Source organism: Eulemur rufifrons, chromosome 7, assembly GCF_041146395.1.
Source record: "Eulemur rufifrons isolate Redbay chromosome 7, OSU_ERuf_1, whole genome shotgun sequence".
Classification (NCBI taxonomy): domain Eukaryota; kingdom Metazoa; phylum Chordata; class Mammalia; order Primates; family Lemuridae; genus Eulemur; species Eulemur rufifrons.
In genome coordinates this window covers 4,508,667-4,652,124 of record NC_090989.1, presented here as the reverse complement: position 1 = coordinate 4,652,124, position 143,458 = coordinate 4,508,667, and the positions used below count along the sequence as shown (strand labels likewise).

At 48.8% G+C, this 143,458-nt stretch overlaps 1 protein-coding gene across 2 annotated transcripts; it reads left to right on the top strand.

Annotated features, from left to right (window-relative positions):
- The first annotated feature begins 58,363 nt into the window (after positions 1 to 58,363).
- BACE2 (beta-secretase 2) lies at positions 58,364 to 142,085 on the top strand. Of its 2 annotated transcripts, XM_069474939.1 has the most exons (9): positions 58,364 to 58,681; positions 94,749 to 94,837; positions 104,230 to 104,446; positions 107,793 to 107,921; positions 109,045 to 109,179; positions 111,078 to 111,179; positions 115,364 to 115,513; positions 119,771 to 119,939; positions 137,754 to 142,085. In XM_069474939.1, the coding sequence occupies exons 1-9, from the start codon at positions 58,382 to 58,384 to the stop codon at positions 138,005 to 138,007; spliced, it is 1,545 nt and encodes a 514-aa protein (XP_069331040.1). In that variant the 5' UTR covers positions 58,364 to 58,381; the 3' UTR covers positions 138,008 to 142,085. The 2 variants fall into 2 exon arrangements, with proteins under 2 accessions (XP_069331040.1, XP_069331041.1); XM_069474940.1 differs by lacking the exon at positions 115,364 to 115,513.
- The last annotated feature ends 1,373 nt before the right edge of the window (positions 142,086 to 143,458 follow it).

The window sequence follows — 143,458 nt, the reverse complement described above, 5'->3', positions numbered from 1 at the left end:
TCTCATTCCTCTTGCATTTTACTATGAGCAGCAAGAAGAAACCAGGCTGCACACTCAAAACTCCGCCTGTGGATTTCCTCAGTTACAGGTTCAAATTCATCCCTTCCAAGTCTGTTTCCACACCGCTGCGGGACACAAGCCCCCAGGCTTCCGGCCACCGTGTGACAAGCATCTCTTCCCCCACTGTCAACAGCTTGCTCCTCGTTCCTTCTAAGCCCTTAGCAGCAGCGCCTTTGACACCGTATTTCTACCAACGGTCTGCTCGTGACGACTTCGGCATTCTCCAGCGCAATTTGCCTGTTTCTGTCATGATCCTCACTCTGTTCTGAGCTGGCAGAGTCTTCAACATCCGTGTTTATATGAACAGTCTCTCAAGCTCCTCAAAGTTCTTTCAGGCTCTGCCCACTGCCCAATTCCAAAGCCCAGTATAGTTTTAAAAACTATGTATCTTTTCCACATCCACCCCTCGTTCCCGGTATCAACGTCTGCCTTAGTTTTTTCATATTCCTCCCGTCACAAATATCAACGTCTGCCTTAGTTTTTTTATATTCCTGCTGTCACAAATTTTGTGGCTTAACACAAGTTTATTATCGTACAGTACTTAGAGACAAAAGGTTTGACGTAAGTGTCCCTGAACTAAAACCAAAGTGTCAGAGGGCTGAGTTCCTTCTGGAGGTTCTAAGGGAGAATCCGTCTCCGCCTTTTCCAGCTTCTAGAAGCACCTGCGGCCCTTGGAGGGTAGCGCTCCTCCACCCTCACAGGCAGCAACCACTGCTACTCTGGCCTTTCAGCCACACATCTCCTCTGACCCGACTCTCCCTCCCGCTATTGGGGACTCTTGCGACTGCATCGGCCCACTGAGGAATCCCGGATACTCTCCCTGTTCTAAACATTAGCAACCTTACTTCTATCTGCAGCCTGACTCTCCCATTGCCATGCGAGGTAACATATGCATGGCCTCTGGGTTTTAGGGTCTGGACATTGTTGGGGAACGTCCCCCATCTACCTGAACCTCAAAGGTGACTTTGAGGCCACTGCCCTGGATTCTGGGGGATCACATCTGAAACAAAACCTGTAATCACCTCAAGTTCTCGGTGTCCTAAGATGAAATTAGGATAGTATGTGTTTACAGTGAACAGTGACTCCTTTAAAATTCCCTCTCCTGGCCCTTGGGAATCGGGGTTTAGAAGAATGAGAGCAGTGGCGTCTGGGGGTGTCTTTGAGCCCACACACTGATATTTCTGTTCAAACGGTGCATGACCGCCGGGATTACGTAACTCTAGCCGGCCACGTCCTCGTTCTTTGATGGTGACCTAGCTTGGCCCCCACCGCGGTGGTTCTGCGGGTGAGCTCCGGCCCAGCCTCAGCCCTGTAAAGGAAAATAAAGTTCAAGGGATTCGGGCAGAGCTAAAGTTAGAAATTTAAATGTAAATAATCAAATTTTGAAAACATTTATAGGTTCATAACTATTGCTTAACTTTTATATTTTTCAAATAAGGTCTAATTTTTCTCTTCTTTAACCACAGAAAATAGACCACAGCCTTCACAGCTAGGGAGCCTACACTCTAGAGATAACAATATCCACAACAAAACAACCAGCGTTTGTTGAGCATGTGAGGCTTGGGCTAAGTTATCTGCATGCCCACCTCCAGTTAGGGGGGTCAGAGAGGTCTCTAACTGATAATGTGGAGAGAGAAATAAGAGGTTTTCTGAGGAATGTAAACACACACAGGGTGCCCTGTGCCTTGCATGTTATCTTATTTACATCTTTCAACAGCACTGTGAAATATTAACACTTTTGCATATGAATGTATAGGTTCAATGAAGGAAAGTAACTTTCCTGAGTTGTCACAACTAGACAGTGGCAAATCGAGTTACAGACCTAAAAATGTCCGATTCCCAAGTGCCTGTTCTTCTCCATCCCTTGCTGTCTTCTGAGAAGTTCAGGCAAGTTCTTTGAAAGGCCCGGGGGCAAGATGTCACCGCATGGCACAACCGGGAAGAGTCGTAGGAGGAAAAGGCAGAACTGGGCGGGCGGAGAGTGCAGGAAGGACCCTCACGCTGGGCTAACAGGAGGGCGAGAGCAACAGCACGGCTGGAGAGAGCTCGGGACGTGTCCGGGAGAAGAGGAGGTTGTTCAGCTGCACACGGACACCGGAAGAAAGTAACGGAGGGCCAGCCTGGACTCGTCGATCAGGTTCCAATCTGGAGGACGCTGGACGGAGGGCTGTCATGCGGCCATGTTTAGTCGGCAAAGGGGACCCATGCAAAACCCACGGGCAAGGCATTGCCCTCATCGGAGCTGCGCTTAGAGATTCGCCGCCGGCAGTGTGCAGGATGCCACAGGAAGAAGCTGGGGCACTGGGACCCATGTGAAGGCGGCTGCCTGGGTCCCCATGCATGTGGGCTGGTGAGGGTCTGAGTCACAGGAGTGGGGCCAGGAGGAGAATAGAGAGGCCAGGTGCACAGAGGACATGAGAGGCTGAGGACAAGGCTGGCAGGCTGTGACAGCTGATGGGACGAGGAAGTTAAGAGGCGTGAGGGCTTCCTGCGGACGAGGGAAGGGAGGAGGACCTGGCAGACCGTGACAAAGCCTGCGTGTAGAGGGCGGGAGGGACAGTGGAGCCAGGGAAAGACCCAGGAGGAGCCACGGGGCAGGAGCAGGAGGGAAGCCAATGCCCTGGCTGTCCCAGCGGGATAGCTTCCGGAGGATACGGCTGCTGCGAGTGCTCAGTGCTGCAGGGAGGCTGACTGTGTGCCCGACACAGAATCAGCACTAATTACGAGCTCAGTCCCAAGCAGGGTGCTCAGCGCGCCCACACCCTCCCCACCACCGGTCCCTACAGGTGGGAAAACGCAGGCTCCAGGCCCTCAGGAGCTCGCATGGCCAATGCACGGTGCACACATATGTGGGCCCTGGGCCAGTCTGACTTTCCAGATCCTTGGGATGCCACACGCTTCTCTAAGTCTATGCTCCACTTCTGCTGCTTCTTTTTTTTACAATTATGGAAAGAACATTTAAGATGAGATCTATGTTCCTAGCAGACTTTAAAGGGTACGATATAGTACTGTAACCTATAGGCACAATGTGCTATAGGTCTCTAGAACTTATTCGTCTTGCTTAACTGAAACTTTATACCCATTAAACAGCAACTCCCCATTTCCTCTACCCCCAGACCCTGGAAACCACCATTCTTTGCATCTGTGAGTTTGGCTATTTTAGGTAACGCATCTAAGTGAGATCACGCAGTATTTGTCCCTCTGTGCCTGGCTTACTTCACTTAGCGTAAAGTGCTCAGGTCCGTCCATGTTGTAGCATATGGAAGGATCTCCTTTTATAAGTCTGAACAATATTTAGTGTGTGTGTGTTGCACACTCGCCTGTGCACATCACGTTTTCCTTATCCTTTCATCTGTCAGTGGACATTCAGGTTGTTTCCACATCTTGGCTATTGTGAATGACGCTGCAGTGAACATGGGAGTGCAGACATCTCTTCAAGACCGTGATTTGTTTTGGATAAATACCCGGAAGTGGGATTGCTGCCTCCTATGGTAGTTCTGTTTTTATTTTTTTAACAACCTCCATACTGTTTTCCGTAGCAGCTTCACTATTGTGAATTCCCACCAACACTTCACAAGGGTTCCAACTTCTCCACATTCTCCTGACATTGTTTTCTTTTGTTTTTTTGGTAATAGCCATCTTAACAGGTATGAGGTGGTATCCCGTTGTGGTTTTCATTTGCATCTCTTGATGATTAGTGATCTTGAACATCTTTTCTTATACCCGTTGGCCATTTGTATGTCTGTCTTTGGAGAAATGTCTCTTTCAGTCCTTGGCCCATTTTTAAAATTGGGTTATTAGTTCTTTGCCATTGAGTTGTAGGAGCTCCTTACATATTTTGGAGATTAACTTATCAGATATATGGTTTGCAATATTTTCTCCCATCCCATAGGCTGCCTTTCACTCTATCTATTGCTTCCTTTGCTGTGCAGAAGCTCTTTAGTTTGAGGCAGGCCCACTTATCTATGTTTGCTTTGGTTTCCTGTGTTTTTGGTGTCTTATCCATGAAATCCTCATGAAGAACAATGTCATGAAGCTTTCCTCCTGTGTTTTCTTGTAAGAGTTTTACAGTTTCAGGTCTTACATACACTCAACTTCTTCTTCCACAATGCTGCAGAGCCTTGGAGTCCCAAATAAGGGCCTCGTTATCACTGCGTTACAGGTGTGGCTCCCATCACAGCAGTTCATGGGGACTTCCGGTGGAGCACACACAATGCCTGGAACGTGGGTTTGTGCTGAACAAATGCTCAGTTCCCTCCTCTCTACCCTTCCTGCTATGACAAGGCAGGGGACGTAGTGGGACACATTGCCCTCTCGCACTGACATGTGCCCAGGGAAAGCAGGTGCCAGCCCCTCACGTGGCAGCAGTCTGTTACCTTCAACAGTGTCCAGCACCAAGAACACTCCGCTGCGCTGAGAACGTGCAGCTCAGGATGAAGTGAGTGAGAGTGAAAGTGACCCCTGGTTTTCCCTCACTTCCCGCGGTGGCACTGATGCCATTTCCTTAGCAGTGTTCACTGTCTCTGTGTCTGCCAGAGCCCACCGTGAGGCTAAACTCAGATGCACTTGTCTCCCCCAGGCTTCCAACCCTTCCTCCACACCCTCGTCCCTTTCTGAGTCTACTTTCTGCATCATTTCTCCGTTCCTACCCAAAAGAAAAGCTGTCTACAAAGAAAAGCTCCATATTTTCCAAACAGTAGAAATCTTACAGGAGTATGATGTCTGATCATGATGCCAAAATATTCTAAATGAAGACCTCTCAAGAGTATAGTCACTCGGAAATCTTAAAAGCAGTGTGCTGAATAGCTCCTGTATTAAGGAGGAAATTGTCACGTAAACACTACATATCAACACCTATGGGATATGGCAAATTAGTAACTCAAGGAACCGTTATGGCTTTATTGGAAACTATAGAGATTGAAAACAAATGAACTAAGCATTCAACTGCAAAAGTACAAAGCAAACCTAAAGAAGGTCGAAGGAAAGAATTAATGAAGATAGTTGAAAAAATAAAGAAATAGAAACTCCCCAAAAGTTAGCAGCTTGATAAATAAAATCAAGAGCTAATTCTTTGCAAACACCACTAAAATAGATAAATGTCTGGCAAGTGCCACTTAAATACATACACAGCGTTAACATTGATAAAGAGGGACTCATTCTGGCAGTGCGGAGGATTGTGGTATAGTTCCACCACATGCTGTACAAAAACACAGAGAAATTCTGGATAAAATACAACAGAAAAGTATTTTTTTGTTTTAAGTACACAGCAACCTCGAAACAAAGGAGAAATCACCAGGTGCCGGGAATGAAGAGGGAATTCTAAGCCACGGTGCTAAGCATGAGCTGATCCTACAGCAGCCAACGGGAGCACTGGACAGAGGTACCAGCTCGGGGCTGGAGCCTGGGGCGGGGCTTGAACAGAGACAAGAGATGCAGCCTTATGACGACGCAGAATGGAGAACTGGAACTGAGATCCCTACACGGAGTTGGAACCCTCGAGGGCCGCTCTGCCTGGGGAAATGGGATTCGAAATGCTCTGTCCACTGCCCTGAGGAGCAGCAAGGAAGTGGCTTTGAGCCAATGCTCTGGGTGGTCCTCAGAGAAGTAAAATCTCACGCCCGTGTTTCATGTGGTTGTGGCATCCAAATTTATACCATCTTCACGGCACAAAATCATGCAGAAAAAAATAGTAAGACACTAGGAGGGGAGTCAGCTATGTGAATTTTAACTTTAATTAAAATTAAATAAAATTTAAACTCCAATTCCCCAGTGGCACTGGCCACACTTCAAGTGCTCAGAAGCCACATGTGCCCAGTGTCTCCCACACTGGGCAGTGCAGATACAGAACATTCCACGAGGGCAGACGTGTTTATTGGACAGCAATGTTCTAGAGATCTTAATGCCGTAAGAAGCGGGGAGTGGAAAAGGTGTAAATATTGCAACAAAAGAAATAAAAGTGTATTGTTGTTTTGATATAATAGCTACATAGAAAATCCAAGTCAACCCACTTAATAACTACGAGAAACCAATATCAGTGTTCATGAAGGGGGCATGATACAAAATAGATATAAAAACCAAAGATATAGATTCGAGAAATTACTGATTGCAAAATGTGGCTAACTGAAGAAGCCACACCAACAGCAACCAGTTGTATGAAATACCTGAAGAATATGCTGGACAACGAAATGCAAGAAGTGTGAAGGAAACAGCCAGACACGCAGGCAGCCCTGAGGAACCGGTGAGAAGCACTTTCCTCCTTGGGGAGTCACAGCCGCAGTAATACGAAGTACCCTTTGCTGATGCTTCGTGCGTAGTTGGTGCTCTCTGTGCATCAGCCCATTTAGCTCCCACTGTTCTGTGAGTCAGGTCTGAGAATAGTCCTCAGCCCTAGGATGACAGCACCAAGGCAGGCAGGGACTAAGTGACCTGAGGGTCACACAGACAGAGGCAGAGCTGGGGCCTGAATGGAAGCTCAACTCACCTTGCTGGTGAAAGAACGGGCTGTTCCCGGGGTGGTATTGGGGTACCTGGCTGGCCCTGTCGGGTCTCTACCTCATATAGTGGGCAATACTCCACCTGGACTAAAGATCTGCATATTTTCACAAATTGTGGATGTTGGGAAAGGCGGTCTCAAGCACGCGGTGTTTCAGCTCCACGGCAGCAGGAGAACAGTCTTGGCCCTGGATGCTTCCTGCCAAGAGATGGAGAATCTCTGGGCCTGTGCCGGGCTAGCCGCCCGGGGTGGGAACAGCTTTCCCTGTTTCGGGCTCTATGTGCTCTCCTTTATTCGCTTGAGCACGTGTGCCCTACGGCCCCTGGCCAGCCCCCTGCTCTGTCTGTCGTGTGTGTGTGTGTGTGTGTGTGTGTGTGTGTGTGGTGGGGGTGAAGGTCCTCCCCCTGCAGGGCAGAAGGACGCAGTCAGGCCACGTGTCCTGTGTCACCTGCCAGGAAGGACCCGCCAGCCCCTGAAGCTGACTTTGCTCTGTCCCTTCTCCATGTAGGTGAGGCGCTATGCACTCCTCGGCGACTCCGATACCAAGATGCAGCGGGCAGAGTGCTCACACCTGTGCTTCTGATAACAGGCACCAGTCCACTTGTTCGACAATGAAAGTGCTAGAAAAAAATATTAAAGTACATTTTTTTAACAGCCTTAGAGTATAGGAGGTCTTTTAAAGCAAGGCACGTGCCAGAAGTCATAAAGGAAAGTGAAAAAGAGGAGAATTTAAACATGCAAAATCACTGGCAACAGACCACGCGCCCCAAGTTGAAAGATGGGTCCGCAGGGGAGCAGAGCCCGGCGTGTGCTGCGGGAGCAGGACTGTGTGCTGTGGGACTTAACTCTTCGCAGCCCGGGAGAAGCTGGGGACAGGAGGGAGATGGGGGATCTGAGCAGCCCCCACCAGGCGTTCTGAGTAGCCACGCACCTCCAGGACCCCATTGGGCTGCCAAAGGCTGGCTCACAGCAGGGCCATGTCCCCACCCAGGTCAGAGGGGGGACAAGGATCGAGGGCAGTGAGGGGCACGTGGAGCCTGTGGCACTCCGCCTCCGTCTGCCCTGCTGTCCAGGAGAAACGGCTGCAGGGAGAGCGGTGACTGCCGCCTGTCTCCTCCCGAATCCCAGGCCAAATCCTATTCGGCTCATTCTAACTGTGTCACACAAGCACGGATTTCGGAAAGCAGAGTTCCGACTCCCCCAGGCTGACAAAGGGCAGGCTGAAGGCATTTGCCGGTCTTTACTCAAAAAGCAAAGGTGTACATGATTAAAGCAGCAACAAAGATGGTATTTTCTCTTAAGAGATTGGCATACAGTTTAACGATCGAGAACATTTGCCTTGGTTTTTCTTTTCCGAACCTTCCTGGTGGAAGCGTAGATGGAGGCCAGCACTCCAGGGGGCAAAGTCGGTCAGTTGCGCAGGGTCAAGCACACTCCGTCAGAGCAACACCATGTCCATCCCGGAAACAGCAGTGCAAGTGCCCAGAGGCAAGACGTGTGAGGCTGGTCCCTGCTTTATTTGCAGCAGCTGGTGACAAAGGTAACAACGGAAATGACCCGCCTTCACACCGGGAACCAAAGTGTGGTTGTTTCAAAATGAGGTATATGAGATGATGTGGAAAGATGTTTACAATGTATAAATAAATTAATGAAAGGATTTGTCACAATAGGTAGGTAGGTAGGTGGTAGGTAGGTAGGAGGAGAAGGAAGGTACAGGGACGAAGCGAGAGACAGACAGACAGACAGAAGTGACTACGGCAGTGGGGAAGTGACGGCCCCCAGGGAAGTTGGAGATCGGAGGAAAAGTAGCTTAACGTTCAGTGGGGAATTTCACGTTTTACTTCAACATGGATTTGCTCAAATTTGTTTGAACAATTATGTATTTTGTTTATGTGTCTTAATTTAATTTTTAAAGTATGCATCTAATTTTCAAAATAACTTAAAATTTTTGTTACAGTAGAGTAAAAGAATGAAGGAAAATGAAAATTCCGCTTTCAGAAGGGAAGGTGCAAGGCCCTAAAATGGTGAAGCCGGGGTGAAGGTCGGCGCAGGGGGCTGTCTCTAGAGCCTGGATACGCGCAGTGGCTTTCAAGTGTCAGCCTCAGCAGTCTTGTGACCTTTGCGTCAGCCTTCTGAGACGAGCTTCAGCTGCCCCCACTGCACAGATGAGGAAAGCGTACGAAATCTGTCCAAGACCAGAGAGACAGCTATTCTACAACTCGAGCCAACAAAATTGTGGGGCATCTTTAAACAACGTCCTGAAAATGTGCTTAGATGTGTCTTTAAATTCCCTCAAAGTGAATTTCAACCTTCGTCCTCCTTCTCCAGAGCTGTGTCGCCCCCAGCTCCCCCAGCCACCCCCAGCCCACAGCGTCATCTGAAGGTGAAAAGGTCGACCCTTCCCGGGCCCAGGAGGAGTCTTCTCTGAAGACAGCCCCTCCCGGCACACGAGCCTGTGAGGAGCCCTGTGTCTCCCTGCACAGCGGCTGGTGAGCGCTTTGATATAAAGCAACGTGACACTTCCCACGAGGGACAGGAACCCTCATCCAGCTACAACTTGAACCATTTCTTTAGGGCAAGTGAGCTGTTGACGGTCCTATCTTGTGCTAGAGCAGCAGCGCTTGTAGGCGCTTTGGAACCGTCCTGCCAGTCCGTCCATGCACAGCCTGGGAGGAGAGCGCGCACGCACTGGCCTTGTGCAGCGGGCTCAGCACCGCTGGGGTCAAGAATAGTCCTATCTGCCTAGTCTTGAATGAGCCAGGTAGGAGCTGCACACAGTATCTCATCTAACTCTTACAAACCCTCACTTATTCATTCCTGAGCCAAGTCTCTGGCTCAGGAAACTCGACAGATGTTACCCTATTCCCTGAGATAAAATTCTAAGACTTAAGACACGTTTTGGGAGCAGGAAACTTATTTTCATTTTGTGCACGTTTGAGTTGGAGAGACCCGTGGACAACCAGTGGAGCTGTCTTGTGGACGAGGGTGGCTTATTTAACGCAGAGCTCAAGAGAACAGTCTAGGCTCTACCCCTAGTTGCGGGAGTTAGAGCAGGATGGGTCATTACTGCAATGAAAGCTGTGCCCGAGGAGTTTGTACAAATCGCAGAGAAGTCCCTGGACAGCACCACAGAGCATTGGCATTCGGTGTCCAGGGCAGGAGAGTGAAGCTACCAAGTCATGGGCAGGAGCAGCAGGATGTAGCCGGGACGCGAGCGCGGGAGCCCCAAGGACTGGCAGGAGTGTGCCTCAGGGCGGGTGCGGTGCACAGCGGAGAGGCTACAGGAAGGCAGGTGAATAAGGCCAGCAAGGGCGCACGGGACTGAGCAGCCGTTTCATGGTGTGACAAAGGGAAGCCCAGTGACAGAGAGCGGGGCATTGAGTGGAACAGAAGTGAAAGCCGTGGGTGGGAACAGAGTCAGGGCGTGGTTCTGGGAAATAAGCCCTGAGAGTGAAAAGTTATGGTGGCGTGAGAGGGAAACCGTTTGGAAAAGAGACGGTCAGGACACGGAGCCCTGAGTGAGGGGCACAGGGTGGCCGGTCAGGACACGGAGCCCTGAGTGAGAGGCACAGGGTGGCCGCAGCGGAGCACAGAGGGAAACCACATGCCTGATGCCAACCACGTGCCCAATGCCGGCATCTTCCATGGCGGGGGCACAGCCAGGAGAGGTGATGGGGAGAAGAAAGCAGGCACAAGCAGCCTGAGAGTCCAGGCATGAGAGAATGGGGTGTTGGGCAGCAACAGACACCATGTAACCCGCTTTTGTGCCCTGTGGTCCAGAAGCGCCTCTCGTGAGAAGGCTGCGGGAAGCAGACGACGGCTACCGGCAAGGGCGAGGCTCGTGGGGAGAGTCTAACGTGGGCTGGTTTGTGGCCCCTGGGAGGCTGGCGGACTTGGGGGCGGGGGTGGCCAGTGAGGCAGGCGGGAAGCCCAGAGCAAAGCGCCTTCCGAATCCCCTTTGCTGGGGCACAGAGGGGACAGAGGCAAGGATTTCCACACTTGCGTGGAGAAATCTCTGTAGCTAGAGAATAAAACAATTTCTTCCTGTTGTCAATGTAAGTGCCGTAAGTACAGATTTTCTCTGGGGACTTAGGTTGTATCATAAAATCACATGAGAATGTTGCATCCTGCTTATAGCATAGTGGTTTCCTGTGGCTGGTGCAACAAATCACCGCAAACCAGGCGGCTTAACACAACAGAAGCGTATTCTCTCCCAGTTCGGATGGGAAGTCGGCCGTCAAGGCGTCACAGGGTTGGTTCTTCCCGGTGCCACTAAAGAGGGACCATCCCACACCTCTCTCCGGGCTCCTGCCGGCTGCCAGCTGCCAACAACCCTCGGCGTTACTGTCAGACCCAGATACGGCCCCAGTTCTCTGATAAAGGAGTTGATTGTAGCGATGGCATTGTGGGCACCGGGAGAATACGAGTGGAAGCGCATTCTGCAGGAACGTGCAAGACGAGCTCAATGTGGGGCACCCAGACTGGTTTGGGGTGACTTACCAGGTAAGGGTCACTCCTTGTGTAGACGCCCCGTGATTTAAATGCCATTTTCCAGAGACACTAACTTTACATTTGTCTGCCAGTTTCATTACTGCTGCAGGATGTGTCCTTCCCAGATCATCCTTTTGGATGCAACTTCCTCCGCAGTGAAATGGGAAGGTGACATCACATGACCTTCCAGCCTCACTGCCTGGGACTTTGGTGCCTGAATCCCTGTCATCTGAGTCACCACAAGGAGCCTTCAAATCACATGCTTTGTGTCCTGTCTTGCCGGAGAGAGGGTAGAGAACCGGCACTTAGGAAAGAGCCTGGTTCACGGTGCCCAGAAGAGACGTTCATTCAGCATGCGACATTCCGGAAACAGCTACCAGACCCGTGAGTGTAACCCAGGGGCCTCTGCAGAGAGAGCAGAAAATAGGCTAGTGGCTGGGGACACAGCCTTCTTGTCTGAACAGCAGTGTTGCTCCGCTTGCTAACAACAGAACAAAAATGAGACCCTGTCTCCTAATTACTAGACAGGGTCATGTGGCTCCCCAGGCGGCCCCATCACTCTAACTTGTATCACGGCTTCCCATCCACCCCCCATGCAGATGCTTGATTAATTCTCTGAGAATGTACGTTTAGAACAAGTCATTCCTCCACATGAAAATCTTCAACATCTCAACATAGTATTCATGTACTATAATCCAGTGACAAACTAACGTTTCAACTTTATCTTCTACAATGTGCGCACCAGAATCCTTTGCTGCATCCAACTACCCAACTCAGGGCCGCCCTGTATGGCTACACAGGTTTCACACTGCACATGTAGGGTTACAGTTCACACATGGTAGACTGTGCAAGGCCTCCATTGGCAATGATCACTATTCACTCTCCTCTCACCACTCCTAATCATGCTTTATGCTGTCCTTGTCCCACACTTTAGTTACTATTGAATTTTTTATTGTTTTATTGTTTTGTGGATATTTTAAATTTATAGTAAAAATAGAGTAATATAGCAAATCCCTCCATACCCTACTACTTAGAATGAAACAATATTTATCACATTTAGTATCTATGATATCTGTTTTGATTTTCAATAAAGTGAATAAAATATTACAAAGAGAGTTGAAGTCCATTTCTTACCCATCTTTGGCCCCATTCCCTTCCTGTCCCCTCCCCCAAAGCAACACTGTTGTAAATTTGGTGTGCTTTTTCCAGTCGACCTTTCACTACCCGTCAAGTATACAGACAGTCAAAAAGATAACACACCACGACCAAGCAGGATGTATACCAGAAATGCAAGCTTGGCTCAACATACACTAATTAATAAATGTGATGTTGTTACTGGCCGTTGATGTAAACATCTTGGTTCTTGTCTCCTCTCGATCAAAGAATGAAAGCAAGGGACATGAACGTTTGAATTGGTGAGCTAAGAAGTTTATTAGTGAGCAACAGTACATTCCTAAGAGGCAGGAGTGGGCACACGTGCAAACAAACAGTGGCCCTGGGGCTTCCGTGTCATCCCTTTTTCTTCCGTCTGGCCTCTCCTCATTTGTGACGCTGTCTCTTCCCCTTTATTCTTGACCAATGGGGTTATCTCTTCCCTGCCACTGGGTGGGAGAGTTTTTCCCTTTATATGGTTAGACCCAGATATGCCAAAAGCCCACTGGGGGGGAGGGGTAAACTGCAATGTCATATAATGTGCCCTGTGTTGTCTCTCTTATGCTGCTTGTGACATTTCTGGTCACCTTCATCTTGTTATTGTTACAGTATCTTCTCTTATTCAACATCTCGTTTGTTTTCATTGCTTGTTTTCATATTTTCTCTATTCATATCTCGCTTTTCTACCTATGTTAATATTCTGTGGCAGTTGTGGATACCCTTATCTTGTTACTGTTGCAGTATGCTCTCCTATCAGCATCTTGTTTGTTCACAAGTCCTGTCCTGTACTTCCTCTGCTCATGTCTTACTTTCCTACCCACTAACAATGCATCACATCAACAGGAAGGACAAAAACCATGTGATCTCAACAGGCACAGAAAAAGCATTTGATAAAATTCAACATCGTTCATGATAAAAACTCTCAACAAACTAGGCATATGAGAAACATACCTCAAAATAATAAAGACCATATATGACAAAACTACAGCTAACATCATACTGAATGGGGAACAGCTGAAAGCCTTTCCTCCAAGAACTGGAGGAAGAACTGGAACAAGACAAGGATGCCCACTTTCTCCACTCCTACTCAACATAGTAGCAGAAGACCTAGTCAGAGCAATCAGGCAAGAAAAAAAGGGCATCCAAACTGGAAAAGAATCAGTGAAATTGTCCCTCTTTGCTCATGATATGATCATCTATCTATTAATAGAAAAACCTAGAGAATGCACCAAAAATCTCTTATACTTGATAAATCTAGCTGAGAAAGAAATGAAGAAGACAATCCCATTTACAATAGCTACAAAAAAAAAAAACAAAAACAAAAACAAACCACCTATGAATAAATTTACTAAAGAGGTGAAAGATCTCTGCAAGGAAAACTACAAAACGTTGATGATGGAAATTGAAGATGACACAAACAAATGGATGCTCCTGGATCACAAGAATTAATATCATTAAAATGACCATATTGCCCAAAGCAATCTACAGAGTCGATTCTATCGCTGTCAAAACACCAATATCATTCTTCACAGAATTAGAAAAAACAATCCTAAAATTCATATGGAACCGAAAAAGCCTGAAAAGCCAAAGTAATGTAGAGCACAAAGAACAAAGGTAGAGACATCACATTATCTGACTTTAAAATATATTACAAGGCTATAGTAACCAAAACAGCATGGTATTGATATAAAAATAGACACATAGACAAATGGAACAGAAGAGGGAACCCAGAAATAAAGCCACATATTTACAGCCAACTGATCTTCAACAAAGCCAACAAGAATTTACAGTGAAAAAAGGACATCCTCTTCAATAAATGGTGCAAGGAAACTTGGATATTCACATGCAGAAAAGTGAAACTGGACCTCTCACTATATATAAAAATCAACTCAAAATGGATTAAAGACTTAAACTTAAGACCCAAAACTATGAAAATATGAGAAGAAAGCCTAGGGAAAACCCTCATGGGCATTGGTCTAGGCAAAGAATTTAAGACTAAGACCTTAAAAGCACATGCAACAAAAACAAAAATACATAAATTATACTTAATTAAACTAAAAAGTTTCTGGACAGCAAAATAAATAATCAACAGAATGAAGAGACAACCTGTTGAATGGGAGAAAATATTTTCAAACTGTCCAGCCAACAAAAGACAATTATCTAGACTATACAAGGAATTCAAACAACTCAACAGTAAAAATAAAATAAAATAAAATAAAAACCCGCAAGTAATCCCATTAAAAAGTGGGCAAAGGACATGAATAGACATTTCTCAAAAGAAGACATACAAATGACCAACAGGTATATGAAAAAATGCTCAACATCACTAATCAAAACCACAATGAGATATCATCTTACCCCAGTCAGAATGGTTATTTAAAAAGACAAAAAAATATGGATGTTGGCAAGAATGTGGAGAAAAGGGAATTCTTACACACTGTTGATGGGAATGTAAACTAACACAGCCACTGTGGAAAACAGAATAGAGATTTTTTTAAAAAATTAAAAATAGAATTACCATTCAACCCAGTAATCCTACTACTGGGTATCTACCCAAAGGAAAAGACAGCAATATATCAAAGGGATACCTGTACTCACATGTTTATTACAGCACTATTCACAGTAGTAAATGCATGCAATCAACCTAGCTGTCCATAAATGAATGGATGGATAAAGAAAATGTGGTATATTTACACAATGGAATATTATTCAGCCATTAAAAAGAATGAAATCGTGTCATCTGCAGCAACATGGGTGGAACTGGATGTCATTAAACAAAACAAGCCAGGCACAAAGAGACAACTATTGCATCTTCTCACTTATCTGTAAAAGCTACAGATTTGATCACAGGAAGGTAGAGAATGGAAAATAGATAACAGAGAATGGAAAATAGATAACAGAGACTGGAAAGAGTTGGGGGGGCGGGTGAAAAGAAGTTGGTCAAAGGGCATAAACATACAGTAAGATAGAAGGAATAAATTCAATGTTTGATAGCAGAATAGGGTGGCTATCATTAAGAAAAATGTGTTGTACTTGGGTAACGGACACCCTTCGTACCTTGACTTGATCAGTACACGTTATATACATGTAATAAAATTTCATAAATTTGTACAAATAAAAATTAAAATATATACATATCCGTACACAATATTGGATCAGGCAGGGATCCACTACACATAGCAGGAGACTCTCTGACTAGTTTAAGTAGAGAGTAAGTGCATGAGGATACTAGGTTGTTCCCGCTGGATTAGAGAAGCCGGCTCGGAGGGCACCTATCCAGAAATCAGATCCCAAGTCACATGGCCGGCTGCTCTGGGGAAATAGTGCTGCTCCACTGCAGTCACAACTCGCCCTGTCACCTGCCAGACTTCTGAACACTGCTCCAGAGCCTGGAGCTATGTGCCGCCACCCTCACCAGCAAGTGGCTTAATGAGGGCTGGCATCCCTGGGTCACCAGTGTCTGATGCCGCATCTGCAGTGGGTGGATCCAGTGATCTAACTGATAAAACCAAGGGCTGGCTCCCAGCCTGATCAGAATGTGTTGGAAGAAAGAGAGATGGTTCGAAAGTTGTTTCATTTTATAAATTCTATTAAAATACAGACAAGCAGGTAGAAAGAATGCGTGCAATGCCCTATGGGCAAATTGTCATGTTGCACTTGCTCATTCCGAGTGCATATGCTCTCAGATTAGAGGGAATTGTAACGGTGACGTGCACCGTTTGAGCACCCAGTTTTCTAAAGCATGTGTACATGGTGCTTGAGGTTGTATGCAGTTGTTATTTTTAATGTGCTGCCAGAGTTTTCGACATTTTTACCTTTGTTGGACTTCTTCAAGTGCCATACCATTGTGCCAACATCAAAGATTTTTGACATATGCCTGTTCCTTTTTCCAGATGTTCTAGAATTCCAAATCTTGATCATTTTTATGCCCTCTAAGAGGACATAGACTTCTGACTAACCAAATGTCTGTAGAGAACGAATATGAAATAATCGATCTAGCAGATATAGTGATACTCAATGGCTTAATGAAACCTGATCTTTGAAATGGCTCCAATCAATCAGACACTTGAAGTTTGGCCACCCATTTACAGCTTGCTAATCGGTAAATATGTGTTTTACACGTGTCAGAGAGGGAAGCAATTATAGGGAATGACCACTCTTTATCTGTGTTCTGGGAGATGGCAGGAACCCAGCAGCATCTTCTGGGGGGAGGCGTATTGCGGTAAGCTCAGCCAAGTCTGAGCAGTGAGGCATGTTCAGTGAGGGAAACTGCCATCTATGTTTGCAAAATGATCTTCAGATGCCAGAATGATGAAGGAAGCGCCCCATGCCTGCTGCGCTAATTGGGGTGGGGTCTGCACTCCTCAACAACAATAAAGCATGTGAGAGGCGCAAGGATCCTGTGGCCTTTGTCTCCCGCCTCTGGTGCATTCCCAGTCACATGTCTAGTTCCTCAGCTCTGCAAAACTCAGCCAGGAGGACGTCCACAGCCTCTCCTCAGCAGGGCAGGGACTCCATGCTCAGACCACACTAGGAAATAAAATAGCGCTGGCCGGAGTCACCAAGAAAGAAATAGTAACGTTCATGCCCTGGAGGATGAGCTACCCTAGAGAGCCTTTGGGTCACCCCATGAAGTGTCGGGGTTCAGCCTCAGATTCAATGTCTCCCCTCCCAGAGCACCTCTTTGTTCAGCCCAGGCTCTGGAGCCCACCATACTGCTCTGCTTAGCACAGTGTTATGATCATTCCCTGATATTTTCTTGCAGATCTGTTTATTTATCTCATTTCTCCCTCTAGAATAAGAGTCCCACTAGGTCAGGCCCTGTTTCCATCACTGTCAGAGTCCCTTCCGCACCGAGAACAGCTCCTGGCACACAGTAGGTGCTCAGTGAATACTGGACAGTCTAGCAATTTTCCAGAAGGGCTGAGCATCGGGTGCAGAAGGGTGGTGTCCTCGGTGACTCAGCCTGGCGACACTTCCTATAAGGAGATGGAGCGTGCAGTGGGCTTGTGTGTCAGTATCAATCTGCTGCCTCTCAGCAACGAACGCCCCCTTCCGTACATGCTCTGTGACCGACACGGAATTGCTCTAAGTATTTCTCCTTCTAAGTGAGCGCCATGCTAAGCTTTCTCAGTAGAGGGCGCTGAGGGGACACGCAGGACGGTCGCTGGTATAGGCGTGGCCCAGAACACGGGCTCTCTGATATCTTGCAACCTCAGCCTGGTGACAACCTTTCCTTAGCCCTTTCGACAGAGAAACCAAGTCCCCGTGCAGCTCACATGCTCTGAAGGTCCCCAAGCCCCCCACGCCACGCGGCCAGTGCTCAGGAAGGTGTCCTCGGGCCGGCCAGGTGCCCCCAGACCAGCACACCCTCTGCCCTGCCGTGCCCGGGCTGGACCACACCCACTCCAGCACGATCTGAAGCCCTTCCGAGTCTGTCCTTCCTTGGGTACCCGATACAGTGTCTTCATGTCTAACAGTTACTCTTTATGTTTAACTTCCCCTGCTTGACCTGTTTGGTTTCTGCCTCCTCGGTGAACTCATAGCTACAACACGACCACGCTAACCACAACGGCCCTGCCCGAAAGCCCCGCCCCCGCTCAGGAAACCACCCTTGCGCTGCTCTCTGCCCAGCGAGGTCGCTGGGTGGGGACGGGCTGAGCACCTGCCCCAGGGGCGGCCACACATCAGCTGGGGAGAGATTATGAGGGGACTGGTGTTCAGGACAAACGTTAATCAGGTAAACTCATCAGCGTCTCTTTCTCTAGAATTTGGTGGAGACTGTGGGGTTGATCGACCTGGGTCTAAAGATAGAGCTGTAGCAATAGTGGCTCATCCTCGTGGGGGGTAACCACCTAGCAGACCCTGTTGTAAGCACCTCACACATAGTAACTAATTTAATCCTCACAGTCCCGTGCGGCAAATTACTAGTATGGGCTCCACTTTATAGATGAAATAGAGACAAGAGAGAGAACGTCACAAGGTCAAGGTCACCACAGATTGCGGCAGACCTTGGACTTGAACCCAAGCCTGCTGAATCAAGAGTCCACATTCCCCATTATTTACATAAAATTTAAATATGTGCACACAAAACCAGAGACACCTTTTAAAAAAATTACCTTAAAATGAAAAGCTATGCATTAAACACATCAATATCATTGCCTATAAGAAAGGGGAGAATGGGATCAGCGGGTGAGGATGAAAAGAAATGGCAATTAATGAATGAATAAGAATAGGGGCTTGCAAACCCGTGTGAGCACTTGTGATGCACGCGGTGATGAGTGCGGCTAGCAGCCCTCTGCGTGCAGGGTGGGGTGGACGACAAATGCTCAGGGTGGCAGTGATGGTGTTCTCTGCACCAGAAGCACATAGGGAAGCACGACCCTGACCAGACGTGGCAGGAGGGACTCTGGGCCTGATGGGAGCTGCTGACCCCGCCTGGGGACAACTCCGCTGACTGCAGAGAGTTAGGAAAGCAGAACTGCAAGGGGGTGAGCTCTACGAGGGCAGGGGGTTTTGCTGAGTGTCTAGAACACAGCCTGGCAAACAACAGATGCTCAGCGTTTGTTGAATAAATGCATAAATGAACGCACCGGGTGCGGGCGGGCAGGGGGACAATGTCCCCCCGGGAGGTCACAGGCTGGAGGGTGAGGGTGAGGGCCGGGAGGTGAGGGGCGTCCTCCAAGAGCAGCGTGGAGGCAAATGAATAAAGGCAAAACACAATCCGGGCAACCATCTAAGGCAAGTCTCTTGCTTTGTTCAAATTTAGAATCTAAGTCTTTCACAGAGCACGTGTATTACCAAACGTGTTTTTACACTGAATTCAGGGACCCAGCAGGTGTCCAAATAAGCTCTTTCCCATGAGTTTTTCTGCCCCTTGGATGGGGGAGGGTACCTTGTGTATATACCAAATCAAAATAAGGAATTGGTTGTAAATGCTAACAAGAAATTAGCATAAATCAAGCAAAGACGATTATCTTAGAAATAGCTCTGTTTGCTTTTCACTCTAGCCAGAAATAGGCCCCAGAACCTGACCGGCATCTGTTTGCGAGAGCAAGTCCTAAATTAATATGTGCCCCCGTACGATGCCCTTAATAAAATCTTTAGAGAGACATTTAAAAGTTGAGCACATAAGAGTGCTAAAATTGCCATCCACAATCCGAGCACGTGACGAGTTTTCTAAAGCTAGTGCAGCATCTAGCACTAATTCCGTCTGTGTGACTTGACCAAGAAAAACCCCACACTCTTCCTTCTTTCTCTCCTATTTTCAGCTACACCAGAAAAGATCAACTTCCAGCAAGCCAGAAGGTCTTCCCTACTTTTTCCAAGCGGCAGTTTGAATCTTATATAGAATATTCCATAATCACTGAACATTTGGTCCGGTACCAAGTTCTTAAGGACCAGGAGCAGCACCACTGCCTTTGCCGAGGTCCCAGCCTTGAGAGGCAGTGCGCCGACATGTCACTTATCTTCAGACTCATGCAGAGCCCACAGATGTGATTATGTAATTACGATCAAATGGCAACCCGTGTGTGAGTCTTGAATTACTTGTCCTGGAACAGATAGAGCTATTTATAGTCACAGTGGGGCCAGGGAACGCAGGAACTGGGGACAAAAGCAGACGAATTTCTCGCCCAGGGACCCAGAGTGGAAGGAAGAAACTGAAGGAGCAGCTGTCAGTCACAGACAGAACAGTCCACACCAGCCACCAACCCACCGAAGAGTGACCTTAGAGAGCTGTGGCCTCGGAGAAAGGGACAGTCCTCTGTAGGGAATTGTGCAGGGCATGGCTTTTCGCAGTCAACCGCCAGTCACCCTTGTCACAGAGAGGTGAGGCTGAAAGAGCCACAAGGCCCCTTTTCTTTTATTCACTTGCTGGGTTGAATATTCTAGCTTCTTACAAAAGAGTAGATACCAAACGAGAAACTTTGGAGCGGGCAGAGGCTCAGTGGCAGGGATGAAATAGTTCTTCCGGTGTTAACAGCGGTGAGGGTTATTTCGAGGAGGGAAAATTGGGAAGCAAAACAGGTAAATCATTTATTCCTCAAAAGGAATATTGCAGGGACTTGCCCCCGGTTTATTCATTTATGCATTTATTCAGCAAATATTGAGCATCCGTTGTCTGCCAGGCTCTGTTCGTTCAGGGGCCAGTCGGGCAAGCAGGCAGAGCTGGGCAGTGCAGGAGCAACGCTGGCAGGACGCGCATGGCGGGGGTCTCTCCGCAGGGGCAAAATTGCACGGTGGGCCCGGAGCTCTGGGGTCAGATAAGCCTGGGATTGAAACCAGCCTCAGTGTGAGCTTGTTCAAGTCACTTAAATTTATCTATAAAATATGTATATTGATAATAGTTTCCATTACTAATAACATAGGTAATCACTCTAGAATTTTTGCATTAAAGTTCTCTGACCTTCTGACTCCAAGGACCTAGGCTAAGATTTGGAAAACAGACGTTGGAGAAGAATTATTTTAGCAGATGTGAGGAAAGGCCTGACTCTCCCATCAACAGGATGAGCTCTTAAACATCTCCCCGTCACTGTCACCGTGTGTCAGGAGAATGAGGCAGCTCCTTGCAGACCCTGTTCCCAACTAGCATTCACATTCCAGACCCCTCTCTCCCCTGTTTCAGCTCCTTGTCTTTTGTTCTGAGATTCAGGGATTTTTTTTACATTTTTAAAATTTTATTTCTTGAATTACAATAATTGTTTATATTTGTGGGGTACACGGTGGTGTTTTGATACATACAATGTATAGTGCTCAGAACAGGGTAATTAGCATATTCATCCTCCCAAACATTTATCACTTCTCTGTGTTGGGAACATTCCATCTCCTTTTAGCTATTTGAAACTCTATGTTATTGTTAACTATAGTCATCCTGCAGAGGTATAGAACACTAGAATTTATTCTTCCTGTCTAGTTGTAATTTTGTATCTTTTGACAAATCTTTCCCTATCCCTCCCTTCCTCCTACCCTTCCCAGCCTCTGGTATCCTCTGTCCTACTTTTTACTTCTGTGAGATCAAATTTTTTTAGCTCAAAGGGTTGTCATTTCATTCTATATATATCCAGCCAAGAATTATAAAGAATTGTTAGTTAATTATAACTAAGGCATTAATATTGAGCAACCTCAATTTCCCCAAGATTTTGGTCACTTAGTCCATTGAATAAATATTTATAAGGCACTATATTAGCTTCCGTGGCTGCTGTAACAAATTGCCAAAAGTGAGTGGCTTAAAACAACACAGATGTATTCCCTTACAGTCCAGGAAGTGAGAAGTCTAAAATCAAGGTGTTGACAGGGCTGAGATCTCCTGCAGGCTTCAAAGAAGCTGTTCCTTGTCTTTTCCAGGGTCTGGAAGAAACTTCAGAGCACATCCCTCCAAACCCGGTCCCATCATCATCGCAGCTCCTTATTCTGCCTCCGCCACTCTTGTCTCTCTCTTTTGAGGACCTTGTAGTGACATTGGGCCCACCCAAATAATCCAGAATCATCTCCCCATCTCAAGATCCCTAATGCATCACACCTGCAAAGTCCCTTCTGCCATGGGAGGTAACAGATCCATAGGTTTTGGGAACTGGGATGTGGGCATCTTTGAGGGGCCATTATTCAAACTACATGGCATCCACAGGGAGCCCACGCATTCTACGGAGAGCTGGGGACTCACAGACTTAAAATCCCCGAGTCTGCCGCCAGTGCTCTTCTCCTGACATCCAGAGGAGCCAGTGGGAAAAACTGGGGTGCCGGACTAGCCCTCCCACCACGAACAACTATAAAACTGGACAAACCATATGAAACAACTGTGTGCAGCTGTTGGACATCAGACGAGGCAGGATCACAGCCTCTGAGAGACGGCAAGTGAGGGGAGCCCTACGACGTCCCCAGTTTTCTGCCCTGCGGAACTTTCCAGATCATGGCAGAGGGAAGGCAAGCCCAGGCAAGGTGCAGTGATCTTGCTGAGCAGATGAAACAAAGATCGAAAGATCGGAGTTTGGCCGCTAAGACCGTGGGAGCCGGTGGCACAGGGAACAAAATGGCAGGAGCGACACAGAGAAGGCATGCCAGAAACTATATAGGAATTTCCTTGAGTCTTTGGCTGAATGCTAAGTGGGTTTACAAGGTGAGACGCCACAAGGCCGGGGAAGACATGACTGACTACCAGGGAACTATGAGCTAAATAGAGATTCCAGAACTTTCAAAGACCTGAGAGACATAGGAGTCCCAACCTGCCAGAATTAATAGAGCTCATGAATTACCTGGGCACTCAGGTGACACCTCAGGAATGCCTCCGAAATCTCTCAGACACTGTTCTCTAGCCCTAAAGTGAAAGCTACTCTATACCCACCCTGATAAGATTAAAAACAAGCCTGAAAGAATCACGACCAACTACCAGTAAATTCTACTTGCCAGAACAAAACTCAACACTCTTCAAGGAAGGCAACATAATTCAAACACTTAACACACTAACGTCCACAATGTCAAGCATAAAATTCAAAATTACTAAACATACAAACAGATAATATGATGTGACCTCTTACTTGGAGAAAAATTAATCATTAGAAAAAGATCCAGAAATAAAATTATGGAATTATCAGACAAAGACCCTGAAGCATCTACTATTAATATGATCACAGACTTAAAGAAAAACATGAGCATAATGATGGAATGTATAGGGAATCTAAATAGAGAAATGGAATCTATAAAAAAAAGTGCAAATTCTAGAATGGAAAAATACAATGTCTGAAATAAAATATTCACTGGCCAGGTCTAATAACAGTTTTGACACTGTAGAATAATAGAACATTGAACTGGAAGACTGGGAAACAGAAACTATCCGACCTTAAAGACAGAGAGCAAAACAAAAGCTGAAGAAAAATGAACACAGCCTCAGCAACCTGTGAGATAAGTGGTCTGGTAGTTGGAGACTCAGAAGAGAAGGAAAGAGACTATAGCACACACAAACACACACTGACACAAATGAAAGTTTGAAGAAAAAATGGCCAAAATATTTCCAGTTTTGATGAAACACAGAAGTCCACTTAGTGTGTTTGGGCTGCTATGACAAAATTCCATAAACTGAGTGGCTTATAAACTACAGAAATTTATTTCTCAAATTCTGGAGGCAGAGAAGTCCAAGACCAAGGAACCAGCAAATGTGGTATCTGGAGAGGACCATCCTCACTGTGTTTGGCTCTGCCTTCGTGATCCCAAAGGCACCTCCCAATGCCACCATGCAAGTGATTGGGTTTTCAACCTGTGAATTTTGAAGAGACAAAAACACTTGTACCTTAGCAAAATAACACAAAGAAAACCACACCAAGTCATATCATAACCAAATTTCCGAGATCTAGTGATAAAAAGATAAAAGATTAAAAGCAGCCAAAATGTCACATTACATACAGGAGAAAAATTATAAAAATATTCCCTTCTGTCTCATCCGACCAAAAAATGTTATATATCAATGAAACTTCTTTAAAGAGCAGAACAAAAAAAAAAAAACCAAACAAACTGTCAACCTAGAATTTTATATTCAACAAAAACAGCATTGAAAAATAAAGGTAAAATAAGGGCAATTTCAGAACAACAAAAAAAAAGTCTAGAGAATTTTTTACCAGCACATCTGAACAACCAGCAGTATTAAAGGAAGTTCTACACACAGAATAAATTAGAAACTCAGAAATGTGTGAAAGAATGAAGAATTCCAGAAGTGACAAAAATGAGTTTAAAATGAGGGTAGGAATAAAAAAAAAATGTTTTGATGATGTTTTTAAAAGTTAATGGACTGTTAAAAGCAAAAATTACAATGGTGTAGAAGTAAAATGCATGGCATAAACAGCGGAAAGGACAAAGGAGGAATAACCAATACGGTTATTGCATGATATATGAAATTATATAATATTATCTGAATGCAGGCTATGCGTTAAGGGTGTGTACATTCATCCCTCAGCATCCACAGGGAGCTAGTTCCAGGACCCCCAGGGACACCAACATCTGAGGTTGGGCAAGTCCCTTATATAAAATGGCACAGTGTTTGCCTAAAACCTGTGCACATCCTCTATACACTTTAAATCATCTCTAGACTACTTATAATACCTAATACAACATAAATTCTCTTTAAATAGTTGTCATACTGCATTGCTTTTATTTGTATTATTTTTATTGCTGTTTTGTTATTTTTTATTTTTTTAATCAAATATTTTCAATCTGTGGTCAGCTGAATCTGCAAATGCAGAACCCAAGAATATGGAAGCCAACTGTATTGTAAACCCTGAGTACTCACCAAAAAGAAAAATAAAGCAATCTGGCGGAAAGACAGATGAGGAAATCAACAGTTACAGCCAAGTGTTATTGTCAAGGTCAACAGCAGAGACTGGTACAGCCTGTGAAGGACGCAGTGCGGTGGACCAGCTTCCGCAGACCTTTGTATTAACAAAGTGTTTTCAGAGAAGTTTCCAGGCCCAGGGAAAGGGCCTGGGAGAGAATGCCTCCAGGGCAGCTCCGAGAAGAAGGAGCAGTGTGTGGGAAAGGGACCACACTGCAACAGAGCGGGGCTCCTGCAGGAAGAGGACCAACGTGCACTAAAGTCACCAGACCCCAGCTAGAGTAAAGAGTGTGGGAGAAAAAGAATTCACCTGAAAATTGATACCCAGTTGTATACTTCAACTGATAATGCGCATGTGCATATCTGTGTGTGCATGTACATACGTATATGCTTATATGCATACATAGGTATGTACTTTTGCACAAGTTCACTCACATTCGTCTTCACTTGTTCATCAAGACATTCTGCTTAATGGAGCTCAACCTCTTATCCACACTCTTTCCAATCCGAGGCCCCCAGAATGCCTGATTTTTAGCTATAAAGGGAGATTGACAAAGTTTCGCATTAAAGGGAACTTTCTGCAGAAACGCACCTGACCCAAGCACACAAACACCTCCGGACGCGCCCTCTCACAGTCTTCAATCACAGTGCACTAGCTACTATACGCCCAGTGCTTCTTATGAGCCAGGGACTGTGCGACGTGTTTCTCATGCCTCGTGTTGTTCATTTAATGCCCACAAGAGCCTGCGACTGCCCCGTGAGCTGGTCACTGTCACTCTTTTCTATTATTGAAACTTTGGCCTGGGAAGGTTAAGTAATTTGTCCTGCTCAAGTGAGTGGCGGGTGACAGAGCTGAGATCAGGACGCAGGCTGCTGGGCTCCAGGGTCTGTACTCTTAGCATCACGCTCCCCTTCCCCCACCATGAATGCGGACTGTTGCTAATGCCGTGGCGGTGACAGCCACCTGACGGGGAAGCAGCCCAGGAGCATGTGCGCCTGGATAAAGGAAACCTTCAGACAAAGTGGCAGACTCCAGCCTGGGAGCATGTGTGGCAGTCACGGGACCCAGGGAAGGAGGGGCTTGGGGGTGGGGCCTTCTAGGCACAAGGAGCAGCTGTCGCACAGACACCAGGTGTGAGCACGCCTGGCTCCTGCAGCATGACAGATCATGGAATCGACACGTGAAGCCAGGATAGAGGGGATTTTGGATGGGAGGAACAAGGAAAACTGCTCTGAGAGGTCACAGATTGAAAGAAACCTAGAATGTGTTGGCCACCTCTGCTCAGAAGGAGATTTTGAGCAAAACTCTTCTCCAATCAGTCAGGCCAAAGAAAAAGGCCTGGCAGAAGCCATCCCCCTTCTTTTAGGCTGCTGGTGCTACCCTGAGTCCAGGCAAGAACAGGTGTGTTAAAGATTCATTAAGGGTCCGTCATGGTCCAGAGACAGAGCTAGACCCAGACAAGCCCCTGTGCCATGGAGCTCAGAGGCTGGGACAGACGCAGACGCAGAAAGCCGGCAAGTATGATGCAGTCTGGTAAGTGCTGGGACGGGGTGGGTCCCTGCTGTGGGCCAGAGTCCCCCAGGGACAAACCTAGAGGCAAGGGTTCAAGCACAAGCAGCTTATTTTGGAGGTGACCTAAGAAGAACTCAGGGTGGGGGGAGGAGGAGATGAGATGAGAGGGGATGAGCCTGTAGTTGATGTGTTAGTGAGTGGATGCCACTGCGGCCACCTGGCCCAAGCCCACTGGGACGTCCAGGAGACAGCGTACACAGTACATGCCCCCAGGCTGTCCTGCGAAGGCGGGAGGAGCTGGGTGTTCAGCCCCCACCTCGCTCTCCCCACTGATGAAGGGCTGCCCCAGGACACACAGACCTGCTGGCATTCAGTGAGCCCTGTGCTCTGGCCACGAGGTCCCTGGGCAGAGAAGCTGGTACGGGGTGAATGCCGCCCTCAGGCAATGTGGGGGTTCAGGAGGCTTCAAGCTAAGAACCCACGGCACCACGGGAGTCTGTCAGGTAAGGAGGAGGAAGGCGTAGAACAGTCCAGGTAAGAACATCACTAACCATGTTTACTAGGATTATCTATGTGTGTATTTTTCTCCTCATGGGGAGTAAACTCCTATTAGGCAATGATTAGGTCTTAACCATTTTTTTACTCAACTAACCGTGCTCAAGCATTTGTTCCTTTTGGGCTGAGCTAGAAAAATCTGAGATCCAGAAATATGTGGTCAGGTGTGAAGGCGGCAACTGCTCTGCAACCTTTCTATTAATAGCTTCAGGAAGAGGTGGCCCCCCAAGAAAGGATGACCAAGATGAAACTCTTACCACCACAAAAGCAGTTTAAAAAACTGCCAGGGGTGTAACTTTGAGTGAGAGAGGCCACGTAGTTTGTGTTTTGCACAATTTTATTATTTTAGTACAAAAGAAAATATACTCATTTTTTTAAAAATAAAATGTATAGTATTTATAACATTCTATAAATGGACTCTCATTATACATGTTAAAATTTTAAAATACTCACAATATGCTGTGGACACCATTTATAGCCACAAATGTGTTTCTAGAATATCATACTGTATCAGATTTCTTTGCCTTCTTTTTAACATAGCAATATGCTATGACCTTTAAATAAGTTTAATGCAAGTAAATATTTGTTTGATAATTTCTTGAATATTTCTTGCATTTTCTTTGAAATAGGAAGCGATTTTCCTGGAGCACTTGCTCAAGCCATTGGCAAGGCAAGACTGCAAGGCATCACAGTTTTGCAGGTCGAGGCCACCCCTTTATTCTTGGGGCCTCAGCTGTCTGAGAGCAAGCGCTCCCCAGAGCTGACCTCCGCGGCTGGGTGCAGGATCCTGCTAGACTACATTATGCTGACATCTGCTGGTCATTTCCAGGTCATTACCAGAAATGGTTCTTGAGAATGGACAAAGACTTTCTGAGTTGTTTCCCCTGAGGATGCTGAATTTAATTTTTGCTTGGTTTTTAAGGCTTTCACCAAGATATATGCCGACCTGTCTGGGCAGCCAGGCCTATGGTAGAGTACATATCTGTTGGGACGTTGTTTTTCTTCATCGCTTTTTCATCCATTACTGCCACCTGCAATCGGGTGGACTAGCTGTGACCATTCAGCACTATCCTGGGAGAATTTGTGGCGGAAAAGGGAGAAAAATGGAAAACTTACACAAACTGTTGCTCACCTACCTTATTTTCCCAATTTATCCTCAGAGCCCAAGCTCAGGTCTTCAGCGGAACAGACACAAGGCGGATGGGAGGAAGGGGCCCTGGGGAACTGGCTTTGGGATCTTATGCCCAGCGCCACTATTCACTCCCCATCACACTCTGTCTGTCACAATGGCGTCAGCAGCGTTGTATTATAATAACCGGCTCCATCACAGAGGCTTCAGTGGCAGAAAACCAAATTGTTATCTGTCATTGTGGAAAATGGCTTCAAATTGAAAAATGGCCTTCCAGAGCCTGAGTTCCTGCAAAGAGAAACCCCCCCTGTAGAATGAACTCCTGCTCCACGTCTGTGCCCACCACTCCCCATATGATGAGCATGTGGGCCCAGAAAGAAATTGGACTCCCTGGTCCCACGGAAATGGGTTCAATCCCCTGTCCGACCCTCATCCATCTGAGCACGAGTGAGTATAAAAAAAACCTCCTAACTCTCACTTTCCGCAACTGCAAAATACATTTGACATTACGTTCCTGCTTAGCCTCACAGCAGGGCCCAGTTCCAAGTTTTATTCGAGAACTCCTGCAAATATTCCAGACAGAGGATTTGAATCCTCATCTTCCTCCTCCTCTTCATCCTGGGAAATTTGGAAGTAACATACTTTGTAACTCTCTTTTCTGTTAGCAGCTACACTCAATCATTCTCATAGATTATTCTTCAAATATTTTTGGTGAGATATGTCAAGTAGCTTTTGGGAATCAACACTTCCCCTTCCTGCCCCGTTGGTCTGCTCCCGGGGAGAGCCAGGATCTTAACAGCAGCCTCTCCCCTCTCTCCTGCCCTCCAGTTGGGACCTTCCCACTGCTGCATGAAGCCACGCTCGACAAGCCCACCGGGGACCACTGATGACCTTTCTGTCCTCCTCTGGTTACCTCCTTGGGACTCCGTGGCACCTTCCCCGGTCTTCCTTCCACTCTGCTCCGCTCAGACACCTTCACTGGCTCTTCCTCCCCCCGCTTGCAGGTGGGAAGCTCAGAGGTGAGTCTCAGACTCTCGTCCTTCTCTCCCACTCTCCCCAGTTGACGTCCCAAGGCTGTGTCATCTGTGCCAGTGACCCCATACTCAGAGCTCAGTCTCCAAATGGCCTAACAGGAGCATTTTGAACTTCAGCACCACCTTCATGTTACAAAAGTCTGGGTGCAAATATTGTCCACTGGTTTAGGCAACAAACAGCCACAGGGTGGCTGTCCACACCGGGCGCCATGCTGAGCACAGAGAATGCAACAATGAGCACGACCCACACGGTCCCTCGGTGGGGACACGGGGAGGAAAGTGGGCCATCAGAGGGGTCACAGAGGGCACCCTTGGGGGATGAGAGAGGCTAGATGTAAGTGAGGTGGTATGTCAGGGAAGACCTCCTGGAAGGGGTGACAGCCAAGGTGCGTCCTGAAGAGTAATAGTAAAAGGAAGATATCAGTTGGATGTGGGAGAGGATCAAGAATTTGGGGGTTTCTAGTTTGGGCACTGAATGAATACAGGAAGTTCAACACGATCGGGTACAGGGTGGATGTGTTGAGTTTACAGACTTTTATACACTTCCAACACCTATTTAAAGAGAATATCCTAAACACGTCACGCTGCACAAAACTTATGCAGCTCCATCTCTTGCTTGTACTTATTTTTTTTATAATTTCCCTGCTAGGTATTACTTTCTGGTCTTTTCCCCAATAATCACTCATGCAGAATATAGGAGGGGAAGATTTCTCAAAGGGTGCAGCAAAGTCACTGGGGTGACTGTGAAAACGCACGGCCGGGGTCCCAGCCTGGACCTCAGAATCGGGATCTCCGGGTTCGGGGCTGGAGATCTGAACTTCTCGCGGGTGCCTGCCTGCGTCTGCAGTATGTCGGCAGCGATGGAACCAGGCTCTGACTTGGACCCTGGACAGCGCATTGCTGGGAAGTCGCAGAGTCCCAGCAGAAACCCCGTCCCCCGTCGTAGCCCAGAAGTCTGTGAGGCCGATGAATGATGCTGGCTGTCCCCCACACCACACCCTGCACATGTCCTTCCCGGGTCCCCCACAATGCCCACTGCCCCTCTGCGGCAGCAACATGTGTGGCATCCACACCTGGCCTCTGCTGCGTGGGAAGGAGTCTGCCTCCCACTGCTGCTGTGAACACCACGTGCAGGCCACGGCTGGGTCCCCACACCCTCTGCCCCTTCACAGGCCTGGCGGTCACCCCTCACACCGCCTCAAGTGCTGCGGCTCACCAAGGTGCCCACCTAGAGAAAAGAGGCTCTGTGTGAGCCTCACACACCCCTTTTCCCCCAGCTCAGGGGCACCCCAGCCTGTCTGAATCCACATGGCTCACAGGCCTCCAGGGTGTAGCCAGTTCCTGCTCCAACTTCACCACTGCCCTGTCTCTGTCCACCCCGCCCTCTACCAGTGCACGTGACCACTGCCACGGAGACCCTGCCTGCCACAGGAGTGACTGGGCTTCAAAGGACATGTGCTCATGCACACACCACACATGGACATGTGTACTCAGCATGCACACAACACACGCAACACAGCGTGTATACATACATGTGCATGTACAACACACATACAATGCACGTGCACACACGCAATGCACTCATAACCCTGACATACAACACATGTGCACGCATGTGCATAAGTACATGCACATTCAACACACTCAGAGGTCTTCTGCCCGTGCCTGTGACCCAGAGACTCTCCAAGTGCCTGTGGCATCCCTGGATCCTCCTGGCCCCGCCCTCCGTCCCGCTCCAGTCACTTCCTCTCTGAAAGCAGCCATGGTGCCGAGGGCCAGACCATTCAGTGCTGCACCCAACCCTTCCCAGCCTTGGGACCTTAGGCACGTCTTTAACTTCTCCCAGGTTTCTCATCTGTGGAACAGGCATACTCATGCCTACGGTTTGCAACAGGAACCTGTGCGATGTTGGCCAGACATTCTATGCACTGTGACATGGACATGCTCGCTCCTGCATGATCGTGCCACATCCCACCTAGCAGGGCAGGTCTCGGGGGATGCCGTGGGCACCCTGGGCAGGAGGCCTGTCTCCCAGGGCAGAGCACCCTGGGCTTCCGCTTCACCAGTGAGTACAATCCGGGACAGAAGTGAGGGGCGGAGCGAGGCAGGGAGGGGAGGACACTAGGAGGCAGCTGTCAGGATGACAAGGAACAGCCTGTGGCACCCAGGGCAGCACCCTGGGAGGCCTGGAAAACCTCTCAGGAGCACCCCTTGAAGCGCTCGAACCCTCAAAGAGAGTCACCCTGCATGGGAGTGGCTCTGAGGGGGTGGTGTCAGCAGGGAAGCCCCAGGCAGGCCAGGCACTGTCACCTCCAAAGAACACTAGGGAAGCGGGCTCGGAGATCTGAACTGGGGCAGCAGAGGCTTCTGATACACCCTTGTTTCCAAATCGAGTCACGTGCCGTCGGTTGTGGTGTTGATGTGGTGACTGTTGCTGTGTTGTGGTATGGGTGGTGGTGCAGTGGTGCTGTTTGAGTCCAGGATATTTAAAACCCAGGCTCTTCAGATCCGGAGCCTGCTTGAATTTGGAACAAGCGAGTCTGCTGTGTCTCCCGTATCCCTCATGGTACCTGACACTGTAAACAAAGACTGGTTGAGCAACGTCCCTGGAGAATAAATACCATGAAACCGCAAGCACGTGAACAGCACTAGCAGGCACACAAACGGCCCATTTATGTAACTGCTGCCCAAAGCCGTGAGGCGACTCAAAGGCGGCCACTCCGAGAGGGAGGTGGTGTGTCTGATGACTTCTGGGCTGGGGGTCCTGGTGGGAGGTGTCACTCACCCTCACCACGTGGCCGGAGCCTGCTGGGCAGAACCAGGCATGTGACCCCCCCCCCCACCCCCTCCTCCGTCTGATTCCATGCATGTCATGGAACGTGGGACTTCCCGGCCCGAGTCTGGGGCTCTGCTGTGATGGGCGCAGGAGGGGTGCCACTGGCCCTCCCATTTCTCCCATTGCCAGGTGGCATTCTGCACGTGGGTGTGGCCCGACCCGCTGGGCACCTGAGCTGGAAGGAACTGCAAGAGTTTTCCTTGCGCCCCATTCCCTTTCCAGCAGAGAAGCAACGAGGAGTGCGAGAGCTGCCATGAGCCACGCCTGAGAGCCAGCAGGAGGAGTCCTCACCACCTGGGGCGCTGGCTCTTCCCCGGGCCGGGTGAATTGCAGTCCTTCCCACTAATGCAGCTGGGCCAGGGCGCTGTCCACAGTTCAGACCCCGGGGATGTGCACACAGACATGGGGCACGTGGGAGTCGGGTGTCCCACTGAAGAAGGTCCCAGTTGTCTCTCTGTTCAAGAAAGCTGTGGGGCTTCCTTACCCCAGCCCCGCCTCTCCAGGGCAGGGACAAGGTGTGCGGCAGCCTGTGGGAGGTGGGGTGTGGCCCCCTCATGGCTGTCTGGCACACTTCTCAGAGTGGACAGGGCCACAGCTCTGTCCATTCTGCTCCTGGGTTCTAGGCCAGTGACAAATTTGCATTCCAAAGGCCTTGCCCAGCATCCTGGGAGAGGGATAGAAGGAGCGACTTGCAGCAGCTTGGAGCCAAGAGCTCTTTCTCTGGTTCCCAGGGTCTGAAATGCCAGGAAGAATGGTCAGCACAGCGACTGACACAAACTTGCCGCCAGCCCCAATCCTGGGCTCTTTGTGCCTCCTCTCCGGTCCTCATGCCGGCGTGATGAGAAAGGTGTCAGCTGTGTTTTACATTTGTGGATGCTGAGTCTTGAGAGGGGACTCAACTTGCCCAGTGCCACTGCCGGTGAGTGGCAGGGCCTGGAGTTGAGCCCAGGTGGGCCTCGTTTCCAGCAGACGGCAGCAGTGGGGTTCTCGTCTGCGCAGGGGCCAGGAGTGCGGGGCCAGAGGCACAGACCCTGCGGGGAGATCGGAAGCAAGAGGGCGTGGGGTGGGGTGGAGAGTCCCAAGCAAGCCCCTCTACCACCTTTGGCAGGTCGAGGCCTGCACATAGGGGCCGGCCAGGGTGTGGCCCCTTGTACCACAGCTACCCCTGCCCCGCCCAAGAGGGTCAGGTGCAAAGGGCATCCTCCTCTCGTTTCACTTACTGCTGATTCCCAGGGCCCAGACCAGGGTCTGGCCAGTGGGTGCTCAAAACGTATCTGGGTGTGTCACTCATCAGCCACTCGCCCAGCTGGAGGCTGCCCTAGACAGGCTGAGAACTGAGCAGACCAAGACTCCCGGCTGCGCCTATCAAATATCGCAGAATTAACCCCACACTGGTTTCCACTGTAGTCATTTTGGACATCTTTACATAATCTCTCTCCAAACCCCACCCACGCACTGTTTGAATTGCGGGCCGGGTGTGGACATCGGGGATGAACATTCCTCCATAAATACAGATTCCTCCCCGCGCCAGTGTCACCATCTCCAAACGTCTCACTGGGGGGAAGAAACCCAAGATTTAAAATTGTGTCTGCATATGAAACCTCTCAAAACTGAAAAGAGAAAGTAAGGTTTTTCCCCTCTCTCTATTTTGAAATTGGCTCGGAGGGAAGTCTGAGAAAATCTGCACCCATCTGCCGCCCAGCCGCCACTCAGCCGCCGCTCAGCCCGGTCCCGTGAAGCGAGGCTGGGGAACCGCAGCCCGGCCCACACTGCTGAGCGCCGTCCAAAGCAGCGCTCTCGCCAAATGGGCTTCTGGCTCCATCCTCTTGCACAACTTTCATGCTCACTGCTCAGAAGAGGCGTTTTGGCAGTGCAGGAATCCACGGTGTGAGTCTGACGTGACATTCCATCCCGGGAGGCAAGCAGGGCAGGGAGCAGGTGACGTTTACCTGGCGTCCTCTCTTCAGGCACAGCTCCCACGGACACCCGTCCTCCCGTTAGCCGGCTGCCCCGGCACCTGTCCCCAGCCAGCTGCTGGCTCCATGTGTTCATTTCACAAATGCATGTGTTTAGGGCTCACTGTCCGCCAGGCACTGGCACTAGGGCTTCACATCTATGAACGCCGTGCACCCTGTGGGGTTGGTGCCATTGATCCTTCCACTTACAGATGAGGAGGCTGAGGCCGAAGTCTTGGAGCTTGCCCGATGCCACAGAGCTGGGAAACGAAGAGCCAGGATCCCCCCGGCCTCCTGGTGAGAGCCCCCTGCTCCAACAGCACGGGACGCTCTTTCCACGTGGGGCGGACCGGCCCATATCCCACCCCCACAGCCGCGGTGGCCACGGAGCTGATCTGATCCCTCCTGGAATGGGAAGTTTCTAGAAGTCCCGCACCCAGGACCTTCCAGAACTTACTGTCCTCCATTTGTCCTTTAAACTGGAGGGCAGGGCTCTCAGCGGGAGATTTTTCTGGCTACTTGAGACCAACACACAGGCAACAAAGCCGCCATGGGCCAGGCTCTACCACACTGAGTATTCTCGGCATGGTAGAAAATCTAGGACAGTCATCTCCCCTCCCCTGCACCCGTCTGACTGTTTGACAGACGAGGCTCGGCTGGGAACGGCCTGTGTGGGACGAAGGAGGTACCTGAGCACACCCGAAAGCCCGAAGGTCGGCGGTGGATCTCGCACGGAACATAGAAAGCACAGTGTCCCATGTCCTTGGTCTGACCACTGTTGGTCACCACTAATATTTGCTTTATGGTTAATTTCAATACTCATTTGGTTATAAATGCCCATCTGCTTCCCACATACCTAGCTCAGATGTGCATTAGCTGCCTGGGGCCACAGGGCCTGTTGTGTGCCCTGAGATTATGCACTAAATAATAATGATACTGGAATCACACAGACACCAGCATCTGACAAACTTGACCTTCAGAACAGAGGGCCCGGATGTGGTTTCTGTGCCAGATAACTGGGCAGGAGGGAAACAGTCGTTATAAGAGCTTCTGTTTGTTGGTTCTGAAATCAGGGCTGGGGCCTCCCGCTTCCCCACCTCTCAGCACCGAAGGCCCAAAGTCTCACTGTCTCCCAGCGTGGACCGCGAGGCACTTTGGAGATCAATTTAGTTAGCCTTTCTGTTAAAAACATAAACACCCCACATTTTCTCCTTCCCTTTAGCCACGGTGGTGGCTGTAGTGTCTGAGCAGCATCGACCTTCCCTTTCGTCCACAGTGAGGCTTGGAGAGGATCGGTGTCCTGGTTTTGGTAATGTTGATGTTGACCGTCTTTAGATGATTCACAGAATAAAGTGTGAGTTTCACAGTGTCTGCAGCCCTTGGGGGAATGTGGTAGGAAGAAGGGACCCCCAAAGTGCACTCCTGTGGGCGGCACCCCTAGAGCCAGGCCCTGGGCACCCCGAGTGCTCTGGACGAAGCATTTCTTCTTGCTGTCCCTCAAGGGGAAGACTGTGTGCCCAACTCACGGAGGATAAAACTGAGGTCCAGAGAAGCTGAGACACTTTACCCGAAGTCCCACAGCTAGAAAGGATCACTCCAAATACTCGGAAGTATTTGACTTCCAAGTCTGTGCTCTTACCACGATACCACCTGTCACGTGTCACACGATGCTGAATGCGTTTGCTCCTCGAGAGGTTGACCAAAACCACATCGGGACATCAGAGGAGCCTACAGAACCAGTGTTTGTGATTCACGTCTGTCAAGGCAGGAACAGGAAGCAAATGCTTCTGGGGAACTGTGATGACGCTGGGGTGAGCTCCTCCTGTGAGCGTGACTGCAGAGTCACTGTGTGGTAAAGTAACCAAGGGAGAGCATCTGAGTTAAAAGTCTTAAAAAGTTAAAAATCCAGGGGGTGCAGTTTGGAGAGTGAAGGTGTGAGGAAAGCAGGACGATGATCAAGACACAGGGGATGAGGCACTCAGGACAGCGACGGCGGCTGCTCTCTTGTGCTGGGGGATGGAGGGCAGGTGCCGGGAAGCTTCACTGCTCAAGAGGGGAGAGGTGACATGAATGTTTCCTGCACCACCACTCAGCAAGTCAGGAAAGCACAGACAAGAAGGAAGCATAGCAGTCACAAAGCTGGGTGAGGTGGGCACCCCTGCTTCAGCAAGGGCATTGCAAGATGACCCCACCCCCGTCACCGCTTGGCACCCTCCTCATTCCCCACCGCTCACACTCCGACCCCCCACCCCACGTGTACCCCTGAGCCAACACTCATTGTTTTTGTCTTCAGTTCCTACCCCAGTGAATCCGCTGGAGCCATGAACCTGTCAGCTGCAGGGGCCATTTCTCCAGGGTCCTCCCTGGGTTCCAGGGCTCTCTGGGGCTCCATGTGCAGGAAGCCCACCGAGGACAAGCCTACCCAGAGGCACCGTCCCTCCCCTGGGGGACTCACTGCAGACAGGGCTCTGTGGCACCCTGGGTGGACCAGGTGTCGTGGTCACTGCCTGGTACACTGGATCATAGGGCTGAGACGACCTTTCACTGACGCTTCAAGTAGAAAAGGTAATGAGAATTTTCTTCTCTTACCCTATTAGGCTTAAATCACAGAACGATGTGACTGCCCTCGTTTATTCTGGGGGAAATTGTCCAGCACGCCCTCCCCCTACTTCTAAGGCGAGTCCACATGCTGCCACCTGCAGAGCCAACTCAGCTCTGTCCCCAGTGTCATGCCAGGCAGCTTAGAGCCACCCAAGACTGGGTGTCAATGTGTTAGCTCCCATGGAACAAACTGGAGCAGACTATGAAATACTCGCCAAAAGCTGGGCGATGAGGTGAGGGATCTCGTCCCACAGGACGTGAGCGACATGGACAGAGAATGGCCATTGGGAGGGGGAGGGGAGAGTTGTGGGCACTTGTCTTTTTGTATTGTATCCAAAACCCATGATTTTAGGAAAGAAATGGAGGCCTATGATAGAGAAAGGAAGAAACTTTAAAATCAAATTCTACCTCTGCAATCTACTAGTCATTTGTGACTGTAAACAAAGTATTTAGCCTCTATCAGCCTTCATTTCCTCAGTCTGTAAACTTGAGATAATTATTCTTGTTCTCCCCCAACCTCAAAAGATTGCAGAGATGATCCTATTATATTGGGAATTGAATGCAGCTTTGGGTTCATTTTTTTTTAAGTATAAAGCACTGTGAAAATGCAGTGCTTTCTACTTGCCCTATAGTAAGGAGAAAATTAGAGTAATTGGTGTCATTATATTCACATTCTACTCCTAGGTTTTGTGAAAGATGTAGCGTAGATTACATAAGCCCTTAAAAAGCTTTATTATATATTGATCAACAAAAAAAAAAATCTTTTTTCAAATATATGATGCCTGAGAAAGCAAATGTTTATTAAAACCTAATAAATGCATCTTTATAAGAATAATCCAGATTCTACCCTATTCATGTGGCCATGGCAAGGACCAAAGGGCACCGTGAAGCCAGAAGCCTGTTTGGGGAGCAATTCCCACCTTAGCTGTCGCTGCTGTTACACTCGCGTAAGCTGCGGGCACCGCGTGGCAGCCCGGAGCCAGCAGAGGGAGATTGGTAACCACTGGTGGCTCAGGGAAGGGCTGGGGCGCGTGTGTGTATGTGTGTGTGTGTGGGTGTGGGTGTGTGTGGGGGTGGGTGTGTGTGGGGGGGTGTGTGTGCGCGCGTGTGCATGTTGGGCAAGTAACATGCCCATGGAAGGGAGGGAAGGAGAAAAGGGCAGAGGACGGCCACAGAGAGCATGGCGGACCTGAGCACAGTGTGGCAGAGTGGTGCTCAGAGGGACCCTCTCGGCCCCTGAGGGATGCTGTCACCTCCCTCAAGAGACTCCATTCCCATGGCACCTGAGCAGCGAGTCCCTGGGCAGGGGAGGAGAGGGCCCGGGAGCACCTTGCCAGCAAAGGTGAGGGATGGGGGGGCGGGGGTGCCGAGACTCGGTGTCCTGACAAGCGCGGAAACCCTGAGACCAAGAACTTGCCCACCTGACTTCCTGATCTCATTCCCTCCCCCCCCCCCCCCCCCCCGCCCCCGCCCTGACCCCGCTCACGCCCCGACTCCACCTGACTTCCTGATCTGTGAGGCTGCAGCTGAGAGCTTGTCATCATCCTCCCTGTTGTTTTCCGTGTATACGACTCCACTAGACTAATGCAATCACTGTGTCACCTTCATACCCTGGACCCCATCCAGATGCTCCCGGGGCTAGGACACCCACCAGGAGAGGATAATGAAGCAGGTGACACCTGAGAGGGCTGCAGGGCCAGCTGACAGCCCCCGGCCCACCCCGGAGCTGATGACTTTTAGACATATTCCTCAGGGTGGGGGCATGAGAGGCTGCCGGGGCCTCCCTGAGGGGCCGTTATCTTCTGAAAATTCCCTCGTTCTGGTCTTGTTGAGCAGAGAGGTCAAGGCCTCTTACTTTAAAAAGTCAGTGGATCATTAATCTAATTAACATAATGAAACTGGTATTTCCATATGACTCTGAGCCGGGAGTTAAAGAAGCAAATGAAGCCACAGACTAGCTTACAGTTGTGCAGGGTGTGGACTGCACAACCCAAGAGTCTTCATTCTCGTGGACTGTGCTGGACATGGTGCCCCCCGGTGCTGTCTCCCCCTGAGCCGGGTCTGGAAGTCAGGCTCCCACAGGCTAAGGTAGCATAGGATGGAAAAATGTGCCTTCCTGTCAGTGAAGAACATGGAAGATCAGTGTCGGGAGTGGAAAAAATAAGCAGATGAGTGGGGAGTGTGGAACACAGTTTCTTCAACGCCATTCCCTTGGAGTCACAATCCTTGGCCACTTGCATCTGGGAATTTATTCACTTGTCTGGAAATACCCCATCTTCGTTGTTCCTTGCAAACAAAGAACAGAAACATAAGAAAAACCCTTTCGTTACCTGGTACAGCGCTGCTCGTGGGCACAGCAACGGGGAGATAAAAGCCCGGGCTTGTGGAGCACACAATGGGAGATTCACTGACCCCGCCGGCAGCGACGCGCTGGAAAAAATAAAGTTTGATTCAGGGGAGGAAACGCTAGCCGGGGACTTATCCGGACTGATCTGACTGAGCTGATGTTCACATCCATACTCTGCAGAGGAACCCCCAGCCCCCATGTGCAATAACTCCGCCCACACAAGCCAGGGCCCTGCACAAAGTGCACGCTTGCCAGGACAGGGCAAGGTGAGTCCCTAACATGAGGCCTGCTCACCAACCGGCCCAAGTTTCAGCACAATGTTCTTTCCAGCTGTTTCCACAGTTCTGAAGGCAGATTGCAGACAAGACGCTGGCTAATCCCTCAGCCTCGGAGCCCAAACTGCAGGCTCAGGAAAAGTGCTGGTGCTCAGTGGGACCGCCCAGCTGCCCCAGCTCTCCCAGGAGATTGGGAAACGGAGAGAAATATTTGCAGACACAATGCGGTCCAAGGTCGGCAGCTTCTTCTCTAGGGTAGACTCACCTTGGGTGAACAAACACTGTTCATGTTCCCTGCACACAAGCGTCCCACACAAGTGCAGTGACAGCTGCTGTTGCCCCGAGTGGGGAGTGGGGAGTGGGTGGTGGCTCAGGAAGGGGGTGTGCCTGTGCCTCTTCTGCAAGCCAAGGGGCTGCTTCTTAGGAAGGTCACTATCCCAGGGGGACGCTGCAGCTTCCCCTGAGGAAAGCGACCTCACTATTCCAAAACATGATCCCGAAGGCCCAAGAAAGTGTGGGTGGGCCAGGGCACCCAGCAGAACCAACTTTCCCTTTATTCTAGATTCACCCACTGCTCATCAAGCATCCGACCAGGCTCTGCCTTTCCGGTTGTGCCTCAGTGTCTCCACCTGTGAGAGGGGATGACGGTCATACCACCTGCCTCTACGATGCTGTGAAGAGGCAGTGAGCCGACACCCGTAACTGCTTAGAAGAAGCTCGGCTCACCACGGCGCACACACTGTCAGCGCTGTGACCGTGCACGGTGCCCACAGGCCCTGGTGCCACCACGTGGGCATGTGCTGTGACACATGCCGAGGGTCCCCACGGCCCTCGCACACGTGAGAGCCCACGGTGGAAGGAGAAGGAAGGTGTAGACGCTCAACCTCGCCTGCCCTCGCAAGGGCCACGGGCCTCAGCACCAGACAGACCACCGTCACTGGGGCGGCTTTCTGTTCCCCCCACCCCAGGCAGGGGCGGGCGAGGGCCAAGAGAGCAGAGGGTGGTTGGGAAAAAGCTGCCAGAGTCGAGGGGCCCCCTCCAAGCTTTCTTGGGGAAACTGAGTCAGCACCCAGTGGTTCCTCTTATGGTTGGCGCCAGGGTCCATCAGCTGTCAGCAGCCAGACACAGGCTGTGTCCCAGAAAATGCCCAGCCTCGGCCCATTCCTTGTGGACGGCCCCATCCAGTGGCCCTGGGCAGGCATCAGCCTCCAGAGCAGAGGTGGGGGCAGGGCTCGTCTTGAGTAAAGAAGCCAGGGCAGCCGTGGGCCCGCCACGGGCCTCAGGGGCAGCAGCACGACACATGGTCCTGTCCTGGAGGCACTGGGGGCAGGGACCATAGATATTGACCTGTGTGTAGACGACGGGTACATGAATGGGTGTGTGTCTGCGTGTGGTGTGTGTGTGTGATGTGGGTGTGTATGGTATGTGGTGTGTGTGGTGTGTGTGGTGTGAGTGTGTGGTATGTGCAGTGTGTGTGACATTTGGGGGCATGGCGTGTGTATATGTGTGTACGTGTGTAGTGTGTGTGGTGCATGTTTGTGCATGTGTGGTGTGTGGCATGTGTATATGTGGTGTGTGTGTGTAGTGTGTGTGGTGTGTGTAAGTATATGATGTGCGTATCTGTGTGGTGGGTTGTATGTAGTATATAGTGTGGGGGGAGTGTGCATCGTGTGTAACATGTGTGAATGTGTGACATGTGTGTCTGTGTGGTGTGTGTACGTGGTGAAGGAGTGTGTGGAGGGAGAGTGTGTGTGTCTGTGTGGTATGTATCGTTGGTGGCAGTGTGTGGTGTGTGGTGTGTGTGTGTGCTGTGGGAGTGTGTGTGTGACTGTGTGGTACGTAGTGGGGGCAGTGTGTGGTGTGTGGTGTGTGTGTGTGCTGTGGGAGTGTGTGTGTGACTGTGTGGTACGTAGTGGGGGCAGTGTGTGGTGTGTGGTGTGTGTGTGTGCTGTGGGAGTGTGTGCATGTGTGTGGTACGTCGTGGGGGGCAGTGTGTGGTGTGTGGTGTGTGGTGTGTTTGTGTGCTGAGGGAGTGTGTGTGTGACTGTGTGGTATGTAGTGGGGGGCAGTGTGTGGTGTGTGGTGTGTGTGTGTGCTGAGGGAGTGTGTGTGTGACTGTGTGGTACGTCGTGGGGGGCAGTGTGTGGTGTGTGGTGTGTGTGTGTGCTGAGGGAGTGTGTGCATGTGTGTGGTATGTAGTGGGGGGCAGTGTGTGGTGTGTGGTGTGTGTGTGCTGAGGGAGTGTGTGTGTGACTGTGTGGTATGTAGTGGGGGCAGTGTGTGGTGTGTGGTGTGTGTGTGTGCTGAGGGAGTGTGTGTGTGACTGTGTGGTATGTAGTGGGGGCAGTGTGTGGTGTGTGGTGTGTGTGTGTGCTGAGGGAGTGTGTGTGTGACTGTGTGGTATGTAGTGGGGGCAGTGTGTGGTGTGTGGTGTGTGTGTGTGCTGAGGGAGTGTGTGTGTGACTGTGTGGTATGTAGTGGGGGCAGCGTGTGGTGTGTGGTGTGTGTGTGTGCTGAGGGAGTGTGTGTGTGACTGTGTGGTACGTCGTGGGGGGCAGTGTGTGGTGTGTGGTGTGTGTGTGTGCTGAGGGAGTGTGTGCATGTGTGTGGTATGTAGTGGGGGGCAGTGTGTGGTGTGTGGTGTGTGTGTGCTGTGGGAGTGTGCGTGTGACTGTGTGGTATGTAGTGGGGGCAGTGTGTGATGTGTGGTGTGTGCGTGCTGAGGGTGTGTGTGACGGTGGGCAGGGCAGGCTGCACGCGGGAGGACTGGGTGGGGCTTCTCCAATGGGAGGCGGCAGAACCCGATTTGAAGAGCTCTTAGAAAAACAGCCCAAGGTCACTTTCAGCAACACAGGGGTAGAGCAGGAGTTGGGGTTTGGAGAAGTGGAGCCTCGGTTTCCCCACCTGTGAGACAGTGACAATGAAAGTACCTTTGGCTTGTTGTGGGTTGGGATAACCTAACTGTTACACCTGCCCCGTAGTAAGAGCTCCGGGGTTGCTGTTGAAGCCCTTAATGATGCTGTTCCTCCATCGTCCCCTGCAATATTGTTATTTTAATATTGTAAAATATTAATGCAGTAAAATACTTTCTTCAGGCATTGAAATAACCTGTTCTTCCTATCCTCTAGAGACGCACAAATAAGAATGCTCTGATGCTTTATTTAAGTTTGTATAGGATTTAACATTTTGCAAAGTATTCTCAAATACAAATGATCTCACACCATTACCTACCCTGCCACTGCTGCTTAGTCTCTGGCTAGTGATTCAATCCTTTTGTTCCCTAGTTTCCTGGTCTGTTAAAATGAGGGTGATGGGAGGATCGAATAACTCAATAAAGGTGAAGTGTTGACACCTGTGCACACAGTGAGCGCCCCGTAATGTTGGCCGGTGTCCCGAGCTGCTGCCCTGGGCAAGTTCTCTGCTCTGCCTGAGACGCTTGGTCCTGAGCTTCCAGAGTTGGTCAGGCTCACTGACAGAGGACAGTCTGAGAACATGGGAGGGACTTAACGAGGAAGAAGAAAGGGGGGGACAGAGGTGAGGGGCGGAGACGGGGGATGGGGGAGGGAGGGAGAGAGACAGAGGGAGACATGCAGATTGGAGTCCAGCCAGGCCACGCACAGGAAAGACAGTCAAGACAGCCAGCCCAGCCCATGCATGGCCCCAGATGAAATGTGATCTTTCCATTTTTCTCTCTGTTTCCTTCCCAAGCAGAATTTCCAAGGATATGGAAGTTGAGACCTAAGACCAGCCTCTTCCTTTGTTCTCTCTGACAGGAGGGATATTCGAAGATGATTTAACCCAAATGTCCATGTCCAGATCTGCTCACATTAACAGCATTTTCAGAATTTATATATCTTAACAACAAAAGAAAACACCAATTTAGAAAGACATGTTGGCACATGGACGCGGGCATAGCAAGAAACAAGCAGACGGAGAAGAATGATGCCTTAGAAAGAGTTCAACATAAAATACCCTGGGAACAACTGGATCTACATGAACATGTAAAAGGGAAATTACATAAAACCTATGTGTTTAGTGACAAAAAGACAATGAAAATTTGTATTTCAGTCTTTTGCCAAAACTCAGAGGTTTTAGTGCCCATTCATTTGAAAATGACTTTTAGAAACCCACGAAATTGTTTTAATGGAAGTTTTATTTATTAGAGATCCTGTTGCTACCTGCAGAACCCAGACAAGATTCTGTGGTGCCCTCAGATTGCTCTTGTACCCTTCTTTGTTGCGATTTTCTCTAGGTCAGTACTTAGAGTGTCTCGTGCCAGGTAGAGAATGAAGAGTCGGCCCCACCCCACATGCTGGGCTCAAGGCACCACCGTCTCAGTCCTTAAGAGATGGCTCAGCACAGCTGGGAAGCCATGGTGCCTCCTACTCACGACAGCACCATCGCTGGGCTCAGGGAGGCGGGGGGGGGGGGGGGGGGGGGGGGGGGGGGGGGGGGGGTGATGTGGGTTGACCCTGGAGTATGTTAAGCTCACCCCCAGGGGGCAGGAATTGCAGCAGTCAAGGGAATGTGTAAGGGCCACCCGGGCTGCAGACACGCTGGGAACAGGGCCTGGGGGCAAGCTTGGAACCCCTGTGACTCCTTCTTCATTCCTTCATTCATTCAACAAACATATGGAGTACTTGCTATATGCCAACCTCTGTTCTAGGCATTCGGGAGACCTCAATAAACAGAACAGGCAAAGATCATTGCCCTCGTGGGTTCTCTGTGCTGGGGAGGGAGGTATTCAGGGAGGAGAACAGGAAGAGACAGAATGGTCAATGGCAAGTGTAAGGAGCCACTTGTGTGTGGTTTGTTATGGGTGATAAGTGCTGTGGAAGGAAGGAAACAAAGAAAGAGGGAGGGAGGGAGAGAGGAAGAAAGAAGAAAAAGGAAAGAGAGAAAGAAGGAAGAAGGCAGGCAGAAAGAAGGAAGGAAAGAGAACAACAAGGTAGGGAAGGGTAGGAGTCGGGGAGTGCCCGGGGCCAGGGCAGGTAGGAAGTGGGAGGAACCCTCTGAGCAAGGACTAGAAGGAGGTGGGGGAGTGACAGTTCCGGAGCTGCCCAGGGGGAGCCTTCCAGGGAGGGGACCTGGTGGCAGAGAGGCCCCAGGAGCCCCCTGAGCATCCCCAGAACAGCAGGGAGCTGGGAGGCCTGGGGGCTTGGGCTGAACAAGAGTGGTTTCAAGGACCACAGAGGGCCTCAGGGATCACTGTCAGATGCACTCCCATGGGAACCACTGCAGGGTTTTAGAAAGAGGAATGACACGGTTTGACATGTCTTAACAGGATCACCGCAACAGCTGGCAGAGTATAGACCTCCAGGACAGGAGTGGAGCCAGGAGAGAACCGGGGGCAGGGGCAGGTGAGAAGGCTGCGGGGCAGGACCCGGTGGCTGGTGGCCGTGGAGGGGTGAGAAGCCGTCGGTCAGGTTCTGGCGAATGCTGGAGGTAGATCCGGCGTGGTTCCTAAGGATGGGCTGTGGGGCGTGAGAAAGAGAAGAGTCAAGGGTGTCTCCAAAATGTGGGGTCTGAACAACTAGAGAGAGAAGGGGTAAGTCACTGCGGTGGGGGATTTGTGGGGAGAGGGGATAAAAAGCAGAAATTCAGCTTTGATCATACTGAATTTGAGATGTCTATTAGAAATCCCAGTGGGTTATGGAAGAGGCAGAGGGTACGAGAGTGGCGGGTGTTCAGGAGGGGTCTGAGCTGGAACTAAACACAGATGGCATTTCAAGCCCTGACGGAGGTCTGGGGAAGACCCCGGAGAGTGACCACAGGCAGGGCGCAGGAGAGCACCGAGGACAGCGCCCTGGCACCTTCAACACTAGGAGGTTGAGAAGAGGAGGGGCCCACAGATAGTCTTGGGAAAGGGAGACCCAGAGGAGGGAGGAAAACCAAGAGGGAAAAGTGAGGCAGGAATCACGAGAACGAAGGCAGAAGGGCCAGCCCCTGCACGAGCATTGCCAAGGGCTCAGGTCAGACAGGGACTGGGGTTTGGAGCCAAAGATTATTCCCAGTTTTATTCAAGAACTCATACGAAATATTCCATTCTAGGGTTTGGAGCCAAAGGCTGATTTCATACACTTGATTGCCTTCCCTGGGCTGTGGAAGCTCTTCCCCAGGATTCACACTGGGTTTCGTCAAGTTCAACGTCCACTGTGGTGGCAACAGAGACTCAAGGACATGAATTTGCGTATTTTCTTTCAAGTGGTGAGTACAAAATACCCCAGGCCAAGGTCTATCCCAAGGAGTTTGAAAAATAAAAACCCTACAGCCATCGCTTTCCCAAGCAGAAAGGTAGGCAAGTTCATGACCGACCCACCGCATTCCTAAACAGAGAGCTGCCAGCCTTCAGATAAGGTAAACTTGTTTCCATTTCGTGGAGAGCATGTTACTGTTCTGCGTTCTATAAAGTATGGATACATTTATTTTACTTCCAAATCAAACAAAAGAACTTTTCTTAAATGAAAATAATCTAAAAATAGTGATAAAGGAAAAAACCCAAAGACATATGTTAGCTTCAAATTCTTCCTGAAGTTATAGCGTGGATCCATTTCTCCAGCGCCGGAATCCGATGTCTCCACCTAGGAGGGGACAGTTCCTTAACTTCTCTGGGTGTCAATGGTGTCACTTGTAAATTGGGGATAATAATGCCTATTGCCCAAAGTTGCTTAAGAATTGAATGAGGCAACGTGTATAACAGCCTGATATATGGCACTGGTAAATATTACCGCAACAGTGATTCTCTGGCTTTAAACATCCTTCCCAAGATAAATTTCTACCAGGGGTCCTTCCCCATCAGGAAGCCCCACAGTGTGAACTGGGGGTGCGCCAGCTCTGAGGTCCCCACCCTGATGGACCCACGTGTACCAGCCTTGACCCTCCCAAGTGACTCCCAGATTTGTGGAAGGAGCCCTCCCGATGTTTTCTCCTCAACATGCGAGGGATGAAGGCTCTTTGCAGGGTCCTGGGAGGCTGGAGGAGCTAGCAGGAGCAGTGCGGGCTTGCCATGCCAGCCCCGAGTCTGTGGTTTAAAACAAACAGTTGTGACACATTGTGCACACAGGTCCACATCCTGCTCTCTGCCCGGGGAGGACATTCATGGGGTGACTTCCTTTGTTAGTACTTTCTTGTCTGCTCTAGAACTGGCCTCCACCCACCTGAAGAGGAGGAAAAGGGAGTAGCCCCAACCTCCCCCGCAAAAGGCAAACAAACCCCACCTTCCAAACCCAACCCGCCCAGCCCAGCCCAACCCTGGGCAGCCAGGTCAGAGCCCGGGCTCACCTGCCAGTCACCAACCCCGGCCTCCTCGGGTTTGTGAAGGTGCTGTGCTCCACAGGGCCACAGCCTGTCCCTGGAGTGGCGAAAGTCAATGCTCCAAACCCAGAATGTAAATTAGTAGAGTTTCTGATATGATTATTTAAAAGAGTTTAAAAATACGTTTGAACCTGAGTCACCGTCAATAACAATAATTATTATTAATTACAGAAGTACTTAGTGACTAGCACTTAAAATGTGCCAACTTTATGGGAGGTGACAGATGTGTATTATCACTTAACGTCACAAGTATTTGATGAAGTGAGCTCTGTCTCCCATTCCACAGAAGAGGAAGTCGAGGCACAAAGAGACAAAATGGTTTGATGGAAGCACGCAGCTGGCGCAATCTGAGTCAGGATTCACTCCTGGTGTGGGACCAGGGGGATACCCCCCACCAGTCAAGCCTTGCCTTGCCCCCACTCATCACACCCCAGTCCCACCCCCACCCTGGCAAGACTACAGGGGCTCTCTTCTCGCCCCTCGCCCCATTCTCACCCTATCCCCCCCAACACTGAAAGAGTTAATTGGAATAATCTGCAATATTCTTTCTCAGATGTTTCGTGATTTTGTATTTTTATATGGCACCTCCTCTGTTTCAAGAATCCTGTCTTAACAATTACATTTTTCAGTCATAGTATCAACAATTGTTTAGATTCCATTTTGTTGTGCAGTCATACACCACATAATGACATTTTGGGCAACAACGGATCACATACATGACTGTGGTCCCATAAGATTATAATGGGGCTGAAAAATTCCTCTTGCCTAGTGCAGCTGTAGCCATCACAACGTCTCGATGCAATGTATCATTCCCGTGTTTGTGGTGTGCTGATGTAAACAAACCCACTGTGCCGCCAGTCCTAGAAAAGTCTAGCACTTACAGTTACGTATAGTACTTAATACTTGATAATGATAACAAAGGACCATGTTACTGGTTTACATACTTACTAAATATTTTATCATTATTTTAGACTGTAATCCTTCCACTTACAAAAAAAATTAACTGTAAAACAGCCTCAGGCCTCTCTTTCAGGAGGTGTTCCAGAAGACGGCATTGTCATCACAGCAGATGACAGCTCCCTGTGTGTTACTGCCCCTGGAGACCGTGCAGTGGGACAAGATGTGGAGGTGGACACTGACATTGATGATCCCAACCTGTGCAGGCCTAGGTTAATATATGTGTTTGCGTCTTAGTTTTTAACAAAATTTTAAAATGTAAAAACATATAAAAATTTTAAAAATCGAAAAAGCTTATAGAATAAGGATACATAAAGAAATAAAATATTTCTCTACAGCTATACAATGTATTTGTGTATCAAGCTAAATGTTACTACAAAAGAGTCAAAAAGTTTATAAAGTAAAAATGTTACAGTAACCTAAGGTTAATGTATTATTGAAGATTTTTTTAAATAAATTCAGTGTAGACTAAGTGTCCAGTGTTTATGATGTCTACAGTGATGTCCTAGGCCTTAACATTCACTCACACTCACTCACTAACTCACCCAGAGCAACTTCCAGTCCTGCAAGCTCCATTCATGGTAAGCGTCCTATACAGGTGTACCATTTTTATATTTTATACTGTACTTTTACTGTATCTTTTCTATGTTTAGATGCACAGATACTTACCATTGTGTCACAGTTGCCTGCAGCATTCAGTACAGTAACATGCCGTGCAGGTTTGTAGCCGAGGAGCCACAGGCTGTCTAGCCTAGGCGTGTCGTAGGCTATGCCATGTAGATTTGGGTAAGTACGCTCAATGATGCTCACACAATGACAAAATTGCCTGACAACACATTTCTCAGAACATAGCCTGTCATGAAGTGATACCCCACTGTACTTGTTTTTCCATTATATTATCAACAATTGTTTAGATTCAATTGCTTTACTCACATCATTTTTCTCAGATACTTCACCTTCCTTTTTATGAAGTCCTCCTTCTGGTTCATTTCTTTTTTCATGGGGTTGAAGTAGTTCATGAATAAGAACCTGTTCAGTAAGTGCACATGGCAGCTGCACCATCCTCCCTCTGCTCCTTCCCACAGGAAAGATAGTTGGGCTGGGTATAGAATTCTGGGGCTCTCCTCTTTCCCTGGGATCTGGGGCTCTACTGTCTGCTACCATCCAGTCTGCTGGAGAGACTCCCACTCCGGGTGGATGCAAAGTTTAAATAATTTCTCTTTATCTTTGGAATTGGAAAGTGTCTTTTAAAATAATTCCCCCAGCATCTGACAAGCATTTTTGATCTGGTATCACCAGCTCAAGGAAAATTTCTTATTTCTTTGATACTTATGTCACCTCCACCATTTCTGCTTTCTCTTCGTGGACTCCTGTGGCATAGAGGTAAATGTTTCCTGGATCTTCCTTCATCACAAAAGCTCCTTTCATCATTCCAACCATTCCTTGAATACATGAAGCACTAATTCAGTGCAGCAGAGTTTGGCTCAGTCCCTTCGGCCATTTACTGCCTCTACTGACTTATTCTTTTATTCTCAAAAAGTATGTTTTTATCTCTAGTGATTCTTTTCTGAGCTTGGATTGCTTTTTTTTTTTTTTTCTTCTCTTTAAGTAAAAGCTCTTTTTTCTTTTCTGATACAATAGCTTCTAGAATTTCCCTGAGGGAGTAAAGAACTGTTGAAATGATTTGTGAGGTTCTCCACGGACTTCTCAGATCAGCGTCTCCCTCTTGTGTCTGGGCATTTCTCACCGTCCCCATATATTGATAAGTAACAGCTAAGGTAGATGAATTTTGGCAGCTAGTGGGGGTTCTCTCTGTCACCATTTCAGTGGGAGTCTTTGGGAGGGAGCAGAGAGGATGGAGCTGAGGGCAGGGGCAGCTGACATGCCCCTCCACCCCAGGGCACAGGGAGAACAGAGGCAGGTGGGTGGGGGCTGAGCTGGTGGCTGCCACTCTGAGCCATGCTGGTGGCTGTGGGTGTTGTAGTCCGCCGGCCAAGGCTGGACAGTCCCTCTGTGGGAGGCACTCTGCTGGAATTATTGAGGCTCTTTAATTAGTTCTCCCACAACTGCTCCGGGTTCACCACCCACCCTTCTGGCTTCTCTTCACTGGTGGGATCTGAGAGGGCAGGGGAGAGGGGAGGGCCATGAGTGGGCTTTTCACTGTGGCCTGGAGGCCTCATCCTGTCTTATTATAGCATCCTAACGTGAACCGCAGCACCGCCCTCTTCCCTTGGGGTCCTGCTGTCTGCCTAGGGCCTGCCAGCCCAAATGCCCACATCACTTAGCCAGCAGCCCATGGGGGCAATCGGAGGTCAAATGCCACCACCATCTGCTCTGTGTACAGGGGGATGTGACTGATGGTTTGTTTGTCTGTTGAGCTCCTTTGCTGCTTGCTCCTCTGGCCCCCACCCAGCACACCCACTGTGAGCTGCTGTTCCCCGGAGCTCGGTGGATGGTCAGCGAGGCTCTTTGGGGCCACGTTGCTTCCTCTCAGTGAGAGATGAAACTGACCTGATTTAAACAGGGCCAGCCAGGGCTTCTGAACCTCCCGTGAGCACAGGAATCTCCTGGGAGGGTGTGAAAATGCAGATTCCCAGCACCACCCCCCAATCTGACTTGCATTTTCTCCTGCCCTTTCTTTATTTTCCCCACTTCTCTCCCTCCGTCCTTCACGCTTTAACTTTTTTCTCCTATACAACATAATTCCGCAGAAAAGACAAACCCATTCTCTAACTGGTCCCTGTCAAGACTGACACTTTTGCAGGCACTGGCCTGAATTTGTCTTCCTCCAGACTTTACCCAGGGAAAAGAAAAGATTGAGACTGTTAGAAAATGATCAAAATAAATATAGCACATTAAAGAAGATGCTTGCGCCGCCAAAGGAGTCGGTCTGTGGCTGGCAACACACTTGGGATTTCACCACTCCAGGACTCTTCTTTCCTGCTTGCGTTGGCATTAACATTAATTAATCATGATGATCTGAAAGTTGCTGCCAATTCCAAAAAGATGCTGAATGTTCTAAAGTTGATTCCATTCTCTCACCTGCGGGGCCATAACCAAATGACTCTCTGTCTCTAAAGGAAGAAGTGGAAACTGTTCCTGGTGCGATGGGAACGGTGAACTCGCGCAGTTACAGATGGGAGAAAAAAGGGCGTTCAGACCAACCTCGAGAAATGAGCAAGAAGACAGGCAGGCGGTCCAGACAGGCATCTCACAGGTCACAGAGACACTCGGACAAGGGGTCACAGGCTTAAAAGTCAAGGCAACATTTTCAGCAAAGGTAAACTAGTATCTGCTGAGTGACCACTGCATAACAAGTAGTTCTCCTATAATGCCCAATTTTACCAATTCGGATGATATTAAGGCACGCAACTCAGCCAAAAGAACCACTCTTTTATGTACTAACAAGAAAAGAAATGCTACCGTTAAACCGTGATACTTCATTATCATTTAGGGTTTTTGTTTTACAAGTCTGAAGGAGGTTTTTGGCCCATAAACATAAAATATAAGTGAAATCAATTGTAAATTATTCCTAAAATTTCCAGGCTAACTCTTCTGAATCACTTTTGGAGTCAGAGTCATCGATACCCAGGTCTTTGCACGCAACAGCTTGCTCTGTGCCTTTAGGGTATCCGGTGATACAGGGTTTCCGGGAGTATTAGTTTCCTCCAGCTGCTGTAACAAATTGCCACAATCTCCGTGGTTGAAAACAAGGTGAGTCTTATCACCGTTTGCTCCGCCAGGTCAGAGGTCGGACATGGGTCTCACGGGCTGAGTCAGGGTGTTGGCAGGTTTGCTTTTCTTCCTGGGGGCCCCTCCGTTTCCCTGCCTTTACCAGTTTCTCAGGACACCTGTGTTCTTTGGGTCACAGCCCTCTTCCCCTCTTCAAAGCCGGTGAGTTTGCATCTCTCTGGCACAACTGGGAAGGTTCTCTGGTTTGAGGATGCACTCGGTCACTCTGGGCCCATCTGGATTCTCCAGCACAGTCCCCCTGTCACAAGGCACTTCATCTACTCACATCAAAGTTCTTTTTGCCACATTAGGTGACTTATTGACTTGTTCTGGGGATTAGGACATGGACATCTTTGGGGCACTGCTATCCTGCCCACCACAAGGAGCTTCCTGTGGTCTCCAGAACACCCCCAGCCTCTGAGCCCTTCTTGCAAGTGTTCATGCTGGGCTCTCTTAACAGCACCGGAAGGTGTCAACAGAAAGTTTTTAGACAAGCCCAAGACTCACACACAATTCCCAAATGCTCCTCAAATCATTTGGTAACTGAAATGTCACGAGAAGTGGTTTCCAATCACGACAGCAGGCATCATCACCAAACGCATGCCTCCACCACGTGTGCGGCTGTCTGAGAGAGCATGTGAGGACCATGGTGGCAGCTGTGCCCTGCCTTTGGAGCAGATAAAATGGGGACAGAGAGAATTGAGAGACTGGAATATGATTTCATCTTGACAAGGAGCCTGCTACCCCGAGTAAATTAAACCATCCTGACACACAACTTTGGGAGGCGCCACTCATGTTGAATCTATGAGAACAGGACCTTGCAGGTGGATAGTTGACACACAGATAAAGAAACCAAGTCTCAGGCAGCAGAATCAAGTTTTCTGGCACACACCAGTGGCCTGGGGCGGAATAAGAAGTTGATCCCGGGTCTCGGGGCTTCCGTGCCTCCCGCCAGCTTTTGTCTCCACGAACACTGAAAGTGCAGGGCTGTGGGTGAACAGACTTGCGGGAACCTCTGTGAGTTTGGCCGTGCCCGGGTGGGACCCTGCTGATGCATAACAGGGATGGGCCTATTTATCCAACCGACGTGTTCCTGACAGTGTGCATGGCTTTCTGTAAATGGGACTCTATTTTAAACACACGAGGGAAGGTTGTTATTTAAAGAAAGTCTGAGGTGAAACCTTACTTCCCTCTGTCCCAAAATGTACCTAATTAGTCATTGTAAGAAGGCAGCATGGTTTAGGAAAAAGAACATCAGCTCTGGAAGCTGACTGACTGGGTTCAAATCCATTGACGCACTGGGACTGACCCCAGACAAGTTATCAACTCTCTGTGCTCCGCCCTCCCTGTGACGTGGGTACACCATGCCTACCTCGGAGCATTAGAGAATTAGAGTCCGGAACATGGTGGCAGCTCACGGCTCCTGTCTTCCAATTTTCTTTTATAAATACTAGTATCTACTATCCCCACCTCCCACTGCTTGAAGAGCAAAATTAGACAGGATTTGTGATACTGCTCTGAAATTGAATAGCACCATGCAAACAGAAGGAATTATTTTGCAGATATCTGTGTATTGAATGTTCCTAACACAGGAGCGTCCTATAGTGTGTCTTTCCTGTGTCGTGAAGATTGAGTCTGCTAAGCACTAAATGCTAAATTCTCCCTCCCAAGCCCACTGCCCCATCCTCATGCAGCAGCCACCCCGCTGGTCCCCCCGTCTCCAGCTTCACCACCCCCAGTGCTCGTCCACCTAGAAGTTAGAATGGTGTTTCCAAAAAGGAAATGTATTTACAGTCTGTCTCCTGCCAAATTGTAGTCTCTCATGGAAGGGGTTTTTGGGTGTTTTTCACACATGTGGGCCCCACTCTAGCATGGTGCTGGCACAGAGGAGGACTCAGCCAATGTCTGTTGAGTGAGAGATTGTGGGTACAGTCTGTGGGATCACCCTGCCCCATGTCACCTGCATGTCCTGCCTGGGCAACTGGGGATCTGGAGGCCTTCTCCAGCCGGACCATCCTGTGATCTCCAGAAAGGCCACATCAAAGGGGTGGCCCTGGCCCCACGATGAAGAGCACAGGCTCTGAAATCAGCCCCTGGATTGTGAATACACTCACCAAATATCAACTCTGTGCCTCAGTTTCTTATCTGTAAAATGGGAATAATAATGATGCCTGCTGAGAGGGTTGGTATTAAGATTAAACAGTTCACTGAAAACACTGCCTGGAACATTCCCCACTAACCCATATTATTTTGGAACAAATCTCATTTCATCCATAAAGATGGCAGCATGTGTCTCTACTAGATAAGAACTCTTAACACACACACACATGCACACAACCATTATTATATTTAAAATATTAATAATTCCATACCATCATCCAACCAGTGCTTAAATTTTTCTAATTGTCTCATAAATAACTTTGTTGTTTTGCTCAAATCAGGATCCAAACAAGGTCCACATATCACAATTGATTGACAGGGTATTGAGACTCTTTTAGTCTAGATCAGGGGTTGGCAAACTTTCACTGAGAATGGTTAGACAACAAATATTTTAGGCCTGTGGGCCACATGGTCTTTGTTGCACCTATTTAAACAAATGAGTATGGCTGTGTTTCAATAAAACTTTATTTACAAAAACAGACAGCTGGCCAGATTTGGCCCCCAGGAGGTACTTTGCCAACCTTTGCCAATGTGTGACATACAGGCTTGATCAAATTCAGGTTTGATTATTTGGGGGCAAGAACATGTCATAGCTAGCATCGTGGATTTCCATCAGCAGGTGCAGAATGTCAGGTAGTGCCTCTCTCCCTCTGTCTCTGTCTCTCTCTGTCTCTCTCTCACCAGGCATGCCAATATCTAGATCCATTAACTCATTGGGGGATATAAAGTGGCTACATTCTAATTCTATCATCCCTTCTTCATTTACTGGCTGCAATACTTCTATAAAGAGAAGCTTGTCTTCATCAATTATTTCCTTATACTGAGGGATAGTTTGTACAGGAAAGTCAAGATAATAAAAATGCTGGACTCCTTTCCTTTGCCAGCTTTTAAAAATAATGAGTTGGGTTCCTTAGCATTCTTCAAAGATAATCAATGTACTTTTTAAAAGAACATCATGAGTGAATAGATTTCAACATAATGGAACATGTTTTGAGCCACTGCAGTCACTGTCTTTAATGATGTTTGAATTGTCTCAGTTTTGCCCCAGTTATGACAGGCCCTCAGAAGTCTTTGATAACATCCCTGCTTTCTGATGTGATGGGATGTTCCAGGGGTATCTTATTCAGTATATGAAATCAGCCTTCTTCAAAAAGCCCTGGTTCCCTCCAGAAGGAAATGGTATTTAAAAACCCTAATTTGAAAGGGCCAGGCATGGTGGCTCACGCCTGCAATCCCAGCACTTTGGGAGGCCAAGGTGGGAGGATTGCTGGAGCTCAGGAGTTCAAGACCAACCTGGAAACACAGTGAAACCCCATCTCTACAAAATAATAAAAACCCTAATTTGAGTGCTAGGGACGTTCTTTGTTTCTAGAGCTTTTCAGCAGACACAACAAAGAATAGCTTTTAAAAAATATATAACAGAAGACCTCAGAATTTCCAAATCAATTCAGGACCACAAGGTCATTGAACCTCTTCAATCTGACACCCACACCTCATCTCTCCCACATGCTCAAATTCCCATCTCACTTGGGGAGCTTTAAAAAACAGCAGTTTCAGGAGCCCACCCCACGCCAACTGAAAGAGAACCTCTGGGGAAGAGGCTCAGGCAAGATCCCACAGGCGACTCTAAGGAATGTCAGGGAACGGCATAGTCACCAGTGTGGAATGCTCCACAGAGATTAAGAACAAAGACTGAGAAATGTCCATATAGCCTGTGAATTTGTGGGTGGAGTTTTTCAGGGTGAGGAGTGAGTGAAGGAGGGGAGTTGAGATAAGGAATACAGACAGCACTTTCAAGGAGTATGGCTATAAGGGGGATGGGAGGTATGAGGTAGTAATCTGCCAAGGGGCAGGATCTAAAAAGGTTTATGAAAGACGAGAGAAGTGGGAGCTTTAGTGTGTTCTATAAGTCGCTGAGAAGGATCCAGGAGGCAGGCAGAAAATGGAGTTTCAGAAGCAAGAAGGGATGATTTGATAGCATCCATCCAGCCGTAGGTGGCTGGTGTCCTCTTGTAAAGCCAGGGAGGTGTGGGATAGATAAAGAGGAAAGATGCCCTTGATCCAGTCTGCAAGCTGAAGAGCAAGAATCAGATCTGATTTAGCCTTTTCCTCCCCGCTGTTGACAGAGTGCCTGATACATAGGACTTGTTATATATTGAAAATGACTTAAGACACAGATGAAAGACAGCATTAATGGCCACTTCTCAACGAAGGTCTGACCCTTTCAGGAGGTCCCTCAGCTCAAAACTATTTTCATGATAGTACTAAAATGTTATATGTCTTTTTCACTCTCATTCTCTCATGAGTGGTGGGTAGAATTTTCCAGAGGCTTCAGGACGTGTGATGACCTAACACACTTCAGAAGCAGATAGGATGCCCAGCTGTCTTCTATTAAGCCAGACATTAAAAGAGATTTGCACAAATGCAAAATAATGTCCGTCTTCTCACTAATTTTTCTGAAAAATATTGTGTTGCTGTGTAATCAGTTTGTGATAGTTATTTTTAAATGAATTTTACATATTGATAACATTTCTCAGTTTTAATTCATAATTTGGTAAATACTGATAGCTATGATCCACATAAACAAAAGCTCTTTGGGGTCCTCAATAATCTTTAAGAGTGTGAAGGGCTCCTGAGGCCAGAAAGGTTGAGAATTGCAGGTGTCAGAGGAGCATGGAGCTGGCAGTGACAGCCAATGAGCGTCGGGGTACATCAGGCGCAGACTCTTTCTGGCTGAGAGCCACATGTTCCTGCAAGGGTCCTTGGTTAGTCCCTGGGGCTGGAGGTGAGATCCCTGCTCACCTTCCACTGTCCAGGGACAGGCTCAGTGATGAGGTTTGCTCTTTCCAAGGAGTGAGGGGCCATGTAACTGAAGGGCTTTTGTCTTCCTGAGTGGCCCACAGGAGCCTGTGGCTGAAAAGGAAGGTGCTCACAGAGGCTGTAAGGAGAAGAGGACAGATCGGGGAGGAGGAGGCAGCTACCATGCAGTGAGGGAGAGCAGGCTGGTGTGCGGAGGACATCCAGTGCTGTCAGGCAGTGTGGAGCTCCCTTTCTTCTCCCCCTCCTCTGCTTTGCTCACCAATACTACAGGAACGGGTTCTGTCTCGGGGAAGAGCTTCAAGGTTGATAGGAGGGGAAACCGATGCTCTCCCCTGAGAGGGCTGCCACATACCATTTCAATTTAAACACCTGGAAGGTAAAATTATTGTTTCCCAAATCCAGCCAGCACCATCGTCCTGAGTAGGGATCAAGAACTCCAAGGCCATTCATAAAAATAGAGACAGCCAAGGCAACAGTCACCAAGTGCTGTCACTTCGTCTTGCGTTATGTTCTGACAAGACAGCTCTGTCATCCACTAGAACCGCATGCACCACTCTGTTTACATCTTCATGCATCCATTTACCTCCAAACCTAAACCATCCCTCTTAGAATGACAAGCTCGGGAATACTCACCCTGGATGCAGTGAGGAGTTTCAAGTACAAACTTTAATTAGGCTTGATATTTTAAAAGTTTCTCTTGTGGTTTTTAATTAATAAAGAGAGCAAATGTCTCTAATATTGAATTTATACAACACGCAGCCCCTATATCAATGTCCTTAGTAAATTTCCTGTGCTTTTTGCAAGGGTTATATTCTTCTGAGAACTCTCTGAATGTCTTTTTGAACCCTCAAGCCTGGACACCAAGGAGTATAAATAATCATTTTTTAAAAATTACACGCCCTCTACAACCTTGATTTTAAAATGTGCATATATGAATGTAATAGCTCAGGAATAACTATGCAGATTTATGGAGAATATCAAGTTAGGTTATACCACGGGGCCCAACTAGGCTTTTCTTTGTGTGGCTGAGGATTTGTTAAACTTAAGACGTAGTTTGGAGAAAACGTGATTTATAGTTAAAGTCGTCTAAAAATCAATATAGCTGAAGATCTCTGACATAAGGGTCCCTTGCAGAGCTAGATGTGATTCTAAAACTGGGAACACAGGAATAAAAATCAAATCTCGAGTTGAAGTAGCTGGAAATTGCAGAGAGGAGGGAAGCTTGGCTTTAACTCCCCACGGTTCCAAGATGGGCTTGTTTGTTTTTTTAAACAACCAACATAATTCAGCTGGAGGAGGTAGAAAGATGTTTCTATTCCTTGTTTTAGTGGAAATCGATGGACTTTAGCTTGTGTAATTGTCCCCTCTGCGCTTAATACGTAAAATATAATAAAAATATCCCTCATTGCTTGCGTTACTGAACACGTTTCTGCGTCTTGGTGTCTAGGGCTAAACAAGTATTAATTAGATGGTCGGGAGGACTGGCTGGGGAGGGAGGCCCTCAGGAAAGCAGGCAGCCCTGGCGGCCTGATTCGGGACGGTGACAGCAACTTACCAGGTGGACCTAGGGACCCCTGGGGGAGGTGAGCGAGCAGCTCCCAGCAGCTTCTCATCTGCAGCGCGGGCAGGCGAGGGCGGGGAGAAGCCCAGGTTCACAGCCGGCCGCGGCGCCACCTGCCCCGCGGGGGACGGAGGGGGCGAGGGGAGAACCGAGGGTCTGGCGGGCAGCAGGCAGCGGCCAAGCCCCCCACTTCCCCCAGGATTTTTAGGGGAAATTCTCCAACGCTCTCGCGTCCTCGCCTCCCCCGCTTAGCCCTTGTCCCTCCCCGCCCCCACTCAGACCTCTTGTAATCACTCGGGGCCCCGGTGGGGACGAGGAAGGGGGCGGGCAGGAATGGGGGGCAGCGCCGGGGCAATGGCTTGGTGAGCAGCCAGTCCTCGACGCGAAGAGAGGCAGACGATGCTCTTGGCGAGGGGAGGCGCAGGCTCGGAGACTCGCTGTGAGGCTCGCGGCTTTTGGGGGACTCTCTTCCCTCCTCCTTGACCCCCGAGTCACCCCCGACAGCTCCTGCCCCTGCGGGACGAGGGGACACCCGCGGGCCCTCTCGCGCGCGAAGCCAGGGGTCCAGTTCAGGCCCTCGCTGCCCCTTTAAGGGTTCCCGAAACTTTCCCCCCTGGTAGCAGATGAGCCTCGTCATATCCGTTGGCCGTGGCCGCCGGGCGCCTTCCGAGGAAATTCGGGACTTGAGTTTCCCGGGGAAGAGGCGCTGCCCGGCACGGCGGGGGTGGGCAGGGAGGACGCGGGGGACCCGGGCGGCCCGCCCCCGGCTCTGACCTTGGCCGCGGGGGGTTGGGGGGAGGGGCCGGTTCCCTGCGGGGCAGCCGCCGCCCGCCAGAGGGGGCAGCGGCAGAACTTGCCCAACTTGGCGGCGCGCACCGGGCGGCTCCGGAGCCTCCGCCCCCGCCCCACCTCCCGAGCCTCCTCCCCTGGGTCCTCCTCCCGCCGCGCCGCCGCGGGTCCCGGTGCGCGCCAGCCTGCCCCGCAGCCCGCAGCCCGCAGCCCGCGCGCCGGCCGAGTCGCTAAGCCGCCGCCGCACGGGACGGGCCGGGCCGGGCGCGCCCCTGGGGCCCCGCCGTGGGCATGGGCGCGCTGCCCCGGGCGCTGCTGCTGCCGCTGCTGGCCCAGTGGCTTCTGCGCGCCGCCCCGGCGCCCGCCGCCGCGCCCTTCACGCTGCCCCTCCGGGTGGCTGGAGCCGCGAGCCGCGGGGCTTCGCTCACCCCCGGGCCCGGGACCCCCGCCGCGCCCCGCGCGGACGGCCTGGCTCTCGCCCTGGAGCCCGCTGGGGGCGCCGCCAACTTCTTGGCCATGGTGGACAACCTGCAGGGAGACTCCGGCCGCGGCTACTACCTGGAGATGCTGATCGGGACCCCTCCGCAGAAGGTAGGTCGGTGGGCGCCCTCCGCCCTCCCAGACCCGCCGCCCTGCGTCCTCCCGGCTGCAGCCGTGGGCTTTTCGAGGGGCTCGTTGGGGGAAAGCCCAGAGATGCCTCCGCGTGGCTTAGTGTCGCCCCAAAGCAGCAGCTGTCCCCGGAGAGAAGATCGGGGAACGCAGGGACCCAGTGGGCCGGGGAGCCGGGGCGCTGGCGCTCGGGACGCGGCGGCTGACAGCCCCTTCCCCGGGGCGCAGCTGGGGGTGTGCGCAAGTGTTTCAGAACTTGTCCGCTTCCCCTTCCGCGCGGCCGGGCAGCCAGAGGAGACCTGTAACTTGCTTCTAACGTGACTTCCTTTTTGTGAGCGAAACCTCCTTCCAGCCGCAGACGGTGCCGTGGGCCTTGGGCGAGAAGCTATTACTGGGGGAAATCACCTTGTATTAATATCCTGCCTTTCCCCCCAGTGCTGTCTCATTGCTAAAGAGGCTTGTGGCCGGCTTCCAAGGGCGCAGTAGCCTTTAAGGGAGATTTATGCTTGAGCTCAGCTAAAAGCAACCCGGTTCTGAAGTGGCCAGCTCGCTCCCGTGGAGGGAGCAGGGCTTGCTCTGCGCCTGCATTCCTTGTCTGAGTTGGTGTGCCAGCTCCTCGCCGCTGGTCCAGCCGCCCTGCCCTCCGCACCGAGCGCTGCATCCACGCGCGTGTATGAGAAAGCGTGAAATGCAGTCCAGCAACCGAGAAAAACGCGCTGAGCTAGGTGTCCGGGGACCGAGTGTCTCCTGACGACAAAACAAAAATAAAATCAAACAGCTTTCTTTTTCGCTTTCTCTTTCTCTGATGTTCACTTATTAACACTTTTTGTAGTGAGAAACAGATGTTCCCAGGCATGTTAATCTTTAAAAAACAAAAACAGAAGTTGATTCGACCCCCTTCCTCCTTGAAACTACCTTGAAACTAAGTGGGATTTGAAGTCAAGGCGTCTCATCAACTGAATACACTGTCTGAAGATACTTTATTTTTATTTTTAACATTGTCATTTGGGTTTTAATTCAGCTATGATTCCCCCATAAATAGAACATACTCATGACTTTTGTATAATTCTAATTAAATTATTCAAGACTTTAAGAGGAAAGACATGCCATGCTAATTCTTTTAAAAAAGGAAACTGCTGAATAACTTCTGTAGTTGTTTAATTAGTTAAAAAAAAAAACCTTCAAAAGCATATTCTGCTCTCAACTTTGATTCTAGTTGCCTTTCATCTAAGTGGTGGGAAGCCACGTGAGTGGTCTTTGCCGCTTCCCAGGGTGGATGGTGGGAGGGAGGGAATGGGAATCAGTCAGCTGAGGGAGCTTAACTCAAGATGCTGGTCTTGGTCAGGCCACCACGTGAAAACATGTGCCTCGTGGTGAGAACCTTATAAACGTCACAGACTATTGAGGAAGAACCTCTTTTGCGGCCTACAGATAATCTTTTGGAACAGGCCCCGAATGACTCCCCATTTGAGATGTGTGCCTTCATTGAAAATAAGCTCATGCTGGTTGTAGAGTGGAAGAGAATTCTCGCTACTAAAAGTAGATTTTGGCAGTTGGAGGGCTGTGAAGCCCCGAGGCCCTCCCTCCAGAGGCAAGGGGAAAAGGAAAGAACTTCAGGAAGAACTAAAAAAATATGTCTTGGGCTCTCAGAAAAAAAAAAAAAAAAGCTTTCATAAATAATAGCTTGCCTTTGTTAATTAATTCAGTGACCTTTACCTGAAAATGATGCTTAATTAATCTAATTAACAGGTGAGTATTGAGTGCCTGTGCTCGTACCTTTACCATAACCAAGGAAGTGGTTTGTTGAAGATTATTTCTCAAACATTTGCATGTTTCCAGGGAGGGCTGCTTTTACAAAAGCAGATTTAACTTTTACATGTGATGGAGAATGAAATATTCTGTAGCTCCTTCCTGGCTTGACTTAGCGATAAGCTGCTTTATAGCAAAATCCATGTGTACCGTCTTTCCAAATGCCTACCATAAACTCAGGCTCCAGTGACTAGCGCATTAGGATTCACTTCTTGCCTGTCTCGTCCTGAAATGTCTCTGACCACCAGCAGGGTGTTGGCAGCAGGCTAGAAGGGGCAGCAGTGAGGTGACTTCTGAACCTGGAGTGAGTTTTCCTGCTCTATTAATGGCCAGGAGTCATGCATTTATTCTCTGCTGATTCTCTGAAGCCTAAAATAAAAATTGCTTAGGTGGAGAGAAAAATGGAATTGTAAATTCAAGCAATAAATAACTAAGAATTTTTCAAGAATTAAGGAATAGTCATAGACCTATCTGAGACCACTGTGCGTGACAAGCATTGTGCTGTGGGCTTTCCCCAGGAATCCCCACAACCACTTCCTACCCCTCCTAGTTTTTAAATGCATTGGGGGATGGGAAAACAGAAGCATGGAGAGGTTGAATGACTTGCCAGGGCAACAGGGCAAGAAGGAGGGAGAGCCAGGAATGGGACCCAGGGGGCTGGATTCCAGAACCCGAGTTCTGAACCACCAGGGAGATAATGACTCTCTTACCCTCAAACCTTCTGATCTCTTTTCTTTGGTTTTGGCCTCAAACTACACTTTCCAGCCCAAGATCCCTAAACCTTATTATACCCTCAAGTGTTAGGAACTTAATGTAAGTACAACTAGGCCCTCCTAAGCTGCCCCCCATCTCCTCCTGCCTTTGCTGCTGCTTAATGAACAACATAAAAAAATCCCTGGATCCAGGTGTGCACGGGAGGGGACTCGAGAAAGGACGTTCGGCAGGAACAAGAGCCCTACAGATCCCCGTCTCCTATGGGAAAGCCGACCGTTGGATGTGCACTTGTTCCCCACATGCTTTCATCAGGAGCTGGGGGGCCATTGTTCTGCCCGACTACTCTGCCCAGAGCCTGAGCAGAGCCGCAGGACCATGCGCTGGTGGGCAGGGCCGCGTTGGCATGGAGATGAGCCCTGGGCTTGTGCACTGATCCCATTATGTGACTTCTTTCGAACAGTAGAGAACCAGCATCTGCTTGAACCATGCAATTTGGTCTTGTTAATAATAATAACGGTCTCCTAAAGTGATTATAATTACAGCAATTTCCATTATTAAAAAAGACTTTCATGCTAACGTAATAAATCTAACTGAAGATAGGAAAAGCTCTTCAGCTATATACCTTGCCGTGGCTTCAAAAGGGCTTTTGGGGTTTCTGATGAAAGATTTCCTGTCATCTCCACTAATATGGATAACACAGGCAGGGAAACCTTGTTCATATCTGAACATTCGAATGTAAAGAGCTGACAAATTATTTTGGTGATTCACATTTTAATTGTGATGCATTTAATCGTGACACATTGATTACCAGCCTCTTAGTGCACAACTATTTGGAAGACTTTGGATTGAAAGGGTGCCGAGTGTATGCAATTTGAGAGTGTGCATTCTTCAGAATAAGCCATCTGGGGTCCCCAAATTATATTAAGCCAACTGTAGGTGAGGCTGGAAAAGGGAAGGCCTTGGCCAGCAAGAAGAAATTTGCTGGAACCACCTGAGATGGTAAACTATTAAGAACAATGGAAAAAGAAATGATTACTGAGGTTGAAAGAACAGGAAAGTCAAAGCCAGTTTGCCGCCAGCTCCTCTGAGTGAGAAGTGAAAAGCTCCTGGCCCTTGGAGAAGGAATCCGTCAAAGGCTCGATTACAGAGGACGGGAAGGCAGCTAGGAACTGGCTCTAGACAATAGGAGAGACCTGTGGAATAGTTAACCACCGATTAATAACCAACCCTTATTTCTTGCTTGTTGGGTGTTGGGCATCATGCTGAGCCTTTTGCACGGCTCACCTCTTTCTATCCTCCCACCTCCTGTGAGGTGCGCGCAGTGACTTGACGTAATTTTCAGATGGGGAAACTGAGGCTCAGAGAGGCGGAGTAATTTGTGCAAGGCCACACTGGTGAGGGCTGAGCGGGGATGTCAGTCCGGGTCTGCCCAGTTCTGAAGTCTGCAGGCTTCACTGCTCCAGATGTGCCACTGTTTTAGTTACAGTAACTTTTTTTCAGAAGAACCATCTTTTGGTGCTCGTGGGCATGATTTGGTACGTGGGAGGCAGCCTGCGCTGATCACGGGTCCTGCACACTGCAGTGTGTCACCCGTGACCACGGGCAAGTGATTGAGATCTCTGAGCTTCTCTTTCCTCAACGACTGATAATCTTCTAAGCTCTCTGGGTTTCATTGGGCCACTGTAACAAATTACCACGAACGGGGGGCTTAGAACAAGTAGAAATTTATCGTCTCACAGTCCTGCAGGCCAGAAGGCCAAGGTGTCAGCAGAACCCGTCTCCCTCTGCAGGCTCCCAGGGGACAACGCCTCCTCGCCTGCCTCCTAGCTGCTGTGCTGCCAGCGTTCCTTGGGGTTCCTTGGCTAGCGGCTGCACCACTCCAATCTCTGCCTCCATTTTCGAATGATATTCTCCACTCTGTGTGCATCTCTGTGGCCAAATTCCTCTCTTCTTGTAAGGATACCAGTCTTTGGTTTAGGGCCCACCCTAACCCAGCCTGACCTCATCTTAACTTGATTAAACATCTGCAAAGACCCACTTTCCAATTAAGGTCACGTTCACAGGTTCCAGGGATTAAGACTTCAACATATCTTTTTGGTGAGGACACAATTTAACCCAAACCAATTCAGTCTAAGTTTATCATTCTATGGATTTTTCCCCTTTTATTCTATCCCACCTTTTAATTGTCAATAATCTCAGTCTGGAATTCAAGTGTAATTTCAGTAAAGTCAGTAAGCACCAGCTGGCTTTGGCCGCTGTCTTGGCACGGACCCTGTGGCAAGGTCATGCGTGCCTTGGGGGCCGGGGTGGGGGAGCAGGAGGGGAGGGTTTCTGCTTCTTTTTTGTATTTCTGTATTGTTTTCCCCACTAGAGACTAATCAGTTAAGTTTTAAAGTGTCTCATGTCATGTTTCACTATGTCTAGAATTGCTAGAATTAGTGTGTAAAATGAGAGAAATCCTTCCAACTTGTGCCAGCTCAGAAAAATGATATTTAAATACCTGTGAGTAACAAATACTTGTGTTGGCAACAACATAGATGTGGAAAGCTTGGATGTGTCGTGTTTTAAAGACATTGTAAGGCAGCCCCTTATCACTCAGGACGTATTTAATGAGAAACAGACAGTTTCCTCCCAGCACCTCTGCCCACCATGCATGCCCTCGTCTGGACTCCTGCTGGTCTCCTTTGTTGTGGGTAGTTGGCGTAGCCACCTCTTGGCTGCCCATTCTTCCTGTTTCTGGCTGAGATGATTCCCAGAAGGGCCAGGCTAGCTGTTGTGATGCGTGATTTCTTGCTGTCGTGGTGATACCGGCTGTACTGGACGGGGAGGAGGAATTAGAGGTGGGGTTTCTTCCCCTCCCCTCTGGTACCTGACAGCACGCCTGGAGATTTGTTTAATGTCTCAGCCACTGCAGAGAGCAGGCCAAGCCTCTGCGCCCTGAATTCAGGGTCCACCTAGGCTGAGGGGAGGTGGGGGGCTGGTGGCTGCCGACTTGCCCCACGCTGACACGGGGCGCAGCAGGAGCGGGGTGGGGACCTGCACGCAGGTGAGCAGGGCACCTCTCCGTGTGGCCTCAGAGCCTCCTTTGATGACTGACAAGGGGCCTCCGCTCTGCTTGCCTGGACTTGGCCAGACACTGGGGCTCATTGTACGTCAGTGACGACAGACACTACCTGGAGCACAGCACACCTGTGAGGCCGGTGGGTGGCCCGTCTCGCCTTCTGTGACTTCTCTGGGCGTGAATGAATATGTGTGTGCGGTGGAATCCCAGGAAGGGCGTGTGGCACCCGTTTCAAGCTACTTTCCCAGCCTGCGCGACAGTGTGTGACGCTGGCTGGATGCCCCTTTGTCCTCTCCCGACCCAGAGGGACTATTTGATATTTTGTCTATTGCTACTCAATAAAAAATGGTCACTTTTTTTCCTCTTAGAATTCTCAAAAGAGGAAAAAGTGCTTTAGGAGAGCCGACATAACCACACGAAGGCGACACACTGGCAGGTCTGCTCTGAGTTAACGCTTGCTCGCCGGCCCTGGGCTCAGGCTGCGAGTTTTCAGACTTTTATTACACGGCAATCATACGCCGCTACCGTTTTAGGAAGACGAAGAGGAGTGTCTGAAGACGGACGCGAGCAGCGCCCTGGGCCAGCTCCATCACTGCAGCGAGCCATAAAGGGAGGTGGGAACGACGCTCTTCCATTTCACACTAGACTGAGAGGCGGCAGGGCGGAGAATTTATACCTGGCCTGCCAGCGGCAACCTCTTGCTCCAGCTGCAGATCGCCGGCCTCTCAGCCCAGTGCTCCGGAACGGCCTCGGCGGCGGTGGGTGGGAGACTGGTCTGGTGTGGCAGCCGCGCAAGCTCCCCGCCCCCAACACCAGAGAAAACAGCTCATAAAGCAGCCCCTCGGAATTGCATGCTGTGGGGGAAGAAAAGGTGGAAAGCATTGAGTCTATTAATAACAGTCTTCCAGGTACCAGTGACGTCAGGGATGACACGTCTGACTTGCTGTCGATGTGAGACCGGGTGCTGGAAGGGAAGCGCGTCTCGGTGACAGTGGCGTGGATTCCAGAGCTTTTCCGCTGCACCGTGCTGCCTCCTCGGCAGGTTCCCGAGCTCTTTTCCCATCCAGGGAGCTACTGGGAAGCGCAGAACTGCGTGGTTTGCTCAGTGGTCGGGGAGTTCAGCGCTTTGGGTACCGATCCCAGGTCTGCCACTCACCAAATGTTGGGTACTGGGGAGAAGTCATTTAACCTGTCCGAGCCTCAGTTTCCTCATTTGTCAGTTAGGGAATTTGACCAAGTGACCTGAGATCCCTTCCATTATAGAAGCTCTAGCGTTCAATGATTATAGTCTTTTAGTTAGGAGAACTTTCCCCACCTCTGAGGTTTTGCCCCCAGACCAGTCTGCTTCAGTGCCGTGCAGGGGAGTCACCCGAGATCTGCTGAAGTGCAGAGTCTGACCCAGTGTCCCAGGGCAGAGCGGGGGCAGCCGCTGCTGGCTGACGGGCCACATGTGGAGTCGTTGCTTCTTTCCCCGAGCCCGCTGGCTGCGGGAGAGACCAGGAGTACCTTGCAGAGCTGGCTAGAAATACAGGTTCTTGAGACCCAGTCCAGACTCACTGCGTGAGACCGTCTGCCCCAGGGCCTGGGCTCTGCATTCGGTCATATTCGAGTCCCCCGTGGGCAGCCAGCCGGCCCCAGCCTTAGACGCTATTTGGAAGCCACTACAGAGGCAGATTCTCCTCTGCCCCGCGGTTTCCTGAGCAGCATGGGTATGTTCTTTCATCTCCCTACATACTGTTCTTGGGTTAAGTGTTTCCTTCTTTTTGTCTGTTTAGAAAATGTCTACCTCTAGCAGATTGTGTTCCAGAAACTTCCTGTGTTGGACAGGTGGGAAACAAGGAGTGTGTTTTCTCCGGGGATCTCATTCTGAGGCAGTGGCGCTCCAAGTCTCAAACTCTCGGTGCTGAGAGCGTCTTTTTGAAACGTCCAGTTTGTCATGGGACAACAATTTGTAAATCAACGAAAACGAATTACTAGGAGAACAAAGTGAAAAAGAAAAAGACAAGCGAAGTACAAGCGCCGTTCTTTCCATTATTAGATTGAGCAGACATCCCATTCTTCACGCTTACTGCGAAGTTTGAGGCTTCCCTGACGTTCTGTGCTTACCCTGTAGCCCGTGACTGGAGCCCCCCAACCCTGCACGAAGTGCCCTCCCTCCAAGGCCGTGCAGACCAGCAATTGCTCCTAACTGTTCCAGTAACAAATTTGTTTTGCTACCTCCTCCCTTTAATGAGACAGTGGGGTTTTTTTTGTTGTTTTGTTTTGTTTTTCCCCTGCCAAAAAAGCCAAAAGGAACATGATCCTATGGGAATCTGTTTTGCTCTCTGGAGTAATCCTGCCTGGGGAAAATGGGGCCTGCCCCAGAATGCAGAGATCCTTTTAAACGAGGTATTCTCGGGCTGGAGAACATCTGCCTGCATCCCCAGTGCCTTATAGCTCGTCCCTAAAGGCCACTGAGATGTGACACCATCCGGAAGTTGCAAATCAGCAGAAGGCAGACAAGAAAGGCAGAGGATCTCACCTGTCAAAACAGATACTCTAAAAAAACCCCGAGCGCTAAAATAAGGCAGGCCTCCCCTCACAGCCCCCCTCTTCCTAATCTCCGCAGGACTGTAGCCTCTCTTGCCCCTGCGGCAGCCCTCGGCAGATTAGAATCAGAGTGAGAGGGCTGGCCAGGGCAGGCACTCCAGGGGTGACGAGCCTGTGGGATGGTGTGCAAGGTGTTTGCCCTCTCCACATCTCTGTCCCTGCCCATGAGTGGGCACAGGTAAGACAGAGTGTGTCCTGTGGTCGCTGAGAGAGCTGAATGAGGCAAAGCTGGGGTCCCTGCTCCCCGGCTGAGCCATCACCACCTGAGCTCCTCCTCCCCACCAACCCCGAGCCCTGGTCTGCAAAAAAATTGTCTTCCCTGAAACTTTTAAGCTTCATCTGTATTTACAGCCACTCCCCATCCCTCGCATTAACCCCCCACCATCCGTGGAAAAATTGTCTTCCATGAAACCAGTCCCTGGTGCCAAAAAGGTCGGGGACCACTGAGGTAAAGGGTGTTAGACCCTCAGCATAGCCTCAGCGTGTGGTAAGTGTTCCCTAAAACTTAGCTTAGAAAAAGAAAGAGAGGAAGACAGAACAAAACGCCAAGAACTAGATCTGAGCATCTGGGTCTGCGTCTTGAAGGAATCCGAACTGCTGCGTGCCTCTCTCCTGGCCCCCTTAGAGGGGACAGCAATATCGCTTTGCCCCAAGGGTGGCAAACAGGCCCAAGTCTGTGGTCCTCTACTGAGGAGATTGTTTCCCTCCTGGGGACACTTGGCATCACCTGGAGACATTTTGGGTTGTCGCAGCTTGGGTGGTACTGCTGGCATCTCAGGTGGAGACCAGGAGTGCCGTTCCGCACTCTGCAACGCACAGGACGGCCCCGCAGCTAAGAACGATCTGGTCCCAAATGACAGCAGTGCCGAGGGGGCAAATGCTGGTGACGCGGCACGCCGAGTCTGCCGGCCTAGGAGTTGCTGCCCGGAGTGGCGAGGGGAGAACGTCTGGCAGAAGGATCTGCCCTGGGCACAGAGAGGCGTGGTGCATGCTGACACCTGCGACCTCCCCCAACTTTGTGGTCTCGTCTTGTTCCTGACGAGTGGTTCTTACCAGATGCAGGAAGGCTAGAAGAGTTAAAGATCACTTCTACCAGAGTGAGGGGAAGAATTCTGAACTAGACTCAAAGAATGAGTCTTTTATTCCTTTCTTGAGCATGTTTATTAAGCACCTCCTGCATGCCAGGCCCTGGTCTAAGCCCTGGTGTGGTGTGCACCATTCAGCTAGACAAAGATGGTCCTTGTGTTCACAGAACCTCTGTTGTTATCAGGAAGACAGATTATAAAGACAGTAAACAGAAGTTTAGGTAAGTGCTGGGAGACAGTACAACCTGGAAATGGATCTGGGTGGAAGAATCCTGCTTTAGAAAGGGCGCTGGGGGTGGGGGGGTTCCCTGAGGAGCTGCAATTTGAGCTGAGACTGGCCTGAGAAGGACCCGGCCTTGAGAAGTTAGGGAGTGAAGACTTCACGCGGGAGGCGCCGTGAGGACACGTGTGCAGTGGGGCGGGGTCTGCGATGCTGTAGGAGCAGCTCCTCTTTCATGTGTTTTAAAATTGTGCGTTGGGGTTAGATTTTATCAGAACAGAAGCCTTACAAAGAGTGAAAACATTACAGGACACCACTTATAGGCAATTCACGTCGGGGGATAGGTAGTGACACGTGACTGGTCAGGAGAGTTTCTGAATGAAAAAGGAAAATTAATCTCACAGTGCCCAGGGGAGGAAGGGCGGAGGGGAACACTTAGGATATTGTGCATATTTTTCAACAGTGTCCTTGGTTGGGTTTCCCCCAAAACCAACCTGAGACAGCATGTGAGCGTGGTGGTGTATTTGGGAGGTGATCCCAGGAGTCTCGGCAGGAGAGTGATGGGGAAGGTTGCAGGTGTGGGCCGCTGGGCTCACTCCCCGGGGAGATAGTGTCAGACAGACTCCGCTGTCCTGGCTGGGGGGCGGGGTGGGGGGGCGAGGCCTCTATCACCCACTCCCCTGAGTCGTGGGCCGAGGGCAGCTTCCAGGGGGGTTAACACATCAGCATTCATGGTTGGACAACTGGCCAGAGAAACCAGCCAGCAGAGTCACAGGTGCTTTAGTCACCTGGAGGCTTCAGGGTCAGGTGCCCAGGAATAGTGGGGCCAGCACAGTTTCCTGCAGCCATCGTGTGCCTGGAACCGTGGCTGCCGCAGGTCCTTTTATTTGAGGAATGACAGAACTAATACGCCCTACCACTGAATGTATTTGAGAACATCATTTCAGCCCAGGAATCACAAAACAGTTTTAAAACTCTTCTTTAGAATCCTGCCTTCTTCATGTGATCCAGAATCTTACTGTGAAAGCCTCGGGGGTCAGTCTGGAGTGTGCCGCTCATTGCCCTGTTGTACCCTGAACTTCCTCTGAAGATGAAGATGTGACGTGAGCAAGAGAGAATGGTCGGGGAGCAAAGGACGATTGTGATTGAGTTTAGAAACAACCGCAAGACCTCCTTTGAAAATTGAGTGTTCGGGACATAAGGGCTTTCAAACCTTTGGAATGGCCGGTGCCTTGTTGACTAGCAGCTCAGCAAAGGTTACAGAACAGGTGGTAGATTCCTAATGCACTAACACTTGTAAGTACACACAAGTACGTTTACCAAAGTATAGCTCCATAGCTTTTGCATACATAAGAATTTATTATGTAATAGTTTGATTATATTCTATATGACATCCATTCTTAAGTACACACAAATATTTAAAATACATATATACTATTTTCTGTCATCCTTTGGTTAGTAAATACATGCACATCTTGGCGTGACCCTGTAGCACAGGGGCAACTTCTATTATCCCACCTTCTTGTTCTTTCCATCCAAATAAGAGAGAACACGATGTCGGTCGCGCTGGCCCGGCTGCAGGCACACGCCTGCTGGGCCACATTTGTAGAGGGTGGACTCCCTGTGTGCCCAGCAAGACCCTCACCTTCCGCTCCACATCTGAGCTGGTGCTTCACTTGGGGTCTGCGTATGCCCAGTGACCCCCAAATGCTGCAGGAGCTGAGAAACCAAAGAAGGAGGCAGACAAACCCAGTTTGTCATGAAAGGTGATTTATTAGGGGACCTACAGACAGAAGGGTAGTCTTGGGCACCTGCAAGACAGGTAAATGTCCACTCTGCAGACCCCCAGACCCAGGGCTTACATCTGGGGGAAGAGTATCCGTGCTCTGGAAGGGATGTGCAGGTGCTAAGCGGATGCTGTTGATATCACGGTGCACCATCATCGAGGATTGTTTGGGAGGAAAGGTGAAACTTGTAGTGAACAGGTTTTCCTGCATAAAGAGTAATACATTAACCAGACGTTTTGGTGGCATTTTTGGACTTGGCATTAGGCAGATTCGCATTTGAAAATAAAGTCACTCTTATCTCCACACCCAACATTTGTGTTCAGGCCTAGGGAGAGGCAGGGGCTGTCAAACCTCAAAGTTAAGTCTCGTACCCCAACCCAGCATCAACTGGGCTCACACAGGTGCGATTCCCGATTCTTTGTATGTGAACCATTTTGTTTCTCTCTGGGGACTTTTGAGATTCTCGTAGACCTGGTATTAGAAATTTCACGTCAGCGTTTCTTAGTGTGGGTATTTTGTTTTATGCTGGGCACGTAGTGAGTTCCTTCAGTCTAGCAACTCATGACATTCAGCTCTGAGAAGTTTCTGGTAAACTGCCTGTTCTCCGCTCTTGGACCTCCGATTACGGAGATGTTGGGCCTTTGAGATTGGTTGTTCCTGTTTCCTGTCTCTGTGTTTTTGGTTCTACTTTCCATATTTATTTCTGCCACCCTAATTTTAATTTTCAAGAGCACTTTCTTTTTCTCTGAATGTTCCTTTTTTTCCCTTTCACCTTATTCTAATTTCGAAGTTGCAGACCTTCTTCTGTTTCTCAGTGAAAATTATGATTTTGTGAAAATTTCCTTTTTGCTTCCTGCCTTTTATCTGTCTCCTCTGAGCTCGTTTTCTCAGTGTTTTTGTTGTGGTCTCTGTGCCTCATGCTAGAGACTTCCCTCAAATATTTATGATTATTGGCTGTTCATGTTTAAAAGAGAAGCAGTAAAGTTGATTGGGAGCTCAGGGCTGTATGTAGACAGGGGTATAGAGTATGTTTTCGTTGTTTATAGCCATATCTAGTTTTTGAAACTAAATATGGATGTGAAATGGACATGATTTCATGTTACCTGACCTTATCAATTGGGTGGCTGAACTAATACGTAATCCCTACTCTCTGCCCTTTGGCCTAAATCTTTCCACGACAGCTTGCTTAGCTACTAATGACACAGCCACAGACCCTGAGCCATAAATGGAGGTTTCCTGGGGGACTTTGGGGAAAGCTTATGTTTTTCTGATAAAAGGGGCAAGTGTGGCCAGGATAATACCTCCTCTTCCTTTCCGACTTTAATGAAGATGCAAGTCCTTCAACAGAGATAGTCAGCTTCTGCCCACGAGAGGTCAGGGAGACAGCAGTGATCTGACCCTGATTTCCTGAAGATGTTAATCTAATACCAACCATCACTAGTGGCGTCTTCATTTGGGAGAAAAAAAAATCCCTATGTATTTGAGCCATTCTATAGTTTTCTGTTTACTTGCAGCCAAAAACATTCCAAATGATGCACCCTCGTAACTTTTTGGGAAAAAAAGAATAGCTTAATAATAATAATAATAAATAGTGTAAGACAATCTGGCATTCTTTCTCTTCTCAACGTCTCCAAAGCATAGGAGGAAAAGTCTGTAGGTCTAATTTTCTGTTGTCTTTGTTGATGTTATTGGCAAGGCACTTATTTCCACTGGGGAAGATACAGACCCCCTTAAAGGGATCTAGACTCTGGCCATCACGACCGACCCAACACAAGAGGACCACCAGAGGGAGTTTGTACGGGTAGATCAGAGTTGGGTAAATGAAGTCCCGTGGGCTAAGTCTGGCCAGCTGCTTGTTTTTGTAAATAAAGTTTTATTGGAACACAGCCATGCTAATTTGCTCACATATCGCCTGAGGCTGCTTTCACACTGCAGTGGCAGAGGTGAGTCCTTGGGACAGATATACCACCAAAGCCTAAGACATTTACTCTCTGGCCTACACCGGAGAAGTTTGCTGACCTCTGGGCTAGGCTGTCAGGCATCGAGACTGAGGAGGGAGTGGGAAGTGGCCAGCTGGCCCGCAGAGGGGGCTCCCACACCAGGAAGTGGCAGGTGGGAGATATCCAGGGACAGGTGTTGGGGAGCAGGAGACAGGGGCTCAGAAGAACCCACTGGGCACCCATAGGAGGAAGGTTTAGCATATGGACCCCAGCCACATCCAGAGTGTACCGACCACTCAAGTCCAAGGAGAACTTTCCAGCACTCATGCCTCCATTCTCCCTGTTTCCATCCCAGTGAAATCAGACGCTTAGTCCTGAGCAAGGTGGGGAAATAGTGATGAATCCGACCAGGCTCCCCTTCCCCCCTGCAGAGCTCTAAGCCTAAATCACCCCTCTTACATTGGATGACAGATAGAAGCTTTGGTATTAGATAGCACTGGACTCATAATGCCTAAAAACAAATGTATTTCCACTAAGCTATTGGAAAAATGTAGGCTTTGTCCAATATTTCATTCAGAGGTGGAGAAGGATAATTTACAGGGCTTGTTTGAAGGCAGTTGTAGGGCAAGAGAAAAGTTCCATTAAAATGTTATTTCCTCATACAAACCCTATGGTGGGGAGTTTGGAAATGTTCAGCAAAATTACATATGCATGTATCCCTTGACTCAGAAATCCGCTTCTAGGAGTTTATATAGAAGTTACACAGGGGAAAAAATCTGAAAAGCGATTCACAAGGCTATTCACTGTGGTACTACCTGTCATGGCGAATGATTAGAAACAGCCCCCAAGTATGTCGGAGGGGGCTGGCTGATTATGGTCCGTCTACACCATGGAGCACAACGTGGTGTCTTTAGGTACCACAAGTGAGAAAAGCAAGGTAGAGAAAGCGATAGATCGTGCACCACTGGTCATGTAAGAAGGCAGCATGTGGCACATGGAGGTGCCACCCTCAGGGAACTGCCTGGAACAAAGGTCTGCAGAGTTGGGATGGACACATCCCAGAGTGCACAAGGGGTGCAGGAAGAAAATTTTAGAACGTCGCATTTGTTATCACCTAAGATAATCAGGAATTGGGCTATGCTAAGTTGTGATGGATGCAAGTGGCCTCGTCTGGTCCATCTGCCAGGTGGACTGGTCACCGTGACGATGGCACACTAAGTAGTCTGGAGTCCCAGGAGTCACTGGGCCTGTAGCCTGGTGAACATGACTGGCACTCCCTCCAATGTCCCTTCCCCTGCACCCTGCGGCTGGCTTTGGTTTCTAGGCTTCAGCATGTCACCAGTCTGGTTTGTTTTTTTAAAAAAGAACATGCTCTCTAAAGATGAGTTACATGCTTTTATTTCCCAGAAAGTCATAGTTCCAGATCTACTCACTTTTATTGTGATAGCAAGTGGCTGGTCATGGTATACTACTGAATAGATAGTGAAAAAGATAAAATTAGAACAGGTCCCTTTAACGTGGTATTTTAATGCTGAATGAGAAGCTGCTTCTCAAAAGAAACTCCTGTTAGGGAGAGAGTCTTTTGAAGATGGTATCTGTACATGTTTCCATCACTATTTGATTTCTGCAACCAAAAATGGTATGTCTGCTTCCTGCAAAAACACTTTTACAGGTGTTTCCCTTAACCTGGAAACAGAATTCCTACCTTTTTAAAAACCATCCACAGAATTTCAGTTATGTGAAAACACCCCAACAAACTAGAAATAAGTAGTACCTTCCAGTTAGTTTGCTAGAGCTACTGATTGACATTAAGGAAGATGAAGGTTTATTCACTGTCCCCACCGTACAAGTGGGGAAAGTGAGGCACAGACCAGTTATATCACAGAGGTGACACAATTCACGAGGGCAGAGCCAGGGTTTGAAGATAGGTCGGCTGGTCCCAGGCTGTTCTCTGAACCCGTGTGCTAAGCTGCCTCTTTCGTGTTTTATAAATTTCAAACGTACTAGCATGCCAAGGGAGCGTGTGCCTAAGTTATAGATACATACACCTGTAGGAGGTAAATACTCAAAAATATTTTCCTTGATGGGGCAGTTTATCCCCAAATTTCGAAGTTGCTCATCGGCGAGAATTCTGGAGCCCTGCAGGGCACGATGGGCCTGGCCTGAGTTGAGAGAGGCTGCCCATGGCTGGCTTGAGTCGCTGTGTGCCTGGGTGCTCAGGCCGGTTCCTGGACGGCCACAGCGGCCCAGCAAGAGGGCACCCGTTTGCTCACTCACCTGCCTGCCCCTGGCGCGTGGCCTTCTAGAGCATGCACCTGCTTCCTTCTCGCAGAAGCTTCCACCAAAACAGTCCCAGAATAGAATTGAACAGGTTTTTTTAAACCTTTATCTAAACCATAAATATCAACTTCCAGCAGCGTTCCCCACGCAGTGCGGGGCCCGCTGTGGCGCATGTCACCTCTTTCCAACCAGCCGGGGTGAACACGCCCCTCCACTTCCAGCGGTGCCCCTTCCTGACAGGGGCAGCTTTGAAGGTCAAGGTGCTGCTCATCTTCCCACCTTGGGGTGGGGGCCCTGCCCACGCTGCTGCTCATCTGCTGCTTCAGCTGCTTCCAGAGGAGGCCCCGGGGGTGCAGGGCAGCCGCTGGGGAGTCCGGGAAGGGGCTGGGGGCGCCGCTGTGGGTGGCGGCATGGCCCTGCCCAGTGCCTGGATGAAAACGGTCCCCCCCAACCGCCCCACTGTGCTCACTCCAGGAGTAGCAAGTTTTCCTGGCACTGCTCCCTTCTGTCCTGTGCCGGGGAGGCCACCTTCCAAGAGCGGTACCATTCGGGCTCCTTTGCTTCTGGCTTCTGAGCGGGCGTAGCAGGGCGGAGGAGAGCTGGTGGCCGGGTCCTCTGGCCGTGTCTTCCCACTCTGGCCTGGCCGAGGTTCCCTCTGCAGCTGCAGCCACCGGTGGCAGGGGCTTCCCCGGCTATGGCCGTTCCCACCCTGTCCCGCAGGCCAGAGCGGGGATGGTCCCCACTGTCGCAGGTCCCGGTGCCCGGCCTGTGCAGAGCCCCTCCCCGCGCACCTCGCAACCACCTCTTAGCTCTTGAGTGGAGCTCTCTTCCCTGCGGGGCTCTCGTGAGTACAGCAGGTGACGATTATAATCGGGGTGAAACCCTGTGTAGAGTCTGTCCAGATCTTTTGGCCATTTAAATCCAGGCTTCAGTTGACCCCATTGGTTTGTGGAAGACGTACTGAGCTGCGGAAACCGAGAGGAGGGAACGGTTGAATCCGCGCTTCACTGCCATCCCCCGCTGGTCTGGACGGGGGTGTCTGTGTGTGTCTGCAGGGTCTCGGGGCCGTGTCCCTGCACTGTGCTGGCCCGGCCCTGTTGTGTGCTGAATTGTGTCCCCTGTCCCCTGAAATTTATATATTGAAGTCCTAAGCCCCAGTAACTCAGAATATGGCTACTTTTGGAGAAAGGGCCTTTGAGGAGGTAATTAATTTACAGTATGGCTATCAGGGTGGGCCCTAATCCAATCTGACTGGTGTCCTTATAAGAAGAGGAGATAAGGACACACAGAGGGACACCAGGGACATGCATGCACAACCACGTGGACAGGCAACAAGAGGGCAGCCGTCTGTAAGCCGAAGAGGGAGGCTGCCTGCTGGTACCTTGATCTTGGACTTCTGGCCCCCAGAACTGTGAGAAAATAAGTGTCCTTTAAGCCCCCAGTCTGTGGGACTTTGTTCTGGCAGCCAGAGCTGCCCACCACACCCGCTTCCACCCCAGTCTCCGAGCAGGTTCTAGGTTCGCACGGCCGCGCCCACCTGGCCTCGGGCAGAGTTTGCACACCCTTCCTGCCCCAGCGTTGCTCCCTGGACACAGTTGTCCCTCTGCTGCTGTCTCCCACCTGGACCACAAAAAATTCTTATCTTCTGGAATCTTCTTTGATAAACGCGTGTTAATATAGCAGACCCGTCCCAAGCATCCACTCTGTGCCAGGAGCCACACAGCTCTGATAACACTAGAGGTGGTTTTAAGAGAAACGTGTTTAATAAAGTTTGTTTTTCACAAATCAAGACACATCCACTTGGGCAAAATCGTGACATTCAGGTGGATCTGAAAATTGTGGCTTCTTTCATAGCCAGTTATTCGAGGGCCGAAACCCTCCAGCTGCCTGCCCTTCTGCACACTTGAGACGAAAGGATTGGAATGTTTGGTACAAAACCCAACACTTAAAAAGCATGAGGCTCTCAGCTGTGACTCTTCCCGTCTCCTCTCTGTCGCGGCCGTTCATTGATCCCCAAACCTGGCAGCCTCCTCAGGGGAGAAAAGATTTAAGACAGAGCAGCCGGCTCAAATCTCCATTTCGTGCGAGAGCCAGGAGGTGTGAAGGGCGGCCAGTTAGGAGATATTAACGTTCTGCCCTCAGCCTGCAAGACCCCTTTGCGTATAAATCTGAGTTCAGGAAATTGCGTGGTGAATTTTTTTTTTTTTTTTTCAAAATCTGCATTTATGCTCTTTTCTGAAGGAAGTCTATGTTGGCATTGGCAGAGATAAAGTTTGAATTAATTTTGGCAGTTTTAAGCAGTAATCAATATTTTCCAGACTAGCAAACCCAGCAGTGTTTAGAATCATTGTCAATGATTAAAACTTGGTTGTTTTAAAACTTTAGTTGAATTCTCACTGGTGGAGGCCCCGATTAGGTGGGCAGATGTACTGGAGTGCTAAGACATCTTTATTAAGTGCAAATCCCATCTTCGTCTGATGTCAGCTTTTATGTAATTTTTAATGTTTTAGGGAATTCTGAAATCGTGTAATACAGTTTTTGCTGTGAATTATCTTCAAAAGTCTTTGTACTCAGTGATCAGCCATGACCGTAATGAGATGTTTGTTGTATGTATCATGGTATGGGTAATGCTCAGTTGACGTGTACGGAAATAGATAGATGTTTGATTAGGAGAAGGTGGTGTGAAGGGCTGGACGTTGACTTGGGACGGGACCCTGAGACACTACTGTGATGGGGAGGGGACAGGAAACCATGTCACATGGGCAGTGCTTGGAGGATTCTGGGAAGTGTGCAACCTGTACATGTCCACCCCAGAGGAGGGACGTCATGGGCTCTGGACAGGGTGTTCTATGCTCAACAAGATGCCTGGTGGAAGAGGGAGCTACTGCAGGGACAGGTTCAAGTCAACTGGAGAGCAGCAGGGGGCTGGGAACTATTCAGCCAACTGGAAGTTTTGTGCGGACTGGTGGAGCCCGTATCGTTAACCATTTATGGCCAGGGCGGAGCATCACTCTGGCATAGGACTCAGTAAGTACTTATGAAATTAAACTGAAAAAAGAAGAACATGGTGGAACAGGTGCCCTGAAATTATAGCACGCTGGGGCATAAGGTAATGCATGTCCCAGCACTGGGACTCCAGCAGCAACACCACCACCTGTGGGTGCTTGGAGAAGCAGTGCTGTGTTATGGGGGTCAGACCTGTAAGCGGGCCCCAGGCCTGGCCAGTCGTCAGCTACCCGGGGACCTGGTTAAAGGATGATTCCAGGCTCCATTCTCTGGGTTGGAGAATTTACATTTTTTAAGTTCCTGGGTGATTCCAGTAGTGATCTAGGACACAGTGGTGACCCCCAAGATCCCCTCAAAGCTTTGCTTTCTGTGTTTCTCAATAAAATCTAGTCCAGGGGCTGGGTTTTGCTGGTGTTTGGTAGGTCCGTTACTGTAATCCACATGTGACTGCAAGCAGTCAGCAGGTATAGTATTTAATGTGCTTTGGGGACTTGACCGGCCCTGTGCTAAGCAAGAAGGATACAGCAGTGAGCAGCTGTGCCCCAAATCCTGCCTTCTTAGAGCATGCACTTTGGTGGGGAGGGACAGACAGAACCACATGTTGTAAGCATGTTGTATCTGAATGGTGACAGGTGCTACGAAAGCCTTAAAATTTGGGCACAGGTGTGCTGGGGGTAGGGAAGTGTCAGTAATTTACATAGATGTCCAAGGAGAGACATCTTTAATATGGGAGAGGGAGTCAGGTATGGGGAAGGATGTCCAGGTAGAAGGAACAGCCAGTGCAAAGGCCCTGAGGAGGCGGTGTGCTTGTGTGTTAGAGGAACCCCACAGAGGCCCGTATGCCTGGAGGTGGTGGGTGAGCTGTGGGTCAGAGGAAGGGGGTGGGTGCTGGGAGGGTGAATTAGGAGGTGGTCTTGGAAATGCCAAATCCAGGTGCCTTTCATAACACTCAGGTGAGAGGCCCAGAAGCAGCTGAACATGCATCTGGGGTCCCAGAGAGACACCTGAGTTTGAGAGTCCACCATGTGGAGGCGGCATCCAAAGCTGTAAGAATACGTGCACTCCCCGTGGAACAGGTCTAGACAAAGGAGGTGAGGGCCAAACATGGGTCCTGGGGCACCCCAACACTTAGAGGTGGGGGCAGATGAGGAGGAGGAACCAGGGAAGCGGGAAGAGACCCAGGAGCTGGTGGAGTCCCGGAGCCAAGGGAAGCAGGGCGACATGGCCGGTGCCCGCCCCAGGGTGGGCGAGGGAGGGAAGGCCCAACGGTGAGCTTTGGCAGGAGACAGTCACTGTTGCCGAGGGGAGAGCTGCTCTCACCGGGTTGGGGGAGAGAGGGTTTGGAGCCCGGTAGCTCAGTCACCTCTTTCAAGGGGTTTACCTGGAAGGAGAGCAGAGAAATAGGGTGTGGTTGGAGGACAGGGTGGGGTGAAGAGTCTGCGTTGTTTTCTTTCTTAAGACGGGAATGTGACATGCTCTCTTAGGCCGGTGGGAGTGATGGTGCAGAGGAGGGAGAAACGGCTGGTGCGGAAGAGAGGGTAGTTGGGGCCATGCTATCCTGAGTGGCAGTGGGGGGTCCTGTGCCCACGGAGCGGCACTGGGGCCAGGATGGTGGCTGTGTCTCTACTGCTGCTCCAGCAAACATATTTAACAGTGATGTGCAAGGGCCCTTCACGTGCATGTGGGAGACTTTGCCAAAGTTAATATGTTGCAATTTTTTCCGAGTCCTTTTGGTTTCTCCCATCTCTAGAATGTTCTGGAAGATTTCCATGTGAATGTCCTATACCCTAATTAGGAAAACATCTGTATTTCACTGGCATAGGAGCAAAAGAGGGTTGCTTTTGTCATTTCTCTTCTGGGTTAGTGTGCTTTCAAAATATCTGGACACCGTAAAAACGCAGAGGTCAATAGAGATTTAATGTTTTCCTGAGAGCAATGTACTTGGAAGGGCTTTAAAAAAATCTCTTTAGCAGAGAATGGTATCTTTGATCGCCATATGCCATTAAAATACTTTTTGTTTTCTTGTGGGTTTAACAACAAAAAAACATCAAAGCCTTTTACGAACCACATAGCAATAGCCTGTTTCTTAAATGGCTGCCCGAAGTTCGGAAAGGGTAGCACGCTGAAAACAACGGCCTTTCTGTGTTGCACGTTCCAAGTTTGGAGCATGCAAAGAGATTAATGTAAAATGGAGACAACATTTTAGATTTTAAGATTTCATTGCAAAGCTAGGTCACAGCACTCCACGTTGGAGTATTAGGATTTGTGGATTATCAGTCATTATCCATTAACATACTCATGTATAATCATCATTGTTGCTAAGAGGTGTTTGTCCCTTTCTGACACTTAGGACTTAAATCACATTTTCTGCTTTCCAAGCCCTTCATCATAGTCAGAATTTTATGATGTGTTTTCATAGATAAAATAAACTCCAAGAGGCTCACCTTGCAAGGCCATGCAGCAGGTCACTGTTAAATACAGTGTGGTTATTATTCAGTCATCCGTGTGCATAATTCAGAATAATGGGTTGTGTGATTGGCAGTTCACATCTCTGTTAGGAAATTTACCTTCCTACTCTGTTTTACACAGTATTAAAATTGTGCTATTGCCTTGAAAAGTAGCATAATAAACAGAAGGAGTAATTCTTTTAGGTGTGTTGAGTGGCAGAGGAAAATGCTTAGAAATTAAACTTCAAGTAGATAGACCTCATATGAATTGTCTGTAGTTGCTTATGTGTCAGTCCTTGGCGTCCGAAAGCCAATTCCACAGGAGTTGAAAACTGATAGGAAAGAGAAGGCTGGTCTTTGTCTTAACCTTAGGGGCACTGTATCGTCTTCGTCTCCATGAGCTGGGCATGTGGTGGCAGCTCACTAAATATTTATTGAAAAAATGAATCTCCCCAGAAGAATTGAAAGCAGGTCTCGGAGAGATAGCTGCATATCTGTGTTCACAGCGGCATTATGCCTAAGAGCCGAAAGGTGGAAACGCCCCAAGTGTTTATCGACAGACGAATAGATAAAAAAAAATGCAGTATATACAAGGACATGTGTCTTAGTCTAGGCTGCTATACCCAAATACCATAGCCTGTGTGGCTTATAAACAATATAAATTTATTTCTCATAGTCTGGAGGCTGGAAGTCCAAGATCAAGGTGCCAGCGTGGTCGGGTTCCAGTGAGGGCTCTCGTCCAGGTTGTGGACTGAGCTACTTGCGTTGTACTAGTATCTTCACATGACGGGGTGAGAAAGCTCTCTGGGGTCCTATTGATAAGGGCATTAGCCCCAACCATGAGGGGTTCGCTGTCATGACCTGACCTCCTCCCGAAGGCCCCACCTCCTATGCCATCACTTTGGGAGTGAGGATTTCAGCATGAGGTGGGGGGACGCAGACGTTCAGTTCTTAACGTGCAGCGGGATAATATTCAGCCTTGCAAAGGAGAACTGCCCCGGCACGTGCTGTAACATGGATGAACCTTGCAGACCTTGTTCCAAGTGAACTAAGTCACAGAAAGGACAAGTACTGTGCGATGCCACTTACCTGAGGTACCTGAGCAGTGACAGAAAGTAGAAAGCAGTTGCTAGGGAGGGGGGGCGTGGGGAGCTGTTGTGTGAGTAAAAGTTCCAGTTTTGCAAGATAAAAAGAGTTCTAGAGGGGGACGGTGCTGATGGCTGCCCAGCAGTGTGAGTGCGCTCAATGCCACTTAGAAATGGTTAGGATGGTAGATTTTGTGTGTATCCTACCACACTTAAAAAAAATAAATCTTAATACCTGCCATTGTATAATAATAGTAACTGGAAAATCTTGCCGGTTGCGGCAGCAGGTGTATACCCTTTCTCTCTCTCTCTGTCATTTACATAAAACTGTGACAGTATTTCAATGTTGGAAACCAGGATGAAGTTAACTATGTCCTTTTTCTGAAGGTTCAGATCTGAAACAGCTTTTCAATCACTGTTAACAACTCTTGAGCAAAAGGGAAGATTTATTGAAACTCCAGAAATATCTTGAGAGTTTAGACATTACACTTTTGATGAGAATCTGTTTAAACTCCCAGGGGGAAATGTGCAGAAATGTGCTAGTTTTTAGGTAAAATGACGTCTCCCGAAATCCTTGGAAATGTGTGATGGGTTCTTGGGGCTTTTTGGGGAGTGGCTTGGTTGTCTCTTCAGGAAGGAAAAAGCTAACTAGCCCTCTATTAATGGAAGTGTTTTTCTATTTGTCCCCCTCCCCCACTGTCATCAAGATATGGGGACAAAGTTCCTTTTGTCCTGTTTAACAGTTTGCTTTCTTGAAAGAGGTTGAGTGTGAATTTCTTTTCCATAGGAAAGGATTGTTGTTTTATGGGCATCAGTGATTGAAGTCCAGCCTGTGACTCACACATGACTGTTTAAGTATCCGCCTTCATTCCTTAATCAGGAGGATTGCATCCTGCTGGCAGGGACTGGCAGCCTCAGAGGCTTCCAGGGAAACTCTACAGCCCCAGGGAGGTCTGTGGGGCCCTGGCTTCCTCCACAGAGAGCCCTCCTTGTTCTCCACGTCCCAGCCCTGCCAATGCCTGATCTGTCCCTGGAGAAGGTCATCTGCAGAGACAGGGGCTGACCAAGCAGATGGAAGCCCATCTGTCACTGAGTAGACCCTCTTGCAAAGAAACACTTTCTCTCTGGCCTCCAGCCTTCCCCTCCGGAAGCTTGGTTGGCGTGAGGCTGCTTACGGCTGTTCCCCTTTCAGTCCACGGTTAATTTCTGTGTCCCAGAGCCAGAGAGAGAACCGGGCCCTCGATGGTCGTGATCCCAGAAGACGATCACCATCATGTGCTGCCTTGGCAAGCAGCCAGTGCCCTCAGGTGGGACACCTGTCTTCAGGTGTGCGGCAGCTGATCTGCAGGCTCTGAGCCCAGTGGTGAAAGGGCCCCGGACTCTGGCCCTGGCTGTGTCGGTCACTGACCAGGCAGCACTTGGGCCATGATCGCAGCCCTGGGGCCTTGGGGCTTGTCTGTTACAAAGGAAGGGACGTGCATGGAAGTGTCTGCCCCCATCTGCCGCAGCCTGAATGACAGACAGAGCCCGGATTGTTGAGTGAAACCACCAGAGTCAACACCCACATGTAAGAATATGGCCAAGAGCTGGAAAACCCACAGACACACCTGTGTGAAGGTGGTGGCCTAGAGGACTATTTTCTCTCTCTTTTCTAAGTGACCACACTCCCCACACCTCGGCCTCAACCAAAGAGGGACCCGGGCAGCACATGCAGGATCCAGCTAAAGGCATCTTCCACGAGGTGAAGAGCATTTAAAACCGCAGATAACAGACAGGTGCCTTTGCCCACTGGGGGTACGGGTAGGGTGCGTGTCATTCCTATCAGTGGGAACTGAGTCCTCTGCTGCTCTCCCTAGCTGGTTGGCAGAGAGGAGAGGAGGGGAGACTTTGGAGGTATCAGGCTGTTCCCAGGGTGAGGTCCTGGCAGTCCCTTGTTCAGCAGAGACAGTAAGGAGGTACCTGCCAGGAGAGCCGGCCTGGGGTGGGCTCTGCACCTCACAGTGTGGAGAGGGATGCCGTGGGAGATGGGAGGGTGGCAGGGCACAGGGTGGGGGCTGTGGGGCTGCTAAGGACATGGTGTTTGCATTCCTGCCACCCCACCCAGTCCTCTGCTCCCCATCTGCCTAGATCACCCATCACCAAAAGGGTACGAGCTCCACACCCAGGTGGCACCCAGAGGGAAAGAAATAGCTACTGGAGGTGCTGTGCATGGGAAGGTGGGAGCTGAGGGGAAGCAGAACCCCGAATCAGGAGAATTGTGCAGCCAGGGATGGGGGCGGCCACTCACCAGGAGAGGGAGGGAAAAGCAGGTGTCGTGACAATGGCCTATGTACCCTGGGATTGGAGCGTTCCGAGATGGAGCACTGCCTTCTTGCAGCCTTGTGCAGGCGCTGCTGACACTCAGGCCATTCCCAAACATCCCATCTGGTGTCCACTTCCACCCCAGCGTCACCTGCCACAGGTGCAGCCCGTGTGCACCACGGAGGACTGCTGCACACACTACCTGGCCCTGGAGGTTGTGCGCGCCACTTCTGGGCTGTATCCAGATCAGCAGCAAGCGGCAGACAGGAATGACAGTCTGATGGATAATTGGGTACATGCCATGCTCAGCAGAGTGATATATATTTGTGAAGTTAGCCCTGTAACGAGAAAAAATCTTTGAGAAATTAAAATGTATCAATGTACCAGACACTCTCCAGGGGCATGGCACATATGATCCCATGCAGCACTCCACAGTATCCCGCTTTACAGATGAGGGCATCGGGGCTCGGGGAGGTTGTGCACACCTCATGGAGATCCCACAGCCAACAGGTAGTTGAGCCGGGGTTTGAATCCAGCCATTGTGTTTTCATGCAACTGCGCCTTCTTTTGTGAAGTAGATACAGGGTGCGTCCTGGGACCACAGCTAGAAAATGAACGTGAACCCAGCCTCCTATGCATCCTGCAAGTGGACACGGTTGCCAGCACATTCCAGGGCATCGGCTGCGGGTTTGGGATAAAATCTCCCCCAGCCTTAGATTTGTCCTTTCCACTCTTTATAACCAGATGGGTTGTTTGGGACATTTCAGAACTCAGGGAGGTCCCCTCCCTCCGGTAACCACCCCAGCACTGAGGTTCCAGCCACAGAGGTAGTGGCAGCTCCAGGACCAGAAGGATTCTGATTTAGGGGCTCAGCTTTGAGTGATCTCTCAGGTTCTTAAAGCAGGGACCTCCTCTACCCTAAGTATTGCTCTCAACTTGAGCCCCTGCGGTGCTAAACGCTGAGCGCCCAGTGGAAAACCATCTCCGCGTTCCACAGTCAGGCAGCCAAGCCTGTGTCCCTCCCCACCATCCACTTGGCGGTTACGGAGCCAGAGTATCCACGTGTCTCTCAACACGTGTGTTTCTAGTAGGAGCCTGTGCGGCAGTAGTGAAACCGCTCCACGTGCCCTTGCGTGCGCACAAACACACACACACACACACACACACACACACGAACACAAATACACACACACACACAGCCAGAATAAATGGTATAATCAAGCTCCTCTGAGCTAAGTTCTGTAACATCTGTTTGTGTTAAGTGGTGCTCTTTGAAAATGATTTTTCCCCTCCTTTATAAAAACAACCTTAATTTTAGATTGTGGAGAAGTGGTGTGTGGCAATTATTTTTGCTTTCTTCAACAAGACGTGTTTAAGTAAATGAGATTCATTTCTCCAACCGAAGCGCTGAAAGAGCCTGATTAGCAGAATCAGTGCCTGCAATCACACGTAATCACTGTGGGCAAACAGCCCCCAGAAGCTGGGCCGGAAAGGCCGCGCTGCCGTGGGTTCTGCTTGCCGGCAAGCCTTCAGCAGATGGGCTGCTAATATAATTAGGAATCGTTGTGTTAAATGAGCCATTATTTAAATTATCTGCTAATTTTCCTATCTATTAACCTGCTGAAAAAGAGACAGTAATATCTGAGGAATCTCAGGCTGCTAATCACTAACTAGATGAATCACCCAGTTTTTCCCTTTAATGCAACATTTTACCTTATTGCAGCAATTAGCCAATGGCTTTCTGTAGGGTTATTGCCCGATGCATCAACTGAAGATTAAGAAGGGACAGTGGGAGACACCGCAGTCTGCACTTAGGTTTCAGCCAGGTGGCAGATCTGCGGTTCATCACGGGTCCTTGGCCCTGGGAGGCCCTTGGCTTTCTTGAGCATTCTGTTGTCTAGTTTTTTTCATAATCTCTGAGTCAAAAGACATTGGACCTTTAGAAAGCATGTCTTAATCCATTCTGGCTGCTATAACAAAATACCATAGACCGGGCGGCTTAGAAACAGCAGACATTATTTATTCCTCAGTGCGGGATGCTGGAAGTTGCAGATCACACAGCACTGGCATGGTCCGTGTCTAGCGGAGGCTTCCTGGTTCATAGCAACGACACCTTCTCTCTGTGTCCTCACTTGACAAAAGGGGTGAGAGAGTTCTTTGGATACTTTTATAAGGGCACTAATCCCATTGGTGAGGGCTCCACCCTTGTGACCTAATCACCTCCCAAAGACCCCACCTCCTAATACCAGCACGTTGGAGATTAGGTTTCAACTTTCAAATTTTGGGGTGGAGGACACAAGCCTGCAGACCACTGCAGAGCAGAAGGTGAGGTTTGTGTGAGTAACCTTCTCTTGCTCTCCCTGCCCTGAGACTGGTGGGGGGGTAGGGAATTGAGGCAGGGAGGAGCAGGAGGAGGCCAGTACAGGGTGCACCACAGAGAGGGTTATTGCATTGCACAACTGGGGCTCAGCCCTGCCGTGACTTGTGAAGATGGCACGGAGCACGCTCAGAACTGTCTCCCTGAGGAGCAAGGGAGTGAACGCTTTAATCCACCAGCTATTTATTTTTGGTAGAGGGCTGCTCCCAGGAGCATTCACTCTGGCACTTCAGGCCTGCCCTGGATGCTAGACAGACTCGCTCCTGAGGTTGCAGAAAACACCAGACGCTGAAGTGAGTGCCCACAGAATACGGGCAGAACACAGAAAACCTCTGCTGTCATCTCGCTTCTTTCTTTGGTTATACTTGGACATTTGAGAGATAAGTTTGTGGTTATTTATATAGCAACTGGGAAGTTAACCAAGTTTAGCCTGCCTTAGACAATTCTAGAAAATCTAAATAAATTCTTTGCACACATGCATTAGGAGTTTGGCCTGTTGAACTTTCTCCAGCTACTTGCAACTTCTTGGCAAGTTTGCTTTCTTAATTGGATCTCCCTCTGCTCCCAGAAGAAGCCCATGGATATCTTCCCCATCAGAAGTAACAAGTAATTAATGAATTTCTATTAGTCGTAGGCACTATGGGACCAAAAAGAGACTAAGAAAAAGGGCTTTGCCCTCAGGTGACTAACAAGGTGCGTTTCCGAAGCTTTGTGGAGGGGCTGATCCTCTGTGGCCATTGCCTCCTGCAGGACAGACAGGTACGGGGAAAGCCAGGGGTGACTCTGGGTCTGGACCTCTGAGGTCACCGGTGCATCTGGCCAGCCATGGACTGCTCAGGCAGAAGACCCATCTCAGCAGGCTGGGGGGAAGAGGATGAGGAGTGGACACAAGGCGGCCCAATGCTTGGCTGAAAAGGGGGAAGGGCAGTAGCTGGAAGGAGCATGTTTTAGGTTTTGCTGCTTTTAAGAAGTTGAGAAAAATTAGCCTGCTCCATTCCTGCAGCTCCTAGGTCTCTTGGGAATTGGATCACACATGGTTTTGAAGGACGGGTGGTGGCAGACACATTCTCCATACTGCATTCTGCATTCTCCACCATGTGGGGCCAGGACCCCGCTCCATCATCTTTGATGCTCTGGCCCCCGCCCCTGGCCGGGCGCTTGAGGTCCTGCACCTGCCCTGAGAGCGCCCTCGAGGCCTCTGGCGATGGCTGCAGGGTCGCAATGGTTAAAAGCCAGTGACTCCCGGCATAGGAGCCCCGGTCCCTGGTGGAACGAGGTTTTTGTTTCTCATTACTGTGTTCTGGAAAGATGGAAGGCGAGTTCCTTAGGAGGTCACTTAGTGTGGGGAAGGACTGTGGGCCCTCCCGGGCCGGCTGACCCGCTCCACCGTTTCTGTTCTCCTCCTAGCAAAGTAGGAATCACGTCTTTCTCTGCACTTCCGACCATTGTAAGTCTCGCTTTGAAAGTGCACAACATTCCCTGCATTTGAGGCTCTGTGTTTTCAGTGTCCTTTTAGTGGCTGAACAACATGGTCCGGAGCTGGGCTGTTGTGTGTGTGTGTGCCTGTGTGTGTGCGCACATACTTGTGTATATGTGGAGTTGAGCCCAAAGAGGCAGGAAATGATTTGGAGATTCTTAGAATAAAGGAAGCTGCGGATTAAGTTACTAGCATGTGGCGTGGAATGAGGTGTCCGGAAGAAACCTCCACCCCGAGTGTTTGAGTTTCCGGTTGCTGCAGAGTGTATCGAGAAATTTATAGGGCTGGTGGCTTTATTTTTTTCCCTTTGTGGTTGGGACTTCTTGCAAAAGGCGGGTAACGGTCTTGGCGAGAATTCAGCATGAGGAATGTCCATTTCTGGCATCACCCCGCAGAAAACGGTGTCGGCTTCTGGTTGCTGCTCAGACGCTTTACTGGAAGCACAGCCCCGGGCGTTTACTGTCCCCTGGATGTCTGTCCCTTGCCTGACTTTGCGGCTGCCTGGTTTATTTGGGGTGATTTCTCTCCTCAAGTCATACACTCCAGGAATGGCCCTCGTGGTGACTGGCTTTGCTGAGCCATGACTCTGGATTGAATTTTCCTGAAAGCCGCTTCTGCTGCGATCGCTGTGAAAGACGGGGTTGTGCCACGTGCCCAGGCCATGGGGAGAGATCGTCTATGTGAAATAGCACAGTCTGCCTGTCGGCCTGACCCCCTCTGCATTTGTGTTCCCTGGCTTGCACAGGGGCCCCAAGGCAGCACTGGGGGACTGTGGGAGGGGAAAGAGACGCTGCGGGGGCTGGGGTGGAATCCAAACTTGGGGAAGAAGGCTGGAATGTCTGTGTAGAAAGTTGCTGTCACTGGGCTATTGTGTGGGGGACAATAGCCTTGTTCCTGCTCTGGGTGCCGCTGGCTATGCAGAGGCAGAGAGTGTGGACGTGCAGTGCCGGCCTGGCCAGCCACACTCGGGGAGCGCCCGGCCGCCAGTTGCCAGTGGGACCCGGGAAACACTGGTGGACGTGGCGCGTGTCCATGGCGGGCACTGGGCATGGGAAGGAAGGCTGCTCTCGTTCAGGAATCTGTAGCTTTTACATCTGTGACTTTTAATGACCAAGAAAGAGTACGTCTCCGTATTGTGTGACTAGTAATTTCTTTAGGGTGATTGATGTCTCTTGCCTAACAGCCACGCTGTCCTCGTTTAAAGACCTGACATTCCCTGATTTGCCTCATACAGGAATTTCTCTTGTGGTTTTTTTATTTTTTTTCTTCCCTCTCTACCTCTCTACCCTCTTTTACCTAAGCAACTTTAAAATTCATCTCACCTCCAGGAAATATTTAAATGCAAGATGTGGAGACTCTGGTGAGGCCCCGGGGCCATGTGAGTTGCATATATCAGCTCTTGTTGGCTTTGGTGGGGCGTCTGCCGGCTGGGCCTTGGTGCTGTCCAGCGCCTGTGCTGGGCGGGTTTCACTCTGGAACCCCTCCCAGTAACAGTGACGGTCCCAGGCCTTGCTGTGTTCACATCAACCGAATGTGTAGCTTTTGCTCCTGCATTAACCCTACGCTGGCTGCAGAGGACGTGTCACAGAAGCCAGCTCCACAGGTGGCTGGGAGGCTCGGAGACTGGCATACCTTGGAGATGGACGACGTGCTGAGCTGGCAGGTATCGCTAGGAAGTCATGGCATCTGTGGGCAGAGCGTGGGCAGGAAACCTGGGGAAATGTCTCCTGTCATCCTCCACCTGGGGACTGCCTACCCTACCAGAACCTGGGCAAGACAAGAAAGGATCCTCCCTGGAGCCTCTGCGGGGAGCGCAGCCCTGCCGACGCCCTGGTTTTGGACCTTTGGCCTCCAGAACTGTGAGGGGATAGATGTGTGCTGATACCACGCAGTGCGCAGTAGTTTGTTACGGCAGCCCAGGAAACTACCCAGAAGGTAAGCCACATGGTCCAGGAAAATTGAATCAGACCAGCCGATATTAAGATGTATCGATAAAGCTATAGAACTTCATGGCTACAGAAAGAATTCTTCAGGTATCCAAGGAGAAAAACAAAGTCACTTCTAACGAGGAAAAGTAAGACATGCCTCAGATTTCTCCACAAATACTTGGTGTTGAAACACCCTAGAGAAGTCTCTATGAAGTGTAGAAGGAATTACATGACCCAAATGTATAAAACCCAGGCAAATCGTTCTCCAAGTGCAGAGACCGCGGAGACGTGTTCTCAAAGCACTTGGAGAAGACGGTGCCCACCTCGCCATGTGGCCTGCGGGGCGCTGGACACGACCGAGCCGTGGGAGAGCGGGTGCAGGAGCCGGGGGCTGAGGGACTGGTACCCGGTGGCAGATCTATTTCCTGTGGGATGACGAAGCCACTGTGGGAAATGCGGCTATCAGAAGCAACCTCGCAAATATATCATAAAACAACCGTATAACCTGCTGAGAGTTTGGTGGCGATTCAGGTACATTCATCACCTCGTGTCCCTTAATGCAAGGACAGTCCTGACAGACAGTCAGCAAAAAATATGGGCAGGTGGGTAAAAAAAGGTTTATGTGCATTATGTAAATTATAAAAAGGCATCTCATGGAAGGAAAAATGACGTTATAACCCCACATTCCTTCCCATCTCTCCCTGCCCTAGAACACCCCTTTCCTTCCCAATGTCTTGATTTTTTTTTTTTTTTTTTTTTTTGGAAATGTGCTAATTTTGTCAGATTTCAGAGTGGGGAGTACTCAGACATTCTCAGTTTCCTAATCAAGATAGGAGGTTAATGGGTAGCATTTAAATGATAAAGAAAATGACCAAAATAATTTAAAGATGGAAAATCTTTAAATCTGCAGATCACCAGAAATATTCTTAAAACAAGGAAATCTGTGAAAATTAAAGAAATAAAGGAAGAAACATTAAAACAGAAAATGTAACATAGGGAGTGATAGGGCAAGGAAAAATATGTGTAATTGGTATAAATGGGATAAATTCATCCCTTAAAAGAATTGACGTTGTGGGATTTAAGACAATGGTGCAGAGATTCTGACATGCCCCCCGCTGCGTGCCGGGCTGTGGTGCGCCACTGGTGATGTAGTGTTCGCCATTGAGGAGCAGAGGAAGAGAGAGCCCCGCCCTGCAGGAATATCTGGCCCAGCCAGACTGACCTACAGGTGGATTCCCCCACCCATCTTGACCTGTTATCCACGGCTTGGTATGTACGAGAATTTCTCAGTATCCACCAATTCCTCTCCAGTAAAATCCAAGTAAATGCAGATTTGTTTGGTGCCCTCTAAGTGGAAAAAACACAAACAGGTTTTCTCTGCTCTCACACCACAGCGATCGACACAGAAGACTCTGGGACCAACCGTGTGGGGATTTCCCCACCTGCAAGCAAGCGACCTGTTCTGCAGTAGACACCAACTGGTGTCCTCCGATCAGTTCAGTCCCAACACCGTCTACCTGGAGACAGCTCAGACCCCACAGGTGGAGGGCTCGGTCCCAAGTACTGCCCCGACTTCTGATGCCAGTCGCAAGCCCTGGGCGGTTTTACCTGTGCTTCTACCAACTGACTACAAATCGAGATTCCCACAGTCCCATCTCGAGCTGGATTTATTTGCTATTGGCTCACAGAACTCAGGGACACACGTTGGCCAGTTGATTACAGGTGACATTACAAAGGGTACCGATGAAGAGGTGCATGGGATGAGGCCTGGGGGAAGGGATCGGAGCATCCACGCCCCGTCCTCCAGCACCTCCACGTGTTCAGCCTGGAAGCTCTCTGAACCCAGTCCTTTTGGGTTTGTGTGGAAGCCTCGATTATGTAGGCGTGATTGATTAAATCACTGGCCTTGGTGATCAGCTTAACCCTCATCCCCTCCCTGTCCTGGAGGCTGAGGGTGGGGTGCGGCTGGAAGTCCCAGCTCTCTAATCCTGTCCTGACACTTCCTCATCCTCAAGCTGCTGGGGGCCGCAGCCATCCGACAACTCAGAGCGTAACAGACACATCACTGTGGAGAGTCCCAAGACTGTAGGGGTCTGTGCCAGGAAATGGGGATGAAAATCAGATACATATTTAACAATTTATCTTACTCTTCTTTGCACATTGATGAAAAATACAGATCAAATCCAATCAAACTGTGGTTTGGGGACTTGGGGCTTTTGACTACCAAATATTTGAATGGGGAACCAGAAAACACATGCACATTTTTAAATCACGTTCTATCTGTAATCAGTTCAGACATCTCTGTGGCGGTGTGAGATCTCACGTTTTCTGGAGGCTGTGTGTTAGTAACTGGAAGTTAAGGGTAGAGAATTCATTTACTAAAACTAAGATGTGTAAAGCGGCATTTATAGTCTCTTTAGTGTGTTGTCGCCTTTATTTTAGATGCACTTCAAGCCTCAGTCCCCAGATGGGTTTGTCTGCCGTTCCTGCAGAGTTTTCATGAATTTGGTCTTCGGTGTAGAATTCTCTCCAGTCACAAAGCAGGGTTTGGCCTGAGAAAACAGGGCATCACCGTTTGTCACCACGGCCCCTGCAGATGCTCCCAGGACCGTTTGTTCATCACTCTCCTCACTATTCCTGTGGCCTCCTGTGGGGCAAGGCCGATGCTTGGATCAAAGGAGCAGGAACGGACCTGGCTTCTGCCAACAGCCTGAAGACTCTGCCCCTGCAGCCCCTCCGCGCAGCAGAGCTGTGTGCACAGACTGCATTCCTCTGGCTTGTTTATTTTCTCTGAATCTATTATCTTTGTACCAAGGGCACAGTTAGCGTCTTTGTTTTTACCTTTGAGAATAATTTAGTCCTTCATTCAACAAATATTTGAGTGCCTGCTATTTGCCCGGCTCTGTTCTGAGCATTGGGGTCAGAGCAGCGAACAAAATAGCAAAAGTCCCCGCCATCGAGAGCTTTCGCACCACCGAGAACCGTCGGGAGCGAGTGAGTGCGTGAGGGCCCCCGGGCCCAAGCAGTGGGTGAGTGGGGTAAGAGAGTGCAGTGGAGTCAGACTCTCCGGGTTCGAGCCTCAGCTCTGCCACTTACCCTCCTGTAACAGGGTAGGCCAGCATCTCTGCACCTCAGTGTTCCCGTCTGTGAAATGGGGGTGATGATAGTGCCACCCTCAGAGAGCTGCTGTGAGGTCTGAGCAAGTCAATGGAAACATGAAGCACTTACAGGAGTGCCTGGCACATCCTAGGTGCTGTTATTATGTTAGAGGTGATGATATTAGGGGCCGGGGGGCAGGGGGGAACAGGTCAGCAGGGGACTGGGAATGGCGGTATTTCAAAAGGGGTGGGCAGGGCTGGCTTTGTGGAGGCGTGAGGCAAGGCCCAGGAGGAAGCGATGGGTGCGCCAGGTGGACTCGGGGGGGTACCCTGGGGAGAGTTTCCCGCCTCGGTAAAGGAGGCAGCGAGAAGCCCTGCGTCTGGGGCAGGCGTGGGGCATCCAGGGCATGTCTGGAGGTCGGCGTGGCTGTGAGCAGTGAGCTTGGGCACAGACTGGTGGCGGCAGCATCGGGGGACTCTGGCTGTTACTCTGAGAGGTGCAGGAGCCATGGGAGGTGGAGGGTCGACCTGCCGTGACTTACACAGTAATGGGATTGCGGTGGTCGCTAGTTGGGAGTAGACTGAGGAAGGCAGCGGGAAGACCAGTTAGGAAAAGGTGGGGACGACGGTGGCACGGGCCACAGCAGACCCGGTAGATGAGGTGAGGAAGGGGCAGGTGCTGTCCAGACCCAGTGGTGGGGCCCGAGCTGCTCCCTGGTGGGCTGCAGGGCGGGGCGTGAGGGCAGGAAGCACAGAGCTGACTCCCAGAGCGTCCCGAGCCAACCCGACAGAGCTGCTGTCGGCTGGGATGGCCGAGACCATGGAGGGAGCAGGTGTGGGCGCGGGCAGCACGGTTCTGGGCCGTCAGACTCAGATGTCCTGTCAAATGGCCTGTTGGTGTCCTGAGCTGCCTTAGCAGCACCGCAAACCAGTGGCGTAAAACAGCAGGAACTCTTTCTCTCACAGCTGTGGACACCCCGGGTCTGGAATCAAGGTGTCAGCAGGGCCACACGCCCTCTGAGACCCTGGGCAGGGCAGTCCTTGCCTCCCCCAGCTCCTGGTGAGGTCGTCAGTCCCTGGCGCTAGCTCACCTGAAGGCGATCGCCCCCACAAAGGCCCACCTGCCACTGAGGGCGCACACACAGCTGCGGGGGTCAGGACTTCCACGTGCCTCGATGGAAAACACAGTTCAGCCCAGCACAGAAGGTCGGGAGACACCAAGTGGAGGAGCTCAGGGGCAGGTCTGGGCCTCAGCTTGAGAGTCACGACGCAGGGAAGGCGATTAGAGCCTCAGGACTCAATGGGGTCACAAAGGGCGCAAGTGTAGATGCGCCCCAAGTGTAGACTCACCGAGAGTGTAGATGAGCCCCGAGTGTAGACTCACCGAGAGTGTAGATGAGCCCCGAGTGGCCCCCACGCTGAGCCCTGGGGAACCCCTCTGCCCCGTGGTGAGGCTGAGGCAGAGGAGTCAGGGGAGGAGGACATAGGAAAGCTCGATGTCCCCGAAGGCAAAGTGAGGAAGTGTCTGCCGGAGGAGGGAGTGGGATGAGTCAGAGTCTGCTGGTGGGTCAGGTAAGAGGCAAACGGAAAACACCGGACCTGGCAGAACTGAGGCTGTCGATTAGATAATCCTGGGTAAAAACCTGCCTACTGGATTTTCTGGTCTGTAGCTTTTTTTTAAATTTGATTTTCAACCTTTTGGGCTCCGTCTACATATTCTATATTTATTTCTAAAAGACGTCTTCTTCCTTCTGTAAACAACTGGCCAGGGATCTAGACTTCAGAGGTGCTGGGCACGAGAAGATGAATGACAAACGTGCCCAGCCTTGGATGCCATTGTTTAGTGGGGAACACGGGTGACACTAATAAAATACAGTGTGACAGCTGTATGGCACTGGTCACCAGGGACCTGCAAACTAAAACCACAGCAAGATACCGCTCCACATCCACAGGGATGGCGAAACACCAGCCACACCAAATTCCAGGGAGGGTGTGGAGCAAATGAACTGAATTCACCATTGAGGTGCTGCTCATGGAAGCGTAACTTAATTTATCGGCGTTGGAGAACTGTTCAGTTCTTTTGAAAACATTAAAAATACATCTACCCCATGACCCAACAAGTTTCACTGCTAGGAATCTGCCCAAGAGAAATGGAAATATACATCCAGAGAAAGACTTTTATAAGAATGTCCATAGCAGCCTCATCTCTGATAGTCTAAAACTGGAAACAGCCCAGGTACCCATCGGGAGAAGCAGAGAAACCGTGGCGTGTCCCGGCAGGGGAATCCACTCCATGGTGAGAAGGAACAGAGGACTGGTGTCCACAACGTAACAGAATCTCAAAAACAAGTTGAGCATAAAAAAAAAAAAAAAAAAAACAGATCTTGCATTTTTTTGCACACAAATTAGACCTCAGTAGAACTAAAAACTGACACTTGCGACAGGTGTTTCCAGGTGCTGTGCAGAGAGGCGAGGGGCGTCCTGCGGAGGGGAGGTCAGGCCCGGGCAGGAGTTCAGCCTGACCAGAAGCCCAGCGCTGAGAAAGGGCTTTTGGCCTTGTTAGCGAGTTCCAGTGGCCTGAAAAATAAATCCTAGTTATTTAACAGAATTTGTTTTCTTCTAAGGCTCAGTGTGGATCTGAGGCAGGACTGTCCCCTCCCTGATGTGAGCTCCTCAGGGATGTGAGCTCAGATTTCAATGTTACAACAGCTTTTCCTCCCCTTGTCAGTAGAAGTTTTTTCCAGTGGGTAAATTATTCCTCGTACTCAGTTTTTTAAAGCAAATTATTCGAGTATTATACAAATAACCTGATGCTTTCTGTTTTTTTCTCCTTAAAAAATCATAGCTACAGATTCTCGTGGACACTGGAAGCAGTAACTTCGCCGTGGCGGGCGCCCCGCATTCCTACATAGATGGCTACTTTGACACGGCGCGGTGAGTGCGGGTCTGCGGGCGCGGGCTTGGGCCCTGCATGCATTGGAGCGCTTCAGAATGCGCCAGAACACAGCAGGCGGGAGGCTGCTGCTTTCTAAGGGGGATGTGTGTGCACGTGTATTTGCATGTATATATACATGTACATGCACGTGTAGACGTATATGCTGCATGTATGTATGTATATGTTCATTCCAGGGGGATCCACGGCAAGATTCTCCTAATAGCCATGGTGCGTTCACATGAGATTCACTTTATGAAAATTCAAATCAAGCACAACCTTTGTAGCCATGCCTAAGTCGAGGTTTACTGCGGTGCCTCTAGTCCCGCTTCGGAGCTGGGCTTGGGCGGGAGAGGAGTCTCACGAGACTGTGAGGCCTCCCTGGGCAGGGGTGTGGGGTTGCTTCCTCAGCGGGAGAAATGCATGGAAAACCACCTTTGCGTAGCCACCTGGTTCAGTAGGGTAAGGTGTGGTTCATGAGGCCAGTTCTGTGAGGAGGTGTTTCGGGAGGAGAGGAATCCGTCACTGGTTTGGAAAAGAATAAATGTTGTAAGTACGAGGCATTAAGGCCCCAGAGTGGGGCTCCGTGCCAGGGATTATGGGGCTGGATTGTGGGAAAAGAGCGGAGGCCAGGTGGAGGTGCTTGCAATGGAGCGAGCTCTGCCCGGAACGGGCCGGGGAACCCCGGCTTTGCAGCAGCCCCCAGCAGCCTGTGTCAGCCTTCGACTCTGGAGAAGCCCACGGGATCTAGAGTCAGCTCCTTCTGGGAGCTCAAAGCTGCACTAGGGCTGTGCACATTTTGATTTCACATCTGCTTTTGTGATCCTAAAATTTAAACTCAACAGACAAAACAGAGAAGGTGACAGGGAGTGATTTGCTTTTTAGGGCCACGAACTGTCTGCAGACTCCGAACTGCCACATTGGGTTTCCCCACCATAAACCTTTTCATGTCTTCCCGCGCTCACTTTCCCTCGTCCGCAGTGTTCTGGTCCAGGGAACGAAGGCCAGCTTTGGCTGGGGGAGGAGAGGAGGGGAATGATAGCTGGCGGCCTCTGAGAATGCCGAGCAACCTCACGACGCGGGAATGGCTGGCCCTGTGCACGTCTATCCAACCTACGCAGCATCCTGGGCTCTTGGTGGCATAAGTGACGTGGCTCGTGCACACACAGCTGAGCTGCTTGCTGGGGAGAGGGGCGTGGCAGCCAGTCTGTATGGGGCGTTGCAGGGCGGGACTGCCTGTAGCTCAGTTTATGACGCCATATATTGAAAAGCTTCTGTCACTGATATTCCAGGGTACAACACCAGCCAGTGATCACTCTGTGACTAAGACTAATATGTGCCCGGCTGTTGTTGCTGTCCCCATGAGCGTGTGTAGGAGTGGGAGTGGTATTGCTCTGTGTGTGTGCAGGGGGGCCTGGGTTGGTGGTTTCTCACTCCAGTAGAGGTTTCCTCCAAATCCTGGATCCCCAAACAGCTCCACCTGCAGTGGCTCACTCTGGACTGCTTCGTCATGGAACGGGACCTGGTGTCGGTCCAAACCTTTCATTTTGACTCATGCAGCACAGGAGGTCAGGGAGGCAGGGAACTTGCCGGGGTTCAGGCTTTGAGACCCGCAGTTTCCAAACCCTCAGCCAACACCTCCTTTTTATAACGAGTGCTTTTCAGTGCCCTGAAATGAACAAAAAGGTCATGTAACTACCTACGTATGTAGCTCTGAATGCCCTGATGTAATATGGGGGAATAAAAGGGTGGTCATGTGCGGTAATCGGTATCTCAATGTGGAAACGCTCGGTGTCGGTGGTGCTGGCAGACTGTGTGGTCAGGGGAGGTGGAGGCTGAGTGTGCGTCACTGTGGACCTGCAGCACCGGTGTAGACTGATCAAGGCGGACTGAGTAAGACTCCGACACCCAGAGCAGCTTGGGCTGCTGTCTTAGTCCGTTTGTGTTGCTATAGAGGAAGACCTAAGCCTGGGTGATTTACAAAGGAAAGAGGTGTGTTTGGCTCACGGGTGTGCAGGCTGTGCAAGAAGCCTGGTGCCAGCATCTGCTTCCGGTGAGGGCCTCAGGGAGCTTCCACTCCTGGCAGAAGGCAGAGGGGAGCCGGTGTGAGCAGAGGTCACAGGTGGGAGAGGAGGAGGGAGGGGGGAAGGGTGCCAGCTCGTTGGAACAGTCGGCTCCCGCAGGACCTAACAGAGGAAGAACTTGCTCATCGCCGCGAGGACGGCAGTGAGCCATTCACCAGGGATCCATCCCAGACACCTCACTCCAGACCCCACCTCCAACACGGGGGACCAGATTTCAACATGAGATTTGGGGGAGACACATAGCCAAACTATCTCAGTTGTAGACATGATTTTCCAAACTGGCGAAGAATCTTGGTAAAATTAAAAAAAAAAAAATTTACCACCTTGCCTCAATTTATACAGTAGCTACTACCCAACGTAATATTAAACTCGTAGAGAATATTTCGTGCATCTGTGAAGGGACGACACACACTGTGCTCAGGCCATCAGTGGCAGGTGGAGGCCCAGAGCGACTTTGCAAAGTGGTGTGAGACCATAGCAGTTCTTCATGTTGCAGGACTGCCCCAAGCATTCCGGGATAGCCAGTGTGCCTGGTGTGGGCCCACCAGCAACACCCCCAGAGTTTCCAAAAGTCCCCCAGGGGACAGTGCCTTCCACACTGAGAACCACTCATCTCGACAGCCCCCAGGGTGGCCCAAGCCCGGTGCTGTTTCCGCCACTGGACTCTGGTCAGCGCTCCACGTTTACCCAGGGTCCCCGCACCTGCCGGGGCTCAGCACAGAGGGGAACCCACACACGTGGAGCTTCCCTTCCATGTGTGGCAGTTTTCTCCCCCTAGAGTGGTTTTGTTTCTCATCACACATCTGTAGACGCAAGATATGATAGGAGGAAACAGTAAAGTACAGTAAAGTGAGGGCGATGTGCACGTTGAACACTGTGGTTGGCTACTTCCTTCCTGGTAGATAAATGGCAGTTCTCTGGCAGCCACCGTAGCCAGCGTCCACAGAGATCAAAGTGTCCCTCCCAACCCAGGCATCCTTTTGCCATGCAGATGCAATTGTTGAAACGTTCAAGGGCAAATAATGGCCCGCATTACCGGTACAATGTACAAAATGTAATCAACTGTGGACACCCCAGCATCTTTCTCAGTTACCTTCGACTGCTCACTGTTTGGTTGAGTTGCGGTTCTCTCTCTCAGGCTTCCGTGGGGCTCATCTTTCTGACTTACCTGCTAACCCTGTTTGCCTGATTCAGGTAGGTGTTGTGCCCGAAACCAGGTTTGCGTTCACACGGCAGATGGTTCCTGTTTTCCATACTTCAGACGTTTGCCTTCTCTGGTCCATGTGCATCTGATTTAACATGAAAACTCCTGGGACCGTCAAAGCTCGTTTGATAACAAAGTCTTCCATCCTGATAATCCCACAAGAGAATTTAGGACTCTATCAGCTTTCTGGCCACTCAAGGTTCTCATCTCTTTCTCCTTTTGTGGGTAAATAAAAAGCAAAATAACAGAATTACACGCATGTCTAGGGAAGGCCCCAGGTTCCGTGTCACCCATCGCCACTTTGCTATTCAAATTCAGCCTTCCTTCCTCATTGGCAGGAACTGCTGAGATTGCTTTATTACGCGCAAAACGTCACCCACATTTTGGGTCTGTAGCCCGGCACTGCTTTTTTTCCCAAGAGACCATTCTTCAGCAGAGCTATACGGTCTCTTCTCAGCTGCACCAGGTGCGAAGCACCCCTGTCTGAGTGCTAGGCAGGTCTGTCCCCCAGTGGCATCCCTGCTACCACGCTTGCTTGGCAGGGGACACCCTTTCCTGGGTTTACCTTCGCCTTGTTTTCTTTTCTCTGCTTTTCCCAGGCTGCTTATAGGCTTATAATCAGCATGGATTCATTGTAAATGTGTGAATACTTTCTTTCGATGTCAATTATGTATTATTAATTTGTCTAATGCTTTCAGCTAACTTGAGAGTCCGCCTAACGTATACTTTCAACCATCGTATTTGACGGAAGCCACGGCAACCGTGTTCTTTTTCCTTCTCAGTTTCTGACAAAGGTTCCTTCTCCGAGATGGAGCTCCCGCCCCGCGAGGTGCCTGCGTTTGCGTGCGCCTCTGATCTCTCCGTTCTAATCAGGTTTCTGGTTGGGTTTGCCAGCCTCTGATCCAAGTCCACAGTCTCTGGGTATTCAGGTTTCACGCTTCCTGAAACATGTTGTAGTAATTGGAGATTCTGCTTGAGGTTCTTTGACAAGATCGCTTTGATCTATGGAACGAGATGTCGGGCCACCATTAGACACTGGCGTGGCTGGTCTTCGTCAGAACTCCTCTTTTCATGGCGGTGAATGTGCTAATGAATTGCTGTATAGCATGAAAAAGAAAGGAAGTTGTGTGTGTGTTTTTAATATACAACTTTTTTAGCCAATAAAACAGCCTCCAGCCAGTTGGCTTGATGAGAGATAGATACAATGTACTGATTCCTTGACCCTCTGTTAAGAAATTAAGTATGTTTCCATGAAAATGTCTCCTCCCTCCTGTACTCTCCCCGGGGTAAAGCTCACGGAGCAAGAGGGCAATTTATTTTCCTCAACTGATGTTTGTAAGTGGAATTAAGGAATGAAAGAATTGCCTGGTGGCTTCTTGAAAGAGGCTAAAGTGGGTGCAGATCAAATACCTTTCCATGCAATGACAACGGATAACTTTGTCTGGTCGCTTAGATGATTTTCCAAGCCTGCCTGGTGTTTGCCTGTGCAGAAGGGGACTTGCCATTGCTGAGGACATTGATGAGCCACCAGGTTAGGCAGGTGGGCAGAGCAGCCCCTGGGCCTCAGTGGTCGCATCCATGCAGGTGTGATGATTGCCAGGATCACAGGAGAGTAAGGGAGGCATCTGGCCGCGTGGGGCAGGCCAGGAAGCCCACAGGGGGATTCCAGAGCCTAAGTGCAGAAGAGCCCAGGGCTGTCTTGCAGGAGTTCTTTAGGGCTCTTGGCATTCCCTGGGTGGGGAGGCCTAGGAGAACCAGAGCTGCCTTGAGGATTCAACCCTTCCAATGCTGTGCTTCCAACCTCTCTTATACTGTTCTCTGAAAACAACAGTGGCTTTAAAAAAAAAAAATAATAGAATGTTCTGTGGCTCTTTTCTTCCTGAGTTCAATTGATTTCACTTTTTAATCCTGCATTCCCTGAACACTCTTATCAGAGGCAGAGCATCTTCTGAATTTGGTTCAAAGTGTTTTACTACCGTGAGCAGGTTTTCTCCTGGCGGTCCGCACCCCTGATTGATTGCTGCTTCCGGGCGAGCAGAGTGGGCCTTGCAAATGGGAAGCCCGTCTGGGATTCTCTCTCTGTATATTTAATTATTGTGCAGAGCAATTGAGAGCCAAAGCATTTTAGTCCCAAGAGGTAGGATGTTAGAAAATGAAGATGAAGTTATTTATTTTTTAATTTAAAGTGCTAGAAACTATATGCTAATAATACCCCTTAGAGTTGCTTACGATTCCTCTCTGGGGTTTTACACAGAGCTTTAGTTCAGGGAGCCCAGGGAATATGAACATGAGCTTAGAATTACTTTTTTTTTCACATTATCTAGGACTGAGGTTTTTACAAGGGCCCAGCCACATGTGGCTATTTAAATTTGAATTAATTAATGTTACAAGTTCAGTTCTTCCAGTTGCACTCTAATCACATTTCAAATGTTCATTAGCCACATGTGGCCACCGTGTTGTGTTGGACAGCATAGATAAAGAATATTTCTGCCTCACAGGAAGTCCTGGCCCAGAGCACAGAAGAACTCCACCTTTTAGACACTTGTTGCACAAGAGCTTGAAGGTGTCGCTGCCTCCCCTGACCTCCGTAGCCAAGTCATCCCCCACAGACTTGTCCCTTTTCATGGGGGTGGATGGACTTTAGAATGAGACAGTTTTAGATATTCAGTAAGAGTAGCTCTATAACAGCATTTTCTAGAAAAAAAAAATCCTTGGGTTTTCTAAGAATAGCTCATAGATTGAATAAAGGTAGCAAGTGATTAGATGATTATAATAATAGCAGCTATTTTTGTTGCATACCTGCTGTGTTCTAGGGTTTTGTTCTAAATGCTTTACAGAAGCATTTAATCCTCAAAATTAACTCCATGAGGTATGGCGTTATAGTAGCCCCATTTTTTGGTTGAGGAAACTGAGGCACAGAGAGGTTAAATATCTTGGCACACATAGGTACTAAGGGGTGGAACTAGTATTTGAACCTGGGTGGCGTAGCCCCAACTATCTCTCCTCTCTCTGCAAATGGCACCAAAACATCCAGAATGTTCCCTGTGTAAAGGGAATGGCAACCTGGTCAGGAAACTATAGAAGAAATAAATGCTAAATAGATGTTCAGACTGGTTCAGATTCTTATTAACATTGCAGATTCCAACGAGTTTTTTGTAGCCTGGATGGAATAAAAATAAAACAACTTTTCAAAAGGAAGTCATAGCACTTTAGACTATTTGGGGAAGATACAATTATCTACTAGACCAGGGGTTGGCAAACTGGAGCCCAAAGGCCACATCCCACTGCTTGCCTGTTTTTGCAAATAAAACAGCCCTGCATGTTTGTTTGTATATTGTCTGTGGCTGCTTACGCATTCCATTTGCAGAGCCGAGTAGTTGTAACAGAGATCATATCTCAAACAAAGCCTAAAACATCCATTTTCTGTTCCTTTGCAGAAGAAGTTTGCCGACCTCTGTGCTAGATCATATTCTCCAAGCGTTTCAAGATAATTAGCATTAGTGTATTTCTGAACTTGAGGAATGACCCTGTATTGTCGAAGGGATTGAATAATTCAGTATTTTCATTGCTTTGCATCATAAATATGTGCCTCCCCTCCTGTGCGCCAGGCACATCTGAATTTACTTTGGCTCTAAAACTGGGCATGTCACCAATCCTCAAATACCCACGTCTCAAAGAGCAGACTGCACTTTAGCCGGGTCGTTTCTGGGGGATCCCTTGGCGCTCAGTGTGCCCAGGGTCCATCTGCTGTCCCTTCCCTGTCTCCGTGCCTGCCCACTGGCGGGAGATCGTGCACACAAAATGTTCACGTAAGTCTTCTCTTACTTTAAGCTCATGGTGGAGTGAACTAAAATAGTAGGCAAATATTAAAATTCAACACTCTTCATATTCTATATTCCATTATGTAGTTAGAATAAATTAAGTTTCCCCAAAATGTTTTTGCCAGACCTTTTTAAAATAACATTTTTCCTTGATTATAAAAGTTCTAGATGCAGAAAGTGTGAAGGGATCTAACCACAAGAATGGAGTCCCCTTCTCCCCACCACCGACGGTCACCACTGCAAATATTTGAGTAATAGTTTTGAAGAAGATTCTGCCACACATACAGTTTTTTAACAATTTTTAACAATTTTTCTATGTCATTTAAAATTTCTTAGAAAAGCAATTTTTCATTGCTACATAATTGTCCATCGTATTCATGTACTGTAATTCACCGAACCGTTTCCTTTCTACTGAGCAATTGAATTGTTCGCAGCTGTTTGTGATTCTACATAAAACGTCATAACCGTCTTTGCAAGTCAGCCTGTGTCTGCTTCCTGGGTGCCTCCTTAGGATCAGATTCTCAGAACTGCAATTACTGAATTAAAGATATTTAACATATGGAAAGCTCAGGAAGTCCACCCAAAATAACTAAATCAAAGGTCATGTCATCTCTGACTTGACTTCTTCCCTGACCTCAAACAAGACTAATAGTTCATGTAATCCCACAGCAAAGACTTACTGACGTGTGTTAGTGTTGCACAGACTTGACATAAAACAGTGAAATGAAACTCCCAGGTGAACAGAGACGCTTTAGAATTACCTGTGTGGTGATTTGACATTAATCTTAGGAATCTGATCATCTTCTTAGGCAAAGCATGGTTTGAATGCCCAGATATCTGCCTACAGCTGTTCCTTGGGTTCCTTCCCATAGTCCCACGGTTTTCAAATTCGCATGGGTATAAAATGACCTTAGGTCGGGTGTAGTGGCTCACACCTATAATCCCAGCACTTTCGGAGGCCAAGGTCAGAGGATCACTTAAGACCAGGAGTTCAAGGCCAGCATGAGCAACATAGACCTGATTTCTACAAAAAACAGAAATTAGCTGGGCATGGTGGCCTGTACCTGTGATCCCAGCTACTTGAGGCCGAGGCAGGAGGATCACTTGAGGCCACCAGGAGTTTAGAGACCAGTCCAAGGAAGAGCAAGACCCTGTCTCTACAAAAAGTAGAAAAATTAGCCGGGCATGATGGTGCGCCTGTAATCCCAGCTACTTGGGAGCCTGAGGCAGGAGGATTGCTTGAGCCCAGGAGTTTGAGGCTGCAGTGAACTATGATCACACCACTGTACCCAAGCCTGGGCAGCAGAGCGAGACCCCCTCTCTATAAGAGAAGACCTTGTAGGGTTGGACGCCCCAGGGCCTTGACACCTGCTTTCCTCTCTCCGGGAAGTCCTGCCCCAGAGAGCCACAGGCTCGTTGTCTTCCTTCAGGTCTCATATGGAGGTCGTCATACCAGAGTGGCCTCCCCAGCGGCCACGTCACTTGCTCACCAGCCACCTGCCTTATTCCCTGGGCAGCTCTTACTCTCCTCCCTGTCCACACATGCCTCTCCTCCCTGCAGCGAAAACGAGGGCTTTCCTCAGCCCTGTCCATCACCTGATCTTGTGATTGTCTTCCTGTGTCAGTAGCTCACACCCTCAGGGGTGTGTGTGTGGTGGGCTGTGGGTCACGCCATAGTGATTTATGTCCCAGCGTGCCATTAGCCTCTTCACCCATATTTTGGTGTCGAGTATCATCAGCTTTGGGGCACTGGGGGAGAGCCATGAGAAGGACCCGTGACATCAAGGGCCTGGGCTTCGGTGGGTAGGGCCTGAGCTTTGCATGTCACTTGGGTTAGAAGTGGGAATCTGAACCCCAGCCACTGCTGGCGCAGTATGTGGAGCCCCCTCCTGGTGCTGCCACCTGCCTGTGTCACAGAGCAGCAGCCCAGCGTCCCTGCAAAGCCAGAGGGCCAGGCGGGTGCCCCATCTGGGTTGTGACCTGCAAAGGCTAAAGTATTTAAGTAAAGCACCTGATTTATGGGGTTTGACTTGGGCATAGGGAAGAATTAAACTGAAGGCCTTCCATGTGGCTTGGAAAACGCTGTTACCAAAACATTAGTGATTATGTTTTGGGGGGGCAACTGCCACTTTGTCAACGTCAACACTTAATTATGAGGAATTGCTCACAGGCTTACAGTGGACTGTTTTGGGGACAGCTGTCTTTGCCACGATGCCCTTGTCTTCGTGGCTCGGGGAACACGGACAAGTGATGGACTCCGACGGACTTTTCTTTCCTTTGGCCAGGTCTAGCACCTACCGCCCCAAGGGCTTCGATGTCACCGTGAAGTACACGCAAGGGAGCTGGACAGGCTCGGTCGGGGAGGACATCGTCACCATCCCAAAAGGCTTCAATGGCTCTTTTCTTGTCAACATTGCCACCATTTTTGAGTCAGAGAATTTCTTTCTGCCCGGGATTAAGTGGAACGGAATACTCGGCCTGGCTTATGCCACCCTGGCCAAGGTAAGGCTGCCCCGAGGGTTAAGTAACCCGAGCAGTGGGATGACATTCTGAACACCGACCATGAAAGGGCTGAGAAACGGGTCCGGGGCTGTCCTTGGAGATGGTCGGGGAGAATCACACGGTTGAAAGAGACCAGTGTTCACACATTATATTTTTGTAATTTAAGGTAAATGGTGCGATTCTTTGAATCTCCCTATGGGATATACTAATAGCATTAACTTTTTTTGGTTCTGTTTGTTTGAGTTCTAGACTAAAAATATTAACAGAATTTGAATCACGTTGATTATGGTGTGTGTTTAGGAGGTTTTACTAGGGAAGGATTAAAAGAAAACACTTTTATTAAATCCATACGCTTGCATGAGATGGAGCCTGCAGGTGGCCCTGGAACGGGGGCGGCTGGACGTGCCTCCACCGGGCCGGGAGCCTGTCCTGCTGCTCTCCTGACACTGCAGGAGACACCTCCGAGGAGAACCTGGCAGTGGAACAGGGGCAACGGGACGGTGTGCCCGGGCTTGCCGGCCACGCCAAGCGGTGAGGAGCCACGGGGCGGTGTGCGGCCCTGGCGCTCTCAGCATCGAGCCTTCCCCAGATGGAGAAGGACAGAATTGGATGTTCCCCGCATATTTGTCCCTGGGACCGACCCAAAGGAAACGATGTCTGTGTGCAGGAGGGGGAGGCAGGCAGGGGGGTTCCACGTGCAAGCGTCGCCCGGGGCAGGCGGGGTTGGACACCAGGGTGTGCCCTGGGCTCCTGGGGACCCGGCGGGTTTGTGCGCACTTTGGAATAGCAGGAGGAGGTCCCCTCTCTAGGCCCTGTACCTGGGCACCGCACCCCGGCCCCTCCTTGTCAAGCGTTAGGCTTGGAGCCGGAGCTCAGTGTGGGAGGGAAAAGAATGCGATTGCCGGGCAGCAGGCCCCACTGGCCTGTGACAATCATTTTCCCACCCTGTGGGAGCATTTGTTCCAGCTCAAGTTCATTAGCAAATGCTGTGGGGTGGGGGAACGGGCAGGGGAGTGCCCCAGCCCTGGCTTCCCTGGGAGGAAGAGTAATTACCGAGAGCCTATTAGGCCTAGGCTGAGAGTATGACCAGACGCTGGTCACTGAGAGCTCACGACCTCCTGTGCGGCGTACTTTGCCAGGCCACGCTCTCCCCACTGACAGATGTGGGGCTGAGGGCCAGAGAGGTTTGCCCCCTTCAAGTCGGAACACAGAGCCCTGGTATTCTCGCGCTGTCTGCAGAGCCTGGACAGGCACAGGGGCCCCTTGTCCCTGTGTTGTAAGCTGAACGGCGTATGCAGTCGGCACACCGGTAAAAACTTACATTCCCAAGTTCGTTTTCACTGATAACGGGACCTTAGGCAAACATTTCATCTTTCAGTGACTATTTGGAAATGAAAGATACAGGATTGATTTTAGGGTCATTTATTCAGAAAATGGTAGAGTAAACTTTAATTATCTAGAATTAATAGTATGTGAAACTTCTATGAGAACTACTTTGGAGCTTTTTGGGGGTGTCCGCACTCTCCACGTGATCTTACATCTTTTTGTCTACAAAATGCCAACATTATTAAAAATTGGCTTCCCGTTCCCCAGGTTGGAGGAGAGAGGAACAGAGCTCGTGGGAAGCGGCGTGCAGCTGGGAACAGGACCGGCGGGGTGGTCTGGGTTGGTGGCCCAAAGGTGTGTCTGAAACAGATTGGCCAGGCACCCAGTGGTGGTTGTCGTGTGTGGTGGCCCCTGCTCCGTCCCAGGTGCCTCCCGCCAAGGCTGTGTCAGAACCACCTACGAGCTTCTACACCATGGGCACCTGGGTCCCGCCGCGCACCCGCTGGAGCAGGTTCTCCTGGGGTTGGTCCTGGGCAACTGTGTCTTTAAACCCCTAGCGGGAGCCCGAGGCACAACCCCAGTGCAGAAGGACTTGACGGAGTAGTGAGAGGTCCGTTACCGTGTGCCAGGCCCTGTCCCCAGCACTTTGTAGGTATCGACCCATCGAAGCCCCCAGCACAGCTCTACAAGTTGCTGTCATCCCCATTTTACAGATAAGGAAACAAAGGAACAAGTTGCTCTGTTGGCAAGTAGTAGACCAGGCTCCTATTCCAGATAGTGTTTGTTTTGCTCTGCCGCCTCTGGAGAAGGGGACAGAAGGGGACAGCAGGGGACGGCGGCACCACCAGACCCCGCCCACGCCACGGGGGCACCACCTCGCTCACTGGCCCACGCTCAGTGTTCCCACAGGGACCTCCTGGGGACGGAGCTGCACTCTGCCTTCTATATCTGCCGAGGCTGGGATGAAACCCCTGGGAGGCCGGGTGCAAATGGACCGTACAGGTGGGCAGATCTGTATCTGCCCCAGAATGGAGACCTGCTCACTGCCCTCCAGACCTACAGTTTTAGTCCTCACGGATAGTAAATAATTATTCCCATGAATGACCACAGGTGGTCAGGGGACGCCTATAGCGTCTGTTCTACTACAGTTAATTTTTAAGTTTTCACCAAAAAACTAACAAACAATTCGTGGTGACCAGCTGCAGCATCTCTTAGTTGTCAGAGCCAAAAGCCAAACTCAGGTCTATCGCTAACCTGCCTCCTCCACGACCTGGCACCCCGGGCCACCCCCAGCTCAGAACAGTTTGCAGATCAATCCCCTTCTTTTTGCACCTTTGTGGAGAAACGGGTGTCTGCTGAATGCGCAGCCGCAAGAGAGTGAGACACACAGCAAATATGTCCCCTGGAATTTGGCAGTGGTGAGCAGTAAGTCTTGTAAACTTCGGAAGTGCAGCTTTGTGCCTTTCCTGCCACTGTCCTGATCACGGAGTTCGGCTGGCAGAGTTGGGCTCTGTCCGGGGTCCGGGGTCCGGATGAGCTGTCCTCGTGGGCCGGTCACTTCTCATTTGCGCGATTGGCAGCTGCAGCTGCGAGGGACGAACAGGGACTTCGGCAGCAGTGGCATCTCCGTGAGAAATTGCTCTCTCCTTACTCCAAAATGTCCAAGATTAGAACTCACCGCCTACCTCGATAATCCACTTCCACGGCGTCTCGTGCCCGCCCACAGGCAGTCGTGATGGCAAATGTGATAGGGTCCTAATAGCTTCAGAAATAATACCTTGTTTTTACAACAGAGCTGTACCAGAAGGACAAATGCCAGGCAGTGGGCAGCTCTGTTGGCACTTTCTGAATTACTGCATCTGATCACAAGCTTGTTTGTTGTTTAGCCATGAAAAAATTAGATGTAAAGATCAAGAATGTTGTCTGTGGTTTGTGGTGTCTACACCGGTGTCTACACTGGTCACCCTTGTCTATACTGTGAGTCATGAAGCACGTGTCCTTCTTTGTCACCCTCCCACAGCCATCAAGTTCTCTGGAGACTTTCTTTGACTCCCTCGTGACGCAAGCAAACATTCCCAACGTTTTCTCCATGCAGATGTGCGGGGCCGGGTTGCCCGTAGCTGGAGCTGGTACCAACGGAGGTAGTCTTGTGGGTATCTTTTAGTCTTCAAGGGGTGAAAAATCGTAAATTGATGGGGCTGTTTTTCTTGTTTTATTAAACAGCTGATCAGGAATAGTAGACATGTAGGTGTGATAAAATTGTGATCATCCTTGTTATAGATCCTTTTGAAAATGCATAAAATTAGGTATTACTTTTAATCTTTCCTAGTCATCCTGCCATCTAGAAAGATGATTCTCGTTGCTTCTCCAAATTCCATTAGTGCTTTTCTCTGTCGTGCTTTGGAAGGGAGCTGCTTCCCACGGGGGCCGGGGTTTGGGTGCCACATGAGCCTCGCTCTGGGCAGTGGGGCAAGGGGTGATGCCTGTGATTTCACAGATTTGGTGGGGAGACAGGGACACCTGTACATCCTCTCTCTCTCTCTTTCTCTCTCAACACACACACACACACACACACACACACAGCAAAATTGTTTTCCACTGAAGCAGAGCCACGGCCATCAGTACTACGGATGTGCTGTAGTCCGGGCTCACGCCCACGGGCCCTGCACCCAGACATGGAACGTAGGAGGTGGCAGGGAGAATGCAGGAGAAGGGGCCCTCTTGGGTGGGTGCTGCCGCCTGGTGCTCTCTGCCTGTGACAGGCGGGCTCCCACCCCCGCCCCCGGCTGCGTGCGTGCGCTGACCCTAGACTCGCACCTAAACACTTTCTGGCCGTTGTCTGAGGAGAGGGCAGCCTGGGCTGTGAGGGGCATTTCGCAGTCCTGCAAATGAAGTTTTGATTAGGGAACTCTTTTCTTCTTTCCTCCTTTCTGACTTCTAGGGGCCTAAATTATTGTCAGCGTGGTTACCCATTTTATTGAATTTCTTTGGGGGAAAATCTCAATATTGTGAAGCCAAAATTGGACTTTTTGTTGATAAGGGGAAACCACCAAAGCATCTTGATTGGACCAGGGTGTGACACTGTTTGATGTTGGGTACATGCCCACAACTTCCCCTGATGATTTCCCAGGCATTTGTATTTGTTTTATAAAATCACAGGGATGTACTGATTCCAGACAAGTGTCACCTCATGAGTACATGCTTCTCTGTGTAACCTGTTGATGTGTCTGTGTGTTTCTTCTCTTACACCCGTAAATATTTTTCCTTCCCAGGTCCTGGGTGGGGTTGAACCCAGTTTGTATAAAGGAGACATCTGGTATACCCCTATTAAGGAGGAGTGGTATTATCAGATAGAAATTCTGAAGCTGGAAATCGGAGGCCAAAGCCTTAATCTGGACTGCAGAGAGGTATTTACGCTGTGATCTCCGTCGTGTCTGTCCGTCTGTGTGTGCCTTACATGGCACGGCTGGAACCTGTCTGTGACATTAGAGAGGTGCATTACGTTATGAGGTAAATCAAAGGTTCATAACATGAAAAGATAAAGGGCCTTTTTCTATGGTAAGTTTAAATCAATGTATCTCCTCCCAAAAAATTGCTTCCTCCCAATGACCTGGCTTAATAGGACAAAATTAGCATTAAAAGGTAAGTGAGGAGGACTGTCCGAGCCTCACCTTTCACCACTTGTCTTGGCCTGTTGGGCCCTGAGCTCTGTTCAAGACGAAATAAGCGGATTTTCATCAGTGTGAAATGAAACCAAAATACTCGCCAGCTTTATCCTCCATCACAGGCCCCCCACCCCGTGGTACACACGCCTGCTGCTCTGAGGTTAGGAACTCTGACGCCAAGCCTGCGACCTGTGTGCACAGCCTGTCTCTGCATTTGGGCTGATGTGTGGCACGTTAGGACATTTTGATTAGGGTTAGGGTTAGGGTGGCCTGAGGGAGCTCCGGTCTTCTACAGCCTTTTTAGATAGTTTATAAACAGTGTTTCATTAGGTTCCTGCCTGTTGGCACTTCTGTTGTGTGAGCTGCCACATGCCACCATCCGTTCTCATGTACCCGGGGACCTCTGAGAAACCAAAGAAACCAAGAGTGATGGTCCCTGTCATTGTGATAGTGTTTCTGCCCTAAGTCCTCAAATCTGTGTTTATTGTCAAAGGGAACTTATTTGCCGTTAAAGAACCCAATGGTATAATCTAAAGTGAGGCCCTAAAATAAAGCATAAACCCCTTGTTGCATGTGTGTGTGTGTGTGTGTGTGTTTATTAGCGCAAGCACATACTTGGAGGTGTGATTCTTAGATTCGGGGTTCTCTCCTGCCCACCTCACATGCACCCACTCCACAAAAGAACAAACGACAAAACCCGGGACGTCCTACCACAACATTTCAGTTTGCTACAGGCCTTTCATATATTTACTTTTCTTACATTAAAAAAATGATAATTTTATAAAGAAGCTAAGTTATCTTTTAAATCAAATTAAATTTATTTTTAAACTGAAAATAATTTTGTTTAAAAAGGATACTAACAAATGGGTATGTTTCATTTTCTTAAAATTCTTAACTGCTCCTACCTTTTGACCTGATTGGGGGTGTATTTGGTCCGATGACTCAGGGACTTGCCTTAAAGCAGGAGGATTAAGTTGCATGCCTGGCAGCCTTGCTCACGCACTGTGTGCCTAGTGGCCGGACTGGCCTGTCTGGGGTCAGCCCGCTCACCTCCGTGCCCCTCACTCTGCCGCATAAAGAATGTTACAGGTGCGGCCGGGGCTGGCAATGCCTTTGTGTGTACATGTGAGAGTGTGTGTCTGTTAGTGAATGTGTCTCTGGTTCCTTTCTAAATGCAGTATCGAAGGTCTATTGAAAAATTGTCCTTTCTTCATCTCTTTCTTCATTAGTGAGATAATAGTTCATTTTTGTACAGTTTGCATAAGTGGCTTTTAATATGTCATTCCACCCTCTGAAGACAGACGAGTCTTCCCTCTGCCCTGGGGGGAGGCCCCGTGATGAGGGAATCGGGGCAGCTCGGAGGGAGGAGAAAGTTCTGCCTCGGGAGGGCGGTTGGTCCTGGTCATGTCACCTCCCTTTCCTGGGCCTCGGTTTCCTTGTCTCTGGAGGGAGAAAGTTGGGCTAGAAGGTCCCCGGCTCCCAAGTTCTGAGACTATGAAATGAATCGTAGCCGACACTGAGCCCCCGTGGCTGCCTGGACTTGTGTGTGACAGACGCACAGTGACGGTGGCTGAGGCCTCGCGTAGCTGTGGGGGCCGGTGTCACTCACACGCCGTCCCCTCCGCTCTCCTCCGTTCTAGTATAACGCGGACAAGGCCATCGTGGACAGCGGCACCACGCTGCTGCGCCTGCCCCAGAAGGTGTTCGACGCGGTGGTGGAAGCCGTGGCCCGCACGTCTCTGGTGAGTGCCCGGGGGGCGCGTGAATCTGCAGACACCGTGCTCGATCGCGCACTGGCGGTCTCCGAACCATCGCTCTGGGTGGTTTAAATTTTATGTTTTATAGTCATGCATTTTAAATATAATATAAGTGTGATACACAAATATATTTATATATTTTATGTTTATTTTGAAGGTTTTTTTAAACTATTACTTAATTTCACAATCTCACTCATTGACGTTAACCAGCAAATAATGCCTTCATCGCAACCTCAGAAGCCTTGGGTTTGAATGTGCAGCACTTTTCGGTATTTCAAATGATAGTTCAGTTGGTATAGTATGTTTTTTATGTGAGAAAAGCAATACTTGGTAATATAACTGTATTCAAGTAAACAGTAAATCAAGAATACATTTATAGTCTTTAAAACAAAACACATAAACCAAAAATCTTACTCTTTTTTGGCCTTCACCCAAGCCGTGCTGGTATCCTAACTTCTGCTTCGGTAAAAGATTCTTGCACAGAAGACGAAGGTCAGTGGGCCAGTCCAATGGTGACATCATGGCCGTGCTCTGAAATACAAGTCAAGTCACAGTGGAGGACAGCGTACCTCTTGGGGACCTGGCTGGTGGTGTTTCCAGTGTGGCCTCAGCTTTCCAGTCAGTCCAGGCAACAGCGTTGGACAGAACACAGCCCTGGGGCTACAATGGAATGAATTTAGTCTAGTTCTTGTCACTCACAGCGGGGTTCCTGGGAAGGTGTCATGCCCGCTGAGAGCCCCCACATGCTTGTCTGTGGGGTTGCTGCGAGGGATGATGGGGTCAGAGGTCAGAGGTGTGCAGGAGACACTCGGTAAAAAGGGGCTCCCGTCTGATGTCCCGCCACAGTGCCGCTACTATTTGCTTGTGAGACAAACGTTGCTTTTGGCATCTTGAGTGTTTCCATAGTGTCTGTCCACTCGGGGCCTCCTTGCAAGATCACCAAACAGCAGTGTTTGCTGCCTGGACCGCAGTACTGGCGTGGGGCGGGCAGCCCGTTACTCTGCTGCGATGGCTGAAGTCAAAGAACCGCGGGTGGGAAGAGGCAGAGCGGTCGCTTTGCTGCAGGTTATGGCAGAGACACGGAAGCAAGAGAGGCCTTTTGGTTGTCCTGAACCCAAACTGCAAAAGCCTGTAGCTGCAGCAGGCAAATGAAGCGATACGGGAGGTGAGCAAGAGAGGCCGGGACCCTTTTGAACCAGCAGGTCTTCCAGGCGGCGCCCAGAGCAGCTGCCACTGACAGCAGAGCAGAGTCGCGATCTTTTCCACGATCTGCTGAATCAGAAAAAACGGCAGGTACCCTATGTAGTGCCTTAAATTTGGAACAGTTGCTGAAAATCAAACCACACTTAAAATAAGGGGCAATGCACTGATTTCTCAAATAGTAAAAGTGTCTTCAGCAGAATTAACATGAGAGCTCCACACTTAATATGCTGAATGACGAGTGTTTGACAACCGTCCCAAGGATGTGTTTGAAGCCTCAGTGTGGGAATCCAGCAAGCAGTGGCCCGGGGGCCCCTGTGCCGTGGGAAGGCAGGGCCGTGGCACCGACGGGCGTTCACGCTCCTGAGCTCATCGCAGCACGTGCTCAGCAGGGACTAGCTTTGTAAGAAAACCACGGGGTAGAAGCAATGAGATCATGAGGTTTGTTTGCCTTGTCTAAAATTACCCGCTGATCTCATCCAGTGCCCGCGTCAGGAAGGAGAGACCTGGGAAGGTTGTTTGCCTTGGGCAGGGGACGCTCCACAAGGCTGCATTGTCTCTGTCCTGCCGTCTACGCCAGACGTGCTTGTCCTTCCCATCTGCCAGGCTCCTGCCAGCCGGCCCTCCCAGCTCGGGTGTCTCCCTAGTGACAGGCAGGCTGGCTCCAGAGGGTGACGGACAATGCAAGTGTCAGGCTCTGTCCCCCGGCTTGGATTGTTCAGATGGGACTTTAGAAGTTGGTGGTTCGTAGGTCTGTGTTAGAAGTACACCTGCTGGGGAGTTGCATGTCAGGCCTCACGCGTGTGCAGAGGCTGGGGACCCGGCCCTGGTGTGGCGCCCGTGTGCCTCGACCCAGCACTTCACCCACTGCAAACTCCAGCAGCAGAGGCCACCACTCTAAGATCACGTCTAACATTAAAACTTCACAGTCTCTCCTGAGTTACCCAGGGTCAAAACTATCCCTCAAGGACACCTGGCTTAGCCCTAGGACCCGGCTTTGGGGGCGGTAAGGCCCACGTCCAGCTCTGAGCCGAGCCACGCAGGCCGGGAGCTCGGCCCCTCTGAGCCTCGTCCTGCCATGGGAGCTGGTCGTGGCGCCGTCGTTGGAGCTCTGTGCCAGCGCCGCAGGCCCAGCCCAGCCACCCGGCTCCTTGCCGAATCCAGCAAAACGACCCTCCCGCCTCTCTTCAGCTCCTTTGGGAAGGGGCTTCCCTGTGATGCATATTTCAAACCAACTGAACTTTTTTAAAGAGCAGAGGTATATTAGTGCCAGCATTAGAAATTTTACAAACGGATGGCGAAGGGTCTGGCTGGAGAGTGTGGGATGGATGGACAGCGCAGGGCGCCTTCTCCCCGGTGGTGCGCCTGGTGGGGCGGGCAGGCACGTGTGTGCTGTGTGTGTGGCTGTGGCTGCGTAGCGCCTGGTACTCACGCGGTTTGCAGTATGTGGGCGTCACCAGGTTCATCTAGGGGCACCTGCCTTTTCCTGCATTCTCACCTTGGCAGCGTCCTGTCCTGTTCCCCATCTTCCTTCCCGACTGTTCCTCAACACCCACTCCCTCCTCCCTGGATGTTCCATGCCTCTGTCCCTCCCTGTGGGGTCCCTCTGCCCCCACCCCCTGCACAATCCCGTCTGAGGCCTCAGTGACTCTCGGTGTGTGTAGCCCAGGCCTGTACCCTGGAGCTCAGAGCGAGGACCAGCGAGCCCCACGTGTCCCCTGGGCGCCTGCATCACACCGACGTGCCGCAGAGCCCAGGCCTCTGCTAAATGAGATGCAGTCTGTCACTCCTTCACGGTGGCACCTGGTCTCCTCCCCGCCTCGCCTCATGTCCCTGTCTGTCCTTGGAACCAGTCTCACGGCTGTCACCCTCATCATCCGGGGGCAGGGTCCCCCCAGCACCCTTTGCCCTGCCCCCCGCCCCTCCCTCGCACCTGCCTGGCCCTGCAGCCCAGCTCCCTGCTCCCAGCCAGGGTCCCTCCTGACTCTGCCCACCCCATCGACTCCCTCCCAGCTCTGCCCCACGAGGGCTGCTGTCCTGGATGTGTGAGGGGCGCGGCAGACCCAGTCCTCCCCTGGGGGCCGGCAGGCCCAGGGCAGACTCTGCTCAGGCACCTCCGCCGTGAGAGGGCGCAGGTGTCGTTAACGTCCCCATTCAGCAGCTGGTGCACGTGGCAGACGGCACGTCTCTTCCGGTCCCTGGTAAGAGCCGCAGGTGGACAACCTGTGTTGCTGGCCACCTTTTTGTCCCTGGGTGGCATTCATCTTTTTCCACAAACATTTCCTGAGTCTCTTCCGTGTGCTAGGAGGACTTGGGGACCGGGCACCAGACCTCTGTCCTGAGAGGACTAGATTCCAGTGCAGAGGACAAAAGCCAGTCACGGCGATACCTGTGAATGGTGAACTGCCACAAGGAGGAGGGGTGCCCGGGGGTGCAGCAGTGCTACCCGGGGGCCGGGGGGCTTCCTGGGCCGGCTGGTGTCTGAGCCGAGCTCTGGGGGAGGAGGAAGGTGTTCAGAAGAGTGAGAGCCCACCCTGGGCCCCTGGAATTCAGAAGGCAGGTGATGCCCAAAAGGGCCTTGAGGGCCACATTTAGGATTTCTCTCTCCTAAAGAGCCATTGTCTGCTGCTGTGCGACCTTGGGCAAGTTACTTCACCTCTCTGTGTTTTGTTTTCTCGTGTGTAAAGTGGAGGAGCTGCTGTTCTCACACCGGTTGAGGATTGAAGTACTTACTGCCGCAAAGCTATTGCGATGGTGCCTGTTGCTGGCAAGGGCTCCGCGTGTCTTGGCAGTGTTGATGATGATTATTTTGTCATCACCGCCACTGTTCCAGGGGACTGAGGTCCCTGCTGTTCTCTCCAAATTAGACGCTGTTTGTCCCTGTGGGCATCTGGTGAGGTGGCTAGGAGAGCCCGAAGCTGTTTCCTGTTGACGAGTCACTGTTTCCCACGTGATCTTGTTTTGTCTAGATTCCAGAATTCTCTGACGGCTTCTGGACGGGATCCCAGCTGGCGTGCTGGACGAATTCCGAAACGCCATGGTCTTACTTCCCCAAGATCTCCATCTACCTGCGGGACGAGAACTCCAGCAGATCGTTCCGTATAACCATCCTGCCTCAGGTAGGAACTCAGATTTATAACACGTAACACGTAGAAGTAAAAGCACTTCATGCGTCATGCGTGTTTTAGCTCTCACGCCTGCATCAGATGTCTGTTGCCGCCATCTTGCTGCTCGTGAGTCCAGGCAGGGCGTGCTCGCGGGTCCCTGGCCAGCTGCTGGGCGGCCTCAGCCTCGGCTGGCGTAGGGTGGCCCCTGGCGGGTCTGGCGGTGAGGTCGATGGAGTAGTGGGGCCGTGTGTGTCCCCCATGCAGTGGCCGGCTCACATGTGGTCACGGGGTTCTGAGAGAGAAGAACACGCGGGGGCTCCTAAAGTCTCAGCCCAGAACCAGCCACCGTTAATACACGGTGTCACCCAGACAAGCCAAGGCCAGCCAGGTTCCCGGGTGGGAGACAGACCCCCTCTCAGAGGGGAGCTCAGAGCCAGAGGGTGTGGCTGCATGGAAAGGCGAGGAACTGGGGACATTTTTGTCACGTCGACCACAACACCATTATAAGCTTTTCTCTTGCTTATGTGTGAATAAATAATAAAACTGGATTGTCAGAGGTAAAGACATAAAATAATTTTTTTCCTATAATTCCAATACCCAAGGACACCTTCTCTGTCCTAACTAGTTAGATAGGCCACGTTCTGGCTTCCTCAGTCCTGATTCTGACCCCTGCCTGCCCCTCTGTGACCGTGGCCATCCCTCCTGTGTGACTGTCACCACCTCAGCAGCCGTGGGCACTGTCCGTGCCTCCCAAGCCCCCACTCTCCCTTCTTTTTAACTGTTGTCAGATTAATGTTCCTAAAGACTGCTTTCCTCCAAGCCTCCCCAGCTGTGAGCAAGCACTGGGTCCCCACGGTTTCAGTACGGCGGCTCGTTCTCCGGCGTGGCTCTGCGTGAGTCCCTGCCAGGCCCCCGGCTCCCCAGCCTGTCTCCTGCCGCACTCAGACACCCCCAGGCACTCACTGGCCTCCAGGGCCTCTCGCCTGCAACCGTCTCCCAACCTGTGTTCCGCCAGCCCCCGGCCTGAAATGCCCTCCCTGCCTCCTTCCATCTGTACGTCCAAATTCTTCCCATTCTCAAAGACCCAACTCACACAACTCCGGCTTTTGTTGCAGCTTTGCTGAGCAGAATATCCCGTTCGTGAGCTGCACTGTAATCTCATAAATGCATATTTTCCATTCTGCTCATCTGGCACGGGATCCTTTCTTTAGGGGATGTCATACGCCGTTGCCTGTCTCATTTGACTTCTGTTTTCTTCAACAACAACAATAACTTATATTTCTTCTTCAATTAATTAAAAACTGTGAGTTTAAAAGAGCATCCTTCCTTCTCTAACACGGCCAGGCGGTGGAGGAAAAGTGCGCGGTAACTATCTGTCAAATGCACACGTTGCCGTGTCTTTGCTGTACACGACGACTGGGACAGAGGGCTTTGGATTGGGGATAAGGAGGAAGGAATAATTTCAGAAGGAAAAAGTAAAATGTTAATACTGCCTTCTTCCCCTTTTCCACTTATATGTGGGATGCATGTTCCAGAAAAGAAGAGGCCTTCGTGGGGAGAGGACTGAGAGCTTCGGTAGGAAAACAGGCCGGCAAGGGGATGCGAGCCGGGCACAAAGGCCTGAGTTATGTTCTCAGCACTGCCCTTGACTCGTGCTGTAACTTTGAGCAGATCCCGCGGCCCTCTCTGTGTCCGTCTCTTTACCCGTGAAGGAGAAATAATAACACTTGCGAGAACGTGGAGAACTTGCCATCCTTGGATGAATGGCACTGCACAGAGCGATGTTGGAGTGATACGTTTTCAGCATCTTTAAAAAATGTTCTCTTGTTGATTAAATTTTGGCCAGTGGAACAGCAGAATGTGGACATTATTTCACCAGTGTGGTGTGTAGCTAACACCAAACCCAGCCTGAGGACCGAGGCGGGCGGTCGCTGATATGAATGGCCTGGGGGCTGGCTGGCGGGGCCGGGGGCTCCAGGAAGCAGGAGGAAAAGGCAGACATTGGGGAGAATCCCGCAGTCCAGGGCAGGCAGCAGCCGGCCGGCTCGCTGGGGTGTCAGCCACTTTGGGGACTGAACACAGGGCAGTCTGGCAGTGTAACAGGGAGGTGTGGGGCCTCCCATTCATTTGAGTGTCTCCGCTAAGAACTCGTTCCTGCTTGCACTTATGAGATGGGAGATATTTTTTGGTTGACTTTGGCATGTTCACATTTTTGATTTTTCAAAATCTGCTCTCCCTGCTGTTTTCTCACCACTTACCCAACATGGCCACTCCTCTTCTTCCCCTGCCTTGCGGGGTGAGGGCTGGAGACCTCACCTGGTTAGAGCCCCGCACACACCAAATGCCGCACCAGGTGGGGTGGGGTGGCCCTGGGAGTCGTTTCCTAGGGGGTGGCTCTGCCCCGCCAGCCCCCTTGCTGACACTGAGGGCGGCCACCAGGGCTCCTTGTCACCCGAGTTCTAGGATGGGCCCCTACCTGGGACCCTTCAGACGTCTGCAATCACAGGTGGGTAAATGATCGCTACTGCGGGAAAAGTCAAGTGAGAGGCAATTATCTTAAATTCCGTCTGTGCCCAGCGTTACTTTCCAGAAACACATGGGCCCAATCCAATTTGGTCTGGTAAAAAAGCAGCCCCCAGCCCACAGGGGAATTCTGATTTCTTTCCACAAAATCGTGTTCTTGTGCTTTCCGATCCTAACGACCAGCCCTCGCCCCAGCGTCAGAAGCCTCAGTTTACATTGTCTCCTTCAGAGCTGTCATAGGGCAGCCCCTCCATCCACCCACCCCCAGTCCTCTCTGTCTTCTCTGCTCCCTACAAAACCTAGCGCCCCCAGCCCAGCCAGCAGCCAGCGCTTTTGGGTGAGACTCACTGTTTATCCCCAGCCTCCCTTCCTGCCTTTGCCCTCTCAGGCTGTTACTCACAGTTAGGTTCTCTTTCTCACTCATTTTGCACTTTCTTGGTTTTTTTCCAAATATGTGGCATTTTGTCATACTAAGCTGCTCTACTCTCTAATTGCCTGCATTTGAATATTTTGCTATTAATATGAGAAAGCAAACAAGTTGTTATTACTGATAGGATATTATTTGCTCACTGATTATTTTAGGTTTTGGCCCATTTCCTCGCATCCTGTTGGCTCCAGGATCTTGAGGGCCATGTCTCGTGTTTGTTTAGCCACACGGCACATGGTCCTCACGCACGGGGAGCTGCTCACCCGTGAACGCCGCATCTCGCTGCTGGCGGTCACTTCTCCCTCTTCCTACCAAGCAAATCATCCTGCCTCTGCCGGCTGCCTGCTCTTAAAACCCTCTTTGCCACGGGGGCCAGTTAGGAGCCGTCGCAGTGGATCGCGGGAGACAGAACTGATGGCCGGGCGGGCGCGCTGGGGTGATTAGATCCAGATTGGATTTCACGGGAAGGCCCGCGGGCGTCTGGTGACGGTGTCGATGTGGGGTGAGAGAGAGGAGGGGCTGACCGGCGCGGCAGGGCCTGAGTAACTGGGGGAATCGTGAGCTTACTGAGACGGAGACCCTCGGAGACGAGCTGATTTGGGGGAGGTATCCAGAGTTCAGGTGTTTAAATGTCACACGTGTACGAGATGCCATTTGACAGGTGAGTAGGCGGGCGGGTGTGAGAGCGCGGCAGTGACGGCCAGGTCTGGGCTGCGGGTAAAGATGTGGGAGTCTCGGCCCAGAGCGCGGGTGTGTTGGGGGCTGCGGGGCTGGGTGGGTCACCAGGGAGGGAAGACTGAGAGGAGGCCAGCGCCCGGGTGCTCTGATGCTTGCCGGTGAGGCACTGAAGCGCAGCCAACACAGAGCTGGGAGGAAGAGGAGTGGCCCACGTAGCGGCCCAGTGAATTAAGGGAGGGATCTTGGTCACCAGTCCTGCTAGATGGGTCCTGCCAGGGCACTTCCCACCCTGTGGCTTCTACCTGGCTTCCCCGCAGGTGAGGCAGGGACTGGGTGTTATTCATAGTTGCGTGGCTGGTGTGGAGGAAGGTGTCTGACCGTGGTAAGTATTCACCTGGCTGGCTGTCTGGCCAGACGGAGCAGGTGGACAGGTGTCTTCTGGGTGTGCACACCTGTGTGTAGTCACCATGCTTTTGGTCTTCCCATCTCCTGGGGGCAGAAATAAGCCATCATCTTTCCTTCTAGGCGACTGCTTCATGCACCCTGGAGGGTCCTGAGCACACGTGTGACCTCCACGGTTTTGGGATGTTGCTGACGTGTGCTTGTTCTTGTTCGTTTGCTCTCCCCTCTTCAACAAGCAGCTGTACATCCAGCCCATGATGGGCGCGGGCCTGAATTATGAATGTTACCGGTTCGGCATCTCCCCTTCCACGAACGCGCTGGTGATCGGGGCCACCGTGATGGAGGGCTTCTACGTCATCTTCGACAGAGCGAGGAGGAGGGTGGGCTTCGCGGCAAGTCCCTGTGCAGGTGAGCGATTCTCATGTTGGGTAGGGAGCCCGGACTCTTGTCCTTTTGTGTAAGCGTGCTAACTCGGAAGCAATTCTTGATGACAAGTCAATTGCCGTTGAATTGTTTCACGCATGCCTGTTATCTGTGATCAAGAGCTTGTCAATGAAGCGGGCCGTGGGGTCGCTGCGAGGAGTAAATGAGATCATCCTTGTGCAACTGCTAGTCCAGTGCTCGGCCCATGGCAGGTGCCCCAGCAGTGCTGGGCATTACAGGTACCAGGAATAAAAATTCTCTGGGGAGCCTCGGTGTTGAAGTTCAGTTTTTTGACAGTTAGAGCAAAATGAGTGAAGAAGAAAATTCCTAGATAAGCCGTGGACACTTGTTTTTCCCTCAAAGCAGTCCTCATTACAAAATAAGAAGTAAACACCTATCATTGCTATTTCTCAAAATCCTAAAATAATGAGACCTGGGAGCCCTGTTTCTCGTGGAAGTCCTTCCAGGGGGCAGCACATAGGGGTGGCACAGCATTGGTCCCCAGAATCTAGCTTGATGGTCGGGCAGGTCTTCAAAGAAACCAGGAAAGCACAAGGAAGTCAACAGGATGGTTAAACTCCTTAAGCTTGAACGTGTCTTCAGATTTAACAGTTTGCCTGGAACAGAGTGTTCACACAGCTCATGTTTTAATGGGAGGAGCAGGCACTTGTGGCTAATAATAGTCCGAGCCGGCAGGAAAGACGCAAATCACAGAAGTGGGCATGAGACTGAGTTGCCAGGGACAAGGGGAAGGAGAGTCAGGTCGGGGAAGTGGCGGGAAGCTGCAGTGTATCAGAATGGGATTCCCAAGGACCGAGCAGAGGTTGGTATACTGGACTTAAAGCCAGGAACAGAATGAAATCCCAAAGTTGTGCTGGAAAAACGCGAAGGAGGGGAAGTGAAAGTGCGAGGTCAAAAAAGAACTGACGACAAGGAGGTGCAGTAGAAGAAAATGTGGGGGGTGACGGTGAAATCCGAGATCACCCGTAGCTGAAGGGAGCGGAGGGGGAATCTGACGGATGCCAGACGTTGCCGTCGGACAGGTGGGAACGCTGGACTCGGACCTTCACCCTGATCCCAGCCCAGCTGAAGAGCTGCGGGGATGACAGTGTGCACGTGAGACCTCAGCTGATCACAGCGGAGTTGTTCAGGCAGGGAGAGATTTTCGTTATTATTTTTTAATAAAAACATGTTCTTAACACAGGAATTCTGGTAAGTGAAGCAGATAAGTGATACTTCATGTTCTTGTGTCAGCACAGTGGCATTTCTGAAAAGTAAAGTGACACTTAGAGAATGGAAGAAGAGAAATATTGAAAGGAGAAATTACTTCTGGCATATTTGGTCTATTCATATTCTCTGTAAATAAAAATCACCCAACCCAGCGTAGGTACGTGATATGTTGTAAAATGTCTTCTTAGATATCAGTGCAAAGTTATTTCACTTTGCCTCAGTGAACACCTTGAAACCTTCAGACTTGTCATGTTTTTAATCTTTGTCATGAGTAAATGTTTACCTTTCGATGTGCATTCACTCAGCCAGTTAAATTATTATTGAGCAAGACATTTCTCTGTATAAGCGGGACTGAAACATCACTGTGTTTCCCAACTGTGCATATTTTACTTCTTTTTAACCAAGGGAATCTAAGAACCAAAGCAATTTTGCCCACAGTTTCTGTTCTCTTGTTAAATACCATTAAAGTAGAGGCTACTATGGCAACAGCAGTTAGAGCGTCCACTTAATACTGCAGAGCATAATAACCGTGTGTTTCTTAAGTGAATTGCTGTTGGAAATGGTTTAATATTAAGCATGTCTAGGCAAGGCAACATTTTTTTTGCTGCATTTCATTGTGAATTCTTTGTTAGGTACTCTTGTGTAAGTTTTCTGTTGCTTTTTAAAAAATGTATTTGAGGTTTCGGTGCTTACACATTTGATTTTACCAGCTCTGAGAAAATCCACTGATACATGTCTCATCTTCGGTGCGAATTGTTTAGCCGTTAAAGTAATGACTTTCCTCAGGGCTGCAATTAAAGGAGCCAGACAGCGCTCTATAGCCCCGTAATAAATGGACTAGATATGCTGCCTTTCTTCCTTTCTAATAGTGTTTATTTTTAATTATGAAATGTTTTAAGTAACAGATAAAATGCTTTATGTTACAGAAGATCATATACTATGGGCACACTTACGGAATGGCCAGGTTTAACGGCTAACATCTTGTCATATATTCTTTAAAAATTTGTCACAGAAATGAAAAGCCAGTATAGTTAAAGCCCCACCCCAGCCCCGTCCCCAGAGTTACCCATTACGCTGAAATTGGCATATATTCTTATCCTAATTACTGCACATTTATAACTTTACTAGACAGGTGTTAATACCTTGTAGTAGTCAGCTGTTGCCATGTAACAACTTTCCCCAAAGGCGGCAGTTCTTTCCTCCTTCATGCTGTTTCTGAGGGGCAGGAATCCAGGGGTGGCTGGGCTGGGTGGTTGCGGTGTGGGGTCTCTCCCGAGGCTGCAGCTTTCTGAAGTCTGTAGGGGCAAGGCCCCCATTCCTGACCATGTGGACCTCTTCACAGGACTGCCGGAATGTCCTCTGGTCACCCCAGAGCAAGTGCTTCACAGGAGAGAAGTGCAACAGAGCACCCAAGACAGCAGCCACAGTTTTTTTATAACCTAATCTTGGAGGTGACATGTGATCACTTCTGCCCTATCCTGTTGGTTGCACAGAGCAAGGCTGGTATGAGGTGGGAGGGGACTGCACAAGCTAAATGCCAGGAAGCTGGGATCATCGGGAGTCCTCAGAGAAGCTGCCTGCCATAGGCTTATAACAAAATGTCCATTGGTTGATCTGTTTGTTTGGGGTTTTTTTCTTTCTATTTTTAAATGTGTGTGAATGCTATGGTACTGAATGTATCCTTTGTCAACTTGGTTTTATCACTCAATGTTACATTTTATAGAGTTTCCACTTTGACGTGACGTGAATACTAGGTCATTCGTTTTGACTGCTCTGTAGTATTTCATTTTATGGACGTACCTAGATTATTTACCCAATTCCATGCTGGTTGACATTTGGCTTGTCTCTAGTATTGGCAGTTAGAAACAGTACTCCTCTGAATACCTTTGTGTACGTGAATGAGATCTTCTAGAAATGGAATTTCTGAACGCTTTAGTAAGCCAGTCTTCAGTGCTATTGGCTAATGTCAGATTTGTCTTCAAAACAGCTGGAACATCAGAATTACTAATATATGAGAATTTCCATTCCCTCAAAGTATTATCCTAGTTGTTTTGTTTTTGCGCTTTGGTATTCTATGTGTGTGAAATGGTGTTACATTTTAATTGATTACTTTCCAGACTGCACAACTTAGGATATGTTTATGGGATGTTTGAGCTTTTTCTCCGAGGGTGAATTTTTCTATTAATATCTTATGCACATTTTTTCAACTTGTCTTTTTTGACTGATATATATGAGTTTCTTATATATTTGAGATATTTGTTTTTCAGAGTTATTTCTTCTAATCTCCCTGACTTTTCTTTTTACTTGTTTCTGGTGTCTTTTACTAACATTTTTAAAAATTTAGTGAAATCAGATTTACCAGTCTTTCCATTATGATTTGTACTCTGCCTTATTTAAGAAATTCTTTCTTAATCTAAGAAAGTAGGGATAATTTTTTCTTCTAAAGATACTATATGCTTTTTTCTTATTTTCTTCCAAAATGTGAATTAGGAACCTAATTTTTATAAGGATGTTCAATTTTCTCAGCATCATTTATTGAATATATAATGTTCTTCCCTATGATTTTCCCAACATTTTATTATGAAAATTTTTAGTATACTGAAGACTAAAAATAGCAACAGTGGTGGTCCTGTATACCAACCATCTAGATTTAATAATTTTTATCGTTTTGCCCTAAATCAGTATATGTGTCTATGTAGTTTTTGCTGAACCATTTGCACATAACTTGCAGATATCATGACAATTCACCATAAATATTTCATTACACATCTTAAAACTAAGGACATTCTCTATATACCCACAATACCATTATTATACTTTAAAAAACTAACAGTATTTACCAAATGTTGTGTAATATCTAGGTCATATTCAGATTTTTCCAGTTCTCCCAAAAATGTTTTCTTAGCTGTTTTGTTTTGTTGAAGACCAGTTGTTTTGTAGAATGTATTCTATTCAGTTTTATCTGGGTATTTCCTAATAGTATCATTTAACTTGTTCATTTAATCTCGTATTTCCTATAAACTTGAACTTAGGTCTAGAGGCTTAAGTAGATTCAAGTTAAATATTTTCCGCAAGGTACCCACTGAATTTTAGTAGCACCATTGAATTATTGTCAAGCACCAAGTTCCCATTTGTCCCCGAGCCTATTTCTGAGCCTTCTGTTCTGTCCCACTGGCCTAGTTCTCTACCCCCGTGCTACACCATGTAGTTTTAGTTTCCGTAATTATAAGAAGGCAGTATCTGGCAGGGCGTTGACCCTTCTCCTTATTTCTTGTAAAGTAGTCCTGGCTACGTTTGCGTTTTTATTCAGCTTGCCAAGATCCCTGAAAAACCCTATTAGGATTTTGACTAGAACTGCATTGAATTTATAGATTAACTTGAGAAGAAACCAACTTTTTATCAAGTTTTTCCCCATTAACATGCTAAATCTTTTCATTTGTTTAGGTCTTCTTTTATGTCCTACTGCAGTGTTTTGTAATTTTCTTCAAAAAGGCCTTACACATAGACTTATTATTATTAGGTACCTCTTAGTTCTTACTGTAAATGAGATTATTGCAAAAATTGCTTTTTCTAGTGGATTGTTTGGTATGTAGACATGTAATTTTTTTTTGTATATTAATCTTTATCTAACCACGTTGCTGAGTACTCTTTTTTTTAATGGTTTTTAGAGTCATTTGGGATTTTCTGTTAAAGCCATCTTATAATCTGCAAATAATACATTTTTAATAATTTCTTGTTAAAGGTAATAATATACCTTTATTTCTTTTATTTGTATTTTTGTGATGCCTTCTGAGACAATATTGGATAGAATTGGTGATACTAGACATTTTTGTGTTTTTCCTTACTTTAAAGGGAATATTTCTCACATTTCACCATTGGCATTATGCATGGGATAGGTGTATGGAATTTTTTAAACTCTAAATTTAGAGATTTCCAGTTTCTTGAAAGTGTTTAGTATGAATGGAAAAGCCTTTTTTTAATAGTTTCTACTGACATTAAACATATGCCCACTCTGGTAACCCAGCAATTCCACTCTTAGGTATGTGCAAAGGAGAAATGAATGTGTATGTCTTGACTAGAAGGTTCACAAAAGCTTTATTCATAAAGTCGCTAAAGTAATACATAATTTAGTAAATGTAACTACAGAAAGCTATCATTTACATCAAAGTAAAAACAACCCAAAAGTCCATCAAAGGAGGATGTATAAACAACTGTCGACTATTCATTCAATGGAACACTACACAGCAATTTCCCTTCTGCTGAAGAATGAGATTTCTTTTGTGAAAGGTAAATTTCATTTGGCTCCTGCTTTTGAATCATAATTTGGCTATAGGTGGAATTCTAGATTGACCATTTTCCCGGAGTGTTTTGAAAATGCTGTTTCATTGTCCTCTGGCCGTGATCACTGCTTCTGAAAAGACCCTGGTTGCTCTCACCAGGTATGCCTTTGGGGCAGTCTACTTATTCTCTCTAACTGCTGTTGAGACTGCTGTTATTTTACATTTCTAGTGTGCTGACGTTTCCCCGTGCCTTGTCTAGGTACAGGTTATTGTTTCACCTTGCTCAGGATCCTTTGTGCTCTCTGAATTTGACAATTCGTGTCTTCTGTCATCAATCCTGGAGAATTCTCAGCTGTCCCCTCTTCCACTGTTGCCTCAGACACATTCTTTCCGTGGGTCTCCTGTGAGAGTAATTTGAGATTCCTCATTCTGTCTTTCAGGCCCCTTGACCTTTCATTCATATTTTCTTCTCTTTGTCTTTGCTGCATTCTGTGTAATTTCTTGGGATACATCTTACATTGTCCTAGTTCTCTGTTCAGCTCTGTTTAATCTACGATGTAACCTATTCAGTGAGTTCTTCATTTCAGTGCTATATTTTTCATTTCTAGAAATTCTGTTTTGTACTTTTACAAATATACCGGTTAACGTTTCAATAGTGTCCTGTAATAATTTTTTGTACCTTGGATTTTCTTTCTCTTCTTTTTATTTTCATTTAATTAAAAAAGCTAGGGAACATTCAGAAGGTACAATATATTATATAGTGCCCCACTCCCTCAGAGGTAATCGTGTTCGTACATAAAGTGCTTCCTCATTTCTTTTTGAGCCTCATTGTCTATTATACGGATGTTCCCTAATTTATTTAACCAGTTCCCTATTGGTAGACATTTAGGTTGTTTCCAGTCTTGTTACAATGCTGCAGTGGATACATTTCTATGTCCATTGACCTATAAGAACTGTGTACCTCCAGGCTACGTTACTAGAAGTAGAATTGTGGAGTTAAAAGGCGTGAGCATTTGTAATTTTGATGAATATCGTCCCATCGCCTTCCACAGAGGTTAGATCATTTATACCTGGCTAGGCCAGTTCTTTCGTAATGTGTGTGGCGGCCTGTTTCTCCAGTCGGCTCTGCCAACGTGGTGTTAGCAAGCTTTTTGGAATTTTGCCAATCTGACAGATGAAAATGATTGTCCCAGCATAGTTTTAACTTGTGGTACTTTCCGTGGGTGAGACTGAGTTTCCTTTCATACATCTAAGGTCATTTGTTTGTCCTTGTCTGAGAACTATCTGTTCATATCTTTTGCCTGTTTTTTTTTTTTTTTTCTATTGAGGTTTTGAGTTTTTTTATTGCTTTGTAGGAGCTCTTTATGTAATGGAGTAATTAACCATTTGTCTGGAGGGAAAAAAACTATAATTCATATCTCAGTTGTAAATTTTTAAAACTCTGCTTATGTATTTTATTGTAAAAAAATGTTTACTTTTGTGTATTTAAATATTTCAGTCTTTGCTTTAAGGCTCTTGAATTTACTATTACACTTTAAATGGCCTTTTTCACTAAAAGTATTTTGCAATTTATTCAAATCCTTTTTTGTTTGACTTACCTTGCATAGAGTGTGTGGATTAAACATTTTCACCCAAGATGACTACCTCACTGTTACATATTCATTGAATAATCCATCTTCACTAATTTAAAATTGCCCAATTATTGCATACCAAATTCCAGTAAATACTTGGGAGATGTATGTGTATTTTTCGACTTTCTATTTTATTCCATTGATATGTCTTACACTATGAGTTCCTGTTCATTATTCTTTTTTCAAAACTTCTCTGCTCTTCCTTCTTAATTTTTCTTTTGCTTTATGAACTTTTGAATCATCTTATTTAGTTAAAAAAACCCATGTTGATATTTCAGTGAGTTTTTAATCACTTCAGACACAGCTGTGGTATAATCTTGTGCAGATTGTCCTGTTTTTCTGTGGTCGATGGAGTGTTAATCTTGTGTTTGTGTCTGCTGACTGTTTCTCACAGTGGCCTTCCTTCCCACTGGCCTTGCAGATTTTCGCCGTGAGCTCGTCTTCAGTGGGAGTTCCTTCTCCCTTCCGAGAGCATCCGGTGCGCCTCGGGGGGTGAAGTGTTACTATAAAGCAATTTTGCCAGACCACGAGAACTTTAGATTGTGTGAATTTCGGTTCCAGCCGTGCTTGAGGTGGAGATTTGGCAGCTCCCTTTCTCAGGGGAGGTTCGTTCTGGCCTCTTTCCCAGCTTCTGCTCAGGCGGAGTCAGGGTCCTTGTCGGCAGAGCTTCCCGGCGCTGTGTGTCACCGGGCCGGGCTTCTCCAGCACCCAGACACCAGCACCCACCTCCCTGGTGCTCAGGGCCAACCCCACGCCCCGCCTGGGCCTTGGAACCCCAGCCCAGGGGCTTGTTTCTGACTGAGGAGTGTCTTTTACTTCTGGGCTCAGCTACACAGTTTAAAATTCGGGGTTGTATTTTATCCTGTATATTACAGGAGGAGGAGGTTCCATCTCAGCCCCAACCACCATTTGATGGAGCCACATCTCTGGGAGCCGCCCTTCTCTCCCGCATCTTGTGTTTTGGTTTTCATGACCATTTGTGTTTCGACTCTTGGCCTAAGTGTTGGGGCCGGGGGAGCAGTGAGCGGGGGCTTCTCACTTAGAATCCCCTGAGGACCTCTTTCAAAATACACTTTGTTGACATCATTGCGCCCTTTTCCAGCCAGGGCACAGCAGAACGGCAGTGAGTTGGCGCGTGATGGGTATTTTGGAAAAAGTTCCCCAGATACTTCTCTTCTGCTGCCCCTGCCGCTCCGCAGCCCACCTCCCAGCCCTGCCGAGAGCTGCTCCAGTCAATCCGGGGGAGGGCGGGCTGTGTGACAGAGCCGTCCTGGGTCTTCGGTGTGTGGTGGTCTCACATGCCTGGGGCAGATACTGGGGACCACAGCACGTTCAGCTGCCCCGGTGTCACCTGGGCCAAGCGTCCTACAGCTAAGTAAATAAGAGAGTGTTAAAATTGACAACTCTCTGTTATTTTAATGTATCCAAAGCTTCTGAAATACCACCCGTCTCTTTTTATAGATTGAGACATTTAGCACCGAGAGCTGTATAGATTTCGGCTTATACAGCTTGAGACACACCATGGATTATAGCAGTTATTTCACTGTGAATTTTTCTTGCTGCAGGTTGTAAGTGGATCATCTGGTACATGCCCATGTTTAAAAATAGGAAAGTTAGCTGCTAAGAACAGAGTCTCAGAGACGCGCCTCTGCCGTCCACCGAGGCTGCAGTCGAAAGATGCCAAAGCCAGGGGACCCTAGGGACACAGATCCGGCAGCTGTGTTTCCTCATTTCACGGAAGAGAACAGTGAGGGCCCCGATATTCGGTGGTTTTCATGTGGTTGCAGAGAAAACTGGCCCTGGGTCCAGAACCTCTGTCCTGAAACTCCAGAACATTCTTCTGAGTAAACCACGCCTACTCAGAAAGCCTCTTGGTACCAAATAGCCAGCTCGGCGGGACAGCTACCGTGCTTTGTATGCTATAGGGAAAAGGGTCTGACCATTATAATTTTTATCCTTGGTGAAATGATAGGTCTTCTCCAGGCACGTATTATCAAGCAGGTCCTGACCTTTTGGAGGACAACACAGAGAAAACACAATTAAAATTATAACCGGAAGGCCGGGCGCGGTGGCTCACGCCTGTAATCCTAGCACTCTGGGAGGCCGAGGTGGGCGGATCGTTTGAGCTCAGGAGTTCGAGACCAGCCTGAGCAAGAGCGAGACCCCATCTCTACTAAAAATAGAAAGAAATTATATGGACAGCTAAAAATATATATAGAAAAAATTAGCCGGGCATGGTGGCGCATGCCTGTAGTCCCAGCTACTCGGGAGGCTGAGACAGGAGGATCGCTTGAGCTCAGGAGTTTGAGGTTGCTGTGAGCTAGGCTGACGCCACGGCACTAACTCTAGCCTGGGCAACAGAGTGAGACTCTGTCTCAAAAAAAAAAAAAAAAAAAAATTATAACCGGAGACATTGATGAAAGAATTAAAAATAACAATATCATAATAGCTGATGCTTACACAGCACTGACCTCACCCAGGCACCGTGCTAAGTGCTTAACTCCATTAACTTGGTTGTTCTTACAACAAGATGGACTGGTAGGGGCTGTTATAACCCCATTTTACAGATGAGGAAACTGGGGGACAAAGAAATTCGGTAACTTGGCCCAGATCACACAGCTCGCACGTGGGAGATAGTGCTGGCACCCCAGACATCTGGCCCCAGGGTCCGTGCTAACCCACTGTGTTCTGTGGCCTCCCATAAATCAACCCCACATTGATTATAAAAAGTTAGACTCTGCTCTGTGACCACAGAATCAGTAGTGTCTGTGTAAGCACGTAGACCATCCAGTGAATGGCATTCCTAGAAAGTATGCTCCAGAAGTCATATAAACCAGCTTTCCTTTAATGCTGAGTAGCTAGTTAGCAGATGTCAGAACACAGTTGTTTTCAGATAATGCATCATATCTGACAACCTGAAGTTGGTGGTGTTTTTTAAAAACTTAAAAACGCATCACCTCTTGGCTTTTTGGCTAAGATCAAGTATAAAACTTAAAAACAAAATACACAGCTCTTCTAATTATAAAAGTAATACATAGATCTGCTCGGGAGGCTGAGACAGGAGGATGGCTTGAGCCCAGGAGTTCAAGGCTACGGTGCGCTATGATCACGCCTATGAACAGACACTGCACTCCAGCCAGGGCAACATGGCAAGACCTGTCTCAAAAAAAAAAAAAAAAAAGTAATACATGTATTTTGAAGAAAGTTTAAATTTGGGTTTTTTTTTTTTTTTTTGTAATTTTATTATATGCACACACCACACCTAGCACATGTGGAAAGATGTGTATATAAACTGAGGTCTTCAACCTGAAGAACAACCAAAACGAGTCCCCATGTAGCTGGCGTGACTGAGCTTGGCTTGTTTTTTCTTTTTTAACCTCAATGTGATTATGTCACACATGGTTTTTGGTTTGTTTGTTTTTTTTTCAGCTTATTATGGGGATACAAAAGTGCAGGTTACATACATTGCCCATGTACCGCCCATCCCCCCGAGTCAGAGCTTCAAGCGTACCCATTCCCCAGACAGTGCACATCGCACTCATCATGTAGTTATACCCCATCCCCTCCCCCCACCCCCTCATCTCCCCGGGTCAGCACCTTCAAGCGTATATCACACATGTTGTTCTTTGACATGCTTTTCTGACTACTGAATTCTTTTGATTTTTATACAGCGTTATTGAGACGCAGTTGGTATAAAACAATAGACAGCTTTCACTCTATGTAATTATTTTGAGGTCCATTGATGTTGTTTCATGTTTCAATAGTTCATTCATTTTTATTCCTGAGCAATGCTCAGTTGCATAGATATACTACAGTTTCTTTAGCCCCATTCACCTGCTGATGAACTTCTGGTTTGTTGCCAGGATTTTTTGTTTATTTGTTTTGCAATTATAAATAAAGCTGCTATGAATATTAGCATGCAAGTCCTTGGACATATATTTTCAACTCTCCTGGATAAATGCCTAGTAGTAGAATGGCTAGATCATATAACACATATGTTTCATTTCCTAAAAACCTGCCAAACTTATTTTTAAAGCTGGCTATATTATTACGTTCCCCCCAACAGTGTGTGAAAGTTCCAGTTCCACATCCTCACCAACATTTGTTATGGTCAGTCTTTTAACTTTAATAGGCATTTAATGACATCTCATTGCGGTTTTAATTTGCTTTTCCTAATGACTGATGATCTTGAATATCTTCTCATGTGCTTTTTTGCCATTCAAAAACACTTTCTTTAGTGAAATGTCTTTTCAAATGTTCTTGTCCATATTTGTATTGGATTGTTTTCTCATTATTGCATTTTCAGAATTCTTTATATATTCAGAATACAAGCCTTTATCAAAATTTTGACTTGCTAGTATTTTCTCCCAGACTTTTCAGTCTCTTAATATTGTCTTTCAAAGAGGGGAAGTTCTTACTTAATTTTGATGAAATCAAATTTATCAGTTTTTTTCTTCTACAAATTGTGCTTCTTGGTGTTCTAGCTAAGAAATCTTTTGCCTAACCCAGGAACACAAAGACTTCCTCCTGTGTTTCCTTCTAGAAGTTTTATAGTTTTAGAAATGTGTTATTTAGTTTCCAAACATTTAGGGATTTTCCAGATAGCTTTCTGTTGTTGACTTCTAATTTAATCTCACTGTGGTCAGAAAATATAGTTTCTATGAATGGAATCCTTTTAAGTTTATTGAAACTTGTTTTATGTCCCGGAATATAGACTACCCTGGTAAATAGTCCATGTGCTCTTGGAGACAATGTGTATTCCACAGTCCTGGGTAGAGTGTTCTGTAATTTTCAATTAGGGGACCTTAGGTGACAGGATTGGTCAGGAATTCTGTCATTACTAATGTTCTATCTTCTGCTCTATTATTGAGAAAGAGATGTTGAAATCTCTAACCACATTTATGGGTTTGTATATTTCTCTTTGCAGTTTCATCATTCTTGTATTTTCAAACTCTGTTGTTAGGCACAAAAATATTTAGAATTATTATGTCCGATCTATGAATTGAGCATTTTATGAAATTACCATCTTTAACCCTGGTAATTCTCTTAATCACTATTGACTCTGATAGTAACGCAGCCACTCAGGGGTCCTTTTGAGTAGCGTTAACACGATACAACTTTTTCCATCCTTGTACTTTTATCATATTTGACTTTAAAAGTGGTCTTCTTTTAGGCAGCATAGAGTCTGGTCTTGCTTTGTATCTAATTTAACAATCTCTGCTTTTTATTGGTGTGTTTAGACCAGAGATCAGCAAACAATAGCCTGTAGGCCAATCAGGCATGTGGCTCATTTCTGTATGGCCTGTGAGCTAACAATGGTTTTTACATTTTTAAAGGGTTGAAAAATAATTCTTTCAAAACCTGGCCAAAAATCCTAACATATTTACTGTCTGGCCCCTACAGAAGTGGTTCGCCAGCCCCTGGCTGAGCCTGTGTTTGCTGTGGTGACTGCTGGGTGGTGTTCAGGTCCACCATCTTGCCGTTTGTTTTCTCTTTGTCTCGTCTGTTCTTTTTTCCCCGCTTCCTCTTTTTCTGTCTTCTTTTGGATTGAGTGTTTTTATTGTTTTTTATATTTCTGGCTAGTTTATTAGCTATAACTCTTCATTGTGTACTCAAAGAAGAGGAGGGAGTAGGAAGCAAAAAATATTGAAAGAAACAAGAACCAAAAATTTTCCAAATTGTATGGAAACTGTAAACCCATAGTTCCAAGAGGCTCAAAGAACCCCAAGCACAAGAAACATAAAGTAAGAGTTTACCAGCAAATGACTGAAAGCCAGTGATAAAGAGAAAATCTTAAAAGCAGAGAGAGAGAGAAGGAATATTATGTACAAAAGAACAAATATAGTGATTTTTACTTTAGAGTTTATAGTATACGTTTTAACTTATCAAGTCTACCAGGTCATGTAGTCTACGAGCCTTACAACAGTGGACTTCCATTTCTGCCCCGCTTTTCTTTGTGCTATTATTGTCATACATTTAACTTATGCATATGTTACACACCTCCCAATACATTGTTATTTGTGCTTTAATTCATCAATTATCTTTTTCAACATTTAAAGTTAAAAATAAAGACTTTATAACTGGCTAGATAGTTGCCGTTTCTGGCGTTCATCATTCCTCTGTGCAGATTCAGGTTTCCCTCTGCTACCCCTTTTCTCTGCTCTCGAAGGATTTTTGTTAGTGCAGATCTGTTCATGATGAATCCTTTCAGCTTGTGTGGTCTGAGAACATCCTTAGTTCATCTTCATTTTTGAAAGATTTTTTTTTGCTGAGTATATAATTGTAGATTGCTAGGGTTCCCCACCCTCCAGTACTTTAAAGATGTTGCTCTGCTGTCTTCTAGCTTGCATTGTTTCTGACATGAAATCTTCTGTAATCCGTATTTTTGTTCCTTTGTACACAATATTTCTTCTCTCTCTCTGCTTTTAAGATGTTCTCTCTGCTGTTTCAGAGAGCTGTTTCAGATGTTCTCTCTGCTCTTTCAGCGGTTCAGTGGTATACTCTATTTTATGTTTCTTGTGCTGGGGTTCTTTGAATCTCTTGGACCTGTGGGTTTACAGTTTCCATAAAATTTGGAAAACTTTTGGTTATTATTTCTTTAAGTTTTTTTTGTCTCTCACCTCCTCCTCTCCTTTGGGTACTCTGATTATGTGGTTTAGCAGCCTGAGGTTATTACAGTTTACTGATGTTCTCTGTTTTTTTTGTTTGTTTTTTCCTCCGTGATTCATTTTGAATAGTTCCTATTGTTATGGTTTTAAATTTACTAGTCTCTTTTTCCAAAGTGTATAATCTGCTATTAAAACCATCCAGTGTATTTTTCATCTCACATATTGTAGTTTTTATCTCTAAATATTTGATTTAGGTCTTTTAATATCTTCTATGTCTCTATTTAACATGTTCAATATTCCTCTAGCTTCCTGAGCAGAAAACAGTTATAATAACTGTCTTAATATCCTGCCTGCTAATTCTATCATCTGTGTCATTTCTTGCTAAGTTCCAATTTTGATTTTTCTCCTTATTATGAATTGTGTTTTCCTGCTTCTTTGCATAATTGGTGTTATTGACCGAATGTTTATGTTCCTCCAAAATTCTTATGTTGAAACCTAACCCCAAATCTAAAGGTATTTGGAGATAGGGCCTTTGGGAGGGGATTAGCTCATGAGGGCAGAGCCCTCTCTTGTGAATGGCATTAGTGCCCTTATTAAAGAGATTCCAGAGAGCTCTCTTGCCCCTTCCACCCTGTGAGGACACAGCAAGAAGATGGCTGCCTGTGAACCAGAAACTGAGCCCTCACCAGACACCAAATCTGTAGGTGCTTTGATCCTGGGCTTCCCAGCCTTTAGACTATGAGAAATAAATGTCTTTTGGTTATAAGCCACTCAGTTTATGGAATTCTGTTATAGCAGCCCAAATGAACTGAGACACTTGTTAATTTTTTTATTGGGTGCCTTTTTACCTTTTTGAGTGCTGAATATTTTTGTATTCTTAAAAATATTCTTGAGATTTGTTCTGAGTTACAATTAAATTACTGAGAAAGAGTTTGATATTATACTTTCTTGTCTTGCTTTTAAGCTTCATTAGATAAAAGCAGAATACCGTTTTGTCTATGGTTAATTTTTCCTAGTACAGAGGAAAGACCCTTCTTAGTATTCTAACTGATGCCCTGTAAGTTGTTTTATTGGTGTTTTCTTCCTTTACTCTGGCAAACAGAGTAAACAGGGAAGAGTTGGCAACAGGCACTATTCTCAGCCCTGTGTGAGCTCCAAGCTCTGTTCCTCGTAATCCTTCTAAGTGGTTCTTTCCTTGGCCTTCATCATTCCCTGATCAGAACTCAGCTGATGGGGAAGAGAGGCCTCTGGAGATACTTGGAATTTCTTTGTGCTCCTGTCTCTTCTCGGTTACTCTCTCCTGCTGGCTCTTGCAGGCGTAGCCTCCTTGGACGTCCACCTGTCTCCCTGCCTGCGGTCCCTGACCCTGTGCCACGACCTGGATACTTTCTCAGGGCAGTGAGCTGGGATGGTCTTGGGCTGTCTGCATTTGTTTCCCATCTCTCGGGACGTACTGTCTCCTTGCCTGATTTCCCATGTGTTCAGAACATTTTTTTCACATATTTTGTCCAACATTTTAGTTGTTTCAGGTGGAAGGATAAGTCTGGTCCCTCTTACTCGAGCTAGGCAGGAAGCAGAAATGGTTTCAAGTGGTTTTTAATTTCTTCATGCTTTACTGTATTTTGAGGTATTGTCATCTTTACACTAGGCATGTTTTCCTTTCAATTATATTGGTTAAAGCTTCTCCATTTACAAAATAATTTAAAAAAAACCAGATAAATGTGCTAGTATGGAAAGACATTTGCAACGTAACAAAGTTTTTACCATATAAAAGATTCTTACAGATTAAGGAGAAAAAGATAGGTACCATAATAAGACTATAAATGGCCAATAAGGTTTTTTTAAACAGTGCCCCCACGAGTACTCAAAGAATTGTAAAAACTATGAACTTGTGGTGAGGGCCACCGTTCTCGTGTCTTCCAATGCTGGTGAGGGGGTGGGACGTGGGCACGCCCGTGCCACGCGGGTGGTCATTATACTGGCTCAGTCTTTCTCATGGGCATGGTATCAATAGGTATCAGGACACTTTAAAGTGAGCATACCTTGATCCATAATTTTACTTTTAGGAACTCTTGCTAAAGAAGTTAAGAATATAAGCAAAGATTTAGGTACAAGCTGTTTCTTGCATCAATGTTTCTAATGGTGGAAACCATATAAATGGCCACAAATAGGAGTTTGGTAAACAAATTCAGTACATGTATAATATGGTTTTTGTGTAGTCATACAAATAGCAAGGCTGAAAATTAGATAATATGAAAAGGTCTTTATCATGTTCATGGGGCCTACTTTTTTTCTTTTTCCAAGTAAAGCTCATGATGCCGTACTCCTGAATGGGGCAGGTAAGCCTTTGCAGGTAAAGGAAATACGCTGGTAATCCCCAAACCAGCTGTAAGAAAGCATCTCGACTTTCTTCCTGGTTAGAGTTTATTCAAGAATTTCTAACCAAAGTGACCGGATGAAAATATAGTTTACAGAACAGTACGTACTGCGTAGGCCCACCTTTGTTTTAAAGAATGATGCATAGAAAAAGAGATTACACTCTAGAATATGAATACGGATTATTTCTGACTGGTGAATTTATGAGTGTCTTTATTCACCTGTATCGTCACATTTCCTACCATAAATATGTATTGCCTTTTTAGCAAGAAAAGTGGGGTTATTTTTAGTTATTTAAAATGTTTGTTAAATACTTGCCTTTTCGTGCTATAGGCCAGAGATTGGCAAACTTTTGCCGTAAAGGGCCAGATGATGAACACTCGAAGTGCTGCGAGCCAGACGGTCTCCATTGCGCCGCTCCGTGGTTACCGCACAAAAGCAGCCATAGGCAGTATGCAAACGAGCGAACGTGGCTGTACAACTTGATTTGCAGAAAAGGTGGCAGGTGGATTCAGCCCACCGGGTGTCATTTGCTGACCCCAGACACAGGCACTTGGGGCTGTAGATTAACTGCCGGCCGCATCCCTCGGGCCTTCGGTGTTGGCAGACTCTTGTTCACTGCTTTTCTTTTTCAGTGCACTCAGAAAAACCATATTATAATGGGATCCACGTTGGCAAGAAACTGTACTCTCTTTGCAAAGTAATCAAGTCTATTTTCCCTGCATTTTAAAACCATCCTTTCAAGGCCATTATTCCATTGTTATTTTGACTTTTTCTTTTTTCATGCAAAAAGGATCTTATTTGGCAGTGCTGAAGATCTTAAGGCTTTAGTTAAAGAAAAATTAAATGCTTAGTAGCGTTATTGTCTGGTGCTGAAATATTCATCTCTGCAATTAAATATAGGAGAAATGGGTAATGAGGCCTATTTCTTTTTCTTTTTCCAAGTATAGCTTAAGATTCCATACTCCTAAAAGGGGCAGATAAGCCCCAAACCTGCTTTGAGAAATCATCTCAACTTTCTTCCCAGTTTGAAAGTCTCTAGCAAAAGTGCCCAGATGAATTTTGACTGTTTCTGTCACCCGTGATATCACAAATTAAGTGTTGTGTTCGTTGACTGCTCCTGGTTGTCACAAACACAGGACGAGAGTGGGTCGGGGGGTGTCTCCTGGGCCATCTGACCCAGTGGTCTTGAACCTGTTAGGACTGTGGGTGGCGTGTGAGGACCTGTGTGTCGCAGAATCCATCTTACAGCGTGGACTCAGGTTGGCGCCACCAGGGAAAACGCCCTGTGACTCAGGCAGGTCCCACGAGGAGCTTCCTGCGGTAGCTTCTCCCCCGCTCTCTCCCCTTCCTTCCTCACCTCCCTGAGGAAGCACAACCCGAAGAGCTGTGACTCCCAGGCGCTGGCCTTGCTGTCACCGCGCAGCGCTGCAGCCCTGCAGGAAGCCCACGTGGCCCCGCGTGTGCCCTTCTGCTCATGCCCTCCAGCGCGTGGGGGCCGGGTCCCCCGAAGGCTGCGGCTGAGCCCTCGGCACACACTCGGCTGTCGGAGCCCCTGGGCCCCGAGTGCCACTTTGCCTGTGGTTTAATAAACCCGGGGTTATCTCTGCGTCGTGTGTTGGAGGTGGACTGCTCGTTTCACAGCTGTGGATTTTTCCCCTTCTGTCTCCCCAGAAATTGCAGGTGCTCCGGTGTCTGAAATTTCTGGGCCTTTCTCGACAGATGACATAGCCAGCAACTGTGTCCCCGCCCAGTCTCTGAACGAGCCCGTTCTGTGGATCGTCTCCTACGCCCTCATGAGCGTGTGCGGCGTCATCCTGCTCATGCTCATCCTCCTGCTGCTGCTGCCCTGCCGGTGTCCCCGGCGCCCCCGCGACCCCGAGGTCGTCAACGATGAGTCCTCCCTCGTCAGACACCGCTGGAAATGACAGGCACGGTGTGACCTCAGGCGACCTCGAGCTCGGCTGTTGAGAACATGACGTGTCAGGGCAGCAGGCAGGCGCGGGGTAGAAGGCAAAGCTGCTTCCTTGGGCGTCGCTCTGAAATCTCTGTTCTGCTCCCAGATGCCTTCCAGGTTCACTGTATTCCAATCCATGCACTTAAAGCTTCCGATTCTTCTTCCCTACTTCCAAGAAAAATGGTAATAAACACCTCATTCTTAACCGAAACAGAGTGAATTGGGATTTAGGCTTGCCGGGACTGGTGATAACTGTATAGGTGTGCCACGAAAAAAAACGAAACAGCAAACAAAAACCCAACAAGCCTCAGCTTGTTCTTTCTCTTTGGTCTCTGGAAAAAGAATGCGTATAGTTGATAACCCTCCCAGCTTGCGGGAAGCTTCTTGTGTTAATCGCATTTAAGGGTATTCAAGAAGGCTCGCGATATGATGGTAGGAGAAGCAGCCTAGGGCTGATGCCGTGACCATCCTGCCCCTTCTGAGTCGGAAGCGGAGCAGCTGCCCCTTTTGTGGGTCCCTTTGTGCTCTGAATGGGCGCCGGAGTCTGCTAGGAGGGCACTGCCCCGTGGTCCTCACCAGCCTCTGCTGCAGGCCTCCTGTGCGTGGAGGTGGAGGGGAAGGAAACCTGCTCTCTTGTACCCAATACTTCTGTGGTCTTCTTGTGTGAACATGAAAAAGCTACCTCTTTTGAGACTTGGCCCAGGGTCCTGTGCCCGGGTGGGGGTGTGGGCAGGCTGCTTGCAGCTGTCCCCCTCGCCCCCAAGAGTCCTCATCCCAACAGGTGGACGTAACAGGTGCTGAAGTCCTGTCACCAACACAGCGAAGTCCTGTCACCAGGCTGGTCATGATCACATATGCTTACTCTTACTTAAAATTAATAAATAGTGCTGTAATGAGAAAAACAAATTCTATTTCACTAGCTTAGTTGTTTTTTTTCCCAGATCTTCTCTGGGAAAAGAAGATCTGGGAAAAAAGAAGATTGGTTGTTGGCCTACAGGGGGATAGCTACGTGCCTGTACTTCCGCCCAGCTGCCGGGGAAGATGAAGATGAGGACGAGGAGGGAACCTCTACTCTTTTCCGGGCTTTGAAGCCATGTGTTTCCCTTTGGAGACCGCAGGCTGAGGCAACCATGTGGGTCAGCTCGGGCTGCTCAGCAGTCGACCTGGGTGCTGCTGCCCTCGGGCGCGGTCCGTGTCTGGTGCCGGGTGTGCAGGGGGACCCTCCCTGGGGAAATCCCCACTTTCTAGCGCTTATTTGAGGCCTTTGCCAAAGAAAAGTGGAAGCCTTTAACTCCATGTAGCCGGCCTTTAACTCTCATGTCATTGGGAGAAGGGTTCAAAGCCGATACCATATCCCTTCTCTCCTGTTTGTGTGCCAAGTTCAGTGTTTGCTTTGCTCTGCTATTGGGATGGTTTGGAGATATAACCGGATGTGCTAAATGTCCCCTCCTGCGGGAGTGTCGTTTGTGTTCACAGCAGGCTACGCGTGGATGTTTCAGCCATCCATTCTGCTCACAGGGTCCCGGGTCACCTCCATGTGAGAACTACATGGCCATGCCAAAGAGACACGGAGGCCACTCAGGCTTGTCATGATGTCCTCAAAGACGCTCCAGCAGCCAGAAGAATCTTCTATGTGATTCTAGCGAGAGAAGATTTGAGTTGCACCCGGGAAGGAACATGAGGGGCTGGAATGGGGGGCAGAGTTTCTGGGATCAGATGCTCAGTGTCTGTCATGTCTCATCTCCGCTCGTTGAGAGCTAATCATTTCCAAATGCATTTCAAACTTAGAAATCTCTAGAAGTCCAATTCACTTCTCGTCCTGTTAGTTTTGTCAGCGGATCCTGTCTTGTGGGCCACTTTGCATAGAAGTGAAGCCAGCGTCGCTAGACTGTGCCTGCCCCTTGCTCTGGAAAATGCAAACCCCTGAAATAAAAGGAAGGAGCTGCAGGTGTGACCTGGTCCGTTTTGCCGCTGATCGCTCCGTGCAGGTTTCATTTCATTGTGTTTGGTCTCTGCGGTGGGGGAGCCTCGTCCTGCAGCAGGTCAGCGGCCCCGCTCTCAGGATGCACAAGACAACAAGCACGTCTCCAGGTGGGGCAGCTGAAGGAAGTTTGCCCTGAGTCTGTGTTGCATATCACATTTCTCTGCCTTTTCTTCTCAGACGTCATTGGATGTGACATTTTAATGAAAATACTTAAATTACAAAAGCATAACTTAGCAACAGGAATGAAACAGACAATCGAATACAGGACATTTTCCTGGCATGCCTTGCCACTGAGAATTGGACTTTGAGTCCAAACTCTGTTAGGGACACCCACGTTCTTCAGTTATGTAAACTGATGCTTAGCTTGGCAAACCTTCAAGGAGGTTTGCTTTGAACAGGAAAGGAGATGGCAGCCGTATGAGGGTGTCATTTTTTACCTTGTAATACACTGTGGAAAATGCTGGAAGATGGTCCCTGCCTGAAAGGTGCAACTGAGTATTAGGTTTCTGTCAGAAACCTTGTCAACCCTCTGATGAGAAATGGATACTTCTCCATGAGCAATGCTGTTTTAAATAGGACGAGGCTTTATATTCTTGATAACTTCTTCGCAGGTCTGAAATGAAATCCTGCCTTCAGTCACTGAAACTGTTTATGAAAAATAGCAAGAAATGAGGTGAAGATTGATTCTTTTTTCCCCGGGAAATTAAAAGAACCGCAAGTGATTGGCGTCAAATCTCCTAGCATAAACCGTACACTATTTCCTCTTTCTTCTAAACCAAAAACAAGTACCTGACATTAAAGAAAAACAGATGCCCTGTGTGTGACCACGAGGAATGTTTTTCCTGAACACGTTTTGCTTCTGAAGGTTTGGAAGGACTTTGCCTGATTCATCGTGAAACACAGAGGTTGTGGTGGGAGATATATTTGGGGTCAGTGACTGTTCAGAATTATGAAAGTAGTTCCCAGCAAGACGGCATTGACGGCCCCACGGAGCTTTGGGTGATGGCTTTTGAAACTCGGCTGTGGTTTGAGAATTGCATTGTCTCATTTGAGGAGGGATTATTTAATTATTTAATAGGCTTGGCGCGTGAATGAGAATTTGTTAAATTCCTCTTGTCGTGTCCCCGCTTGGTGGAGCTGCCACACGTGGGTTCAGTTCTGAGTTCTGGCCGAATGCCACTCGATGTCATTGGGAATAAATCACTGTCCAACAGTCTGTTCCATAAACAACAATAATTAAGTTTCACAGTCCTTATCCTGATTAGTGGAAACCAAATAATTGGGTGGAATCCCAGTGTGTTTTCTCTTGCACAAACTTATTAGAATTGATTATAGAACTGTTCAGAGGAAAAACTTGCCACTAATAATTTTTTTAAAGAAAAACAAGCAAACACCATAAAATGTAAAATTATGGGTTTTGCCGAGAGACATACTACCTTTTTTTGGTGCCAAGAAAACTCCACATGACAGAAGTCATTGTGTACATCTCTATCGGGTTTTAAGGATTTCATATTTGAACTTATGGCAGTTTACCAATTAAGTAGCAAGCTGGAAAAATACATTTTGAGAGTGGGGAAGGAAAATAAGAATATCATTAAAAGCAGGCTAACAAAATAAGCAGAATTAGCTCTTTTGGGAAAGGCACTTGATTTCCAGCATCCTCAGATTTTTTTTTACCCTTAAAGTGGCTGAATCCGTCGGAGGTGTGGTTTGTTTTGCAGAGCCAGCAACCCCAAACTTCAAGAATGTTCAACGTTGACGTTGACAGAAGGAGAAAATGTGGCCGGGTGGCTGGCATGATGCCCACACCGAGCAAGGATTGGTGCATCCTAGGGACAGAGTGGAGATTTGGTAAATTCCAGAATCGGGGAAGGGGGTCAGGGCAAGAAGGAGCCAGAAGAGAGGTCGCAGGTCATACCCCCCTGTGGGCAATTGGCCGTGAAAGTCTGGAGAGCTGAGGACATCCCCAGGATGCACAGCGCCTCATTGCACCCCAAGTTTTTGGCACAGCCTCGTTTTAAGGACTTTTCCAAAGGAATTCCTCATGATCGATAATGTGTCAGAACAATTAGGCCAAGAGAAACTGCTTTGTGGTCACATTCAGAGCACATCTGTCCTAATGAGACTAGAGATGCCGGAGCACTCCTGGCAGCCGTTGCCCTTTTTGTGTCATTGAGAGCCGGAGCAACTGGGACCCGACTGTTCCCCCAGCCTGCGGGGCCAGCCCACAGGTGCTGGAGGTCGTGCATCTCCTGGCCAGGCTCCTCCTCCGGGGCCGTCTTCTGTCAGAGACACTCCAGAGAAGGAGCTTGAGGCTCCCTCCTGGCGCTGCTGTCAGCCTCTGAGCCCCGTGCCTGCGGGCTCCGGCACCCCTGGCGGGTCCAGGTCGGTGTCCTGGGGCACAGCCAGGCCTGTGTGGGAGGGACCGGGGAATCTGCATTGCCCTGAGCTCCCCAGGGGAGCACGGAGAACACAGACAGGCTTGCAGGCTTGGGCAGGTGCCCTGGGCGGTGTGTGCCGGCCTGGAGGTGGCGGAAGGCCTTTAGCCAGATTTGTGGAGTGTGGACGTGAAAACGAGGCCACGCCTCCTGGTGACATCAATGTGTCAGCAAAACCTCTGGTCCCATCAGTGACTGGAATCAAACACGAGCATTGACGCAGCTTCACCTGATAAATACAGTACTTTCTCTCCTACCCATGAGTTTTCTTATAATCAGATACTACATACAGATGTCTCCAGTTTTTAAACTCAGTCGCACTGTGTAATTTTTACAGCACACTTGCTCTTAGAAAGCACATGGTCAGTGAAGGCTGGGCCAAGAGGCACCACAAATCCAGCCAGGGCAGAGCACCGTGGGGGCACCGGGTCTCTGACACAGGCTCCGTGTGCCCCATCCGCCTTCGGGTACCTGTTTAGACACTGCCGGGAAAGCCGTGGTTCTGGATCTTTCCAGCTAGCATCTCGGGGTACAAGAAAGGATGGGATGGTAAAACATCCGTCTCGCCTCTGGGAATGACATGGCAGCATGGAGCGGGCAGTTCCCTTTACCGATGGAGAATTACCTGTGTAAGACCAACGGGGTGAAGTCTAAACTGTGCGTAACACGCGTGTGCCTCACCCATCGTGGTCTGAGCAAATTATTTTTGCCAATATGGATTTACAGTTATACATTATATAGCTATAAATGATGGATTTGTAATAAAGATTTCAAAAAAGCTGTCTTTTTAGTGATATCAATAAAAGACTAGAAACCTTGAGCAGCCTTTGCAACCTAGCTTCCTTTCACACTGATGTTTTCTACAGGGTTGTTTTCATTTGGCTTGAAATATAGATGCATTTTTATTCACAACGCATGCAGAATAGCATAAGGAGGCAAATGTCACCAAAGGTCAGGGCTTTTTTTTTTCTGTTAAATGCTATATATACATATGGAGATG

Coding starts and splice junctions, on each gene's coding strand:
- BACE2 (XM_069474939.1), top strand. CDS start 58,382: ATGGGCGCGCTGCCCCGGGCGCTGCTGCTGCCGCTGCTGGCCCAGTGG. Junction 58,682..94,748: donor TCGGGACCCCTCCGCAGAAG/GTAGGTCGGTGG, acceptor AAAAAATCATAG/CTACAGATTCTCGTGGACAC. Junction 119,940..137,753: donor CGCGGCAAGTCCCTGTGCAG/GTGAGCGATTCT, acceptor CTGTCTCCCCAG/AAATTGCAGGTGCTCCGGTG.